This window comes from Ruditapes philippinarum, unplaced genomic scaffold (assembly GCF_026571515.1).
Source record: "Ruditapes philippinarum isolate M1 unplaced genomic scaffold, ASM2657151v2 ctg1084_1_1_1_1, whole genome shotgun sequence".
NCBI lineage: Eukaryota > Metazoa > Mollusca > Bivalvia > Venerida > Veneridae > Ruditapes > Ruditapes philippinarum.
In genome coordinates this window covers 1-141,754 of record NW_026864883.1, presented here as the reverse complement: position 1 = coordinate 141,754, position 141,754 = coordinate 1, and the positions used below count along the sequence as shown (strand labels likewise).

Below are 141,754 nucleotides of genomic sequence, written 5' to 3'. Positions count from 1 at the left end.
TTGCAATCAGACTGCAAAGAAAAACAAGCAATTATCATAGTATTGCAAGCAATCCATAAGTCCCCTACCGGTTAGAACCTCAACAACATTCTGAAGGGCCATTGGCCATTCACTAATGTTTCAATTTTTCTCTATTTTAAGTAAATTTGTTGGAAAAGTTCTTTAAAAGTGATCACAGGAAACAGTTTTTATGAACAGACAGACGGACTGAAGGACACTCTAAAGTTAATATTTGAAACATCCCTGTTACCAACATATAACATTTTTAAAAGCAAAATTCTTAAAGAGGAGATAACTCTTGAATTAAAGATGCAATTTTATAAAAATTTTCAGCTCTTTTTGACTAATCACAAATATTGTTATATTTGCCATGTTTTAAGCCTATTTGTTGCCATGGCAACCAATTTTTTTCAAAAAAGGAAGAAAAGATAAGACATGCATATTCTCCAGACTGCCATCTACCCTTATGTCAAGTTTCATAAAAATATTTCCTGTACTTTTTTGAGTTATCACTGGATTCAGTTTATGTGTAAAATTTGCCATATTTTCAGTCTATGTGTTGCCATAGCAACCAGAATATTCAACATAGGAAGAAAAGAAACAAGAGGGCCATGATGGCCCTGAGGTCGCTCACCTGTATATAGGCCCCCCCCCCACCCCCACTCCCCCAACGTTGCAGAGCCAATTTAACCCAAGGGCTTTTTATTTGCACAAACTTGGTAGACACCCATAAGAAGATGTTTCATGCTAAACATTTAAGTTCTATAGCTCATTGGCTTTTTAAAAAAGAAGATTTTCTTTAGTTTTTACTATACACATATAGTTAAAAACAATGACACCCCTGGGGCCGGGCCAGTTTTGACCCCAGGGCTTTTATTTGAACAAACTTTGTAGACACTTACTAGAAGATGTTTCATGCTTAATATCTAGACTCTAGCTATTTGGGTTTTTTTTCAAAGAAGATTTAAAGTTTTTGCTAAACACATATAAAGAAAATCAATGACCCCGGGGCGGGGCCAATTTTCACCCTGGGCTTGTATTTGAACAAACTTGGTAGACACCTATTAGAACATGTTTGATGCTCAATATCTTAGCCATAGCTCTTTCAGTTCTTTAAAAGAAGATTTTTTAAGTTTTTACTATATGCATATAGGGAAAATCAATGACCCCCCGGTGTGGGGGGCAATTTTCACCCCAGGGCTTTTATTTGAACAAACTTGGTAGACACCATTAGAAGATGTTTCATGCCTAAATATCTTAGCTCTAGCTCTTTGGGTTCTTTAAAAAGAAGATTTTTCAAGTTTTTACTATATGCATATAGGGAAAATCAATGACCCCCCGGGCGGGGCCAATTTTTGACCCCAGGCTTTTATTGAACAAACTTGGTAGACACACACTTGAATGTTTCATGCCAAATATCTAAGCTCTAGCTGTTGAGTCCTTTAAAAGAAGATTTTTTAAGTTTTTACTATATGCATATAGGGAAAATCAATGGCCCCCGGGGCGGGGCCAATTTTCACCCAAGGCTTTTATTTTGAACAAACTTGGTAGACACCCATTAGAACATGTTTCATGCTAAATATCTTAGCTCTAGCTCTTTGGGTTCTTTAAAAGAAGATTTTTTAAGTTTTTTACTATATGCATATAGGGAAATCAATGACCCCGGGGCGGGGCCAATTTTGACCAAAGGGCTTTTATTTGAACAAACTTGGTAGACACTCACTAAAAAGATGTTTCATGCCAAATATCTAAGCTCTAGCTCTTTGAGTTCTTTAAAAGAAGTTTTTTTAAGTTTTTACTATATGCATATAGGGAAAATCAATGACCCCGGGCGGGCCAATTTTGACCCCAGGGCTTTTATTTGAACAAACTTGGTAGACACCAATTAGAACATGTTTCATGCTAAATATCTTAGCTCTAGCTCTTTGGGTTCTTTAAAAGAAGATTTTTTAAGTTTTTACTATATGCATATAGGGAAAATCAATGACCCCCTGGGGCGGGGCCAATTTTGACCCCAGGGCTTTTATTTGAACAAACTTGGTAGACACTCACTAGATGATGTTTCATGCCAAATATCTAAGCTCTAGCTCTTTTTTAAAAGAAGAGGTTTTTTAAAAGAAGATATTTAAAGTTTTTTCTTTCGGTTGCCATGGCAACCAGAGTTTTGCATGGAATTAAATTCTTTGAACAATTTTTAAAGGTGACCACCAAAGGAACATTCCTGTGAAGTTTGGATGAAATTGGCTTAGTGGTTTATGAGGAGATGTCATTTAAAGTAAAAGTTTACGGACGGACGGATGACGGACGGACGCCGGACGAAAAGCGATCACAAAAGCTCACCCTGTCACTTTGTGACAGGTGAGCTAAAAAGACGTGCATAATCTCCAGACTGCCATCTACCAATATTATAAATTTCATAAAAATATTTCTATTACTTTTTGCGTTAACACTGGATCCAGTTTATGTGTAAAATTTGCCATATTTTCAGCCTATTTGTTGCCATAGCAACCAGAATTTTCAGCATAGGAAGAAAAGAAAAAGACGTGCATAATCTCCAGACTGCCATCTACTTATATTTCAAGTTTCATAAAAATATTTCCTGTACTTTTTGCGTTATCACTGGATCCAGTTTATGTGTAAAATTTACCATATTTTCAGCCTATTTGTTGCCATAGCAACCAGAATTTTCAAAATAGGAAGAAAAGAAAAAGACGTGCATAATCTCCATACTGCCATCTATCCATATATCAAGTTTCATAAAAATATTTTCAGTACTTTTCAAGTTATCGCGGGATCCAGTTTTGTGGATGGACGGACGTTCTTACATTTTTATTCTTGTTGGGTATTTTACTGTGTAAAAAAAGTACCCAACAATCAAAGAAAATACCCAACAATACATACAGAAGAGAAGGATTGGTAGTTGTTGGGTATTCAGTACCCAACATATACCCTCTCGTGCGCTCGGACTGACAGACAGACGGACAGAGGGTAAACCTAAAGTCCCCTCCGGTAAACCGGTAGGGGACTAAAATTGGCCAGTGTTATTATATTTCATACTTACATGCAAAATATAAACACATTCAGTGAAATTCTTTTACAATTATTATGTGGAAACTAATAATTTCATACAAAACCATTGATAAATAGGGGACATAATGAGTCTGATTGCAATTAAATTGAACATAACTTGTGTTTTGATACAAAATCATAACTTAGGTACTTTTGTTTAAAATAAACAGAATCAGTTTAAAGCTATAAAAGTTAATATGCTAAAACCAATAATTTTACTCAAAAAATAATGCTTAACAAGAGCTGGCATGCAAGTGACAAATGCCCCCTAAAAGGTTTCTTCAGCATGCAGTTATTATAAAAAGAAAAGGGAATGAAAGTAACTGATTGCTTAATATTGTTCTTGTGAAAAGAAGTGCTATTTATAGCAAACTAAACACCTTGGGACAAGAGTTTTGGATGCGACACCCATCTTGATGTGGTAAACATTAACGCAAAGTTATTTTAAAATCCTTCAATGCATGACAATGTTACAGTTTGGAAACTAGTGTGTACCTTCAAACTCCTCTTATGAGCATAAGTACCTTCAAACTATAAGAGTGACCTTGACCTTTGAGGTAGGAAAATGGGTCACACACACAACAATCATCTTGATGTGGTTGATATTTGTGCCAAGTTATCTTAAAAGTCTTCAATGCATGACAAAGTCCAGACACGAATGTGTGTACCTATAATTTCTAATTGTGATAGCATGAATCTTTAAAATATGAGTGTGACCTTGACCTTTAAAGAAGGGACGTGGGTTCTTGGACGCGACACAACGTTGTCATGTGATTATCATTTGTGCCCAGTTATTCCAAAGTCACTCAATGCATGACAAAGTTACATTCTGGACATGATTATTGTGCAAGTTCCTTAGTGGGGGACACACGGACAGACAGACATGAGCCTTAGCCTTGACACATTGTCTTTTTGTCAAAGACATTTTTGCCAAGTTGTTTTAAAATCCTTCCATGCATGACAAAGTTACAGTCCATACATGAATGTGTATCTTCAAATTCTTCTTGAGAGAACGAGTACCTTCAATTTATAAGTGTGACCTTGACTTTGAAGGTAGGGACATGGGTCTTGGACACGACATGTCATCTTTTATGACATATATGCCTAGTTATTTTAAAATCCTTTGATGTATGACAAAGTTACAGTCTAGACACCAATGTGTGTACCTATAACCTCTATTTGTGATAAAGTGAACTTCAAAATGGAAGTGTGACCTTGACCTTTTAGGAAAGGACAAGATTCTTGGAAGCGACACATCGTCTTGATGTGGTAGAAGTTTATGCCAAGTTATTCTAAAATCCTTCAATGCAAGACAAATTCACAAATGTGTGAACCTATAAACTCTTATTTTGATAAAGTGAAACTTCAAAATGTAAGTAAGACCTTGACCTTTGAAGTAGGGATGTGATTCTTGCACACGACACATCGTCTTGATGTGGTACACATTTATGCCAAATTATGCTAAAATCCTTTGCTGCACAACAACGTTACTGCCTGGAAACGATTGTAAGTACCTATTAACTCTAATTGTGATAATGTGAAACTTCAAAATGTGTAACCTTGACCTTTGAGGTAGTGATGTGGTTCTTGAACGTGACACATCGTCTTGATGAAGTAGACATATATGCCAAGCTATTTTAAAATCCCTCAACGTATGACAAAGTTTCAGTTGGGACACGAATGAAGTGGGGACGCACAGACAGACAGACTGTCAGTGCGAGTTTAATATGCCGCCAATCGGGGGCATAAAAAATGAGCATAACTATTAATGATGAGTTGATTGCAGCAAAAGTCAGACTTAATCCGAGTTTAACAAGAACTGTCGGAGGACAGTAACGCTCGACTATTCGAAAATTTGTCACAATGGTGTTTCATTGAGTATAATAATGCTTACCTATATGAATACATAAAATTGTCCGAAAAGGTACAAACTCTTCAAGTTTCAATCCATTCCCTTCAGTAGTTATGGAGAGACAAGCTTACATGCAAAAACTTAACCAAGAATTCATGAGTCGAAAAAGGGGCATAATTATGCAAAAAAAGCAAATCAGAGTTATGGGACTTGTACCAATCATCTAAGATAATCACAGAGACCAAGTGTGTGAAGTTTCAATCCATTCCCTTCAGTAGTTATGGAGATACCAGCTTACATGCAAAAACTTAACCAAGAATTTCTAAGTCGAAAAAGGGGCATAATTATGTGAAAAAGCAAATCAGAGTTATGGGACTTGTGCCAATCATCTTAGATAATCACAGAGACCAAGTGTGTGAAGTTTCAATCCATTCCCTTCAGTAGTTATGGAGATACCAGCTTACATGCAAAAACTTAACCAAGAATTTCTAAGTCGAAAAAGGGGCATAATTATGTAAAAAAGCAAATCAGAGTTATGGGACTTGAGGCAATTATCTTAGATAATCACAGAGAACAAGTGTGTGAAGTTTCAATCCATTCCCTTCAGTAGTTATGGAGATACCAGCTTACACGCAAAAACTTAACCAAGAATTTCTAAGTCGAAAAAGGGGCATAATTATGTAAAAAAGCAAATCAGAGTTATGGGACTTGTGCCAATCATCTTAGATAATCACAGAGAACAAGTGTGTGAAGTTTCAATCCATTCCCTTCAGTAGTTATGGAGATAACAGCTTACATACAAAAACTTAACCAAGAATTTCTAAGTCGAAAAAGGGGCATAATTATGAAAAAAAGCAAATCAGAGTTATGGGACTTGTGCCAATCATCTTAGATAATCACAGAGAACAAGTGTGTGAAGTTTCAATCCATTCCCTTCAGTAGTTATGGAGATACCAGCTTACATACAAAAACTTAACCAAGAATTTCTAAGTCGAAAAAGGGGCATAATTATAAACAAGAGGGCCATGATGGCCCTGAGGTCGCTCACCTGTATATGGCCCCCCCCCACCCGGGCCAATTTTTACCCAAGGGCTTTATTTGTTTATTTAAACAGACTTAGTAGACACCCATAAGAAAATGTTTCATGCTAAACATCTAAGTTCTTGCTCATTGGGTTTTTAAAAGAAGATTTTTAAAGTTTTTACTATACACATATAGTTAAAAACAATGACACCCCTGGGGCAGGGCCAGTTTTGACCCCCGGGCCTTTATTTGAACAAACTTTGTAGATATTTACTTAAAGATGTTTCATGCTTTATTATTTAAACTCTAGCTATTTGGGTTTTTTCAAAGAAGATTTTTAAGTTTTTGCTATACACAGATAAGGAAAATCAATGACCCCCCCCCCCACCGGGGCGGGGCCAGTTTTGACCCCAGGGCTTTTATTTGAACATACTTGGTAGACACCCATTAGAACATCTTTCATGCTAAATATCTTAGCTCTAGCTTATTGAGTTCTTTAAAAGAAGATTTTTTAAGTTTTTACTACATGCATATAGGGATAATCATTGACCCCCTGGGGCTGGGCCAATTTTGACCCCAGGGCTTTTATTTGAACAAACTTGGTAGACACTCACTAGAAGATGTTTCATGCTAAATATCTTAGCTCTAGCTCTTTGGGTTCTTTAAAAGAAGATTTTTTAAGTTTTTACTATATGCATATAGGGAAAATCAATGACCCCCTGGGGCGGGGCCAATTTTGACCCCAGGGTTTTAATTTGAACAAACTTGGTAGACACTCACTAGAAGATGTTTCATGCTTAATATCTTACCTCTAGCTCTTTGGGTTCTTTAAAAGAAGATTTTTTAAGTTTTTACTATATGCATATAGGGAAAATCAATGACCCCCTGGGGCAGGGCCAATTTTGACCCCAGGGCTTTTATTTTGAACAAACTTGGTAGACATTCACTACAAGATGTTTCATGCTTAATATCTAAGCTCTAGCTCTTACGGTTCTTTAAAAGAAGATTTTTTAAGTTTTTACTATATGCATATAGGGAAAATCAATGACCCCCCGGGGCGGGGCCAATTTTCACCCCAGGGCTTTTATTTGAACAAACTTGGTAGACACTCACTAGAAGATGTTTCATGCAAATATCTTAGCTCTAGCTTTTACGGTTCTTTAAAAGAAGATTTTTTAAGTTTTTACTATATGCATATAGGGAAAATCAATGACCCCCTGGGGCGGGGCCAATTTTGACCCCAGGGCTTTTATTTGAACAAACTTGGTAGACACTCACTAGAAGATATTTCATGCCAAATATCTAAGCTCTAGCTCTTAGGGTTGTTTAAAAGAAGATATTTAAAGATTTTTCTTTCGGTTGCCATGGCAACCAGAGTTCTACATGGAATTAAATTCTTTGAACAATTTTTAAAGGTGACCACCAAAGGAACATTCCTGTGAAGTTTGGATGAAATTGGCTCAGTGGTTTATGAGGAGATGTCATTTAAAGCAAAAGTTTACGGACGGACGACGGACGACGGACGGACGACGGACGGACGGACGCCGGACGAAAAGCGATCACAAAAGCTCACCCTGTCACTTTGTGACAGGTGAGCTAAAAAAAGCAAATCAGAGTTATGGGACTTGTGCCAATCATCTTAGATAATCACAGAGAACAAGTGTGTGAAGTTTCAATCCATTCCCTTCAGTAGTTATGGAGATACCAGCTTACATACAAAAACTTAACCAAGAATTTCTAAGTCGGAAAAGGGGCATAATTATGAAAAAAAGCAAATCAGAGTTATGGGACTTGTGCCAATCATCTTAGATAATCACAGAGAACAAGTGTGTGAAGTTTCAATCCATTCCCTTCAGTAGTTATGGAGATACCAGCTTACATACAAAAACTTAACCACAGGGACGCCGACAAATGGGTGACTGCATTAGCTCGATTATTCTGCGAATAGTCGAGCTAAAAATCATAAACTTACATGCCAAATATAAACACAATGCATAGATCCCTGACCTGTCCAATTCTAATTATAAGATTAGTGGATACAATAAGAATTTCACCACAACATATTTGTTAACAATTGAGCATATGTCAATGTTTGTGGGTAATTTTATTGTTATTCAAATGAAAGGTCAGAGTAAGGATCTATCAATCACTGGAATTCTTCAAAAGTTATGCTGCGGAAACCAAATGTCTACAAACAGACGGATGAACAGACGGACATGTGATTGAAATGGGTTAAGGGGATATTTTTTGTTATTTTTTATTGTTTAACAGAAACCCATTGGCCCTTTATTCTATTGTCACAGAATGAACGCTTGTTTTTTTTTAGTTCTGTTTACAGTTAGATGGCCCCCTTACCCCATTTTGGTAGTGTGAACAGACAACTCCATACCATAATACATCTCCTAGGTCTTTGGGCATATAAAATTTCTGTAGTATGCTTTGCTAATAATAGATCTGACACACTATGCAATTCAATGAAACAGCTAAATGCTGAATTCAGATCTTCCAAAGTTTTACATGTAGATTGAGCATGACCAACCTTGATTGGCCTTCTGTCTATTTCTGATTTCAAAAGACTTATTTCAAGCCAAATAATCAAGTGGTACATTACAGAGAGGCAAATGACTAAAGACATTAAAGTGTATTCTTTTTAACTAATGTTCCACACACACACACACACACACACACACACACACACACACACACACAAATTTGAAAAAAAATTAAGGGAGATAATTATAAAACTGAACTTTACAGTTATGATTCTTGGTCACTGTAGAGACAGAAAATAATAATGTATGTTCTAGTTGCCATCTATCTATACTTAAAGTTTCCAGTCAATACCTTAGAAAGTTTTAAAGTTGGGAACAAAGATTTGGAATGGAAGTATATACAGATGGAGACTATAACCATATCACCCATGGCAGGGAAAATAGCTGTAATACTTTCTATTTTTTACTTACCACTGGGGTTAGCTTCATTCTACAAAAAAACCAAAAGAAAAACATATCAAAATCCTTCATATCTTTACTGAAACATATCATACAATCACCATACAAAAATTACATTCTCCATTATTTGTCTATACTTCTAATTGGATTTAGATAGTATAAAGTTAATGTGGTGATAATAAAGCCTTAACTTTACAGTAAATCACAAAAATATCCCTGCATGTATTATCCGACAAATAGAGCTCCTCTCTTAAACCAGCTACAATCTCTATAAATAACTCCAAAAAATATTCAAGGATACCAATGCTTAGCAGTGATCAATCTGCGTTCATGTTATCAACCCTATTCTGCTAAATTTCTTAACTAGACATGTCTACCTATCATTTTATTTTCAACTTTTTAGACATAAAGTATCATAATGATAATAATATGCCATCTGATCTGATAACACAGCTAATAAGCAATGTTTTATAATGAGACAAATCATTATGTACGACTGAGCCAACTTGACCCTATTTATCCTACATCCACACAATGGTATGTTCCAAGCAAATATTTAAAATATCTATAAATATATGAAGACAAAATGAGAAAATAGTTTAAATGAAGGACTGAAAGAAGCACGAATCAGACTATACACTATTTTTTTCTGGGAAGCATACAAAAATATAATTACTTTGTATCTTGTCTTTAAAGACATATTAGCTGTTCAAAAACATATAAATCTTGAAGGTTACAACCATACAAAATGTATCTAATGAACAAACTAGAAATGTGTCCATAGGACACGGGTGCCCCCACCGCGACACTGTTCTGTCAATCTTTTTACTAAGTCAAGGGAAATAACTCTACAAATACTGGATAAGTCCACAAGCCAAACCCCAGGTGCAAATCTAAAATATGCTGAGCAACCTGCCTATAAGGTTTATTGACTATGTCAAATCCTTTTTGAGAAACTTGCGACACAAGTTGAAAATTGCAAAAATTTTCTACGTGAAGGGCAATAACTCTAAAAATACTAAATAAATCCAGACGAAAATACCTGGTGCACAACTGCACATGCTGATCAATATTCCTGTAAAGTTACATGACTCTACGTCAAATACTTTTTGAGTTATGTGCGACACATGTTGAAAATTGCCAAATTTTACTAAGTCAAGGGCAATAACTCTGAAAATACTAAAAATATCCAGACGAAAATACCCAGGTGCACAACTACACATGCTGATCAACATTCCTGTAAAGTTTCATGACTCTAGGTCAAATACTTTTTGAGTTATGTGCGACACAAGTTGAAAATTGCAAAATTTTACTAAGTCAAGGGCAATAACTCTGAAAATACTAAAAATATCCAGACGAAAATACCCAGGTGCACAACTACACATGCTGATCAACATTCCTGTAAAGTTTCATGACTCTAGGTCAAATACTTTTTGAGTTACATGCGACACAAGTTGAAAATTGCCAAATTTTACTAAGTCAAGGGCAATAACTCTGAAAATACTAAAAATATCCAGACCAAAATACCCAGGTGCACAACTACACATGCTGATCAACATTCCTGTAAAGTTTCATGACTCTAGGTCAAATACTTTTTGAGTTACGTGCGACACAAAAGTGAACGGACGGACGGACGGAAGGACGGACGGAAGGACGGACGGACGGACAGACGGACGGACAAGGGTAAATCTAAATGCCCGCCACTAACGTGGGGGCACAAAAATTGCTACTAACATCTTGAGCATATTGTACAGCTAACTGGACTAGGTTCACAAACTCTTCTCCTTTCTTCTGTTTAACAAACACACAGTTCTTGTACCACCGAGCATGCTCTATCCAAGGGTCATCTTCTGCTGTCCAATGACGCAAGCCTACATAAAAACATGTATACAACTTGAATTATACAACCATTTCATGGAGTAAGGTCTTATACTACAGACCAGTAAATATTCTGACACATCTTTTTTTGTAAAACAAACTAATACAGTTATAGTCTTTGTAAGCAAAGCCTTCCCTCCAAAGCAATAGCAGACAATATGATGATTATCAAACCACTGGCATAGGCCCAATCCTGCTGGAAAAGTCAAATAGTAAATGTACATAAACATTCTTTGAGTTGACATATTTTTACCTATTTTGGTACCAAATTAGAACTATTTCATTGACTCAGGCAGACTGAAGGTACAACAAGACAGCAACCCTCGACTATTATTAGTTTTGTTTAATTTTGTTTGTGTTTTACGTCACACCGACACATTATAGGTCATATGGCGACGTTCCAGCTTTACTGCTGGAGGAAGACCTCAGGTGCTCTTCCGTACATTATTTCTGGCACGAGCGGGAACCCGAGTAGAACCACCGACGTTCCGTAAGCTAGCTGGATAGCTTCCTCACATGAAAGAATCCAAAGTCCCTGTCAGGATTTGAACCCACAGCGGTGAGGGGCAAGTGGTTTGAAGTCAACGACCTTAACCACTTGGCCACAGACGCCCCTCGTCTATTCTTAGTGCTTGATAGTAAAAGAGCCTTGATAATGTAAAATTTTTATATAATAACAAAGGGGCAAAATTTTACTTTAAATCCATGTTACAGTTATAGGCCTTGGAGAGAGTTCTATTATGCTCTCAAAGAAGAGTATAAAATTTCAACTTGTTTCAAAGCCAGATGTCAATAGAATATGAAAATATCTGAGGTGGTATGCAAACTTAAATGTAAATTCTAAGTTGAAAAAGGGGCATTATTCTGTCAAAATGCTTGATACAGTTACCTCCTCCTGTCTACAGTTTGGGGTCATGATGGTGAACAAGTGTGCAAAGTTTCAAAGCCATATGTCAATGGACTTTGACAATATTTGAGGTATTACAAAAACTTTAACATTAGTGGTTACGCCGACGCTCGGGTGACTACAATAGCTCTACTTATTCTTATCCAATAGTCCAGCTAAAAAAGTGACTGAGGCAACAGAGTGAGTATACTGTAATCCAGCAACTCAACTAGAAATGTGTCCATAGGACACGGGTGCCCCAACCACGCCACTGTTCTGTCAATCTTATGACTCTAGAGCAAATATTTTTTGAAAACTAAAAATCTTTTACTTATTAAAGGGCAAGAACTTTACAAATACTGAATAAATCCATGAGCAAACCCCAAGGTGCATAAGTACAACATTATGAAACGGTTTTTACTAAGTCAAGGCTAATAACTCTACAAATACTGGATAAATCCACAAGCAAAACCCCAGGTGCAAAACTAAATATGCTGAGCAACCTTCCCGTAAGGTTTAATGACTCTATGTCAAATCCTTTTTGAGTTACATGCGACACAAGTTGAAAATTGCAAAACTTTTCTAAGTCAAGGGCAATAACTCTAAAAATACTAAATAAATCCAGACAAAAATACCCAGGTGCACAACTACACATGCTGATCAACATTCCTGTAAAGTTTCATGACTCTATGTCAAATCCTTTTTGAGTAACATGTGACACAAGTTGAAAAATGCAAAATTTTACTAAGTCAAGGGCAATAACTCTAAAAACACTAAAAATATCCAGACGAAAATATCCAGGTGCACAACTACACATGCTGATCAACATTCCTGTAAAGTTTCATGACTCTAGGTCAAATACTTTTTGAGTTACATGCGACACAAGTTGAAAATTGCAAAATTTTACTAAGTCAAGGGCAATAACTCTAAATAACACTAAAAATATCCAGACGAAAATACCCAGGTGCACAACTACACATGCTGATCAACATTCCTGTAAAGTTTCATGACTCTAGGTCAAATACTTTTTGAGTTACATGCGACACAAAAGAAAATTGCAAAATTTTACTAAGTAAAGGGCAATAACTCTAAAAATACTAAAAATATACAGACGAAAATACCCAGGTGCACAACTACACATGCTGATCAACATTCCTGTAAAGTTTTATGATTCTAGGTCAAATACTTTTTGAGTTACATGCGACACAAAAGTGAACGGACGGAAGGACGGACAGACGGACGAACAAGGGTAAATCTTAATGCCCGCCACTAAATTGGGGGCACAAAAGTATATGTATACAACAAAATTGAAATACAAGCAGAGATAATGAACTAGTCATTTCTAATTGAAAGATTATCCTCATCTTGGACATGTTCCTGGCTTTCATTCATTGTGAAAGCCTGATAACTCTTTATGTTTTAGTCTCGGTGAATCTTGGCGGTGAGAAAAATACAAATTTGAAGAATATACACATGGGTTATACTTATCCCTCTTTCCAAATAAGGAAAAAAATTTGATTCTGTTACACACATTTCATAATTGATACGTAATTTATGTCAAGTTTAAAGGTCTAAATATATGTTACTAAAATAATTGTGCCTTACCAATGCCACAATAGAAACAACGGACACAATCTCCAAAACCTGAAATTAAAAAATGACAACTAACCTTTATTTCATATAATTATTCTAAGTAAATTTTCAAACATTTCATTCAATCACTACAAACCATTAACCTACAGAAACTTAAATGTTTAGCCTTGCCACCAGTACGGAACCAGGTCTGTCTGCATGTCTTTGCAGTCTGACAAGGGTCTATACTTTTGACAACTTACCAATACTCGTATTTTGAAATTCTCTAATCTTTAAATTGACAGTTAAAAATACAAATCAGCAGATGAAGAATGTAAACCATTCATATGAGAAATGCATAATTTGGAGGCACAAGTCAGTCTTTCCAAAAGACCGTCGGACCCGAGGCCCTGACCGGTAAAAAATCAGAAGGTCTGATAAAAATATATGTATTGACCATAAAAAATTAAGGTTTAATAAACATTTTGCAAAGGCCGATCATTCACGTACAGTCTAACTTGCCCATGCAACCACGTGTATTAAGCGACTTTTGTCTTAAACGACCACTTTAAATTCCCCCCGATCATTTTCTCTCTATATCTTTAATGTATTAAGCGACTTTTGCTCAACGCGACCAGCGACCGCTAATTAGTCACCTAATTGACATCAATCTTTTCATTAAACGACCACTTTTACCTGTCAAGTAATTGTGTTTATAGAGAACGTCACCTCGTTATGTCACAAGTGTCAACAATCAAACGTGTGAAAAAACTCTATTTCCCATACCGTTTTATAGTATGCAAATGAAGTTAAGTATACACGTGCCAGACTTTTGCTGAAATTTACCCTCTCATTTGGTAGTATATAGTCTGTATGGAATTAAAGTTTAAATTGCAAAATCCATTGAATACATGTATAACAATATTTATGTTTACATTTTGATTGTGGTGAAAAAAGATAGCTTCACATAGTTCTTCGTTGATAATATAATTTTCTTTATGTACACAAATTTTTTGACTGCTAATTAACACTTATCAAGTGACTCAAAATGATATACCAATCAGGTTTTTTTTTCCGGTCCAGTAAAATCATGTTTGGTCCAGTAAAAATTTTCAGTTTACAGGACCTAACTGTCCAGTAAACTCAGAAGTCTTTCGCATAGACTGACAAGTGTTCAGAATTTTCTCAGACAAAGAACTTACCAGCATAGAAGAAGCCTGCATCAGCAAGTACCTCTGGTGTATGACTGGATGTATCAGGCCAGGTACTGTAACTAGCTTCTCTAGCCGTCTTTGAAGCATACTGCGCGTGCTTAGGTATAGCTGTGTGTATACCTTTTAAAATATAACAAATGGATTCTTACATTAATATGTAATAAAATATGACATTCTTACAGCAGAACTTTATAAATATGAGATCCCTTTGAGGGTGAAAGAAACTAATGATACAATGATAACAAAAGATAAGTCATGTCTACGAAAAATTGGGCTTAGTTTAAGACATAAACTTTCATGAGGTTAACATTTTCACCTGAAAAGAACCTGATATTTTTTTCTTTTAATCTACCAAACATAATCTAGCAATAACAATAATAACTAAATAAAAATTATACATACTGTAGGAATAATGAGTTTTTTACCAAGTATATTTGTACCTGATGGTGGGGAGCAAGCACTGTCTTCTTGTGTTATGATGACATCATCTGATCTTTTGTTTTGTGAGCTCTGATTATTATTTGGTCCAGCATTTTCTGCATCTCTTAATTCAACTGTATCTTCAACATTATGTGTAGTTACATCATTGTGACAAACTCTCCTTGGATCTAACATAGCATCATCGGAAGGACTAGAGGCAATGTCAGCTTCAATTACTTGTTCATTGATTACCTGACTCTGAATTTTTATAGGGTCAGTTGAATTAAAAGATTTTGACTCGGCACCAGGTACAAAGCGTTCAGTTACTACCTTATTAGCTTTACTTTGTAGAATAAGACCTAGTCCATCAATATCATCTTTCATACTACTAACAAAACAACCTCTTTTCTTTTTCTTGCATTTTTGATATAAGACAGATATTGCCCTTATTAATTTTGGTTGGTTACAACCCATTGAATCATAATTCACAGCCTTATTATTCACAACCTGGTGGCCAACTTTCAATTTATTCACACTATTTGAACATTTTTTTGTTTCATTCTTCTTCTTTATTCTTCTCATCACATTTCTCTGCGACTGTTTCTTTGAATACTGTACATACATGTCTGGAAAAAAAAAGTCAATTGATGAAATTAAAAATTTCATAGGTGCAGCCTTTTTGTCATTCATGCCTAAGTTAATTTGTCATGGCTATATTCACAGAACTTTTATCCAATTCTTGATTTTGGTCTGTTTATTATTTGTTCATGTGATTTTGCACACTGTGTTTTTAAATTTAAAGCAATAAGCTTGTGCATTTCTTCTTTTTGTCAGCTAGGTGTAATCAGCCTACCGGCAAGGCTTCCATTATGTTTCAAAATTAAAAGTTGAAAGTCAGAGACCGCAAAATCTCTGACATTTTAAGTCACATTATATAGGTAAAGAAGGAAAAGTATTAGATTTCGGAAGGAAAAGAATTAGATTTTGCTTCATTATAACTAGGGCATATTTTCCTCTACTTCAAGTTCAATCTTTGCTTATTGTGAAGATTTAATTTCATATTTATCTGTTGTTTTTTTAATAACAGTAATTTATAAGACAGTTGACAAACTTCAAAAACGTTTTGAATAAGAAAGTTAATTTACAATTATACCTCAAAAATCTTTTTCTTTTGATCTCTTTAAATCATTTAACAGCTATTTAACTATTTAGATATGTTTTTTAAGGTGTAACAAATTAATTATTTATTGCTAGATAGTGGTTATTAAAATCAAAGAATTTTTTTTCACTTTTGATTTGTTATAATTTCTTAATAAAATTTTGAACTATTTTATTGTAATGTTCTGATTGGAAATTTGTCAATTTTATAGTAGAAAAATGTTATTTATAAAAAAGCTTACAATGTATTGTTTATTTTATTTCACGATAAAACAAGTATAATTTTTTAACTAATGTGTTGTTTTGTATTTTTGAAACTTGTCGCTTACTATTTAATTAATAGTTGTTGATAAAAAATGTTTGTTTCATGTATTGTTCAACATGCCCACTCAATTTCAAATGTAGGGGTGCATTTACCCCCTGTCATTGAAAATTGGGCGTACATTTTAAAATCTGGGGGTACACATAAGTTTAAACATGTTTTTATTTGTAAGAACATTTTAGTCAACATGATATTAATGAACAGCTGTTTCACTTAGTATTACTACCCAGTAACACAGACACAAACTCATCACTTAAGGTAGCTATATAACAGCCATTACAATCACTGGTATTTTGTTTAATCCATACGATTATTACCCATTACCAAAATTTTGTATATCCGAAATTATGTACATTTATTTCAAAATCTCAATTGTTTATATTATCATTTCATATGACATACGTAATGCTCACAATTGAAGGTAGTTGTTAAACAAGAGCTGTCACAGGAGACAGCGAAGCTCGACTAATAAAATACTGGACGCAGTAAGGAGGACAAAACTATGAAACAGAAAGAACTAGAACTATCGCTGAATGCGATTCATACCCCCACCAATGTCCTTGACAGAAGACAACTTGGAAAGGTGGTTAAGGGAATAACTTAAGTGACACAAATACATAAAAAGAAGTTATCTCTGGTGAAAAAAAGACTAATTGTACAGGTAATAGTAAAAATATCTATTATCAAATCATGTTCGAAACAGTTACAAATAACCTTTCATTTTCCCAATATACTAAACTTTTTATAAGTCAATTTTTGACCTTCAAGTGTGGCCTTGACCTTCAGCTGGCACAAGGGTAAGATGGGTTCTGCACATCGCCTAATTGGAGTGAAGATTTGAGTAAAGTTTGAAGAAAATCCTTCCATTAGTATAGAATTTATAGAGTTGACACAACATATTGTCTAGTATTGATTGTATGTAAATTTAAAGACTTAAAAAGGGGCATAACTTTGTCAAAATCCAATACAGAGTTATGAAACTTGACCTGCATATTGTAATTGTGACACCTCATATATCTTTTAAGTTTCAAGCAAATACCTATGCTAGTTTCCGAAATATTCAAGAACATGTTTTAATCTAAGAACATTTTCTAAGTCATTTTTTGACCTTCAAGTCTGACCTTGACCTTTAGTCTGCACAAAGGTGACATGGATTCTGCACATAACCTTGTTAAGGTGAACATTTGAGAAAAGTTTGGAGAAAATTCTTTCATTAGTATAGGATTTATAGAGCGGACACAACATATTGTCTAATATGTGATTGTATGTAAATTTGAAGATTAAAAAGGGGCATAACTTTGTTAAAATGCAATACAGTTATGAAACTTGACCAGCATATCTTAATTGTGACACTTCATTTATATTTTAAGTTTCAAGCAAATGCCTTTCCTAGAATCAGAAATATTCAGATATATGTTAAAATTAAAGAACATTTTCTAAGTCAATTTTTGACCTTCAAGTGTGACCTTGACCCTAAGCCGGCAAAAGAGTGACATGGGTTCTGCACATAACCTAGTTGAGGTGAACATTTGAGCCAAGTTTGAAGAAAATCTTTCCATAAGTGTAGGACTTACAGAGCGGACACGACATACTGTGTAATATTTGATTGTTTGATATTTGACCTTCAATTGTGACCTTGACCTTGAGCTGACACATGGGCAACATGGGTTCTGCACATCCCATTGTTGAAATGAACATTTGAGCCAAGTTTGAAGAAAATCTTTCAATTAGTGTAGGACTTACAGAGCGCAGTGTTCGCGTTTACTGAGTAAACATATCAATTTACTCGCTTAAATTGCCAGGGAGAAAAAAAAAAAGGGCTGTTGAGTCCCTGGGACGAAACACTTTTTCCCCGATAATTGGTCAATTCTCTCTTAAGTTTTTTTGCTCTGCTTGAAAATGATTTTCTATTCACTTTAAATAAATTGTATTATAAGAACTTGACTTTCACCTCATTTTCATTTGTTCCTTTCTCATTAGCAATGCAGATTTATATCCCAAACGTAGACTAGGAGCAAGTGCTCGGCCTCGTTTTGGGCCAACCTATCAATGGTATCCGCGAACATCAACAGTCACAAATTTGATTGTATTATGAAGTTATGCAAACATTGACATTTTTGTAATTGAGGACTCGTTCCATTTGAATTGGGACGTAACAGATCTATTAGCACTGAGTCCCAGGTACTCAGTAAAGTTAGGGAAAATCGCTAACACTGGAGCGGACACGACATATTGTGTAATATTTGATTGTTTGATATTTGACCTTCAATTGTGACCTTGACCTTAAAATGACACATGGGCAACATGAGTTCTGCACATCCCCTTGTTGAGGTGAACATTTTAGCCAAGTTTGAAGAAAATCTTTCAATTATTGTAGGACCTACAGAGCGGACACGACATACTGTCTAATATATGATTGTGTTTGATATTTGACCTTCAATTGTGACCTTGACCTTGAGCTGACACATGGGCAACATTGGCTCTGCACATCCCCTTGCTGAGGTGAACATTTGAGCCAAGTTTGAAGAAAATCCTTCAAGTGGTATAGGAGTTATAGAGCGGACACGAAAATGGAGACGGACGGACGGACCGACCGACCGACCGACTGACGCGACAAAGCGAATCCATTATAGCCCCCCCCACATTTTGTGGTGGGGGTATAACTAGAAATGTGTCCATAGGACACGGGTGCCCCCACCGCGCCACTGTTCTGTCAATCTTTTGACTCTAGGTCAAATATTTTTTGAAAACTAAAAATCTTTTACTAAGTAAAGGGCAAGAACTTTACAAATACTGAATAAATCCACAAGAAAACTCCAAGGTGCATAAGTACACATGCTGACCAACATTCTTGTAAACTTTCAGGCCTACAAGTGAAATACTTTTTGAGCTATGCATGAACAAGTTGAAAATTGCAAATTTATACTACTGTAAGTCAAGGGCAATAACTCTGAACAAAACTGAAAAAAATCCACATGCAAAGTCCCAGGTGCATAGTTTCACAGTGATGTGAATCATTATTCCTGTAATTTAGTGATGTTGATCATTATTCCTGTAAAGTTGGTTGATTCTAACTCAAGCACTCAAGGAACAAATAACAACATGATGAAACGGTTTTAACTTAGTCAAGGGAAATAACTACAAATACTGGATAAATCCACAAGCAAAACCCCAGATGCAAAACTAAATATGCTGAGCAACCTTCCCGTAAGGTTTAATGACACTATGTCAAATCCTTTTTGAGTTACATGCGACACAAGGGCAGTAACTCTAAAAATACTAAATAAATCTAGACGAAAATACCCAGGTGCACAACTACACATGCTGATCAATATTCCTGTAAAGTTTCATGACTCTATGTCAAATCCTTTTTGAGTTACATGCGACACAAGTTGAAAATTGCAAAATTTTACTAAGTAAAGGGCAATAACTCTAAAAATACTAAAAATATCCAGACGAAAATACCCAGGTGCACAAATACACATGCTGATCAACATTCATGTAAAGTTTTAGGACTCTAGGTCAAATACTTTTTGAGTTACATGCGACACAAGTTGAAAATTGCAAAATTTTTTAAGTCAAGGACAATCACTCTAAAAATACTAAAAATATCCAGACGAAAAATACCCAGGTGCACAACTACACATGCTGATCAACATTCCTGTAAAGTTTCATGACTCTAGGTCAAATACTTTTTGAGTTACATGCGACACAAGTTGAAAATTGCAAAATTTTACTAAGTCAAGGGCAATAACTCTAAAAATACTAAAAATATCCAGACGAAAATACCAAGGTGCACAAGTAAACATGCTGATCAACATTCCTGTAAAGTTTCATGACTCTAGGTCAAATACTTTTTGAGTTACGTGCGACACAAAAGAGAACGGACGGAAGGACAGACGGACGGACAAGGGTAAATCTAAATGCCCGCCACTAAAGAGGGGGCACAAAAATCAATTATGTATAATTATGTATTAAGTTATAGTAAAAAATAACATTTGTTAACATAAATTCCAAGATCAAGGGGAAAAATTCTAGAAATAGTCACGCTAGAGTTATGAACCTTGTCACACAACATGTGTGTAATGATAAGAAATATACATTTGAAGTTTGAAGTAGATACCTTAAAAAGTAAAGAAGTTATAATATTTCTTAAAGAAAATCCTAAGTTCAAAGAGAGATAAATCTGTAAATATTGCTTCAAGAGTTATGAACATTGTCACATAAAATGTTATTGATGATAAGGAATAAGTATTTGAAGTTTGAGGTACATTGTAGATACCTTTAAAACTAAAATTGTTATAGTAAAAAATAACATTTTTCTAGTAAAAAAAATCTAAGTTCAAGGGGAGATAAATCTGAAAATATTGGTGCTAGAGTTATGAACCTTGTCATATATGATGGGGATGATGATAAGGTACATATATTTGAAGTATGAGGTTGATCCCTTAAGAAATAAAGAAGTAACAGTAAAAAATAGTATTTTTTGACGAAAATTCTAAGTTCAAGGGGAGATAAATCTGAAAATATTGGTGCTAGAGTTATGAACCTTGTCAAATAAGATGGGGATGATGATAACGTACTATATTTGAAGTATGAGGTTGATCCCTTAGGAAATAAAGAAGTAACAGTAAAAAAATAGTATTTTTTGAGGGAAATTCTAAGTTCAAGGGGAGATAAATCTGGAAATATTGGTGCTAGAGTTATGAACCTTGTAACATAAGATGTGGTTAATGATAAGGAACATATATTTGAAGTTTGAAGTTGATACCTTAAGAAATGACAAAGTTATAGTGAAAAATATTTTACTGCACAAAAACTTTAATCTGAAATCTGGACGCAGACGCAGGGGCGAGTAGGACAGCTTGTATAGTCCAGCTAAAAATCAAGTGACTAACTTTTAGCTGATCATTGGAGAACTCAAAATACTTTTTGACAGTTGTAAATATCCATAAAACAGAACATGACTTGGGTAGCACTCCACACTAAATTTCAAGTTTCTGCCGTCAATGTCCTACGAGCAAAATATGTCTGATAAATCTGATCCCAAACTACACAACCTGGAAAAAGAAAACACATTTTGTTAAGAACATATATGTCATAACATTGCAAATCTATAATGAAATCATCCCATGTGCAAACAGTCAGCCAGTTAAAAAATTCCAATTCATTCCGTAAAAGCCAAAAAATCTATAGTGGTCCGAGACCAAAAACCAAATTTTGTCCCCCGGCCAAAAAAACTGCCAAAAAATAGGGCCCACAGAAAATCTGACACTTCTCTGCAACTCCCAAAATGCAAATATAAAAAAATAGGGCTTGCCTTTTATTTTTTTCTTTTTTGAAATTTGAACCCCCCCGTTTAAAAATTCTTGCTTTCCCCAAGGGATTTCAAGTTTTCAAACAATGGCAGCCTTGAAACTATAATTAACAGCTGTTTATTTCTAAAACCCTGTTTTTTGGGAAAAAGCCCCAAAGATATATTAATGTACAAAAAAAAATTTTATGCCCGAAAAAGCACTTTAAAAAACAAAAACCGTCATTTAAAACCCCAATAGCAATATATCCATGAAACCTCAATTTTGGTTTTTGTGCCTTCCCTTTAAAGGGGACCTTGAATTGATTTTTAAACTTAATACAGAACTTTTTCTGCAAAAATTTATGCATATTTCAATAAATAAAATGATTTTATTTTGCTAGGAATTGTTTGGTTTTCTTCATATGTGCCTTTAATGAACTATACCGTTTGCCCCATTTTCAGCCCTCGGCACGCTGTTTTTAGTACATGTAGAAAAAGAAAGAATTCCCAATGTAAGGTAAGAATTCCCAATGTAAGGTGTACACAAACTGGGTTTTATACTATCCATACAACTTTTACTAATTTGCACAAATATATCCTTATGCCATATGATATGGAAGAAATATTTAACAAATTGCCATACAGTTTAAGAATAAACTGGCTTCATGTGACACTATGGGGCACAGAATACATCAGATATGTTCCTGCCAGACACTAATATATGCTATGTTTTTTTCAGTCCTACATAGTAGAAAATCTATTTGGCATGCACAATGTTCATATAGGTTTATGTGTAAAGTCAAAATCAAACAGACAAAGCATTTGTCAGGGGCTTCTCAGCATTGTAGACATCACAATGTGGGTCTCCTAGGGAAACGAAAAAAAACACAAAGTGACAGTGCAAAAACCAAATTTTCCGACTACTCGATCTTGCTCGCTCACCTTTAAAATGGTCAGAAAAAGATTTTACATCCCCTTGCCCCTAAAAAATGATTTCCAGCAAAAATTTACCTCCAAGCAATGATTTTGCATCACTCGAAACACTTCGGATGGCCATATTTCACACATACAGATGAAATTCATTAAATGCATGCCTTTTTCCTAAATAAAAAGTCATAAAAAGGCAGGAAAACATCAACTAATTTAACCTTCAATAGCTCTATATGTGAAAATTAGCATTCTTCTATAGCTGTATCTCCTAAATAAGTAAGCATTATCACTTGAAGCACACAGCAGACAAAGCGCCTTTAATACATTTCACAAAGAATTTCTGGTATTTGAGTTACCTCCCCTCTTTAAAAGCTGACTTTCTGGCACTGTGTTTAATATAATTTTGAAATTTCATCATCATTGTAGTCAGTGTAATATAGAGCATTTTACACAAAGTTTAATGACAAAAAACAAGCATTGAACAAATTTCATTTTACCTTTAAGGTAGCACTCCACACTAAATTTCAAGTTTCTGCCGTCAATGTCCTACAAGCAATATGTCTGATAAATCTGATCCCAAACTACACAACCTGGAAAAAGAAAACACATTTTGTTAAGAACATATATGTCATAACATTGCAAATCTATAATGAAATCATCCCATGTGCAACAGTCAGGCAGTTAAAAAATTCTAATTCATTCCGTAAAAGCCAAAAAATGTATAGTAGTCCGGGACCCAAAACAACATATTTTGTCCCTCCGGAAAAAATACCTGCCAATATTCGGGCTACAGAAACTCTGTCACTGCTCTAGCAACTCCCTATAAATATACTAAACTTTTTTGACCTTCAAGTGTGGCCTTGACCTTCAGCTGGCACAAGGGTAAGATGGGTTCTGCACATCGCCCAATTGGAGTGAAGATTTGAGTAAAGTTTGAAGAAAATCCTTCCATTAGTATAGAATTTATAGAGTTGACACAACATATTGTCTAGTATTGATTGTATGTAAATTTAAAGACTTAAAAAGGGGCATAACTTTGTCAAAATCCAATACAGAGTTATGAAACTTGACCTGCATATTGTAATTGTGACACCTCATATATCTTTTAAGTTTCAAGCAAATACCTATGCTAGTTTCCGAAATATTCAAGAACATGTTTTAATCTAAGAACATTTTCTAAGTCATTTTTTGACCTTCAAGTCTGACCTTGACCTTTAGTCTGCACAAAGGTGACATGGATTCTGCACATAACCTTGTTAAGGTGAACATTTGAGAAAAGTTTGAAGAAAATTCTTTCATTAGTATAGGATTTATAGAGCGGACACAACATATTGTCTAATATGTGATTGTATGTAAATTTGAAGATTAAAAAGGGGCATAACTTTGTTAAAATGCAATACAGTTATGAAACTTGACCAGCATATCTTAATTGTGACACTTCATTTATATTTTAAGTTTCAAGCAAATGCCTTTCCTAGAATCAGAAATATTCAGATATATGTTAAAATTAAAGAACATTTTCTAAGTCAATTTTTGACCTTCAAGTGTGACCTTGACCCTAAGCCGGCAAAAGAGTGACATGGGTTCTGCACATAACCTAGTTGAGGTGAACATTTGAGCCAAGTTTGAAGAAAATCTTTCCATAAGTGTAGGACTTACAGAGCGGACACGACATACTGTGTAATATTTGATTGTTTGATATTTGACCTTCAATTGTGACCTTGACCTTGAGCTGACACATGGGCAACATGGGTTCTGCACAATCCCATTGTTGAAATGAACATTTGAGCCAAGTTTGAAGAAAATCTTTCAATTAGTGTAGGACTTACAGAGCGGACACGACATATTGTGTAATATTTGATTGTTTGATATTTGACCTTCAATTGTGACCTTGACCTTAAAATGACACATGGGCAACATGAGTTCTGCACATCCCCTTGTTGAGGTGAACATTTTAGCCAAGTTTGAAGAAAATCTTTTCAATTATTGTAGGACCTACAGAGCGGACACGACATACTGTCTAATATATGATTGTGTTTGATATTTGACCTTCAATTGTGACCTTGACCTTGAGCTGACACATGGGCAACATTGGCTCTGCACATCCCCTTGCTGAGGTGAACATTTGAGCCAAGTTTGAAGAAAATCCTTCAAGTGGTATAGGAGTTATAGAGCGGACACGAAAATGGAGACGGACGGACGGACCGACCGACCCGACCGACTGACGCGACAAAGCGAATCCATTATAGCCCCCCCCACATTTTGTGGTGGGGTATAACTAGAAATGTGTCCATAGGACACGGGTGCCCCCACCGCGCCACTGTTCTGTCAATCTTTTGACTCTAGGTCAAATATTTTTTTGAAAACTAAAAATCTTTTACTAAGTAAAGGGCAAGAACTTTACAAATACTGAATAAATCCACAAGAAAACTCCAAGGTGCATAAGTACACATGCTGACCAACATTCTTGTAAACTTTCAGGCCTACAAGTGAAATACTTTTTGAGCTATGCATGAACAAGTTGAAAATTGCAAATTTATACTACTGTAAGTCAAGGGCAATAACTCTGAACAAAACTGAAAAAAATCCACATGCAAAGTCCCAGGTGCATAGCTTCACAGTGATGTGAATCATTATTCCTGTAATTTAGTGATGTTGATCATTATTCCTGTAAAGTTGGTTGATTCTAACTCAAGCACTCAAGGAACAAATAACAACATGATGAAACGGTTTTAACTTAGTCAAGGGAAATAACTACAAATACTGGATAAATCCACAAGCAAAACCCCAGATGCAAAACTAAATATGCTGAGCAACCTTCCCGTAAGGTTTAATGACACTATGTCAAATCCTTTTTGAGTTACATGCGACACAAGGGCAGTAACTCTAAAAATACTAAATAAATCTAGACGAAAATACCCAGGTGCACAACTACACATGCTGATCAATATTCCTGTAAAGTTTCATGACTCTATGTCAAATCCTTTTTTGAGTTACATGCGACACAAGTTGAAAATTGCAAAATTTTACTAAGTAAAGGGCAATAACTCTAAAAATACTAAAAATATCCAGACGAAAATACCCAGGTGCACAACTACACATGCTGATCAACATTCTGTAAAGTTTCAGGACTCTAGGTCAAATACTTTTTGAGTTACATGCGACACAAGTTGAAAATTGCAAAATTTTTAAGTCAAGGACAATAACTCTAAAAATACTAAAAATATCCAGACGAAAAATACCCAGGTGCACAACTACACATGCTGATCAACATTCCTGTAAAGTTTCATGACTCTAGGTCAAATACTTTTTGAGTTACATGCGACACAAGTTGAAAATTGCAAAATTTTACTAAGTCAAGGGCAATAACTCTAAAAATACTAAAAATATCCAGACGAAAATACCAAGGTGCACAAGTAAACATGCTGATCAACATTCCTGTAAAGTTTCATGACTCTAGGTCAAATACTTTTTGAGTTACGTGCGACACAAAAGAGAACGGACGGAAGGACAGACGGACGGACAAGGGTAAATCTAAATGCCCGCCACTAAAGAGGGGGCACAAAAATCAATTATGTATAATTATGTATTAAGTTATAGTAAAAAATAACATTTGTTAACATAAATTCCAAGATCAAGGGGAAAATTCTAGAAATAGTCACGCTAGAGTTATGAACCTTGTCACACAACATGTGTGTAATGATAAGAAATATATATTTGAAGTTTGAAGTAGATACCTTAAAAAGTAAAGAAGTTATAATATTTCTTAAAGAAAATCCTAAGTTCAAAGAGAGATAAATCTGTAAATATTGCTTCAAGAGTTATGAACATTGTCACATAAAATGTTATTGATGATAAGGAATAAGTATTTGAAGTTTGAGGTACATTGTAGATACCTTTAAAACTAAAATTGTTATAGTAAAAAATAACATTTTTCTAGTAAAAAAAATCTAAGTTCAAGGGGAGATAAATCTGAAAATATTGGTGCTAGAGTTATGAACCTTGTCATATAAGATAGGGATGATGATAAGGTACATATATTTGAAGTATGAGGTTGATCCCTTAAGAAATAAAGAAGTAACAGTAAAAAATAGTATTTTTTGAGGAAAATTCTAAGTTCAAGGGGAGATAAATCTGAAAATATTGGTGCTAGAGTTATGAACCTTGTCAAATAAGATGGGGATGATGATAAGGTACTATATTTGAAGTATGAGGTTGATCCCTTAGGAAATAAAGAAGTAACAGTAAAAAAATAGTATTTTTTGAGGGAAATTCTAAGTTCAAGGGGAGATAAATCTGGAAATATTGGTGCTAGAGTTATGAACCTTGTAACATAAGATGTGGTTAATGATAAGGAACATATATATTTGAAGTTTTGAAGTTGATACCTTAAGAAATGACAAAGTTATAGTGAAAAATATTTTACTGCACAAAAACTTTAATCTGAAATCTGGACGCAGACGCAGGGGCGAGTAGGACAGCTTGTATAGTCCAGCTAAAATCAAGTGACTAAACTTTTAGCTGATCATTGGAGAACTCAAAATACTTTTTGACAGTTGTAAATATCCATAAAACAGAACATGACTTGGTAGCACTCCACACTAAATTTCAAGTTTCTGCCGTCAATGTCCTACGAGCAAAATATGTCTGATAAATCTGATCCCAAACTACACAACCTGGAAAAAGAAAAACACATTTTGTTAAGAACATATATGTCATAACATTGCAAATCTATAATGAAATCATCCCATGTGCAACAGTCAGCCAGTTAAAAAATTCCAATTCATTCCGTAAAAGCCAAAAAATCTATAGTGGTCCGAGACCAAAAACAACATATTTCGTCCCTCCGGCAAAAAATCTGCAAATATACGGGCTACAGAAACTCTGACACTTCTCTAGCAACTCCCTATACATGCAAAATATCACAAAGAAATAGGTGCTTGGCCTTGTAGATTTTTTGCTTTTGCTGAAAGTTTGAACCCCCCAGTAAAATTACTTGCTTTCACCGAGCATGCAATGTTTACAAACAATGGCAGCCTTGACATCTATAATTAACAGCATGTGATTTCTAACCATGTTTTTGAATTTGCCAATGATCATATTACATGTCACAAAAACAAATTTCATGCTGAAAATGCACTTTAAAGACAACCAGTCATTTAAATCCACAATAGTCACTATATCCATGAAATCCTCCCTGGCCATTCCAAGCTGTGGTTTCCCAATTAGGTTTTTGTGCTCCCCTTAAGGACCCCTTGCCCTTGTTTTTTTTAAAACTTAATACAGATTTTTTTCTGCAAATTTTGCAAAATTTCAATAAAAAAATAAATTTTATTTTGTTTGGGAAATTGTTTTTTTTTCCCCATATGTCCCTTTTAATAAACTTCCCTTTTTCCCCCTTTTCACCCCTCGGCAGGGGCTGTTTTGTAACATGTAAAAAAAGAAAAAATTTCCCAATGAAAGGGGTTAAGAATTCCAATGTAAGGTTTAACAAACGGGTTTTTTTACTACCCAACAACTTTTCAAATTTGCAAAAAAATTATCCTTATGCCATAGATTTTGGAAGAAATTTTTAAAACAAATTCCATACTTTTTAAGAAAAACGGCTTAATGGGGACACTTGGGGAAACAGAAACATAAAGATATGTTCCCTCCCAGACACTAATATATGCTATGTTTTTTTCAGTCCTACATAGTAGAAAATCTATTTGGCATGCACAATGTTCATATAGGTTTATGTGTAAAGTCAAAATCAAACAGACAAAGCATTTGTCAGGGGCTTCTCAGCATTGTAGACATCACAATGTGGGTCTCCTAGGGAAACGAAAATCACAAAGTGACAGTGCAAAAACCAAATTTTCCGACTACTCGATCTTGCTCGCTCACCTTTAAAATGGTCAGAAAAAGATTTTACATCCCCTTGCCCCTAAAAATGATTTCCAGCAAAAATTTACCTCCAAGCAATGATTTTGCATCACTCGAAACACTTCGGATGGCCATATTTCACACATACAGATGAAATTCATTAAATGCATGCCTTTTTCCTAAATAAAAAGTCATAAAAAGGCAGGAAAACATCAACTAATTTAACCTTCATAGCTCTATATGTGAAAATTAGCATTCTTCTATAGCTGTATCTCCTAAAATAAGTAAGCATTATCACTTGAAGCACACAGCAGACACAGCGCCTTTAATACATTTCACAAAGAATTTCTGGTATTTGAGTTACCTCCCCTCTTTAAAGCTGACTTTCTGGCACTGTGTTTAATATAATTTTGAAATTTCATCATCATTGTAGTCAGTGTAATATAGAGCATTTACACAAAGTTTAATGACAAAAAACAAGCATTGAACAAATTTCATTTTACCTTAAGGTAGCACTCCACACTAAATTTCAAGTTTCTGCCGTCAATGTCCTACAAGCAATATGTCTGATAAATCTGATCCCAAACTACACAACCTGGAAAAAGAAAACACATTTTGTTAAGAACATATATGTCATAACATTGCAAATCTATAATGAAATCATCCCATGTGCAACAGTCAGGCAGTTAAAAAATTCTAATTCATTCCGTAAAAGCCAAAAAATGTATAGTAGTCCGGGACCCAAAACAACATATTTTGTCCCTCCGGAAAAAATACCTGCCAATATTCGGGCTACAGAAACTCTGTCACTGCTCTAGCAACTCCCTATAAATGCAAAATATCACAAAGAAATAGGTGCTTGGCCTTGTAGATTTTTGCTATTGCTGAAAGTTTGTACCCCCCTGTAAAATTACTTGTTTTCACCGACCATGCTGTTTAAAGCAATGTTTACAAACAATGGCGGCCTTGAAATCTATAATTAACAGCATGTGATTTCTAACCATGTTTTCGAATTTGCCAATGATCATATAGCATGTCACAAAAACAAATTTCATAAAGACAACCAGTCATTTAAAACCACAATAGTCACTATATCCATGAAATCATCCCTGGCCATTCCAAGCTGTGGTTTCAATTAGTGTGGTGTGCTGCCTTAATGTGACGTCAAGACATGACAAAAATATTTACGAATCAGACTGAGATGACTTTAAAAGCAGACATGCAATTGTGAGGGGGTTTAGACTGTTCCTAACCATTGGTAGATGGCAACGACATTTAGTTGATATGCATATCAGGCTATCCCAAACATTCATTCTGACAATTTTACTTTACGCACTTAAATGCATGAATGGGCATGCTGATTGTTATGTGTCTTGCTTTTTAATCATTCTAATTAAAATAAAATGCTTGTTGATAATAAGCAGATAAACAAGAACTGTCGGAGGACAGTAACGCTCGACTATTCGAAAATTTGTCACAAGGGTGTTTCATTGAGTATAATAATGCTTACCTATATGAATACATAAAATTGTCCGAAAAGGTACAAACTCTTCAAGTTTCAATACATTCCCTTCAGTAGTTATGGAGAGACAAGCTTACATGCAAAAACTTTACCAAGAATTCATGAGTCGAAAAAGGGGCATAATTATCAAAAAAAAGCAAATCAGAGTTATGGGACTTGTACCAATCATCTTAGATAATCACAGAGACCAAGTGTGTGAAGTTTCAATCCATTCCCTTCAGTAGTTATGGAGATACCAGTTACATGCAAAAACTTAACCAAGAATTTCTAAGTCGAAAAAGGGGCATAATTATGTTAAAAAGCAAATCAGAGTTATGGGACTTGTGCCAATCATCTTAGATAATCACAGAGAACAAGTGTGTGAAGTTTCAATCCATTCCCTTCAGTAGTTATGGAGATACCAGCTTACACGCAAAAACTTAACCAAGAATTTCTAAGTCGAAAAAGGGGCATAATTATGTAAAAAAGCAAATCAGAGTTATGGGACTTGTGGCAATTATCTTAGATAATCACAGAGAACAAGTGTGTGAAGTTTCAATCCATTCCCTTCAGTAGTTATGGAGATACCAGCTTACACGCAAAAACTTAACCAAGAATTTCTAAGTCGAAAAAGGGGCATAATTATGTAAAAAAGCAAATCAGAGTTATGGGACTTGTGCCAATCATCTTAGATAATCACAGAGAACAAGTGTGTGAAGTTTCAATCAATTCCCTTCAGTAGTTATGGAGAAAACAGCTTACATACAAAAACTTAACCAAGAATTTCTAAGTCGAAAAAGGGCCATAATTATGAAAAAAAGCAAATCGGAGTTATGGGACTTGTGCCAATCATCTTAGATAATCACAGAGAACAAGTGTGTGAAGTTTCAATCCATTCCCTTCAGTAGTTATGGAGATACCAGCTTACATACAAAAACTTAACCAAGAATTTCTAAGTCGAAAAAGGGGCATAATTATGAAAAAAAGCAAATCAGAGTTATGGGACTTGTGCCAATCATCTTAGATAATCACAGAGAACAAGTGTGTGAAGTTTCAATCCATTCCCTTCAGTAGTTATGGAGATACCAGCTTACACGCAAAAACTTAACCAAGAATTTCTAAGTCGAAAAAAGGGGCATAATTATGTAAAAAAGCAAATCAGAGTTATGGGACTTGTGGCAATTATCTTAGATAATCACAGAGAACAAGTGTGTGAAGTTTCAATCCATTCCCTTCAGTAGTTATGGAGATACCAGCTTACACGCAAAAACTTAACCAAGAATTTCTAAGTCGAAAAAGGGGCATAATTATGTAAAAAAGCAAATCGGAGTTATGTGACTTGTGCCAATCATCTTAGATAATCACAGAGAACAAGTGTGTGAAGTTTCAATCAATTCCCTTCAGTAGTTATGGAGATAACAGCTTACATACAAAAACTTAACCAAGAATTTCTAAGTCGAAAAAGGGGCATAATTATGAAAAAAAGCAAATCAGAGTTATGGGACTTGTGCCAATCATCTTAGATAATCACAGAGACCAAGTGTGTGAAGTTTCAATCCATTCCCTTCAGTAGTTATGGAGATACCAGCTTACATACAAAAACTTAACCAAGAATTTCTAAGTCGAAAAAGGGGCATAATTATGCAAAAAAAGCAAATCAGAGTTATGGGACTTGTGCCAATCATCTTAGATAATCACAGAGAACAAGTGTGTGAAGTTTCAATCCATTCCCTTCAGTAGTTATGGAGATACCAGCTTACAAGCAAAAACTTAACCAAGAATTTCTAAGTCGAAAAAGGGGCATAATTATGAAAAAAAGCAAATCAGAGTTATGGGACTTGTGCCAATCATCTTAGATAATCACAGAGAACAAGTGTGTGAAGTTTCAATCCATTCCCTTCAGTAGTTATGGAGATACCAGCTTACATACAAAAACTTAACCACAGGGACGCCGACGCCGACGCCGACAAATGGGTGACTGCATTAGCTCGATTATTCTGCGAATAGTCGAGCTAAAAATCTGTTTCAGTGTTAGTGTACCAAGTTTTGTTTAATAAAGTTTATGTTCTGTTAGGTTTGTTTTGATTTCTACTATTTTAGCCTCATTGAATTACAAAATCATTATTTAATCAGGTCTAGGATTTCATGATATTTATGGACAGTCTGTAAATTTTTGGACAATCCATTATTTTATAGATCTTTTTATCTGTAAATTTACAGATATTAAATAAGGAAAAAGTAGAAGTGGCATTAAAATTCAAAACCGCAGGTTAAAATGAATAAGTCTATGTATTATTTTATTTAATGAATCACTATGGTAAGATTCAGAACAATTTGATGATTTTCAATTTTCACTTGAAACAAAAATTTCAAATCATCAAAAAAAGATGAAACACACTCTTTTACCTTTGTAAATATAAACAATCAATAAAACAAATTGTTTTAAGCTGCGGATTTTAGTTTTAAACTAAAAACAGCAAATTTCACACTTTCCTGTTACAATTTAAAGGCAAATATATTTATGTATCTTATTATTATGCAATGTGGAGACATAGAAATCCAACCCGGTCCAGGAAAATACCCATGCTGTGTGTGTGTCACAAGAGTCACCTGGAATGCAAAAGCCGTTCAGTGTGAAGACTGTGAAGTCTGGTTTCATAGTGCTTGCTTAAACATTTGCCCAAAAGCATACCGTGACTTAGGTAGAGACAGTGTAGTATGGCTATGTAACACATGTGGACTCCCAAATGTTGCTACATTCACATTTACAGATTTAGACTCTTATCATACAACAAATCCATTTGATGAATTATCAAACTTAAGCATTGAATGTACTGGAATTGGTGAGAATACATATACATCTACTCCATTGAGAAATTCTAACTATAGAAATAAATCTACAAACTTAAATTTAACTGATATTTTTAAGAATGGTAGTGTTTCATCTCACGAAAACAGTGTTATGTCCGACCCAGAATCAAGTTTACAATCATCTCAGTGCGTTTCTAAAGATAAATCTACGACATCTTCTACTGGTAGTTCATTCATGGTACGCAGGGGCGACACCCTGTCATTTTGTGTCATAAACTTTCAAAGTATTAGGAATAACAAGCAATTATTATAGTATTGCAAGCAATCCATAAGTCCCCTACCGGTTAGAACCCTAGCAATATTCTGAAGGGCCATTGGCCATTCACTTATGTCTCTATTTTAAGTAAATTTGTTGAAAAATTCTTTAAAAGTGATCACAAGAAACAGTTTTTATGTACAGACAGACAGACGGACTGAAGGACACTCTAAAGTTATTTTTTCAAACATCCCTGTTATCAAAATAGAACATTTTTAAAAGCAAAATTCTTAAAAAGGAGATAACTCTTGAAATAAAGATGCAAGACTCATACACGATGTGAGTGTAACAAAGAACAATTAGTAATGAAGGTATTGATAATGAATGTTTATTTTGAATTAGAAGTAAAAGAAAGTTTTAAAAAAATATTTTTTTCATGAAAATTCTAAGTTCAAGGGAGGAAATTCTGATCAATTTTGTGCTAGAGTTGTAAACCTTGTCACATATGATGAGGTTGATGACAAGAAACTTATATTTAAAGTTTGAAGAAAATACCTTAAGAAATAAAGAACTTATAGTGAAAAAATGTAAAAACTAGTATCAGAAATCTTGAAATTCAGTCTATTTGCTGCCATAGCAACCAAAAGATTTTCAACACAGGAAGAAAAGAAAAGGATGTGCATAATCTCCAGACTGCCATCTACCCATATTTTAAGTGTCATAAAAATATTTTCAGTACTTTTTGCGTTATCACTGGATCCAGGTTATGTGTAAAATTTGCCATATTTTCAGTCTATTTGTTGCCATAGCAACCATAATTTTAAACCTAGGAAGAAAAGAAAAAGACGTGCATAATCTCCATACTGCAATCTAACCATATATCAAGTTTCATAAAAATATTTTCAGTACTTTTTGCGTTATCGCGGGATCCAGTTTTGTGGACTGACGGACGGACGGACAGACGTACCAAAATTTGATGTTTATGAGGCAAATCAGCTCATAAACACCACCTGGACCAACGTCCATAAGCAAAATAAGCTCATAAAAACAAAAAAAATTATTTAATTTGAATTTTATGAGTTTTTGTTTTCTATTTAACTACGGAATGAAGCTCATAATAATCAAATGTTTGCTCGGACAGACAGACGGAGGGTAAACCTAAAGTCCCCTCCGGTAAACCGGTAGGGGACTAAAAAGACTGAATTACATAATCTTATAGTTAGTAATGAGCCCAATATCATCCTCAGCAATGAAACTCATTTAGATCCAGCCTTTCTCGCCTTACAATATACTACCTGAACACTCGTATAGAATTTTTCGAAAAGATCACAAAGAACTTGTTGAAAAAGGTGGAGGCGAGTCATGGTTTTAGTTAAACCGGGTTTAGACTGTGAAGACTGTCCAGATTTAGAAAGTAACTGTGAAATTAAATGGGTGAAAGTCACAACTTCAAAACATTGTAATATACTAGTCGGTGCATTTTATCGTGAACCCAAGCAAAGTCTAAAATCGAAACACTGAACAAACTTGGTATCTCGCTTGGAAAAATAGGAAATAGTGAAAAATATCGGAACTGTAAAATTTTCCTTGGCAGAGACTTCAATTTAGGAGATTATATATTGACTGGGAGTATGGTAATCCTACATCTGGTGCTAAAGATAAATCACATTGTGAAAAATTGTGTTCAATATTAAATTTACACTTTATAGAACAAGTGAACTTGCTACCTTCGAGAATGAACAGAACTTTAGATCTTTTTATAACATCACACCCAACTTTGATTGAAAAATGTTCCACAGGACCTCCACTTGGTTTAAGTGATCATGATTGCGGGAATGCCTGTTTGTTACCTCAAAATTATGTGCAGTTACCAACAAGAAACAAGATGGAACTGTTTATAATTATAAAAAGGCAGATTGGCAAAAACTTAAAGATCTGACAAATGAATTTAAATCTGTCTATCTAGCTAAAAATCAGAATAACAGTGTAGATACAAACATGGTCAACTTTAAAGATACACTTTTTAGAAACATGGACAAATGTATTCCAACTAAAAAACTGAAAAATAAACAAGAGGGCCATGATGGCCCTGAGTCGCTCACCAGAAACAACTGTTTTTCAGTGTTATTTTTCAAAGAACTTGATGAAAGACCAGTCCAGCTCAACTTTTACTTGCCCTTCTAATTATTGAAATATTTTGCTCTAATATTTTGGAGGCTTTATTAAAAATATCTATGTTGCAAGTGTGTTCCCATGAGATTATGTAGAATAAAATAATGCAGAATAAACAGGTCTAGGATTTTATGATATTTACGGACAGTCTGTAAATTTTTGGACGAGCCATAATTTTACAGATTTTTGTATCTGTAAATTTACAGACATTAAGTAAGAAAATAGTAGAAGTTGTATTAAAAGGTTAAAATTAATAAGGTTACATACTATATGATTAAATGTAACAGTATGGTAAGATTCAAAACAATATGATGACTTTCAATTTTCACTTTTATTTAATATTTCAAAATCATCATACAAAAATGAAACTCACCACATTACGTTTGTAAATATAAACAATCCATAAAAAAAACTAGTCAGAAGCTGAAAAACAGCAAATTTCACATTGAGTATACATTTGTAAATTTATGGATTGAAAAATCTTTAAATTTCTAGGCTATCCATAAATTTACGAACAGTCCATAAATATCATGAAATCCTAGACCTGATAAATGACCACTACATCAGGGTTAATTTTGATGGAACATTTTTTCTTTATAACTTTTGTGAATGAATACACAAAATGTCACATGCAAAATATGTAAGGGGCAGGAACCAGTTTCAGGACAATAACAGTTTCTGGACAAGTATAATAATAACGGCTTAATTTTGGCTTTATCGATGACGATAGGTATTACACTTACGAACTTTCGCTATACGTATATGCAGTATTTCGATAGAGCGGAAGTCAGTGCGCGAGCATGCGCTTTGCAATATCTCGTTCAGTTACCGCTCACGTTTTAAACTCGGTTGCTATGAAGCGACACTAAGCGTACATGGCTTTTACAACTAAAATATCAGACAAACACATTAAAACAATACACATAAACTACACATAGCTGTTTTCCATATTAATATTTTCCATTTGAAAAACAAACATCTCAATATTCTTACCGATTTAATGTATTGTTTACATGTGATGACAGCAACGCTGTGTGTTAGATTACTTTCGGTTCAGAAAATTCATTTGTTTACCATCAAAACTCATATGTTTACCATAGGAACCATATGTAGATAGAAAGCAAATTAAACAAAGGTAAAGAAAAAATTGTCCGTTTCTGAACAAAAAATCGAATAAATAAATACAAAGTCTTTTTAAAATGTCCCTTCTTTGAGTTCATTTGAAAGGGGAATAATTTGGTGGAATTTTAGACAGGGAAACAGGGAGTTATCTTACATGGCTAGGGAAAATGGCCGACTGAAATCATGCAAGCAAGTTTGTAAGTGTATTATATGTCATGAAGATGCTTGGTTTGATTGTTTGAGAAAATAAACTTCCTTCCAAGTTGATACATCATTAAAATTTTGTGAGGATATCTTACCTGTGTTTTAAAAACAGCCTTATATCCCTTTGGGGCATGTAATTTGTTCTGCGCATGCGCAATATTTTGTTTATTTCAGGATATAATTTTGGGTAGCAATTAATGCACAATGTACTTCATTCGAAATTCATTGGGTGTAATTACCCATAGCTAAATCTGTAACGTATCAGAAAAAGGTGTTAAGCTAGGTTTACTCCACTTTCGCACTTCGTTGCTGCCGTACACACAAAAATATCCGTTTCACTTTTCAGTCATTCCGAGACCCATCACATGATCGTTATTTTTCCTATCATAAACATTTTTCAGTAAATCAGCTTAATTATATAAGAAAGTTAATATGTGAGAAGAAATGTTTTGTTATATTAGAATAATTATCAGTTAAAAACAGATATGAAAAGCAGCTTAATATATATGTCCGGAAACTGGTTCTGCAAGAGTGAACAATTTACACTTTTGATGACCTAAGCTAACCCTTCAGTTTGTACATTGCTTACGTCACCAGGCAATATTAATTGTGTTATCTGGCGTAGTTAGAGCTCAGGTTTTTGGTATGTTAGTTTTATTTATGCATGTTTATTATTAAAAAATAGACCAGAGCTACAGATAAGCTTTTGAGTTAATTGGGTATTTACCCCTGGACTTGACAAGCAATTGGGTAACACAGAAACAAAATTGGGTATCATTGAAAAATTTATTGGTTTGCATAGATTTGCATCGGTCAAAATATTGTCCAGTATCTCGGAAACAATATACATAAAGACTGCAGCTAAAAAGTTCATTTAACAAATTTTTTACAACATCCTTAGGCTCTGGCTCGGTAAGATAACCAAATATTTTGTTAGACTGCATTGAAATAATTGATTTTTTTCAGCCCGGTTTCGCCATTTTGTTGAAGCAGAAAGTAAATAAACCTCAGTCTGGACTGCTATTTAGTTATCTCTCATAAGTATATAAAGCTTTTCCATGAAAAAATGTCTTAAATATAACCAGTCTACTCAATTGTTCCCGGTTAACAAATGGAAAATGAAATAACAGAAAAGGAAACAGGCTATTTGTATTTTCGGATTTGTTTGGCAGTTTTTGCTAGGTGAATTATGGTCCAAGATATTGAAAATACGCTAGAGTATCAAAACAAATTGGGTACTGATATTTTGATTTGCGTTTTTATTACGCAAAGATTTTATTTTATTTGGGTAAATTGGTCAAAATTATTGGGTATTTACGCAGATACGCTGCTTATCTGTAGCACTGATAGACAATTAAAAAAACTCGAATTCTGTCCAGAAACTGGTTCCTGCCCAGTATGGGACAACAAACTTTTTATTTGAGGGCAAATTCAAGCCAAATCGGTAAAATTATGGAGCTTTGGTAGACAATACAAACAATCGAGTTACCTTCCACGTCTGGATCGTAGCCAAGCTAGGAATTGCCTACTTCTTCTAGTTATAAATTACACTAACATGGCGCCAAACTCTCAACAGTCAAGCCTAACACACTAGTTCTGAACTTCCGTCAACTCCTGTAACCAGTACCATACGGTACTACAAAACTCTAAAGTTTGTGCATCCCGATGTGAATGGATTGTCTTCATTTTCAGTTATACATACTGTGCAAGTCATTTTATTACCATCATACCGCAACCAAAAATTGCTTTCAGAAAAACTCGCTTCGGAGCATAATTTATCATTTTGCTTGGATTTCTCAGTTGTTTCAGCATTTGCCGATTGATTTGCTTGGAAAACCTCATTTGGTACAGGCGCAGAGTTGTTTACGGTAGATTCTGTCGGCCCATAAATTTTATGCTGGGAGTTGTTTACAAGTTTTTTCCAATATATGTAGTTAAAGTTCACCTAAAATAAGTGATATCTTAGGTACAAAAGCAAACAATTCATTATTTATATATTTATTATTATGGTTGTAGAAACCGAAAGTACAAAAAACCAACCTGTTGACATTAAATCGGATTTGTTTAAAATTGAACATCAGTGGGCATATTTAAATTACAAATTGTTGTCAGACATATTTTTAAGCAAAAGAGTACCGGAACAGGCATTAGATGTCAAATATATACATTCGTTTTACATTATCTCTGTTTACATCTGAAACCATGTGGTAGAACTACTTTCAATCCGTATTGTTTCCGAGGTTAATATTATAGATAATAGCCGAGGCAGTTCCGAATGACCACTGCCTTCACACAAATCACGTGATGATGGTCTTATCACATGATTGTGTAAAAATGGCGTATACGCCAATGAAATCGTTGAAAAAAATGTTTTATCTGTAATAAACAGCGACATTAAAACTTGAACTCTGGTCTCAAATAAGTCGATATGATTGAAAAAAATTGATTGATTGAAAATAATTGATTTTTGTAAAGCGTAGAGTCGAAATTAATAAAAACTTGAATGATTTCTCTTTCGAGAGGGGTCATTGTTTAGGAAATAAACGGTGCGGTATTAAAATTTTTAAAAATTATTTTCATAAAACTTATGTTTCCAAAATTATTTTTTATTCTAGTTCACATCTAAAACCTACCGGTCTTGAAACATTAGCAAAACCATGTTTAATTTTTAAAATATATATAAAAATTGAAAAAATTCATATCGTTAAAAATCTTGACGAAAATGTTGTGATGGCAGAGATCTAATCCTGTAAGGGGATATCACTGCGTAGGAGATTGGCTATTTATAGAAAAAAATATATACAACGACGCTCGCAAAAATATGCGTCACGGGAAACGCACGGCTATGATATTACCGCGTCAAATGCAAAAGTACTGCGTAAAAAACGCAGAAAAAGATTTCTAGAGAAAACACTGCATGTAGTGATGTAATTAAGTGAATATGAATGAAACCAAATAAGGCTTGATACTAAGTTACTAACTAAGTCTTTATATATCCAAGTTATTTCATAAGAGGTCATGACCTCAAATAATTTCATCAGCAAACAGCAGGTCATTCACATGTATGAAAGAAATGAGTTGTTTCCCTTTCATTAAACTATTATTTGAAGAAATGCCATGGTCTGTGGTATCTTAGCTTTAGCAGTCCCTTAAAGGTGCCAATCAAATAAATATGAGCAATTTTTATAAAAGATTACTATAAGAATGCTAATAACAAAGTTTGGTGATCATCCATCAATAAGTTCTGTAGAAAAAGCTGTCTAAAGGTTTATATTATTTTTAGCTCCATTGACCACTAAAAGGGGCCTATCAAATTAATATGAGTAAATTTGATAAAAAGACTACCTAAGAATGCTACAGACAAAGTTTGGTGATCATCCATCAATTGGTTCTGTAGAAGAAGATGTCTAAAGGAGTTTCTATTTTTAGGTCTAGAGACCCCTAAAAGGGGCCAATCAAATTAATATGAGCAAATTTGATAAAAAACTACCCAAGAATGCTACAGACAAAGTTTGGTGATCATCTATCAATTAGTTCTCTAGATATAGATGTTTAAAGTACAGTAGAACTTCTATGAGTCGAACTTCGATTAGTCGATTTTCTCGATGTGTCGAAGTAAAATGAAAGTCCCGATTTTTTCCCTTATATATTCCTTATAAAAACCTATGTATGAGTCGAGATTTTATGTGTCGAATTTTTCGATGTGTCGAAGTTTTTTCGCGGCCCGTATAGAATAAATCTAGTACAATTTACCACAAATAAGTCGAAGTCCTTCAATTATTTTGACACATTCGATCTCGAGACATTTTTCACACATTTTCTGTCCGCGTAGACAATTTCCGACTAACTTTAGTGACAGGTGTTAATTACAACAGCCGAGTGTACAAACAGCCTTTGAATGCGTTTAAATGTGTGGAAAAAATGCTTTAATCTTTACTATTTTTATTGCCGTAGCGGTATTTGAAAGTACATGCAAACAATAAGAACTATCATTTGAGTGCTTCCGTGACCCGGTGTCGCGTGAAAATCACATGCGAAATGTTTACTATAAGCTGGCTTAGTTATTGCCCTTTTGTATTGTTACGCCTTTTGTAACTTCATAATACGTCAACAGGTAGTCAAAATCATTACCCGTAAAAGTTACTTAACATGTCATATTTATCATTGTATAATGTAAAATATCAGATTAATGAATGAAAGAAAAACATGAAATAGGGTTACGTTATAAATCTTATAATTAGGGCTAGTCACGGGTTGAAATTTTGTCATGAAATTCAGACCGGTTCATGAGTCGAAGTCCCGATGTGTCGAAGTTTTTACGCAAGTCCCTCCAACTTCGACTTACCGAAGTTCTACTGTAATTTCTATTTTTAGCTTTAGCAGCCCCTAAAAGGGACCAATCAAATTAATATGAGCAAACTTGATAAAAGACTACCCAAAAATGATAGAGACAAAGTTTGGTGATCATCCATCCATTAGTTCTGTAGAAGATGTCTAAATGTTTTTTCTAATTTTAGCCCTATTGACCCCTAAAAGGGGCCAATCAAATTAATATGAGCAAACTTGATAAAAGACTACCCAAGAATGCTACAGACAAAGTTTGGTGATCATCCATCAATTAGTTCTGTAGTAGAAGATGTTTTAAGGTTTTTCTATTTTTAGCTCTGTTGACCCCTAAAAGGGGCCAATTGAAATGACGTGAGTAACTTCAAGTGTGACTGTCACAAGGATGCTACAGACCAAATTTGAAGTAAATCTGTCCAGCGGTTTCAGAGAAGATGATTGTTGACGCATGATGACGGATGACGGAGTATCCCCCTTTGATACTAATAGCTCACCCTGAGCCTTCGGCTCTGGTGAGCTAAAAAGACATACCATGGTTGCATACAGATACAAAACAAATGCTCCGTAGGAAAAAGCGTTTGTACAAACGTGCAAGAAAACTAAATTGAGTGAAGATTATGAGGAATTTAAACTTTTCCGAGTGAAAGCAAGGATTAAACTGCATAATGACTATCATAAATATTTGAACAACCTATTAGACCCGGAACAAGATTCAACATCGAAGAAATTTTGGAAATATATAAAAGCCCGAAAACAAGATTCAGTCAGTATAGGTACATTGAAATCCCAGGGTGTTATAGCAGATAGTGCGGAATCGAAAGACAACCTTCTAAACAGTCAATTTAGTTCGGTATTCACAAATGAAAACTTAACAAACATTCCAGATCAGGGACAGTCCCCATACATACCTATGAATGATATTATCATCAGTGAAACTGGAAAAAAAGAAATGTATTGAACGGCTAAATGAACAAAAAGCTAGTGGTCTGGACAAAATTCCCATTAAAGTGTTGAAAACATTAGCATTAGAACTGGCGCCCATTATGACTAGTATTTTTCAGCAGTCATTGTTAACTGGTGAAATTCCTCTGGACTGGAAACAAGCTAATGTAGTTCCTATTTTCAAGAAAGGTGATCGAACAAAACCTGAAAACTACCGTCCAGTTTCTTTGACAGTTGTTGTATCAAAAATTCTTGAACATTATAGTAGTGTCACAAATAATGAACCATCTTGATTCTCAAAGTATTCTACATGAAAATCAGCACGGATTTCGCTCGAAAAGATCTTGTGAATCACAACTATTAATGACGAACGATGACATCGCAAAATCACTAAATTACGGTACACAAGTGGGCATGGCAATCTTAGACTTTTCTAAAGCATCTGATAAAGTTTCTCATAGTCGTTTATTACACAAACTAGAGTATTACGGTATTTCCTGCAATACTAGGCGTTGGATTGATTCCTTTTTATCTAATAGAACACAACAAGTAGTAGTGGACAACGCTTCATCTGATATAGCCTCGGTAACATCTGGTGTACCGCAAGGAACAGTCCTCGGACCAACACTCTTTTTAATCTGATAAATGACAGCGCAGATAATATTACATCAGGTATACATTTATTCGCTGATGACTGTGTGTTATATCAGCCAATAAGTAATCAAAGTGACAACATAGCTCTCCAGGAAGATCTTAGTAAACTTGAAAATTTGGTCGGACATTTGGCAAATGAAATTTAATGTTAAAAAATGCGCCATTATGCAATTTTCATCTTCTTCACATAAAAAGAAATATGACTACAAAATGAAAGGCGAAAGCTTGGAAATAGTCAACCGGCATCAGTACTTAGGAGTTGAATTCAGTGATAATTTGAAATTCAACGACCATATTTTGATATTAACAACATCACAAAAAAGGCAGCAAGTACACTTAGTTTTCTAAAGAGGAACTTAAGATACTGTCCTCCCAAAGTAAAAGAAAAAGCTTACATTTGTTTGGTCAGACCTAAACTAGAATACGCTTCCCCAATATGAAATCCTTTACAAAAGACTCAAGTTAAACAGATAGAACAGATCCAAAGAAACGCAGCGAGATGGGTATTGAATAGACCGTATAACCCACACAATCCTTCTAGTGTAACTGAACTGATAAATAAATTACAATGGCCCAGTCTTCAACAACGTAGAGTATGGCAGATGTGACTATCATGTATAAAGTAGTAAACTTTTTAATAGCTGTGCCAGTGTTATACCATCCCACTATTGCCACCGTTAGTTCAAGCCGAAGAAGTCACAGTATGAAATTCATCCCAATTCAATCTAGAATCAATGTTTATCAAAACTCATTTTTTCCAAGAACTGTTAATACCTGGAATATTATACCAGATTCTTGTGTTACTACTGAAACCTGGAGGCGTTTAAATCTTCCATCCAGCTTGTTCCATTCGTACTATCATATGTTTAAATGGACACCACCTTGTAAAGTGTAAATACATGTTGGTCACCAGACCTTTTAGGGTGTAGTGTGGAACATCAGTTTGTCATGGGACAGTTGTGATACAATTGTGTAATATAGTTTTAAAAATTTATGTCAGAACACGCCACTTTACAACGATGTACAGTCTTCACCTCCTAGACGTCGATGTCTACCTCGAGGATATTGTCGAGTAACCCTGTTGAAGTTGAATATCTGTAAATTTATGGATTGAAAAATCTTTAAATTTCTAGAATGTCTATAAATTTAAGGACAGTCTATAAATATCATGAAATCCTAGACCTGTTAATTATTCAATTAATTCTCTCATTCCTTTTATTCATTCATTTAATGAAATGCTATTAAAATTCGGGCATAAAACACGTAAAAGTAACACTTATTGTTAACTAAATATATGGGGCCGCTTTGGTAAAGGGCCAAAATGTCCGGGGCCGAAACGTTTTGGATAATTTGGGGCTGATACGTCTTTGGGCCGAAACAGCGAAATGACTCACAGGTGCTTGTCCAGTCTTGGTGCCCATATAAAAGCAAAAAAAAAAGGAGGTTAAAAAAAACATAAAAAAACATCAAAATAACTCTTTTGGGTCGATTGTTAGAAAGAAAAAAAGTGAATTTTTTTTTTCTCTATATACCATTACTATGAAAAGGTCACCTAGTCGCCGTAACGCTACGGAGCTTTACTAGGACACGCTGTGGAACAACCACAATGTTGAGTTCTGTAACAATACAAGCTATTTTGCTATTCTAAAGGTAGATCTATATAGAATTTTTTTTTTTTTTTCAAATTTTTTTTTTCTCACACTCAACCCAAAATAGTTATTTTGATGTTGTTTTTTTTTTTTTTTTCTGTTTTTTTTTTTTTTTTAACTTCAATTTTTTTTATATGGGCACCAAGACTGGACGAGCACCTGTGAAATGACTCGTAATCGTTCGGCAATCTCCTGGATTAGACCCCTATGTATTTTTCAGGAGTAAAACTTGTATATTATACACTAAAAAAACAGAATGAACCTTATATATACTCCTGGTTTAGACCCCGGGGTCTGTTTAGACCCCGGGTCTAATCTAGGATATAGCCGGTTGCAGTACTCAGTAGCCAATCGTTCACATGTTTGTATCGATCTTTTTAATTTAAACTAATGTCAGTGCATGCAAACAACTGAAACAGAAGAGTAGCTATCAACTATCGCTTACCGGTCAAAATTTAATCAAAAACGTCGATAGGTATGCAGTTTCAGCAGTTATTTGCACTAATCTTTGTGTTTTTTCAAGAAGGAAATACGGGAAATGCTTTACCGGATATTAAAAATGCGCATGCTCTAATAGATATAGTACGGTACGTTACGATACCGAAATCAACTTGATTTCGGTAAAGTTACCGAAATCAACTTTTCATTACCGAAATCAACTTATAAAATCACAATTAAGCGTTTTATTAAATTTTTTTCATTGTAATATATTACAATAGGTTAAGTTTGACTTACATGCAAAAAATCAGTTTAAAATAATTGATAATTATGAAATTAGAATCAAATAACTAAATATCAAGATTATTCCCTGATTTCTCACGAACCGAAATATATGTTACAATACCGAAATCGACTTGTAAAATCACAATTAAGCGTTTTATTATATTTTTTTCATTGTAATCTATTACAATAGGTTTAGTTTGACTTTTATGCAAAAAATCAGTTCGAACTAATTAATAATTATGAAATTAGAAACAAATATATAAATATCAAGATTATTTCCCTGATTGTCACGAACCGAAATATATGTTACCATACCGAAATCGGCTTGTAAAAGTTAAAATAAACATTTTAATAGATCTTATTTAATTAATTAATATAAAATCATTCAAATTGAACCATAAACAAAGGAAAATAATATTTTATTATAAAAAATGATGATGTTATAGACGGATATATAATACATCATGATTACTTCCCTTGTTAATAATGTGTTGCATTACCGAAATCAAATCAGATTTCATTTCAAAGATGAGAATAACCCCTGAATAATTTGCATGAATTTCAGAAGTCTATGAGAAAAGTTAGTTGAGTGAGTTTTAAACTTTGAATTCATATCGCTTATTTTCAATGTTTAAATTTTCCCTTTAGTCAGATAACATAGCAACGTAGCATCTCTTTGATGTTTCTTAATGATTTCGAAATACAAGATTAAACAAAACTTTGTTTGAAGTTATCCGCCTAATTTGGATCACCATTAAAATAGTTGATTGAAAAATTATCACAGTATTTAATTTAAATCCAATGATTATGATTTGATTTAAAGAAAAAGACGTAGCGGTTGCCATTAATCATGTAATCATAACACCTTTACTGTAAAGAGCAAACATACACGTGCATGGACAATGGAGGTGCTAGTTGACATTACATACTCGTTAACCGCAATCCTTTAATGTACATCGGCGCATGGAAACTTTAAAGTATCCAAACAACATATGATTAGACACAATTATTCTAATTTGTTACATTGTTATTGATGCCCTCATGTCAGAATATGTGTACTTGGTTAACTTAAAGATATAATTTGTCAGAATATGTGTACTTGGTTAACTTAAAGATATAATTTGTCAGAATATGTGTACTTGGTTAACTTAAAAATAGAGTTTGTCAGAATATGTGTACTTGGTTAACTTAAAGATATAATTTGTCAGAATATGTGTACTTGGTTAACTTAAAGATATAATTTGTCAGAATATGTGTACCTTTGCTAACTTAAAGAAAGAATTTGGCAGGGTATTGGTACTTTGCTTACTTAAAGAGAAACACTGTTTATTATAATTTGATAGAGTATATGTATTGAGTTTGAGAACACTATTCATTTATAATCTATACAGTTTACTGTTGAACCAAAAATAAAGTAATGCTTACAGAAGATGTATTTCGTCAAGTTTGAGGAAGTGTTTTATTGAGTGGTGGCAGAATAAATACTTGGCCATCTTAAAGAGAAACATTCTTCCTAAATCTTATAAAGTTTTCTATTGTACCAAATATTTAATGGTTATTGAAGAAGTATTTCATTAACTTTGGCATTGTTCAATGGTCTTACATATATACAGTTTATTATTGCAATTAATTAATTTTTTTTTTCTTTTTTTGTACCAAAAATACTTCAATGCCAACTCAATATCGAGGGGTGAAAGCGAAAAGGTTCTAAGTGCATTTTCCAAAATTTTACAGGAGAAGCAAAAAACTGTCTCAAATGTTTGTAAAATAGCAAAAATCCACAACACTTTGATTTTACACATAGAAATGTTTAAGAAACATATCAATGATAATAAAAATTCTTCGAAAGACTTGACAAACAAGATATTTAATCAAATGTAACTTAGAACTGTTTCGCACTTAAAATTTCTTATATTTTGAATTTTTTGTTCAAAGCGAAAAGGTTCCAAGTGACATTTTGATAGAACAAAAGCATGTTTTTTTTCTTATTTAATTTAAGATTGAGCAACATTTTGTCATTTCTAATTATTCAGTAAGAGATGGAGTATAAATTGCCAGATAGGACTGTTTCGCATTTACTTTTTATTTTGATTTCATATTTTAGGTGTGAGACATTCTCTTAATCCATTTTCAAGATTATGAAATTTTAAGTTTGACTTTGTTTAAATTAGAAACATAAATATTTTTTTAAATAGTATTTTATTTGTTGTGTGAAACATTCCTATATAGTTGGAAAGCTTACTACTTCTCTATCATGCATCATAAGAACAAGATAAGTTTCGTATTACTGTAAAAAGAATTTTTAGTTCAATTCTGTAACATCCGTCCCCTTCTGTACCCTTAGTTTGTAAACACAGAATAACAAAAGATTATATTTGTTATAAATTCATATAAGCTTAAATATTATCTTAATAAACTCATAGGTCCACTTGATGTTAAAAAATAACATATAAATTTTATTTCAAAGTAAATAATTTTGTTTTCAGAGCAAAAAAATACTGATTTTTTTCAAAATTAAGGAATTTAGTGTTAACAAATATTTTTTTTATATAAATACATCATTTCAGTGCTTTATTTCTGTTATTTCTTCATTTTTCATTGTAACTTTGGTGTTTTAGTGTAAAATTCCCTTTTCAGTTACAGTTTATGTGAGATTTAATAAGCACCTTATATAGGGGGACGGATGTTACGGGGACGGATGTTACAGACAACTTTTACATTATTGTATTTTTTTTCTCATAAACATAGAAATTGGCATTTTTTATAACATTTTCATTGTAAGACTATCATTAAGCACCAGAAACATTGTTTTTTATGAGTATTGTTTTATAATATAGTATGCCTAAAATACGAACGAATGTGACTTTAAAAATATGAATTATTAACGCATGCATGTTATTTCCAATCAAGGGTCATGTTAAATGACATGTACGTAGGCCTAAATCACAATAATAATAATGAGATCAAAGATCAAATAAATACGTTAAAGAAACTAAAACTTGATTTGTATTATAGTAACAACAATGAACATAAAGAAAAAAACAAAACAAACAAATACATGTACAGTAAATAAGAGACATATAGATACTGCACGTTTGTTACGTCGCTTTTCATTGGATAATCGTGACGTTTATATGTTTTTTCTCCGTAAATGTTGAATCTAGTATTGCACGGCCGTGCATATATTTTGACGTGACGTCATTAACGTTATACAAACATGAAAAATGACTCTTCTTTCACTTTAAACGGTCTTTATATGGGTATGTGATAAATAGAATAGTTCATTACTGAATTTTTTGCACGTGTTGAATAAAATAATATTATGATGGCCAGAGGCTCGCATAATGTAATTTTATTCAACTCGTGCAATAAATTCAGTATTGAACTTACACTCATTCAATATCCTCTAGATATATATGTAATATATAAATCCGTGTTTTTATTTATGGAAATGTTGTATATACTGTATCACATTGATGAGACTATTATAAAGAAAACACGAATCAGCTTATTTTACTTTTATGAAAAGCCGTCGTTATTCTCTTGTTTAAAATCAATTGTGCTGTTGAAAAACTCTTAGAAATAATAGATTCTTAACTATATAAATTTACTTACAAATTTCTGAAAGACAAAATGATCATGTTAATTTTACAATATTTTTTTTGACGTGTTTGTTTAAAATCCATCTTTTATATAATTTTATTAATATCTTGTTAACAAACACACTTAAAAGTGAACTTTTAGGTTGGTTATTTTTTCTATTTCTTTTTGCAATTACCGCAAGCAGAACTAATGAGCAAATCTATCTTCGTATTTGCCAAAATCACCCAATGAAAGTCATTACTATTTCTGTCAGGGTTCTAGAGGTTTGACAACTAAGGTAAGCAGTTCTAAGACATCGTGATAACTTGTAGCGCTTCTATGGTATAATATGAAACATTTTTAAGTTACCTTTCTTACAACGTGTATATCACTTTATATTGCAGAGTATAATTGTTATAATTTCATAAGAATTATTTAATTCATAACAGAACTTTTAATTATAATTCTGCTTTTATATTAATTGCTTTCCCGAAACTTTACAAATATTTTACAGAGATTTTGATTTTTTACAGGCATGTCATCATTTTTATTTTAAATAACGGCGTATACAAGAAAATATTAGCTTACTGGTGTCATTATTGGGACTAAACATACTTTTTATGTGGTGTTATAATCAATAAGTGTATTTTGTTATTCGTTTAAATTGTAAATAAAACAGTTCCTTAAAAATATTATAATTTTCTTGTAATTTTGTTTATGTTTAGCTCCCCGGAAAACAAAATTATAACAAAATGAATTGATATTGGTTTTATATATATATGTTAACCATAAAGCAAAGTTTATTTGTCGAATGTTGTAACATGACCAAGTTGGAAAAACAATATTCAACATTGTCCACATTTAAATAGTTCTTAGTCCATCAATTTTAAATGCATGGGATCTCGAAAAGTATGTATTACTGTTTTTTTCTAAAATCATTAAACGTTTTATTAAAAGAGGTTATGGCCCTACTATTTTAAGACACACTGCATGCTTAGTGTTCAACCCTTTTACAGTTGGACACTACGCTTTCCTCTTTTGATTACATCTGACGGACAAAGTGGGAGATTATATGATGGACAATTCTTAAAGCCTTTTTGGGACTGAATTGTCTTAATATTCGTCTTCTGCCTTGCTTCGTCGGGCCCTTGTAGGTGATTTTCTTGTTGCTCTGTCTTCCTTTAGGACATTCAGTACTTTTGTTATGGTCATTGGGTTTACTTTTATATGTTTCTACATGATCGTTTTGGTGTTTTACTTATTTAACCTTTTGTAACCATAACAACTGTTAGAATTTCACTTAGAGGGGATTCATTTTATTTACACTGTCTCGTTTATAGGAACATGGTGGGGCTAAGAGTGAGGTTTGGTGCACCATTAACCGGTTTAAACTCCCAACCAATACTTGTGCTGCTGACCGTTCCAATGCGGCGCCCCTTTGTGTTTCTCAGATGTATGTCTATGTTGTTTCATACTGTTTTGGTGACACTTTGTTGTTTTCTTGTCTACGTTAAGTATCTTCCCCTTTGTCACTTGTTTTTTATTTTTTGATTTACCCCACCCCCCCCCCCCCCTTCCCCCGGTCATCTGTCCCCTTCCCCTGTGCCCTTTGACTTTGTGGGCTTATTATTCAATCCTTTATTTGTTTTCTTTGTATTCCTTATCAGTTACAAATTATTTCCTATTTTTCAATCATTTATTTGTTTTCTTTGAATTCCTTATCAGTTACAAATTATTTATCATTTTAGTGATTAACCTGTCCGTGCTCTGTCTTGTGCCCTGTCCTGTTTTTGTTTGGGGTCCGCCTGGGCTCCTTGCCACTGGTTCTTGTTGCTGGGTCGTAAGGGGGTTGCGTTCATTGAACGCCGCCTTTCCTTGTTGATCTTGTTTATCATATTTTACGAAGATCAAGGTTACATAATATTATTAGTTCCATAAGAATTACATCTGACTGGGTTGTTCAAAACATTGGTTAAAATTAACCAATGGATAGCTTATCCACTGGTTAAATCCTTAACCAGCGGCCAGCTATCCAGTGGATAAAATTTCATTGTTGGACAGTTGGATAGTACCCAGGCTACCTAACCAGTGGATAGCATATTTATCCACTGGTAAAGTACCACAATGCAACAGGGTTGGTTAGCGATTCTTGAAACAAAATGGACGATTTTTTTTATGATAGAAATAAAAAAATTATAAGAATCAAAAAGCTCCCAAAGAAATAATTTTGCATGTTTTGTGCTTTCTTATTTTTTGGAATTAAACATAAAGTATATCAGAGGCCTTAAAGTATTGATAGATTTATTTTTCCCTAAGACACATAAATTTTGAATGAAATTACTTTCATTAGATGGGTTATGTTCTAACTAAGAAAATGAGCACTGACACTTGTATTTTTATTAAAGAATAATAAAGTTATGACTGTTTAACTGAATTTTTCTGAGCTACAACAACAACAAAATAAGTTTGAAAAATGGTTCAAAAAGCACCTTTTCAGAAATGTTACAATTTGATCCTATGCATTTCATATGAAATGTTCTAGTTAAGAAAAATTAAACATATATTTGTAAGAAAAATCTGGTTTAAAACAAGTTTTAATGATTTTTACTGTTTTAATGATGATGACTAACCACTGGTCATAGGACTGGTTAAAGTTAACCACTGGATCCGTTGGATAAGTTTTGAGCAACAGAATTTATCCAACAGACAAAATTTAACCAGCGGATGATGATTTTAACCACTGGTTAACACTAACCAATGTTTTTAACAACCGGATCCCTGAAGCTCAAATATATGGCAAGTTAACTGAACATTTTTCTTTAAAACAACTTTACAAGTTAACTCTTAAGACAATGAAATAAAAAGATGGACGTCCAGGAATATATCGATTAGTTTGTTTTCTATCCTGCCTTTATCTATGCACCTGGGACTTTGCATGTGGATTCGGTGCATAGAAAAACCGGAAAGCACCGGATAGCACCGAAATACCGGAAAGCACTCAAATTTCTCATAAAAACATATGAAAACGTTAATTAATCGGTTTGAAAGTGTTACTAATCGATTTATTAGATCAAAATCTTTCAGACAAGTCATTTTTATATAATATATATTGATAATTATTACGAGTATTTAGGAAAATAGATATATCGAGTGCTTTCCGGTCCTGTTAAGATACATGTACATTGCCGGATAGCAATATTGTTTATCAAAGTTATACATGAAAACATTATTTTATTGGTTTGAAAGTGTTACCAATCGATTTATTATATCAAAATCTTTCAGACAACACGTTTTTGTAATTATATTATGATTATTTTTACGATTATTTAGGAAAATAAGATATATCGAGTGCTTTCCGGTCCTGCTAAGGTACATATGTACTTTACCGAATAGCAATATAGTTTATCAAAGTAATGCATGAAAACTTTATTTTATTGGTTTGAAAGTGTTACCAATCGATTTATTAGATCAAAATCTTTCAGACAACATGTTTTTATAAATATATTATGATAATTATTACGAGTATTTAGGAAAACTGATATATCGAGTGCTTTCCGGTCCTGCTAAGATACATGTACATTACCGAATAGCAATATTGTTTATCCAATTAATACATGAAAACTTTATTTTATTGGTTTGAAAGTGTTACCAATCGATTTAGTAGATGAAGATCTGTATATCATGACGTTTTTATAAATATTTTATGTTTCATTACGCGATTTTCAAAGTTGTTACAAAGTTGTATTGATTGCTTTCCGGTCCTGCTAAAGTACATCTACTTTACCGAATAGCACTCGAATATTTATTTAAATCACACTTATCCTTCATATTAATTATGTGAAAGTGTTACAAATTGATTTATTAAGTTGAACTTATTTCATTTATAAATATTATGATTAGTTACACGATTTTTCAATCTTGCTCATACCATATATATCAATTAATGTATCATATTTCTAATATTTTATAGGTTGTGTGAAGGACAGAAAGAGGATGTGTAAAAAGTACCAATAAGTTATTCAAAGCATTGAACCATATTGTTTATTATTATATTTTTATATTATGTAAAATAAAGAAAAACTTATAAATTTTCGTTCAGTTATGTCTTTATTTTTACCATACTTTGTGTACCGAAAAGCAATGTGGTCATCAGTGGTCTCATTGCATTCTTCTTGCCTCAAAAGTACCTCCGAGGAAGATACACTCGGAGGTTACAATAATTTATCTCTGTCTGGGCTTTTATTGATAGATGATTCACCCATTCAGAGTATACCCAGGGAAGCACATCTTGTGAATAAATCTATTCAAACAGTGTCCCCGCCAAAAGAGGTTAAATTTATAGACTTGCAGGTAAACAAGGTCATGAAAAAGTCTATTGAATTTGAAAAATTAATAAGTCTAGTTAAAGAACTGATAACCATTAAAAGTAAGCCTGCCAAAAATTATCTTGATGGATATATCAGGAATTTTCTATCAAATAAACTAGACTTAGGCCCCAATAGTAACAAGTGTGATACCCAGGGTATAAAAGTGAGAGTGCATAGATCTCTTACCTCCCGGGGCGCAAACATGATAGGTGGGGGTTACAAACCCCCTGTCACCCCCGGCAAACTTAAAAGATGTAGAAAATCAATTAATGAAATGGTGAAAACACGTTTTTCTAAATTAATAAATGACCTCTCATGTCGTTGTTGGTACGTTGGTCCGGTTCTGATTTCAGCTTGCCATATAAGTAAACAAAAGATCCAGGTCGTCTATCCGGGGGTGGCAGGAGGAATGTAACTAATTTATGTAATTAATTAACTATTAATTTGTATAGGTTGTAATGGATGCACGTATTTGTCATTTTGGACATTTATAACCTTTAATGATCTTGTTCTCTATCTACTAAGTATTTAGTTTTGCTGCTGGTTAACATCTATCCTTCGCCTTTATCGGGAGGGAGTTTTACTTTCAGTGGGATGGTTAGACTCACTGGGTAAAATGTGGTATACAATATCCTGTGAGGTTGCCAGTAGAATTTCTATTACTGCTATGATTGAGATAATATTTACTTATTAACCAAGTTGTTTTTCGAATCCTCATTTCGCGGACGGACGCGGACGGTGTTGCAAATCTACACTTAACTCTTTTAGTTTTAAATGTTGTCTAGGCATGTAGACTTATACTTTTAATTGTAAATATGTATATTACATAGTCTTAATATTTATATATTTTAACTGTGGCCCTAGGAAGTGGCCGTGAAACGGAAGTACAATGTGATATTATAAATTTTAATCAATTTATCTTAATTGGGTCTACATGCCAGATATTGTTTTAAAAATGTAAATCAAGTGGTCGAACAAAATTGGGAAGGAAGGCTACCGTTACCCTTAATGTTAAAAGACTCCATATAGTGTAAATATCCTTATTCCCCCGCCCTGTGTTTATTTTTACTTCTTCTCTTTGTCCTGTATATAAAACATAAAAGTGTATGTGTTCCCCCATATGTGGATTTATTTATAAATCAGAATGTAACACAGGCAATACTGCAAAAACTAAGAAATTACATGCGGAAGCCACTACATTGACTCAAATTTAGGATACCGCAGTTCATCATATCGTAAAACAAATACTATAGTAATTGTTTAAATTTGATATTAAATCTTTTTCTTTTTTCACCGTTATAAATTATTTTCGTGCAAAATTAAACAATTCGTGAATTGTAGTGTTTCCCATCATTTCGCGAAAAAAGAATGGGAGCGTTTTTAACCGGATGTAGTTTTATTTTCACTAGGCAACAAGATAATACATAACACTCTAGATGTGAAGAAGGGGAAATAAAAAAATAGGTAAAACTTTTTCTTTCTTGTTAAATACACAATCATGGTAAATTATTTTTATATAAATTTGCATATAGAATCTATTTTATAGACCTAGTCAAAGAAACGATTTTACAAATCATGCAAATTGTTGCGCGGAGTCCAAATTATATTTAAACCGCGTATTTGAATTCCTATGGGTACTAATTGTGCACCCCTGGTCGCCAATTTATTTTATATATCTATGAAAAGAGATTTTATGTTGAGTCTCTCTGAAAATACACAACAAGATGTTTATATAGCATTCAATTACACTTCCAGATACCTTTGATGAAATTTTTAATTTAGATAATTCTTATTTTTGATCAAAATGGTGACTAATATTCATCCTACTGAGCTACAGCTTTATAAAACAAATTCTTGAAATTTAACTACATCATTTTTGGATCTTCATATCACTATCAAAAACAATTATATTCACACCAAAGTCTATGATAAAAGAGATGACTTTGATTTTGATATAGTAAATTATCCGATTTACAGTCAAATTGGCCCCAAGTCGAATCTCCCCCAAAATAGTCAAATTGGCATCAAATGAAATCGGCCTGAAGTCAAAACAGCCCCATTTTTTCCTTTATTAATTTTTTCATTTTTTTTATGTAATGTTGCAAGCATATTGATAAAAACCAATTGTGTGGATGGGTATACGCGTACGGTCACTATACCTAATGAAAACGAAGGATTACAAAGAAAAAAGAACAAAACATATGATAATCAATCTATTTATTGTCTGAGTATAACAATTTTTACATTTATCTTCAATGTACCATAAACATATGAAACAGTAAACATGTAACTGTATGAGGCACATGAGCGTTTTTCATACGAATTATTGTCATTTCTTATCTCTGTTACTCTGCTTCTTGTCCCAACACCCCTGGTTGGTATATAAGCTTGAAGTCTTTTTCAACAGTGCCGTTGCTTAAGAAATAACATCGGCCTGAGAGGTGTATATCGGCTATTTAACAGCGGTTTGGAGTTTTGATGCGTAGGAATTGACCACGAAGGCCGCAGTGTTGTTTTTTTTCTATGGCAAATAATTCACCCTGATAAGTTTGTCAATAAAAGAAACTTACCGGTATTACAATATCCCATATACCATTCTTGTTATCACCATTACATTTATGATAGTAGATCTAATATTCATCATTAAAACTGAACTGATGTAAATTGATAGAATTTGGATAATTATTATGAAAGGCAAAATTTGAAATTTTATGTTATCATGTATTTAGTGTATTTTTTATTACATTTACTCATTACACTATTTCCTACCATTGGTTTCAATAGTTTGTCATTTTCCTACCATTGAAATCAATAGTTAGTATTAGACAAAAAATTCAAACAAATTACTTTAAGTTGATTTATTTTAGAATTTGGATGGGATTTTTTTCTGAGATAGGGGAAAAATACATATGATTTTGAGAGGGAAACGGTACCCATATTCGGCCCCAAAAACAACCAAAGGACTCTTACGGAGTGCATTGGGTCCCCAACCAGTAGCAGTTCTTATCTCTCTTAATCACTCTCAATGACTTTACTGAGGCAAGATCTTTCCAGCTTCCACTGCATTCTTTTGATCTGCAAATACAAAAGAAAAGAAAAAAATAACTATGAATAAACTTCATCTAAAAACCATTGAAAATAAAATAAACAAACTTATCGCGCATGACCATTCACATCTGGGCCGCTTATGTACTTAACGCTGCCTCTTAGCACTAATTGTCGGTAAGGCTCCCACGTTTACAATTTTTTGTAAACGTTTACACGATTGCTAAGAACCGAAATGATACCGTTTAAACAGTGGTAATTCTTTGGCTTTGAAACTTTGCACACTTGTTCACCATCATGACCCAAACCTGTATACAGGAGGAGGTAACTGTATCAAGCATTTTGACATAATTATGCCCCTTTTTCGACATAGAATTTATGTTAAAGTTTTTGTAATACATGTACCTCAAATATTTTCAAAGTCCATTGACATATGGCTTTGAAACTTTGCACACTTGTTCACCATCATGACCCAAACCTGTACACAGGAGGAGGTAACTGTATCAAGCATTTTGACAGAATTATGCCCCTTTTTTGACTAAGAATTTACGTTAAAGTTTTTGTAACACCTTAAATATTTTCAAAGTCCATTGACATATGGCTTTGAAACAAGTTGAAATTTTATAGTCTTATTTGAGAGCATAATAGGACTCTCTCCAAGGCCTATATCTGTAATATGGATTTAAAGAAAATTTTTACCCTTTTCCTTACTTAGAAAATTTTACATTATCAAGGCTTTTTTACTATCAAGCACTAAAAATAGTCGAGCGTTGCTGTCCTACCGACAGCTCTTGTTTACTTCCCATATCAGCAATTTTAGCAATAATTTCCCCCAAAATCAAGAGGCTAAGGCCTCTTCCCAATTAAGTGAGAAAAATCACTGATAATGACATGTCAGATTGTCTTAAAGCAAGGCACGAGAACTTTGTGTTACTTTTAGATTAATCAAGGAGACAAGATTACAACTTAAATATGCAATTTAAAATGTATATATAAATAAATAAGATATCACAGCATGGAAAAACTTTCTACACTCCCGGTTAAAGATTTTTTGTTTTTTTTAACAGAAACCTTTAACTGTTGCAGATTGGTTGAATTCTTTATATCTTGTGGTAGTTTACTCCACTGGGAGCAATCATATATCTACTATAAATATGCAGATTGGTTATACTGATAATATTTGAAAAATTCATCTTTTCTTTCAGGCTTGGTAACATCATCAATTAAACATGGCAGCTCTAGCACCACCTAAGCAACCAGGGACATACACATTTGCCAGTCAGCCTCGGGCTGTCCCTCAAAGAAAAAAGTACAGAGACCCTTTAGGACAACAAGATCCGTAAGTCCTAAGATTGAAACATTAAGCATATGTTTATATATAGATTTAATGCATTAATTGTTGATGAAAATTATGAAATATTCATTTTGCACAATGTGTATCGTAACTTTTAGTGTATCACATAAGGCTTTTTTAAGAATATCACCTTCTTATAATATCATCTTAAGGTTAAAAGCATAAAATAATGAAAATCAGCATATAGCGTTGCATTTGTACGTCCGTCTGTACGTATGTCCTTACGTACCGAAATCTTGTGAACGCAACTCCTCTTAAACTGGATGGCAGATTTTGCTTAAACTTCCAGGGATGAACAACCTAAATGTGTAAACAGTAGTAAAGGAAGGAATTTTTGCTGCCACCAAATTTAACAGAATTATGGCCCTTTGTTGATTTTTTCGCTATATACTATGAAGAATTTTGTGAACGCAACTCCTCTTAAACAGGATGGCAGATTTTGCTTAAACTTCCAGGGATGAACAACCTTAATGTGTAGATGATAGTAAAGAAAGGAATTTTTGCTGCGACCAAATTGAACAGAATTATGGCCCTTTGTTAATTTTTAGTTTTCAACTTGTGGCACATGTAGTCCAAAAATATTTTACCTAGAGTCATAAGATTGACAGAACAGTGGCATGTGGGGGCATCCGTGTCCTATGGACACATTTCTAGTTTTATTTTTATGTTATATTTTGTTTTATGTGGATGTAATGTACTACCGGTATGTAGTAAGCAAGTGTGAATCTTATTTGATCTGCTGCTATCAAATTAATTAAAATGAAAAACAAAATTCTAAATTACTAGTAGTTCACTTGAATGATTTCAGTGGATTTTTTTCCAGTCTATTGTGAATGGGTATGAGGCCTTATTTTGAAAATTTCAAAGTAAAAACACTGGGTTCTACATGTACAATGTTTATGAATTAGGCATAGATATTAAAATGTCATAGTTAAAACAATGTCTTTATTTATACTATTTCAGTGAAGCTCACAATGCTCCACAATATGGAAACATTATGTATGATAGACGTATAGTCAGAGGTAATACATATGCTCAACATACACTGCCAGCTGTAAGTACCTTTACTTTAATAACATGCCCAGTTTCTGTTTGTAACACTTCTCTTTTCATTGGATACTAATGTGACTATTTTATCTACTACCAGGAGCAACATGAAATATATCTGTATATGTTTGTTTATGGCAATAGTAGAAATGTAACAGACTGTGTGTAATTAGACTGATGGGATATAAGTCAACTAGAACAATGTTAAGGCTTTGAACAGTATGGATATTAGATTAGTAGTGTAGCATTAGTGTTATGTCTTTACTTTAATCTGTCACATAAGTAATATTGTAAATTTCAGATACTGTAATGTAATTAAGGCTTTCCCTGTCACCAAAGTGAAAAGATTTGTCACAGTAAAAATGAAAATATAATCATACAAATATGTTTGTTGGTTACAGCATGCTCAGCCAGATCCCATTGAAATACAAAGACAGCAAGAGAATAGACGACGTGCCATCGCTAGAAAACGTGCGAAGGAACAGCTCCGACCACGATCTCCCGAGCCTGTAGAAGGGCGTAAACATATAGATGTGCAAACAGAATTATATCTTGAAGAGTTGAGTGACCGTGTAGAAGAAGCGGACGTAGAAATTCAAACTGATGCATTCCTTGACCGACCTCCCTCACCCATGTTTGTTCCTGCGAAGACAGGCAAAGATATTGCAACTCAAATATTGGATGGAGATGTAAGTTAACATGAAAACATTAATAAATTGATATAAGAAATAAATCTGATAAGCTTTGTGATAAAAAAATATAAGGTTTATGTTATTTCTAAAATGGCATATTTTTAAGATTTTGTTTTTTCTTAATATTTATGTAAATACAGCCTTGTTAAATCGTAAAATTAATTATACATTGTTTCCATTCTTCAGCTTTTCGATTTCGATATAGAAGTGAAACCAATTCTAGAAGTTCTTGTTGGTAAAACTGTTGAGCAGTCTTTACTTGAAGTAATGGAAGAGGAAGAACTTGCAAATCTACGTTCTCAACAACGAGCCTTTGAGGAGTTGCGCAATGCCGAGTTTGTGGAACAACAGAGATTAGAAGAACAAGAACGTAGGCATAGAGAAGAAAAGGTAAATTAAAAAGGAAAACCAAATCAGTATTATGTTTATCTCAAGAATTACAAAATGTCGATTGTTCTACTCAGGTGCCCATTCGTGCCTGAAATTTTGCATGAAATGGCACCTGAGGTCTTCCTTCACTAGTAAAGCTGGAACGTCACCATATGACCTATACTGTGTTTGTGTGATGTAAAACCCAATCAAACAAACATATCAGGAATTTTTCAAATACATTTAAGATAGGAGAATTGTTTGAAATCTCCATAGATGTATGTCTTTGTTGTAGGAAGTACAACGGCTGCAAACAATTCATTTCTTATATACAGAATAACTTTTCTAAAAGACTGACGGAGGCCATTACATTATGCATAAATATAAAGTTATAAACTAATTAGAATGTCAGATTGAAGAATATTAGTTGGATGGTATTTTTATAATATATATAAATATTTACGATTTATATGTCCGAGTATATCCATTACAGTCCAATACTATTTAACTTGTTTTTATCAGATTTCACAGCTTCAAACATAATGTGCCCAATATATGACCAGACAAAATTTAAATTGTCTCTATTTTCCACTGATCCATTTAGAATCATAACACTGTCTTTTTGAGTTGTGCTTTTTCATTGCTTGATTCATATAATTGTGCATTATGTGCTTTATCTTGGCATAGAAATAAAATCAAAGTATTTAATGAAATTTAAAAATTTCAGTAAAATATTAACCACATGGAATCATATTTCTACTGTAATAATAGGTGGTGTTATGCCTGAAACAATCTTGAACATTATTTCTGTTCAAGGAATAACTTTGTAAAACTTAGAAGTTGTTTCTACAAGAATCACCTCCCTTTGATAATAAATTTCATATCCTAAGTATGCCTTTATTTTCTCAGTGAATGTTTGTGAGGAACAGACTTACCTACCCTATTAGTACAGTGTGAAACTAGCCTTCACAGTGTTATTGATAACCACTTCTTTTCCTCATGCTGTGAGTTTGGACACAAAAAGGAGTGACTCTGTACAAATGGACCTTTCCGGTTTTACAGTTTTATGTAAATTGGCTAACTTGTTATCCAATAGTTACACTGAGATAATACATAGTCACTGGTTGACCTGGTTTGCACAAAAGAACACGTGCTTATGTTTGTGATACTGTTTGTGAGCAGTTGACCTAGTAATGAATGGAAAAGGTGTGGCTAAATGTTCCGCTACGAAAAACCGGAAAGGTCCATTATAGAAACAGTCAGTTACAATGTATAATGGCTTGATAATTTTTCCAAACAGCCATACATTTGTCTTAAATAGACGGTTGTTCACCTATTGTGCTCAAATTACATATTTTACTCATATAAAGGGTACCTTTTACACATCGTATATAATATGAATGGTTAATTGTTTACAGGAGAGGAGGATGAGACAACAGCGTGATGTGTTAAGAAAGGAGAAAGAGACGGCAGAGAAGATTGCGGCCAGGGCGTTCGCTCAGAGTTACCTTGCAGATCTTGTACCTACGGTGTTTGGAACACTCTCGGACAATGGCTACTTCTATGATCCTGTTGAAAGAGGTAAGTACCGGTATATCTGATAACAACATATGCTTACCATTGATAAAAATAACCATTCCCAAAACACACTCATTTAGATGCTTTTCACCAATTAAAAGTTATATACATTATATTAAATATTAAGCTGCAGTTATCAAAAAAGATTTCTGATCTTAGATTGGGAATTTTTTAGAGAAAAACAACAAAAAATGTCATTAAAGTTTTAGGCTTAATTTAAAAAGCATGCAACTTACAAGTTTACAAGAAAAACATTACCTTATTGTATTCCTTTTGAAATATTTCTTTGCATTTTGATACAGTAATTCCTTTCTCACAAAAAGAAATCATAAATTGTGGCGATACTTGTTGATGAACTTTAATGGAAATGTACTTGTTGCATCATTATTAATAATGCTCTGTCCTAAAAGAATTCAATTTAATTCAATACCTTTATTGCATTAAACATTTAACAATGCTTTTAGCACATACAAATATATACATTGGCAAATGAAAACATATCCAAAAAGAGAAAGAAGCATACAAATTCTTTTAACAAATATAATTTTGTGTCAGTTATAAAACATTAAATACAATAATATCTGTTATTGATTACATTTGCAGATATTGAGCAAGGTTTCTTGCCATGGTTAATGGATCGTGTCACAGAACGACTAGAGAAATCAGAACAAGGACGTATGGTGCTTGACGGTCTTTTGAGAGAAGTGGTCAGCAAACGTAGAGAGTTATACGAGAGATTAGAGCAGTCAAACCAACCAGCTGATGGTGGTGATGATCAAAAACAAGACAGAAAATCTCCACAGGCTGCCCCACAGGTTACCATAGATGCCGCCCCTCCACAACCAGCCCCTGCTTCTACTACAGAGGTAATTTTATATTTAGTTATTTACAAGATTTTCTTAAGAACTGAAAACATACATTTAAACTGTTGTTTTCATATGTAACTGCTTTTTAATTTCCCCATGTTTTGGCAAGTATTATTGATGACTAAATTATGAAGAGAAAATGGCCATATGTCAAACTTGTGTAAGTAGTATAACAACTTTAGCCATTTTGTTCTAACAATATAAGAGCCGAAAATGTGTCATTGTGCAAGGTCATTTATCAATGCTTCTCTTGTTGTACAGAGCAGTGTATATCTTAAGCAGTCAGATGGTTGTATGGTTGTTGTGGAGAAAAGTTGCTCTATAGAAATACTTGTATGGGTTATTATAGGGACAACTTAAAAAGCTGAAATATTTTTCATACTGTTGATGCGATATTGTCATTCCTTATGATGGCATCATTTTGGCATTTAAATGTAGTTCAAAATTCCTATGCTTCCATAAGAAAACATGCTATATGAAAATATTAGTTTTCGTAATTTTTTTGTTGAAATATAATTAGTATGTAATATTCAAGAAAAAGAATCAAACACCGGTTGTTGCGGCAGACAATATCTAGTTCTAGGATAACTGTTTACTCTAAACTTGGCAGGGCTTTGTTGCCGCCAAGAACTGTTGCCATGGAGCCAGAAATTCTGGTAGATGTACCGGCAGCAGATATAGGATCCATATTATATGACATCATATACCTATATATATATTTCAGTGACCTTATTTTCACTGGTAAATAGATTATAATGTATAATAAATGATGACATTTTACAGGCTGAAGAAGAAAAGCCAGCAGAACAAGCCAAAGATGAAGACGATGAACCTCAACAACAAGGAGAGGAAGATGGAGGTGGAGAAGATTAGACCAAATAAATAATTCTTGGACAGTTTAATGAATAATTAGTAAAGATTAAAAAAACAATATTGAAAACATTTAAGATTTACTCAAAGTACGTATCCTTCAATAAACAAGACAAAATTGAACTACCTTCTATTGTGTTTTCTTTTCCTAATGACAAGTGATATGGTCTTAAAAAGTTTGTTATGTTGTATTTTGACAATAGTGATGATATAAGACAAGCTTTAAACATTCTGTACTTACATTGCTGTGGTTACTATTCAAGATTTAGAATGATTTCAAGATCTGGTGCATAATACAAATATACTATAATAGTATTCATTTTCATTAAATTTTGTCTCATTTCAAGCTGTAATGTGATATACTTGCAATTTGCTTAAAGATGCATGTATTTTATAATTAATTTTTCTATACCTGATTTGGTCTATTATTTACCTGCTATAAGGTGACTTTTCTTTTAGAAATTTCATGTAGAAATTGTCTAGCCAAGTTTCAGCTAATGATAAAAATACATTGAAGTTTTTATTTAGATATATGGCTAATTTTAAAATACATGCTTCTTTAACATGTTGATAGATAATTTTGTACAGGCTCCAAGTTTGTTTGGGTTATATAGAATTTACTTCTACTGTAGATATATATATCTTCTTGTTTACCTTGTTATGTTTTTCTCTATGACCTACATTTATCATTATTTATATAGCATAAGGCTTTAAATGTAAAACATATAGTAAATCTGCCATACTCGATGCACATAGTGTGTTCCTTGAGTTCTTTATATTTTGGTAAAATTTTGATTGCTCTTTTCAATTCTAGCCTAATTGTCAAATTGAAATCAACTAAAAAAGTTTACACAAAATTTGAAAGTTAAGAACGAAAAGTTTAAATTTCAGAATAAAAATGAAATTGGTTTATTTGTGTTTTTTGTTATATTTTTTTCCCCTATCTGACACAGATATTTGATTGCCATGCATGGTGAACATTTACCAGCTGTAAAATTATCATTAATTAGAACAGCAGAATTATGCAAATTGATCACATAGAGCCCTGTTTATAACAAGGGTTAAATATTTTTGTCAATGTTTCTGATCCCTTACTTTGTGAAGTATTTATTTTATAATGGATTTGTTGTGCTCTGCTGATTTGTGTCCGTTTATTCAAAGTTTCACAGATTTCACAATCAAAGTACAAAATTTGAGTTAATATTAGTAAACATCCTGGTCAAACTACACAAATTTAATAGTTGCAAAGTGCCAGGGCCATCCTGTTCACACAATACCACAGGAAAAAAATTGTTCTTTACTGTTTGCTTCTAATTTATGTTAAATGATGTTTTATGGCTCCTTAAACTATTTTGGTCATTCCATCATATATTTAGGAAGTATAATCTGATATCAATTTTGACTGCATTGTTGTAGAATAATGCATGATTAGAGTTAAACTGTATAGGAATATAATCACAAGGGCCTAAAGGCATAATGAATTACAAAGCATTTAAACGCTAAACCATGCATTGTTATAATTATACCCCCAAAAACAAAGTTTGGGGGGGTATATAGGAGTCACCCGGTGGTCGGTCGGTCGGTCGGTCCATTTTCCTTGTCCGGGGCATAACTTGAAAACTAATGGTTGGAATTCAAAACAACTTCATACAATTGTCAAACACAATAAGGGGAAGTGCAGTGCACAAGAACCATAACTCTATCTAAAGTAATTACAGAGTTATTGCCCTTTGTTGCTTTTCCATTGCTTTTTTTTTTGTCCGTTGCATTTTCCTTGTCCGGAGCATAACTTGAAGACTAATGGTTGGAATTCAATATAACTACATACAATGGTCAAGCACATTGAGAGGAAGTGCAGTGCGTATGAAACATAACTCTATTTTGACTAATTACAGAGTTATTGCCCTTTGTTACTTTCCCTTGTCCGTGGCATAAATTGAAAACTACTAGTTGGAATTCAAAACAACTTCATACAATTGTCAAACACAATAAGGGGAAGTGCAGTGCACAAGAACCATAACTCTATCTTAAGTAATTACAGAGTTATTGCCCTTTGTTGCTTTTCAATTGCCTTCTTTTTTTTGTCCCGAGCATAACTTGAAGACTTATGGTTGGAATTCAATATAACTACATACAATGGTCAAGCACATTGAGAGGAAGTGCAGTGCATAAGAACCATAACTCTATCTAAAGTAATTACAGAGTTATTGCCCTTTATTACTTTTCCATTGCTTTCTTTTGTCCGGACCATAACTTGAAGACTAGTTGTTGGAATTCATTATAACTTCATACAATGGTCCAGCACATTGAGAGGAAGTGCAGTGTACAAGAACCATAACTCCATTTTGACTTATTACAGAGTTACTGCCCTTTGTTTCTTTTCCTTGTCCAGAGCATGACTTTAAAACTACTGGTTGGAATTCAAAACAACTTCATACAATGGTCAAGCACAATAAGGGAAAGTGCAGTGCACAAGAACCATAACTCCATCTTGACTAATTACAGAGTTATTGCCCTTTGTTACTTTTCCATTGCTTTCTTTTGTCCGGACTATAACTTGAAGACTTATTGTTGGAATTCATTATAACTTCATACAATGGTCAAGCACATTGAGAGGAAGTGCAGTGCACAAGAACCATAACTCCATCTTGACTAATTACAGAGTTACTGCCCTTTGTTACTTTTTCTTGTCCAGAGCATGACTTGAAAACTACTGGTTGGAATTCAAAACAACTTCATACAATGGTCAAGCACATTAAGGGGAAGTGCAGTGCACAAGAACCATAACTCCATCTTGACTAATTATAGAGTTATTGCCCTTTGTTACTTTTCCTTGTCTAGAGCATAACTTGAAAACTACTGTTTGGAAGTCAGTACAACTTCATACAGTTGTCAAGGACATTCAAAGGAAGTGCAGTGCACAAGAGCCATAACTCCATTTTGACAAAATACAGAGTTACTGCCCTTTGATACTTTTCCTTGTCCGGAGCATAACTTAAAACGTACTGGTTGGAATTCAAAACAACTTCATACAATGGTCAAGCACAATAAGAGGAAGTGCAGTGCACAAGAACTATAACTCTATCTTCAGTATTTATAGAGTTATTGCCCTTTGTTCTTTTTCTTTGTCTTTCTGGACTTATTACAGAGTAATTCAATTAAACTTCATCAATGGCCAACCACACTGAAAGGAAATGCAACATACATGAACCACAATTATCTTTAATTGCCCACAACCATAACTCTATGTTTCAATTCTTTTAAAAGGTATTCTGTTACTAGTAACATCCTCATTTCCGAAGCAGACTTGTGGGGGTATTAATCACATTTAGTGATAGTTCTAGTTTAAGAAAACTTAATATCTTTTTTCAATCTAACAAGCTTATATAGAAGAGAATGGATAGAAATATGCTGAAATAAGTCTGTGTAGAAGTAAATTATCCTGACATTCGGTTTAACAAGCTTATATAGAAGAGAATGGATAGAAATATGCTGAAATGAGTCTGTATAGAAGTAAATTATCCTGACATTTGGTGTATTGACGTCTGATTTTCTTACATCATATGATGTGTAAGCATTCCTTTTTTTATGCTGTGAATATATTGCGAAATAGTGCACTTGACTTGATGAATTCTATCAAATGAAACTTGTTAAATTGGACAATATTTTCACTGTTTTGTTGAAGAATAAAAGATAACCTGAAGAAATAAACATTTGCTTTCAAAAAGCTTATTGCTGTGTTCAAGTTTGGTCTAGAGAGTTATTATTCTTAGCTTGAATACTAGTATTCAAAGTATAGTAGAGCTACCTACTCCTATTACTGAAAGTATTCACTTGGAACTTGATGATCATAATTGGAGATCACTTTCCAAGACTCTAGCATAAATTTTGACAGAATTACAGCCCTTTTTTTTAATTTCTTGGTTTAGGCTTTGCATGCAACATCAATCTTTAAAGTTATGCAAGGTATTCACTTGAAACTTATAATGTATCACTTTTGGATCATAATTTAAGGTCACTATCCAAGGCCCATGATTATTATTAAACTGTAGCTTTGATTTTGACAGAATTATAGCCCATTTTGAACTTAGAAAATTCCTTGGTTATTTTTTTTATGTATCATCAATTTTAATAACTGTTCAAGGTATGCATTATGAAACTTGAATTAGAGGTAACTTTCAAAGGTCCATAACTCTGACATAGTTTTGACTGAGTTATGCCCCTTTGTGAATCAAAATTAAAATTGTTTGTTTTGCAAATGTAACATTAATCTTCCAAAATAATTACTGATAATGTAAATTACTTGAAGCTTGATTCATGCTTTTTGAATTACAATACAAAATTACTAGTAGACACAAAACCCATAACTCTGGTATGGATTTTGAATGAAATATTTAGGTTCTTCGTAAATTTAACAAATTCTTAGTCAATATCCAAGACTCATAACTATGACTTGTACATTATTTGTATTTTTGTGAATGAAATCTTCCTCTTTAATGTCAACTCTTACATTATCCAGTGAGGCTCTTGTTCACAGTACTAACAAGCACTGAAAATAAGCAAGCGTGCTGTCCTAGCTGATACTAACTAAAATAATACAGAAAGTCCAAGCAATATCGTTTTTAAGGAATCGAGTATTTAATCATTCTTTATATATAGGTTATAGGTTATATACAGAGTTTTAAGAAATTAATTTTCGAGTGAACGAAATGAAGCGGGGAAAATTAGTTTCTTAAAACTCTGTATAACCGAGTTACAGTTAGCCCCGCCTATTCAAATAGTGCACTATGTAAATAGGCTGAGTCCATTAAATCGGTCATTTAACGTATAGATTTAATACATACAGTTGAGTTACAGCACTGTATGGAAAATACTTCAGCAAAATTTAAACAAAATAGAGCGATTTCATTGGCAGACAAACTTTGGCGAACTGTAAATCAACACTGTGTTTCAAATACATTAAGTAAATCAAAGATGGCAGGCAAGTAAATTAAGATTGATTTTCAGCGTACATATTTCATAACTGAGAATTGGTCAATGATGAAGAGCTTGTACAAGGTATATTCTCTGCAGTGGTCATTTATTAATACATGTAACCATAATATATATAGGCATTCTGTAAAAGAAGTTGCATATATAAATACAACAGAACTATCTGCATATGCCTATTTGCTAAAGCGGATGATAATTTTAAGTTTCTGGCATTGTCTTGGTTACAACAGTTTGCAAGCTTGTGAAAATATAGCTTCAATGATCTAGTGATAATTCACCGGAGCAAAACAAAACCTGCACAGGAATGTGAAAAAGTCACTGGAGTTACAGTTGCTATCTTAAATCTCTCTGTGCCATACATTAAAATTTAAATGTAAACTTTGCCTGATTAAACAAAATGATACTTGAAATAACATTAGGTGTCATAGCCTACTTTTCAAGTTATCTGCCCCCAATGATGAGTTTTTTTTGGTTTTTTTTTTTGCTCTTTTATTATTTAGGTCAATTTCAAGAGCAGATAACCAAATAATTATTCAAGCATTTTTTTAACCTGATTTTGTTTCCAATCTAATTAATGTTGCTTTTTTTATTTATTAATGTTGTTTCTTTTTTAGTCATTTTGCAATGTATAAACAATTTTGTCCAACAGACATTTTACTATTAGCTTCATGCAATTACAAATATAGTAAACATTATTATTATATTGCACTTTGGGGCATTATAACTGGATTAAAATTGCTATATTTTGCATAAACAACTAAAAATAAAATATATATCTCATAGAATTTCAGCAAATTTTGAAGCATGACAGGGAATAAAATAACAAACATGAGTGGCTCTAAATTCAAATAAGGTGATACTTGCCACAGGGCTAAAGCCTCACTTTCAGGGGCAGATAACTAAAAAAAATCATAAATCAATTCTATTTGTTTCAATTACAATTAAAGATGTGCATTTGTAAGCTCTGCAAGTTATTTTAACTACTCTTTTTTTTCTCCCTTTATGTTGAACAAAAGTGTCCTCTGATTTTTATTCTACTCTACTGGACAAAGTACAGCAAAAGACCCTGCATAAGTAGATGGGTCTACAGTACTCGGGAATTCTCAAAATTAAATGTTGTTTGGAGACGCTGGAGCCAACTGTAACATTGAAAAGAAATATGCACGTGATGCTCTGGTTTTTGCTCTCCATTGGTCAAATGCCAGTCTGCGTTACATATCCAATATGCTATTGGTATTTATAGTAAATACCATAGTGGTGATTGACCCATTGTGTTAATGTCACAGGATTCGATTGGGAGAAACATCATGTCTTGTGTGCGATATATTATTCCAAGATTTGCTCAATATATAGCACGATCTAGTGCATTTACAACGTCGTTTGTTCCGAGAAATAAACTGAACCATTCACTTGTACGGAATTTTTCTACAACGATCCCAAAACCAAAGAAAGAAACGTAAGTGTTTACATTTTCGACCATTATCTGTTTTCGGATATTTTAGTACTGTACATGTAAGTTGAATAACTTCTAGTTTTTAATTCTTTCTTATGTTTCATTATCTGGTATTGCTGTTGATGAAATGAATAAGTGCCTCGTTCAGTCAGACATTTGTCACAATAGGTAATATTAGTTTTCAGCTTTTGTATAAACTAATTAATGGTCTAGAAGATTTTGACTGTGAAAAGTTACTCTCGTTTAATGACAATCCCACTCGGGGGCACATATATCGCCTCATCAAACCCCGTTGTGTAAAATCTATACGCTTAAATGCTTTTCCTACTCGTGCAATCGACAAATGGAATGACCTGGACGAAACGATAGTTTGTAGCAATAGTGTTAACTCATTCAAATGTAAATTGGATAAAGCATGGCAGAATCAAAGGTTTGACCTGGAAGATATATATTCCTAGACGCGTACTTTTCCGCGTGATTTTTTCAACCGGAAGCGGAACACCAAATGTAAACATGAGATCGAGGGAGTCAACAAGCACAGGAGTGCTTACAATACTCCAAGGAAACAGTAAACAGTAAACAGCCAGCAGACCAAATGTTTTCTATTATGGTTGATATAAATTCCCGGAAAACAAAATGCAGTTACTGGGTCAGCATAAATTCAGATTTAATCTAAAGTAAAACATCAACAACTGAGAATGTAATCAACATGATAAAGCCAATTTTGCTTACATTTTGCTAGCTTTACTTTAGCTATATATATATTTTGTAACTTAAAGTAGCAACTACATGTAGGCCTACAGTACAGCGCTACTTTCATCAGATCAGTTGTTTAACATCTAACATGCCCCTAATTCATTATTTTTAGTAAGTCACATGTTTTACCTTTCTGAAGAATTTTTAAATAATGATTTCTGAGGCTTATTGCACCAGTCCTCTACATAAAATATAGTGCTGGCTTCCATAACTTTTTATGTCGCTTTTATTTTGAAGGTGTGGGACAGCAGTACTAAAAAACCTGTTCGCTTAAGACTCTTTAGCTAACATAAAATACAGATAGACTTTAAAGGATGTTATTATAAAATTTCAGCTCTCTTTACACTGAGTCAATTAACAATTTGTTAAGATGTACAGAATTTGTAGTGAACTTAAAATGAGTAGTACCAGTTGTTGTTTACACAGTTTATTAAATATTGCCATATTTTGTCAGAAAAGAACACAACACCTTAGATTCATGCAGTCATATTATTCTTTGAGATAATAACTTGAAAGTCTCAGGATGAAGGTCATTTATGTAACCAAAGCTTGTCAACTCAAAATGAATTAGTAAAAATTGAACATACATGACTGTAATTAGTTTTTAATGTGTAGCTTCTTTTTCCCATCACTTGGTTGAAATTAACAAGTTACCGTAGCCCAACAGTAAAAATTGTAATTTACTAGTGAAAATAAAATGCTTTGTTATTAGAGTGACCCAATACTAACCAATATACATGTAATCAATGACTGTTGGTTTTATGTGGAGCAGTGGCCTAGTGGTTGAAGTGTCTGCATCTCAACCAAGCAGTTGTAGGTTGGAGCCCTATTCAGGCCATGACAATGATTCTTAATATCATTAAAAGTCACAAGTTCTGATCTGGGAAGTGAGCTTGAAAATTGTTAATATGCAGTCAAGCTTAAATAAATATATCTTAAAATAATATAAACTTAAGTACATAATCATGTACTAGAAAATATAAATTATTATCTTGTTTTGACAGACAATATATATAGTATACAACTAGTAATGCTACCTTGATGTGAGAATGCTACTTTATTATTTTATAGGATAACTGTATATTTCATAGATAGAGATGGGGATAAAGTTGCAGCTATAGCCACTGTTGGCACAACATTTCTTGATGTTGCTATACATAATGATGTTGAACTTGAAGGTACTTTTTATCATGCAGTGGCAGAAAGGAGATGAACTTTGAACTTTTTTATAAAAGTGATTTCAATTGTTACTTTTGTAATAACTTTATTCCAATAAAAACAGTCTGAAGTATTGTAAAACCAGGCTTATCATGTCATACGGTTTATCTCTATGTAAGAATGGCTGTTTATGCCTGTAAAGGACATAAAACGAACACCTTGATAATTTAATAAAGAAAGAGAAGCAATTCCTGGCGTAAACCTTAGAAATCAAAGTGCAAATTGTGTGAGATGGTTTTTCCTGGAAGTTTATAAAAACTGAGGCCCAGCATGCAAGTAATGTCCCAATGAAATATAAATAATTAGTTGTGTATATCAGACTGTAGAGAATTTAAAGCACATGGATAACTGACAAATTAATACACAAGATATATAAACTAATACAAGGACAAAATGATACATTAAAATGATATTCGTAGCAAATTACGAAACATGAATATCGACCACTGTATAATGGCACATAGTTAACCATATTTATTAAACAGTCTTATCTTGGAAACTTATATTTATTTTAAATAATAAAGTGATATCCCTATCTTGATAAATAGAAAGTTACAAAAATGGAGACTGGAAAAGTCTATTTAAAAATTCAGCAGGTTAAGGGTTAAAATATTTAAAAGGTAGAAATTAAACTGTTCAAACAGGCACCTCTGACATTGAGTGTATGAAAAAATATAAAACCATACCATGGTTAACATCTTTTATGGACTTTTCAGTCTATCAGTCTAGACTAAATCATTCTTCATTATTAAGGAAATTTTCAAAATATGTACAGACTACTGACAGTGCACATTATTATCACATGACAGGGAAGTACTGCCGACTGAACTTGGTCTGCACTGCTTATATGAGTAGATTATGTTTTAGCCAGCTGGCTACGGTCGTAATATCTGTTATCTATATAGATTGTATATTATTTTAAATGGCTTGATAGTAGTGCTTTTAGATTGAATTATAAGATAAATTTTGGGAATTACAGCAACAAGAGTGAAAACTTGTTTAAAATTAAGTTTTTTTGTTGTTGTTTTTTCACGCTGAAGTTTATTATTTCAATAAATACTCAAAAAGTTAGTAGCTGTGTGCTTATGTTTCTCAGCAATGCACAATAACAATTAGCACTATTTTGTTTAAAGGTTCTAGATATTCTCTCTACTACATGTACATGTAACTGCAAGGATTTAATATATTAATATATAATCAATACACCGATGTTGTAGGACTTGTAATAATCACAGCAACTTGAACCTTAATGTTAGAATTAATGGTAATTAACTCTGTCAACCCCAGCTTGACACCACTGGAGGTGTTAGTGTCAACACTGGTAGCTTAAATATCCGAAGATTTTCCTATAATGTTAATACATTTGTATTTTGTTTCACTATATCATTGACAAGCCTGTGTCACGTTGACACAACAGATATTATTTAATTAGATTTTATTAGCATCATTTTAAGGTATCATTATAAGCTTATATTTCTTGTTGGAATAATTTTTTGCAGACTTCTCATATAATTTTTGCTCTATATTTTTTTGTCTATCTTTGTTTTGTTACCATAGTGATCTTGTTTGTTGTATTCAAAAAATCTTTAACCCTTTTAAGTACTGAATTTGTGAACAATCCAATCCTAGTTTTAGGGAGTTCAATATCAAAATAGAAAATACAAAACTTGAGCTTCTAATGGTATAGAGCCTGGTCAGACTACACTGGCAGGCTTAGCTGTATACTTGTGGCAAAGGTAATCTCTTGGTTCCAGTGGATTAAAGTTAAAGTTTGTTTTTGAAATTATTGCTCATCGATGGCAAGTGCGATTTTAGGGCATGTTTAATAATTAATTTACACAATTGAAAGTAATGCAATCCAACAAAATTATAGACTTATCAAACTTTCTTTTTTTCTTTTTATTACATACTTTTTGTAAAATGCATAAAAGAAAATCTGAACAAAACTGAAGTTACTACATAATTGTGTATCTTTTATTATGAATGAGCAACACCAGACAATATTGATTGTTTATAAGTGTCAATATAATGTCAGTACAAATTTGTGATTCGTTAATGTGGATACATGAAAATTTAATATGTATCTTCAGTTGAAAATGACAATAATTTACATAACAGATAATTCAAAAGCTTCAATAAAATGACTTAATATATATATATCTCTAAACACATGTAGCAGTTTTTCTTGACTCTGTAAAATTTTTGCGCGAAATAGAAAATCATGATAATTGTATTTGCTAGACACCCTTAGCACTTTTCTGTTGCTATATCACATCCAGCATTATGTTCATAAATATGTTAACAATGAGATAGTATTTCAAATAAACATTAAGAGATCTGTGTCTCCTAAGTGTTGTCTGAAGTGTAAAAGATTTCTCACACTAGTTGCGGTAGCTTGAATGTGATAGACTGTCGGTTGCACATTTGTCGCCAGTCTGGCAACACATAACACATAATTTATGAGGGATTCACTCTGAAAGACTTTTTGTAAATTTAGTTTTTGTATATTTTAATGTAAAATAAGCTTTTTCTGTATAAATTCAATGTATATACTTTGCTCTAGTATAATATACAGTAATAAAGGATTTGAGGGAAAAATGAGCCGCGTCATGACAAAACAAACATAATGGGTTTGCGACCAGCATGGATCCAGACCAGCCTGCACATCCGCGCAGTCTGATCAGGATCCATGCTGTTCGCTTACAAACCCTATTTCAAGTAGAGAAACTGATAGCAAACAGCATGGATTCTGATCGTACTGCGCAGATGCGCAGGCTGGTCTGGATCTATGCTGGTTGCAAACCCACTATGTTGGTTTTGTTGTGACGCGGCTCAAATGATCTATCATAATTATAGAATAGCATTTGATTTCATGACAGTTTCCATACGTCTATTTTCAGAGTGTCTGTACATTTTGTTTGTTCTGATGGGTCAAAACATACCGCAAATGCTAAAGTTGGAGATAATCTACTTGATGTAGTTATTGACAATGATATAGACATAGATGGCTTTGGTTAGTACTATATTTTACTCTAAACCTTAACCTGCTGCAACAGTAACTGATAAGCCCTCGCCACTAGTATAGAGCCAGGCCAGCCTGAACTAAGGAGGCTGACCAAGCTCTATATTGTCTGCAGCTAATTTTATTTTATTTTTTAATTTAAGGAAACCCCTTAAAATACAAATAAATTATTCACAAATTCCAAGGCTGGGTAAGTCCATTTTACAGATTAAGGTCTAACAAGAATAGGGGTAAAATAGTAGTTAAACAAAACTGATAAACGTTTAAAACGATGACCAAATAACTGTGTTGAACACATAACCGACCATAGTAATACAGTTTTTAGATTTTTAACATAAACTTTGTTTCTTCATGATACGATATGATATTCTGTTCGTATTTTGTTATACGCAACAATGATTACAAAAGAAGTCTGATTATATAAAGTAACTATTTTAAGACAGTACCGTACACGATCATATATATGTTACTAAGCATGAGAGAAAACATCTTGTTATTAAAAACCTAAGTAATGTTTAGAATACATGTAATTTTTAAAAAAAGATCGGCAGTTTGTCTAATACTAACCTCAGTTACGGGTTATTGAGTTTTCTGACCGGTTTTTAGCTAACAACCGACCCTACCCGTTTAAAGGGATAAACATGACACCCCGTAATAATGGCCAACCTGAATTTATTGCCTGCATTTCCATGTAGTCTGACCACTTTAATCTGTTGAACAAACAATTTAGAACTTTCATCCAACATTCTCATTTACTATGGAAACTTAATACATATTTTTTTCATAAAAAAAATTATATGAGCAACATATTCCTTGTCACTAAAATTTCATAAACACATCAATGATCATTCATATACATCATGTACTATCATTTCCCACAAAAATAAATAATATATTTTTAAATATAATGCTATAATAAGGATTACCAAAGTTAAAGGTGAAAAAATACTTACTTTTTCAGTAGACAGGAAATGTTCCCTGACAGTGTTGTTTATATTCAAACCCAATAAAAGACAACAAAAATAAACACACATTTTAGCAAAAAACAGATAGGTGTATTGAAGAACAGTCTGCCTTTTCTGTCGCTGCATGTTTAATTCAAATGATTTAAATTCTTGATTCTTTTAATTTGAATATTTTTATACATGTATATAATTTAAAATTGTTGTTTAAATTTGAATATTTTTTATATAATTTAAAGTTGTTTATACATGTAAGTCTAAATAAATGGAGATTAATTAATATCATTAAATTATTTAGATTGTCTGATTACATTGTATATTTGACCTAAGGAAGATTGTCATGTATAATAAATGATTGATTTTAATTGATACAGGTGCTTGTGAAGGAACATTAGCATGTTCTACATGTCATCTGATATTTGAGCAGAAAGATTATGATAAGTTACCACAGGAACCTACAGACGAGGAGCTAGATATGTTAGATCTCGCATATGGACTTGCAGACACGTATGATTTGAATTTTTAAAATCTTTAGAATTCTTTTTTTTACCTGAGTAATAACAAAATTTAATAAAATATGCTATGAGATTATTATACATTATTGAGGACAATACTGAATTCTATTGTATAAGTATACAGCTGTTAAAACAATAGTGGACTAGGCGCTAGTAATAAGTCTAATATAGGTTTTCCAACTGTGTATGAGTCCAACAGAATCAGATTTTTTCCTAAACACCTTATTATTAGTATTACCTCTTTATTTTTTACCACCATATTTTGACAGAACTTTGTTACTTTAATTAAAATAAGGATATTTTTGAAGTCTCAAAAATGAAAACGAGGCCAGATTGAGTATGATATGCATTTAATAGAGATATTCTGAAGTCTAAAAATGAAAACAAGGCTATATTGGTGAGATATGGATTTGATAGAACTTTTTGAACTCTGGAAATAAAAATGAGGCTTATTTGAGTAGATCGAATTCAGTTACCATTGTGACTGGAACATTACTTGGGGGAAATACTGAAAGTGCATTGATTATGTTTTATAAGGTGTGAAATAAATGAAATAGATGTATTTATTTAATCTTGAATGTAATGAAACTTTCTTCTTGTCAACTCTCCAGTCAACTTTCTATACCAGCCTGCTACTCTGATGTAGTATAAGAAAAATAAAGTGGCTCAAACCTGATACCAAGGTTATAGAGGCAGACACCTTAACTACTTAGTCACCTCTAGTTTTTATTACAAAGTAACGTAACAGTTAAGTTTCTGAAACATGTAGTTTCATAAATTTTACAGAGAATGTTGTCTGGTTAAACTAGTTATTGTAAAATTTGTAAATGGAGAGGACCTAAAAATGAACAAGTTTCTGATGAATTTAAATCATCCACTTGATTAAGATTTCTCTAGGGTATTTTAGAGAATTTATCCAGTAAGGGTACAGAAAATATTATCCAGAAGCTTTCTAGAGAGTCAGATATAAGGCTTGTTGGGTCACCAGTAACTTTTCATAGAAAAATTGCAAAGTACACATATGACATTGTAGAATATAATTTTATTTAGTAGATAAAAATACTAAAACCTTGATATCATTGTACAGATTTGTTTCAAAGCCACTGGGCATATAGTAATCAAACCATCTGTCTGTCCATCCATCCGTCCGTCTGTCTGTCTGTACCAGGTTGACCTAAACTGGCAAATTGGATATAGTTCTACCTGTAAAATTGGTTTAATAATTTACACAGTTACTAACCAAATCAAAGTCCATGATTTCTGCAAGTAACATAATTGTGGCTTCCTTTTTCCCCAAGCTATTTCCGTTTTTACTCTTTGAATAAAAGGTATGGTTACACTATTCCAGCAAGTTGGATATACATTGTAATATAAAGTTTAATATATTTTTTTACAGTTCTCGTCTAGGATGTCAGATAATTGTAACCAAGGATATGGATGGCCTCACAGTACGAGTACCAGCAGGTGTAGCCGATGCCAGGGAACCTTAACATTAGCACAGTTTAGGTGTATTGTAAATTAAATTAGTCATATCTTTATATGTCTTGTAAATTTATTCAAGATAACAAGTTTTGTGATTTTTTTTTTTTGTATTGGTTAAGATAGCAGTTACAATCATGTTATTATCTTGTTATTAAATATTTGTGATTCAGAAAAGATTTCTTAAAGAAATTCATACTTTTATTTATTTTTTTAAAGATAAAAATGTATAGCAATTTTTGACTTATATAGAATGAAGTTTTTGTTCTTTTTTAAAATGAGGAGTATTTGCTCAAACTTACAAATGAACTAAGAAATATGTACTAAATTATTTCTAAAATTTATTTTTAACTGAGAATTATGAATAATTATGTGCATATATTATACATGTATGAGGGGTTATCCAAAAATTTGTGGACCTTTAAAATATCTCTTAAACGTCAACATGAACTGTAATGAAATTTTATCACGTACCTTGTAGAATATTAATCAACACATTTTGAAAGGAACAATAAAATGCGTCAATAAATAATGATTTTATATTGCTTTTAAATAAGCACATACACAGCATCCGGCGCAAGGTAGAAAAGTGCAGTAAGTCGTCGTATATTTTTTGCTAAAAAACTAATAATTTACATAGAAAACCCCCTAAACATTGCATGTTTCTTCTAGGACGTTAAGTAAAAAAATTATGGACGTCATTTCAGTTGTTTTTTTTGTTGATATCGCTAGAAACGCCAGACGCCAATATTGTTTACATCAGAAAAATAACGGACACGCAGAAATTAGAAAATTGCGCAATCATGAAATTTTGTTGTCATTTGGGAATGATACCTACAAAAACATTTGATAAAAATCAGCAGGCGAACAGAAGAAATAAGATGTCGCGATCATTAGTGTTTTGAGTGGCATAAGAAATTTAGTGATGGACATTACTTTAAGAAGCAGTGACTGTTATTGACTGCGTAACGTTGAAGCACAAGTTGTACGTTATTATGACGTTGATGTCAAAATTATTTTGGAGAGTGCCGCTGTTGTCAACATGTGTTTATGCTAAATTAAATATTGTGGTTATATATGAAGCTACTTACATGATTTTTTCTGTATTTATTTGTCATTTATTCTTCTAAACAGTGTAAGGATTTCAAATCAATATCTCAAATATATTTTAAGCAACAAAAAAAGTCCACAAATTTCTAGATAATCCCTGGTATTTAATGTCTTGATTTTTTGATGTGTTGATTTTTAAATGTTGTTCTAAAAATCAAAACAAAAACAGCTGTAACTATAAATAAAATGTATAGAATTATTTTTCCAAATTAGGTTGATAAAATTTTATTACATTAAAAGATACACAGTTTTATTTCTAGCTGCCTGTTAAGTGCAACCTGTAAGTAGCGGCACTCTGAAAAGCCAGAACCTACTTTCAACAAGATGTATCAATTTTTCCCATAGTAATAGCTCTGAAGAGCAAATTCTCTTGGTAAAAGACCAAATTCTTTGTCTCTCAAGATGTGTTGTTTGCCAAAGTAACACCCTTTTTTGACACAATATATTATTTGAAAATCAGACTCGAAAATCATATAAAAGTATGTATATTATAAAGTTCTTATGAAACTGTGACACATTTATGAAATCAATGCAAAACCAAGTTACATTGCAAAATTGATTATTTTGTAAGTGAACATTTTATTCTGTATTATTTCATGCTTTCCAGTGTTTTATTGTAATATATCAGATGTTTATATTCTGATAAACCACTAGTGAAATTTATAAAATATAATTTTCACTGTAGCCGGACTATATCTGAATGCGGATGAAAAGAAAATCATAACTAAATGGAATAACAGGCAGAAATAAATGCCATCATTTGTAAATTTTGCTTCTTTAGGAAAAGAAAGCCGATGTCACCATACATTATGTTAAAAATGTAACAAAATTAGAAAAAATTAACAGAACTTTTTTTTTTAAATTGTTGATGTGACGTCATGATGTAATGACGTCACAAAGGAGAATGCGCGACGATACGCGGCAAAATCAGTAAAAATTACTTAAAATCACTTAAAACGCATGAAATAAAAAGAAAATTTATTTGTTTTACATATAAGATTGAAATATATTTCATTCGTGAACACCAGCTATTATATTTTCACTCGTGGCTACGCCACTCGTGAAAATATTGCATCAGGTGTTCACTTAGTGAAATTATATTTCAATCTTACATGCAAAACAAACAAATATCCTCTATTTCTTATATAATACTATTATACCATACATAAGTGTCTTCTTTCGTTATTGATATATCAGCAAGCCTTTAAATGATAAATATTCACAAGGATGTCAGTGTACAAAAAAGTAGTGTGTTCCTTAAGGGGCACTGTTCTGTTTTTGTGGGACTGCTAAAATTTAGCAGCTTGAGACCAGAAGAAATATTTTACATAACACTCAATTATTCCAACAGTTTTCAGTTCATTTTACTGAAAATTTTGTTATTTGTACAATATGATTTCTTTGTTTGTTAAACTTTTACCAAAATGTTCTAATTAAGTGTGGTATAATTAGGAAATAGATCAATATCAATTTTGAGTGCATTGTTGTAGAATAGTGCAAGGTTCGTGTTCAAATGCGTAGTAATATAATCGTGAAGGCTGATAGGTCTGTGTGATTAATTACGAAGTATTTGAACGATAAATCGTGTATTATATTATGCATCAAAAATTAATATATTTTTCCATACTTAAATGCTAATAAAAAAGAGAATTTATTAAAATTTGTTGATCTACATTGAGTGTAGAAATAATTTTCCTGATGTCGTTTTGCTGAAGTCATATGATGTGTAAGCATTCCTTTCTTATGCTGTGCATATATATCGTGTAATAATGCACTTGATTACCCTGTCTGTTTGATATGGTTATAGTGCAAAGCATGTTAGAATATTAGAGATAGCACACAGTACTTCAAACCACATGTGATCTCCCAGTCAGCCCTAAATATTTAACAGAACTCGGCCGCTCGGTTTCAGTCTGTTAAATGTTTGCTTGCTGACTGGCCAATCACAATATTTGAATGAGAATGTCAGTGTTACGTTTTTTTGCTTAAATGATATAACAATGACATTTTCTCTTCTCTCTGTCCAAATATAATTAAAAGAATATGAAGACAACATGATTGTAGTTTTAAAATTTTTCGTAGAATATATTGCCAGTAAGCTTTTCTTCCTGTAAAAGAAATTAATACCCTAGAAATGCTTTTGTATTTTTATTTCTTAAAAGAAAATTAATTTTTGGAGTCCTACACTGATTGACCTTGTAGCTGGACCATCTGTATTTTGCTTTTTTTGCTTTTTGGCCAGTAGTAAAATGTTAGTGATAGAGTTATTTGATGTAGAAATACTTACAGGTCTAATATTGTTATTTTTGACGCTTGGTTGTAAAATCATAACTGATTTTGGTAGAGGTCTGTTCATTTTGATGTACAATATCTTTGTTTTTATATATTAACTTCTTTTTATTTAGCGCTAAATGTACATTTTTAGCCAATATTAATTTTGCCAACTCGGCGACTATTGCCATGTAATATTTAGATGGATTGTACTAGATTATATTGCTTGCTCTTGGTAATAATGGGACTATTGTTGCTCGTATGACACAATCAGAATTAGTTAACCCCTTTGTTATGTACATTTTCTTAAAACTGTCATACATGTAGCTGTTCATTTTAAACTTGCTATAAATGTCTACTGTTAAAATATGATGTCACTAAAAAAGAGCAGTTGATCCTAGAATTATTTCTTTTTGCAAAGTTTTGCTCTCTTTATGTATACTTTGATTATGCTATCCAACATGCTGGTCTAAAAATGTTCGTCAGCTCATGATGGATATATAACTTTGACCAACTAAGATAATTTGTTCAGTTGTTTAAAGACACATATCAATAATTAGATTTAAGAGATTAAATTAAGGATAAACAGCAAATATATTTATGTCTATACCTGCGGCCCACTATAATAAAATTCCCTGGATCTGAATCTGCTCCATAAATCTTTTGAAGGAACCTATACCAGTAATAATAATGTGTTTTAACATTATTTCATGGCAATAAAGAATATGGTCAAGTCTTTTCTGTGAAATGTCGCAGACCATGTCAGTATTTTAGGAAACAATTCACATAGCATTTTGTATGATGTGTTTAGTAAGCTAAGCTTAATTTGAATAAAGGATTATTCTGTTTTTAATTTTCAATATCTCTTAAATAGTTATAGGAATTTCAATTTGAAGAAGTATGTTAAATTAAGCAGCCTGGAAAACAGAGCCTGAATGGACTCCCAGAAGATTCAGACTGGCCTGAAAACTGTCCAAATAACTATGGTGAATTCTATTGTTATTTTACAGAATGTTGGTGGTTTTACTCAGGTACCCATTCATGCCTGAAATAATGCATGGAAGGGAACCTGAGGTCTTCCTCAAGCAGTAAAGCTGGAAGTCCAACATATGACCTTTACTGTGTTGTTGTGACATAAAACCAGGCAAAAAAAATCAAATAATTGTTGTTATTACACTTGTATGTACAATTGTAGTTTGTTACAATGGAGTGATGTAATGGTAAAAAGAAAATGATCAGAAATAAAAGAAAGCTATTTTGAAGTTTAGTTATCTTGAACATTTCAACAAATAACTCTTGCAGAATGCCTAAAGGGAGATAACTGTGTAGAATATGTTTGATTTGTATAGATATTTATTTAAGCCCTTGTTCAGGACATTGAACATTAATCACAAGAGTGTGTCACATACAGAACCATAACATGATCTAGAGACAAGAAAGGCTTGCAGTAACACTCATATTCTTAGCTCGAAGTATATGGAGAGCTGTCCTAAACGCCCCGGCGTCCGTGTCCAGATTTCATATTAAAGTTTTGGTGCAGCAAAATATTTTTCACTGTAACTTTTTCATTTCTTAAGGTATCAACTTCAAATATATGTTCCTTATCATCAACCACATCTTATGTGACAAGGTTCATAACTCTAGCACCAATATTTTCAGATTTATCTCCCCTTGAACTTAGAATTTTCATTAAAAAATATTATTTTTACTGTAACGTCTTTATTACTTTAGGGATCAACTTCATACTTCAAATATATGTTTCTTATCATTGACCACATCTTATGTGATAAGGTTCATAACTCTAGCATATTGTTCAGATTTATCTCCCCTTGAACTTAGAATTTTCCTTAAAAATATTATTTTTTACTGTTACTTTTTTATTACTTAAAGGATCAACTTCATATTTCAAATATAATTATGTTCCTTATCATGAACCACGTCTTATGTGACAAGGTTCATAACTCTAGTACCAATTTTGCAACACTTATCTCCCTGTTAACTAAGATTTTTTTACTTAAAAAAAGTTATTTTTTACTATAACTTATTTAGTTTTAAAGGTATCTACCTCAAACTTCAAATACATATTCCTGATCATCAACCATATCCTATGTGATAATGTTCATAACTATCGAAGCAATATTTTCAGATTTATCTCCCTTTGCACTTAAAAATTTCTTAAAGAAATATTATTATAACTTCTTTACTTTTTAAGGTATCTACTTCAAACTTCAAATTTATATTTCACATGTTTTTATACAAGGTCCATAACTCTAGTGTGACTATTTCCAGAATTTCCCCCCCTTGAACTTGGAATTCATGTTAACAACAATAACTTCTTGTCATAAAAAGAAATATTTTTAGTCCCCTAACGGTTTAATTGATGGGATTTTGTGCCCATAAATAGTTTTGTTTGTGACTTCACAACGATGAGAAAGTGGCTTAATTTTAACACTTATAAACCCGTTTTTTAACCAGGTTTTCCGAAGGAACAAACTTGTTAGGTTTTCCAAAGGAAAAAACTGGTTATTAGATTAAGGTATGTCGGCGGGCGGGCGGGCGGGCGTATACAATTTCTTCTGTGCGCAACTCCTCCTACATTTTTCAACAGATTTTGACCAAACTTTCACAGAAGCTTTGTCATCAAGTGACCTGGCGCATATTGTCGGGGTTTTGTGATTGGATGATATTTGACCTAATTATGGCCCTTTGTTTTTTTTCCTTAAATAGAATATATAGTGAATAATTTCGTCTGTGCCCAACTGTTCCTACATTTCTCAATGGATTTTGACCAAACTTTCGCAGAGGCTTTGTACTCAAGTGCCCTGGCGCATATTGTTGGGGTTTTGTTATTGGATAATATTTGACCTAATTATGGCCCTTTGTTTTTTTTCCCAATATAGGATATAATTATAGTGAACAATTTTCTGTGCGCACATCCTCCTACATTTCTCAACAGAATTTGACCAAACTTTCACAGAAGCTTTGTTATCAAATGCCCTGGCTCACATTATCGGGGTTTTGTGATTGGATAATATTTGACCGAATTATGGCACTTTGTTTTTTTCCTTATACAGAATATATAGTGAAAAAATTCTTCTGTGCTGAACTCCTACTATACATTTCTCAACGGATTTTGTTCAAACTTTCACAGTAGCTTTGTCATCCAGTGCCCTGGCTCTTATTGTCGCGGTTTTGTGATTGAATAATTTTTTATTTAATTATGGCCCTTTGTTTTTTTCCATATACAGAATATAATTATAGTGAACACTTCCTCTGTGGCAATTCCTCCTACATTATTCATGTTTTACATTGCACATAGTTACATTGTTTGCTGCTTGTATTTCAAATACAACATATTTATCTACAATGGTGATAATTGAAAACCTGGTTTCATGGCATTGCCATGTTTCTTGTTAAAAATGCGACCACTAACACTTAATGTAGAAATTTGTGTATCAATTGTTTTCAGGTGAACTATCTTAGGCCATCATAGTTATCTTGTTAGTCAATGATTCACAGTAAAAGTTACATTTCATTTGTGGAGGCCAGGTCACATCACTGTGGTGGCCGGTTGCGGCCATTTCAAACCCGCGAGAAATTTTATTGTTTTGTCATATAATGTCGCGGGCAACTTACAAGTTCGCGAGATTTTCTGCCGAAATCGTACAAAATGGCGCGGGGAACGTATAAACCTCGATATTTTATAACAGTTGTTTGAAACAGCAAGGAACATTTTGACTCTCCCCCTTTATCCCTCCTTTATCTATAAAAAAGTCGAGGAACAGAAAGAAATCTGCGACATTTTTTGCATGTGTTGTAAAAAATCTACAAAAGTCGAGGGGAAAAAATTATAGGCCTTGACTTTTTGTTCCTCAACAACGAAATTTCTTTAAAAGTCGCGAATAAAAACTCCGCGACGTATAAGCCACAACTTTTTGTAAAAAATCCGCGATAAAAAGTCGAGGCTTTATGCTCAAACTCGACTTGTTACAAGGTATGCATCAAAGCAAAATATCGCGGATTATAATAAAGTACAATGTAGGCATATGTTTGCGTGGTTAAGTCTACTAAAAAAAATCTCACGGTTTCCATCGTAAAACTCGACTGTTTACGACAGAAGCGTGACAGGAAAACTCGAGAGTTTCTATAAGTCGCGACATTTTATACAATGTCAACATAAAATTTTGCGGATCTTAAAGTTGCCCGCGACATTTTATAAACTGGCGGCTTTAAAATGGACGCTATCGGCCACCATACATAACTGCAGTTTGTATTTCTGTAGGAGTTATTTTAAGGAAATTTACTATGATTTATGCCCTGTCCTATTTTCGTTCCGCGGCGCGCCAGGCGAGGCGCCCCACGGTGCAAAAATACGTCATGGCACAAATCAACCACCATAGTTTTGTGATGTGTATCCCCTAACAGACCATTTTGTTCGAAGTATCTTTAGAGCTTACAGATTTCACACATATTTTAGGCCTACCTTCTCTCATTGAGCGAAAAATATGTAGGAATAATACGATGTAACAAAACTGACAAATGTTAAAGTTTGATAAAAGTGCGATATTAAATAGCTTTGCCTTTATCTCATATATATAAAAAGACTGAAAAAAGTGTTAGATGCAGCTAAGAATTATTTACATTACTCAGAATATAAATTTAAAAAAGCCATAAATGTAAATGTGCAAAAGCATATGGGAAATTTAAGATGTTTCAAAATAACATTTCACAATCTTTATTACAAAGATTATTTTTAAAAAGTGTAGTTTTATGTGATAAGATTACGTGCATTCGAATTTATCAAAAACATTTATCTCAAAACTGCGTTTACATCGCCATGCGATATCTGTTCAAGAAACCCTTCAAACAACAGAAGTTATTGAGATATTTCTTTTTTTTACGAAATCGGAATTTTTAGTGCATAATGCTGATAACTTGACTAAGACGTCTAAACTTGTTCCCTATTTCTGTTATAATAATATTTATATGATATTTCGGTGAGAACACTTCCAAATTTTGCTATCAGTTATGACCCTTAAACAGCGCTCCTTAAAAACAAAATGCTATCATTTCTGCTGATATTTTCGTCGAGGACTGATATTGTGACGAGACTTGATAACTTCAGAAAATAATAAGTTAATTTAAGATTTGAAAATATTTTAATTGTGAAAAGACATTTTGTGTATTGTATGGTAGAAAATGGATGTTTCTAGATTCAAATTCACGCAAAGAGCTGCTGGCAGATTTTTTGAAAACAGCGACTCGGACTTCGACGTAAGCCTGAATGAGAACAAAAACACAAAACGAAAAACAGAGACGGATATGCGTATTTTCTCATCATACTTGGTGTCTATCAACGAATCTAGGGAACCGGAAGCTATTCCAGCAGACGAACTTGATCGTCACTTAGCAACTTATTTTTCCGTTATCAAAAAGCACGATGGAAATGAGTACGAACCGGCAAGCCTCCGGGGTATGTTGTGCAGTATTGAACGTCACCTGAGGTCTAAAAACTATCCAATATCACTGACGAGAGACTACGAATTTACAAGTACAAGGAACATGTTAAAGGAAAGACAGAAGTTGCTAAGAGAATTATCAAAGACAGACAAAGGCACAAAGTCCAACATAATTGCCTTAAGCACAGCACAGAGATTAAATCAACTATATCTTGCGAAAGAATTTGGTCCACACAATCCTTCAGCAGTTATCAACGCACTTTGTTTTGCATTTGTTGTACATCTAAAAATTCGGAAAGCAATAGATCACAAGCAATTACTTTGGGGAGACATTGTTCTAAAAATATCGCCTTCAAACGAAGAATATCTGTGCTACGAACCTCTCTCTGGATACGAATACTGTCGTCTGCCACTGAAAGGCATTTCCGGTTACAGGGTTCTCGGGCAAAGCCCAGAAACGTCCCTTTGGGACCCAATATCTATATACAAGCTTTATCGGTTGAAAAGACCCACTAATATGATGACACCTGAGAGTCCTTTTTATCTTGGGATAGCGACACAAATTCATGACTCGCAACAACATCAGTCTTGGTTCAAACCTATAGCAATGGGCGTAAACAAGTTAAACGATCTTGTTAGGATGATCAGAGATATAACAGGAACGCTATGTCAAAGTCCTTCCTACCAGTATGACGTGTATGTAGCAACAGATAGAGCACGAGATGCGTCGGAAGCAGACGACGACATGCGCAGTTCTCATGAAAGTGAAAGTTCCGCTTCTCTAAATAAAGCTCAGAATTCAGCAGACGACAACGAAATGACGCTTCAAGACAGCGATGACAAGATTTTAGAATGCGACCGAAGTGTGCGAGCCCGAAGTGATGAAGTAAAATGTAAAACAAGCATTGACGGCGATGAAAACGGTAAACACATATCATTTACAAAATAAAATCTTATCATAAAAAATGATCTAAAAATTGAGTTATTATAAAATGTATTTGAAACAAAACCTTATATTATACAGGATATGTTCTATGAAAGTCTTTATATATCAATGCAATTGTTTAATGATTTATTTCAAGTTCAACGGTTTGTGTTTCATCGTTTCTTTCAATGCGTCGTTCCATAGATGAAAATTTCTCCCTGTTTAATTGAGATATTACTGATGTTCGAGATTTTTTCCAAACTTTCGCTTCACGTTTAACATGGTCACACAGAGATAACGTTATCATAGAGAGATGATAAGCTGTGACCAATATATCTGTATTTGTATTCCTGCCTATGGGAATAAATGTCGTGATATCAGACTGTTCCGGCTAGATATAGTAACGTCTATTCCTCAATGATATCTAATTATCTATCATATCGAGCACTCAGTTACTTATCCTAAGTTCATGAAGCTATTACACTTATGCGTTCATATCTTTGTATGACTTTGTTCAAGTTTGTACAAGCTTGCGCAATAGCTGTAAAAGAAAAGTCTGTGTGCATGTATGATATGTTTTTTTAGAATTTATCACATGCAACTTATTTTCTGCGGTAACATTCAAAACTAACTATATGAATATATAAGTAGTGTCGTAGTTTTATCTATGCTCGGCCCCGGAATGAACCATGTGTCAGCGTCCATATCGGTCCACTGTAGAAGTCATATCGGGGACTTCTTTTCAAGCTGAGTCTTCCTTGACCAGTCTTCATTTGTTGATGGTGAGTGGAGGATTCGGCAATACTGCCAATGCATCACGTTTCTTGGCGGCAACAAACAAAAACGGTCTTGTTAGTGCTACCCTCTCGAGTTAGTCACACAGGTCAACCAATTGTCTATGGTACTTGTGACTTGACCTTGACCTGCCGTTTGCCTTCCCGACGTGCACGCCTCGGGAGGGATCTGGAGAAGACTATCTGAATTACGCTATGCATTTCTTTTTGCAGTAAAGCCCAACTATGATCGCGCATGCGCAAAATATTACTTAAATTACAAGGGGTGTTTCTCTGTAAACATAAAACATATCACCAGCACATGAGTTTAAGTTACCAGAACATGACTGCGTTGCTTAAACTTTGCATTTACATCCTAGAGTAAAACATTACCATAATAAAACTTAAAACAACATTAGAAGTTTGTTCTGAATTTTATTTTTTTATTAATTTGTAAGTCATTATTCTGCCAATAATAATCTGGATATTGTATCTTTTTTCCAGATAATGATGGGCCACTGATTGACACAGAAGTTCTAGAGGATGCAAAGAAGAAAATTCAATCCGTTTTAGATGACCTGGTACCAAAGACGAGGTCTGAAATCATGAAGTGGTTAAAAAATATCGTTTACTCGTCAGGTAAGTTGTTGGTAGTCCGTTTTTAGAATTACTAAAAAAACTGTTATAATATGTTGTTCTCAACTATGAAATATTTGGTGTTTGTGCATTAACTGTCTGAATGTTTTGTAGAGATATGTGTTTACTTCCTATAGGGCACGGAGGCAGTGAGTGTCGGCAGAAAGATTCGAGAAAACGTATCCTACTGACATTTGAACTGGATAATGCAGAGCTAGAGAAATGCGGCACTGTTGAAAAGAAGGCCAAACTTGAGGTCGGTAGAAAATGGCACTGTTAATGTTCTATGGTGACTGTGTTTAAATGTTGAATTCTGCTTAAGCCGGTGTTAGGGGCCGTGGGCGGTAACTTGCAATTTCCAGTACCGTTCATGAACAGGCTCACCGCAACATTTTCAATTTTGTCGTTTTGGGCGTTCTTGAGCGATTCTGTTTGTCTCTATTTTAAACTCAGATAACCCTCAGATCATCATTTCAATTTAAATAAAAAAAATTTACCTCCCCCAAGCTAGTTGTATATCTTCCAAACATTAAGAAATTCACCTTAAAGCTAGTGGAGGATATGAACTGTAGAAAAAAGCAGATAATTGTTCAAGAACCAAAACTTACTTGAGTTTGTTTTTTGCTCTATGTAGTAGTTATGTCTGTGTGGTCAACTTAAATCAAATGTAAGAAAGTAATACCTCTTATAATGAATATCGTAAAGAGATGCAAATACACTTATTTATCTATACCCATCCATTATTGGATAAGAGCATGTTTTTTCATTCATTTGAACAATTACTTGTTTTAGGTCAGTGCTGGATTTGAAGAAGACAACAAGAAACATGAAAAGGAACAGCTGATAACTAGCCGCTCGCCAGACGAAGACTCTGCAGATGTACAAGTATTATATAAATCATCCGAAAAAGAGACAGCCCAGTCATCTTTGTTAGACCAATCCGACCGCTTACATAGGTTACGCCAGACATTCTTTAAGCGCGCTCTTTCATATCCAAATGACCTCAAAGACGCCAAAATACCAAAAATACAAGAAAAGTCACAGTTCGATGATTCTTGCACTCTTCAACATGACTCGAAAGATTATGTTGAAGCGGCTGCGGCAGAACGGCAGACAAACGTCACAACCACTTCCGTGAATACTGCTGACACAAGCACGCCAGAATATAACTCAGATACAAGCAGTCCCGACCATTCTAGTAAAATAAATCACCCAGACACAATACATCATGTACAAGGTTACAATCCATACACCGCCTGGGCACTCGATCCGAGATTTGCAATGTTTATGAGGAATGGCTTCATGCAGACATACCAGGACTTTGTCAGCTTGTACAGTCACCAGGAGCATAAAGATGCTTGACAAACAGTTTTAATTTGGCTTCACATTACCACTCATTAATAAATCTAATTAACTTAACAAATTGTTTTAAAAAAGAAGAAAAGAACTGTCAACAGACTGGTACAATGTATATTAAATTTGTTTTTGGAATGTTCGGTTCCGCACAATAGGTTTGGATTCAGGACTACATCGACCAAATACTAGATATTGTATCAGTCACATGTACGGTCAGCTTTCCAGCGCCAAGGAATAGCGAGGACGTAACAAACCCTTTATACATGTATAATATTGTTTCCGCTTAAAACCACTGACCTCCAGATGGTAAAAAAAATGAAAAAAGAATTTCAAGTAAACGGTAAATACTGATCTAGTTAGGTTTATTGTATAAATCCATCATTACTGACACCTTAAATCAAGAAAGAATGTTGACAAAAGCGTTAATATATCGGGGTTTTCTTTTCCATAATCTACTACGTTACTAACGCAGTAGCCAATATCAAACACAAGTTTGCTTCTTTAAAAAGAAGCATGCGAGAGGTCTTTTTACAGCTGTTGAAGATTTGTTAGATTGTTCAAATGACAGGAAAGTAAGAACTTCTAATAAGTCGAATGGAATCTGCGAACCAAAGCAACATATCGGCTATTTCCGTCAGTCTATAATCGGCGAGGTGTTCAGAAAAATTTCCATACACGGTTCATTAGGTCATAAAATAGTGCTTGGCTATTTTGTTACGAAATTACTCTGTTTTAACAGAAATCGGTCTAAAACACGTTTTCATCATCTTGTATAGATTAAGTCCAAGTGAAAGCATGATTATAAAATCAATTAAAATAAAATTATGCATCACAATTATATACTAGCAACAGTCTAAGGTAAATTTAACACTTAAACTACAACAACTCAACTCGACAACAACCACTCTTCAACTCCAATAAACTCAAAGAACCCCCAACAAAAAGCTCATGCAGCTAGCGTTATTTATGTGCAAAAGTTGACTTGCGCGCAACCCACTTGCGGAAACAAGTCTGCACGGTTCCTTGCACGACCTGAAGAGCGAGGCTAAGAGCGAGGTTTGGTGCACCATTAACCGGTTTAAACTCCCCAGCAGTCATTATTATGCTGCTGACCGTTCCAAGGCGGCGCCCCACTGTGTTCCTCAGATGTATGTCTATGTTGTTTCATACTGTTTTGGTGACACTTTTGCTTGTGTCCCTTGTTGTTTTCTCGTCTACGGTAAGTATCTTCCCCATTGCCTCTAGTTTTTATTTCTTTGATTAACCCCCCCCCCCCCCTCCCCCGGTCTCCTGTCCCCTTCCCCTTTGTGGGCCTATTATTATTTTCTTTGAATTCCTAATCAGTTACAAATTATTTATCATTTATTGATTAACGTGTCGTTGCCCTGTCCTTTTTATGTTTGGGGTCCGCCTGGGCTCCTTGCCATTGGTTCTTGTTGCTGGGTCATATGGGGGTTGCGTTCATTGAACGCCGCCTTTCCTTGTTGATCTTGTTTTTCATATATTATATACTGAATGCTGCGCGTGCTAAAATGCCTTAACAATGTTCAAAATGACGCAATATATAGACTGTTGTGTAATACAAACATAAGTACAATACATCAATAGCATAACATTTGTTCGACATTGCATCTTACAAATTCGTAGTATATATAGATCTACAGATACTACAAGTAATATTGATGAATTGATGAAAAAGAATTGGGTCCGAAGTTTAAAAACCCAATGAACGATGAACTTCATTGTTTGTTTTTTTATTCAAAATTGAAATCTGACCTTTTGCATGTTTTGCATGTTTTGATTTTGCAGTGAAGTTTTGCATAAAACGGTGCAACTTAGTGCAAAAAGTTTATATATTTGTACTTTTTATGGTATACAAGATTGATACAGTAACTTTGACTAACTATTCTATAAATTTGTCAACAGCAGAAAAATAAACTGAGAAAATCCCCTTTATAACTTTTTGTGTTTATTTTTTTTGTCTGTCTTTAAGTGAAGAAAGCTATATAGATTCTACTTCTAACTAGTGTTTGCTATCTGTTCTTCACAAAATAATTGTTTGAATTTTGAAAAAAGAATCATTTCAAAATGATAATATGAAAGAAATGTGTTTGTATATTTCATTATTAAGGACGGAGCATGCATGAAATTATTGCCAAACCTCTAAAAAAAACAGCAAACTATTTTGTCCCGGAACACTTCTGTATAAATACCATATCCATGTGGCTTTAACAAAAGGGTCATTGTTTGTTACAACTCCTTCAACATTCGATCATAAGATGATAAAAACAACATTATTTTATAGTTTATATATTATTAAAATAGTTCCTTAGATATACCTTTAAATTTTAAACTTTTAATTGTTGTTACTGCCGTAATACTGTTTCATGTCAATGAAGAAAATAAAAAAACAATTTAAGGATTACTTTGTCCTGAAAAGGCAAGGCAACATTTTATTTACCAGTTCTGTTTTCATTGCAATATTTTGCTTTTTGTGTAGGAATATTTGATAAAAAGACACCCGAAAGTAGCTGGATTTTCTTTGAAAACTTTCCTTTTCAATAAAGATTGGGGTGTGTCGGGGAGGAAGAATGGCTCAGATGTCGTGAAGTTCATACAAAGAACAAGTGCACTTACAGGGACACGTGCTCGTGCAAAGAATATCCTCATTCCGTCACGTGTTGCTGTTGACAGAAAACTCTATACACACGAGTTTAACCCTATCACAGGATATAAAAGGTACATAGAAGTTATTAATTCATATAAACTGTTTACAACAGCAACGCTTATGACTATGTCATGACATTTAAAGACAGTAATGGTTACAGTAATCTTGAATGTATCCGAATGTGTAAAATATTTGAGGAAAAAGATGATATTCCGTTGACAGCGGTTGCATTATGTCTAGGGTATTGTTTTACACCAGAAATGGTAAATTAACAATCCTAACTCGCTTAACACTATTCCCCTATCAAACAGATAGGCAAGTTAAGTGCATAATTACACGATATATATGAACACCATAAAAAGGAACGCTGAAACGACCTCAAAGGACGTCAGATATGACGTCAATTGACCAAATCACGTCAAGACAATTACTTCTACATTCAATGTAGTTCAACATATTTTTATCCATTTTTTCTTTTGTTAGCATGTTAGAATGGAAATATATATTATTTTTTCTTGCATTGTTGAATTACAATGCACGGTTTATCGTTCAAATGCTTTGTTATTAATCACTAAGGTCTATGGGGTTTGTGAATGTATTCCTACGCATTTGAACTCCAATCGTGCATTATTCTACAAAAATGCACTCAAAATTGATATCTATTTCCTTATCAAACACTGATTAAAAGACACTTGTGTTTTTTTCTTTTCAGGTATACAGTTAATGAATCAACACTTGCACTCAATCACTACCGCGTATGTTACGACAACATTAAACAAATATGTGATAAACGAAAAAGCGTCACAGACGTTGTCATACTAAAAGTGATGGACAAAATACGAAACAGAACGCGCAATATGATTTGATTAATGAAGTTGGAAAAAACTAACTACAAGGAAATGTTTTGATCTTTGAACTCTGTCATCATGAGAAAATGGTGGAATTGGAAAGAGAGACATACTGTACATGTTTGAGAGTTCACGGGGTTATATACAAATGCACAATGAAATGTCCAATTGTATTGTTACCTATGAAATATTATCCATTAATGAAATCTTTTGAAGAATTGTTACACTACAATAAACAATGCTTCAAAACTGTGCGATGTTTGACATGTCAGATAGGATGTTTATATACATATATAGAGGATATTAAATAAGTGTAAGTTCAATACTGAATTTATTGCACGAGTTGAATAAAATTATATTATGCGAGCCTCTGGCGAGCATAATATTATTTTATTCAACGAGTTCAATAAATTCAGTAATGAATATGCACGAAATTAATATTCTATTTATAACATACCCCCCAAAAAGTCTTAACACTATGTTTGTATAACGTCAAAATATATGCACGGTCGTGCAACACCATTTTTACGGAGTCGCAAAACCGACACGGGTGTGTGATAAATATATACTAGTATATCTTTTTTTATTGGGTTATACGTCACACAGACATACGTATAGGTCATATTACGACTTGAAGTCTACGTCTTTAACCACTCGGCAACGGACGCTTCTCTAATATAATAAATTACATGTATTTCGATTTAAAGATTGTCGTCATAACTGCCAGAAATATACAATACAGTTTAAACATAAGTGTTGTTCTAAAGAGCATACATAATCAGATGAAAGTATAGTTTCATGCATATATTTTCAATGTTTTAATAATGATGATTCATATATGCTGGGATTGACAAATCTACAGTGTACGTTTGGAGCCCCACATCCCAAGTGTGGTGTTTCATATGTGGGCACAAGTTCAGCCTTTGTAATACAAGAGCCGTTTGAACCGGGTTATGCTCCCCGAACAGGTTTTGGACACAGAGTAACTACTTCTATCTCTAGTAACTTCAGGGTTATGTCCCGGACAAAGTTCACAGTGTAAAAACGAACAAAGGACAATAACTCTAATATTAGGCAAGGCAGAGTTACGTTTTTATGCATTGCACTCCTACTAAATGAAATCTTTTTACGTACAAAATTTTGTGTTGATAAAGTTTAAAGTGTAAAAAGAATAAAGGGTAATAACTCCAAAATTAGGCAAGGAAGAATAACGGTTCTTTTGCTCATCGACACAATGAGGTATTTCTACCTACAAAGTTTATTGTTGATATCTCTTATAGTTTCAAACTTTCAATGTCATGCCCCGGCCAAGAAAAGGGGACGGACGGACAGACAGACAAAACGATGACTATATGTCCCTCTGGGAGCATAAAAAGGTTTCATAAATCAAAATAAAGTGAGAAGTTTAGTAATGACTGGTGTAGGCCATCCCGCACAGCATAGCTGTTGCGTTAACCTCTTAACTACCTGGTTAAGTATCCGCCTTGTAATGGAAGGGTCCGTAGTTCAAATCCCAGTCAGTGAATTTTTGAGGTTTTCGATACGACAATAAGCTGGCTATACCGAATATGACGGAAAGCTGAAAAGGTGCTGAGCCCTCTTACAGAGATTTCATGAATCTATCAATGTATGAAGCCGTCGTAAGTTGTAGAGCAGACTATTAAAACCATCGAGAAGTCGAAAGTGGGTATTTAGATGGACATTAAAATTTATTGGTAACGCTTGTGAACATGGTAAAACAACACCGGCTATTAATATTAAACCGTGAAACACATCCAAGTGTGTTTTAACCCGTATTTTACTGGTAATATCCGTATTTTACAGTGTATAAACCTGGAATACTGTGTTGTAAAATATTCTACTTTATGTTGAAGGTGTGTAGTTAATTCAGAGAAGTAATAATTACAGCATATTTCCGTGATCCAAGTTCCATGATATTTATGCTTGCATATTTATTTTTTTGTCAATAGATTCAACTTGAAACAAAGCAAAATAAATAAATAAAATAAAAACATTCCCTTTTTATTGTCATTTATCAGATACATTTTAGAATAACACTTTTTAACTTGTTTGGTAACTGCTAGTAGCGTCCGTGGCCGAGTGGTTAAGGTCGTTGACTTCAAACGACATGCCCCATACTGCTGTTGGACTTTGGATTCTTTCTAAAGCTATCCAGCTACCTTACGGAACGTCGGTGGTTCTAATAACGCTCGGTTCGTCACAGAAATGTCTGGTGGGTGGTTTGTGCCATTCGTGTTTTCGCCCCGCGACCCCGCCCCGAAAAAGTCGAGAATTATTAATAAGTTAAAACGGCGGGGTCGCGGGACGAAAACACGCTAATTAGCGGGAGCGCGGGGCGAAATTTAAAAAATAAAACTTCGCCCCATAAAGTCGCGAGGTGAGATTTAAGAAATAATACGGCGGGGCGCGAAGCGAAAACACGCTATTTAGCGCCCCCCTCCTCCGCCCCCCCATTTCAACTTGTTAATTATCGACTTTTCGCTTGGCGGGGTCGCGGGACGAAAACACGTGAGACGAAGTTTTATTTCGACCCCGCCGTTTTATTTCTTAAATCTCGCTCCGCGCCCCCGCGGGATGAAGTTTTATTTATTGAACTTCGCCCCGCGCCCTTCTCTAATAATCGTGTTTTCGCTCTACGCCCCTGCCATTTTAACTTGTATTTTTTTAACTTGTTAATTATCGAGGTTGTCGGGGTCGCGAGACGAAAACACGTTAATTAGCAGGGAGCGCGGCGAAGTTTTATTTATTAAACTTAGACCCGTGTCCTCGCTATTTAGCGTGTTTTCGCCCCGCGACCCGTCGTTTTATTTCTTAAATCTCGCTCAGCGCCCCCGCAGGACGAAGTTTTATATATTAAACTTCGCCCCGCACCCTCGCTAATTAGCATGTTTTCGCTCTGCGCCCCCGCCATTTTAACTTTAATTTTTCGACTTTTCGCTTAACGGGGTCATGGGGCGAAAACACGAATGGCACAAATCAGCCACAATAGAAATGTGCAATAAATGGCAAGTAAACTGGCCAAAATATTCTTTGTTTAACCAATTGATTAAAATGAATAGCCGCATACGGCTGCGAAGACATCATATTTTATCCTTCATCAAGATTATTTCCATGAAATTGCTTTTTTGAAAATGATGGCTTGACCATCTTTTTTACGTGTTTTTTTGTGTGATTTTTGCTTTTTGTCGACTCTTAATTATATATTAGTACAACAATTAATGCATGTGATACCTTATACTTTCGATTTTAGGTAGGCAAATGACATTTACTAAACTTCTGGTGACATAAAAAATTGAAAATAAGCTGATAAAATGTGATTCAAACCGTTTTTATGAGGTAACGCCGATGTACGTGAATAGTGCTTCGCGGTAAGAAAGAGGAAATAACATTCATAATTATGTTCACATTTAATTAACACCTGATGATCACCAACAATATAAAATGAGTTCATTTTGAAGAGTCAAGATATCAAGAGAAGTCCAAAGAAAAAATAAATCAAACTAGTAAAGACTTTCTTCATTTCTTTACTTTCATTTTGGTTCCATTGTTCAATGATACAGGATTGAGTGCGGAACTCTTACTTTCAGTGCGACAACACAACCCTGAGAATAATAAGAACCGCAACTCTGTTGAGATATATAGAGGATATTTGTTTAGTTCAGTGTAAGATCGGAATATATTTCACCGAGTGAGCACCAAAAGGTATATTTCACGAGTGGCGCAGCCACGAGTGAAATATGAACTTTTGGTGTTCACAAGGTGAAATATATTTCAATCTTACACTAAACTAAACAAATTTTCTTTTTATTATATCAAAGAAAACTTTTTTAAAAAGCCCTTTTAAAACCTAATATTTGAATAAAAAAGCGCCCCAAAATATTAATAAAACCCGTGACGTATTTACAAACGCCCGGTAAATTAAGTTGGTACCCAGTACTGGCACGCTTTTATTTCACTGAAAAAAACGGTAAGGGGCAAAAATTCCAAAAAAAGTAAATTTTAAAAAAGTTTTTAATTTAAACTTTTTTCAAACAGTAAAATTTAAACCATTTTTATATCACTGTTTATATTTCTATAAACCCACCGAAAAAGCATGTAAAAAAAAGTTTTTTAAACTTCCCTTACTCTTTTTTTCGCTTTTCTACCCGACATTAAAAGTGTGTTTTCCCAAATTCAGTATGGAGGTTTTTTTGGGTTAATTAACTTTCCCCGGGTAAAAAAAGTAAAACTTGAAAAATTTTTCCAGAGAAATTTTAAAATTTCTACTTTTTTATTTTCTTTAAAATTTTTTATTAAAATGCTTTGATAAAACTTTTTTTTTGAAAAAATTAGGGATAGATCTAAAAAACAAAAGGAGGGGTATTTGGATAGTTTTGTGCAAGTTGTAAAAAATACAAATAATTGAAAGGTGTCGGACAGGGTGGTAATTTTGACATGGATGACAAGTTTAAATCAAACTTTTAATTTGAAAAAAGGGGGACGAACTAATTTTAAAATTTCTATTTGGGTTTCCAACTCTTAGGAATAGAATGAAAAAAATTTTGTAGAAAAACTTTACAAACGAGGTCAGCGCCCTTTTGGGAATTTTTGACGGGTTGTTTTGTTTTTTGACAAGTTCATAAATTTAAATTTCAGAATTCCCTTTAATTTGGGGAAAGGGCCCCATCAAACATCAACTTTGGGGGTTTAAATTGTGCGGGGCCCCCTTTTTGAACCCGCACTTGTATACATCATTCCTATTTTTATTTATTTATTAATTTTTTGCAAACCGTATGTCAAAATATTTACATATTATTACGACCTGATCACATGTCACGAACATGGAACATTTATTTACGTTGTTTTGATTACTTGAAAAAAAAACTCCCTAAAATATCAATATTGAAGAGTGGGAAAAGAATTGACTTATAAAACGTTATGAAATGCTGTCCAAACTTGTTCACGTGTTAGACACTAAACCGTGTCATACTTATAGAAGCAAAAAAAATAAGACTATGGTCCTGCGATGATAATTTGGACTTAACGGTACTTAGGAAAATCCATTACAGGGCAATTCTGCCTATTATCTGTGATATCTATTCATACAACTACTGTTACCATGTATCAAGTGACCCAGCACATATCGCCCCATTAAAGCAAAAAGGTACCAAGTGACATTTTCATGTTTTCGAGAAAATCGCGTTTAAAGATTTGAAGTTCCATATCAAATCAGGTTTTTACAACATGGCAATGAAACTTCACATATATTTAGATAATATTTGAATGTACATGCTTCAAAAAGTTGGAAAGCTTATATATTACTAATTAGTGATAATTAATCAATTAAAGGAAATGGTTCCTTTTTGCACTAATCAATATTTTGACCGACAAATGCAAGAAGGTACCATATGAACGCTTGGTCCCTTTTTGCATTGTATGATTTTAACATTTGCTGTCGAATATATGAAAAGAAGACCATATGGCAGTTGGCACCTTTTTGTCCCAACAATATTAACAAAAAGCATCATTTGGTTACAATTTTAATTCTACAATCATACCCAATAATAATATGAAATTTCTTGTGTTTTCAGTAAATGTCTGCAACAACTTCACACTGCATGTTTTTGAAAGTCTTCCTCTGTGATCAATCTCAATGCCTTATGTCAAAATCTCTTACATTGTTAAGTCAAAATCAGAATAATTTTCATCTGATTCAATTTGTGACATAATCCTTTTCTTTCCTTTATCGTGTTGGTTAAGTGGCATTATAATTATGGAACTCTTTTTGGATAATTTTCTTTGCACACAAAGTAACCAAGTTATTTTCTTTTGAATAGAAACTGGAGGTTTTGGTATCATAACTTCATATATATTGTTCAACATTTGTTTCCACTAATACTTTAGATTCTGTATTCTTGAACTACTTATTTCCATAAAATCTTCAGCATTAAAGCTCTTATTTACAAAATACTGACTTTGGGCTTTCCTTTGGTACCTGTATCCATTCCACTTGTAGCCAGTTTACTCTTTGTCGGGTCAATAGATGTTTTGAGTCTCGGACACTGTTTTTTTTAATGAAGTATTTGAAATCAAAAACATGTTATATTTCATTGGCACAGCAAAGTATGGCTGCGATTTTCTGGCCAGTGTTATTAAAAGAGAACACAACTGAATGATACAATAATTAATACAGGAATTATTTTCTTTTCCCCTTCAAGAGTAAAGTTGTCACTCCATCTAATGAGTGACCCGATACAAGAAAATTTGTGATCAATCTTAAACTTTGAACTTGTGATAATATAAAAAAGAGACGCAGCTATGAATCAATTTCTGTTTTGTCCCCCGTATGAATCTGAAAAAATATATGATAATGACTTATTTGACATACCACTTTGGCATGTAGAAAAGGGTTTTTTTATTAAGCAGGAAGATATTTTCACATGCCTGTCTTTGCCAGTTGGTTTTATCCCATACATGACTGCAAAATTTTTGTCTCATAAGGAATATACTGTCAAGTTGTGTAGCAACAGAGTTTTCTTAAATAGTAAAGCTCACTCACTAATGAGCAAGGGGTTGTTACAACGGCTTTGAGATTAAAAAATGCAACATAAATGCATGTGTCACCTTTTGCTCCAACTTTTGTTTTAAATCTTTTGTTCTTGTGAATTTTCTTTCTGTTTTTGATGTTCAATATATTGTTCCTTGATCGTGTCATCTAGTGTGCCTACTGCCTTCCTATATGTATGTTGCTTAACAGGTTTTAATTCCTTCTTTTCACTTTCAATAGTTTACAGATTCCACATCTTTTTAATGTTTAAGTCATAGTCATGGGATAGGTATTGTTTCTTTCAGTTTTTAGCTCGACTTTTCTATGAAAAGGGGAGCTATCCTACTCGCCCCGGCGTCGGCGTCGGCGTCGGCGTTGGCGTCGGCGTTGGCGTCACACCTTGGTTAAGTTTTTCGTACCACCCCACTTTATTTCAGAAGTATTACAAGTATGGCTTTGAAACTTACCATACTTGTTCACCATCATAACCTCCATCTACAGACAAGAGTACATAACTCTGTCAAGGTTTTTGACAGAATTATGGCCCTTTTTTGACTTAGAAAGTGTATTGAGCTTGGTTAAGTTTTTTGTACCACCTCACTTTATTTCAAAACCATTGGAGGTATTGCTTTGAAACTGACCATACTTGTTTACCATCACGACCTTCATCAACAGACAAGAGGACATAACTCTGTCAAGGTTTTTTGACAGAATTATGCCCCTTTTTGACTTAGAAAATACATTGAATATGGGTAAAATCCACTTATTGCCTTAACCTTTGAGATATTGCTTTGAAACTTTTTAATGCTATTTCACATCATTTACCCCCATCTGTACGCAAGAGAAGGTAACTCTGTCAAGGATTTGTTTTAAAAATTAAGGCCTTTTATCGACTTAGAATCTTGGTTAAGTTTTTAGTACCAGTCCACTTTTTGACTGAACTGTTTGAGATATTAATTTGAAAGTTGGAATACTTGTTTACAATCATGATTCCCAAACATGTCCAGGAGAAGGTAATTCTGTCAAAGATTTTATTTGAATTATGGCCCTTAACTGTCAATGTTTTGTATTATAGGCAAGCACTAAAAAACTTAAAAAATCTTAAAAAATTCATTCCTATCCACTTGTTCACTTTACCATAAATTATGTCATATAAACATTGCTGTAATATTCAAGGGTATCAAACAACTAGTTCACTTTAAAAATACAGAGATTCTTGTATTGCCTTTTACTGCAAAAACTTTTTTTATTGGCAAGCAATAAAAAAGTCGAGCGCGCTGTCTTACGGACAGCTCTTGTTTATTGTATTATGAGATTCCATTTTAGGAAATTACTCTTTATGCTGTTTCACCAATTTAACTTTATCATAATCTAGTTTATTTGCAGATGTACACTTCCCTGTCATTCTTCTCCTTTCATATACCCCATGTATCTTGTTGGCAAGAGTACAATCAATTACTTTTCTTTTTACATCCACATTTTTGTGAAGAAGTCATTTATACACTATCATTATCTTCACACTGTTATCATTCCTCAATTTAAAACAGAAACAATACTCTGGGATTTATTGTTATATTTGATGTCCTTAGCAACATCTAGATTGTGTTTTCATTAAAAAGCAAAAAGATACCAAGCAAACAATTTAATATATAAAATAATCTTAAGGGTCGTAAATTCTTTGTGTGCAGAAAGGAACCATGTGACACATGGTTCCTTTTTGCTTTAAAATGAATGCTCAAAACATATATAGTCATACAATGCAAAAAGGTACTATGTGACACTTGGTACCTTTTTGCTCAAACTGATATGCATATGGTACCTTTTTGCATTACTAAATGGGAAAATATTGACATTGTACCTTTTTACATAACCTTATATGTCTGTAAATAAACATGATACTACAGAGATATTTCTACAGATTAAAGATAACATTAAAACATAATGAAAAATGTTAAAAAGTCATTTTTGGCCAAAATGTCGCTTGGTACCTTTTTGCTTTAATGGGGCGATATTGCCATGCTTTCGCGATTAGGTCATTTATTGAGGAGTCATGGCCCTTGCTTATATTGGAACGTAACTCCTCAATACATGTCTCCTGCCACTTTCACCAAACTTTCACAAAAACTATAATTCGAGGGTTTATAGCGAAACTGGTCTATCTGCTTCTATTTCTATATAAACATGGACCAGTTTCGCTCTAAGTCCTCGAATTGTTATTAAGTGACTCTGCTCATTGTTTCAGGGCTTTGTATTCCGGCCGATTTTTGTGGAGTTATTCACATTTGACAAAATATCCCCATTGATTGGGGATTTAGATGTCGATGAACATATGTGACAAGCTCAGCGATTTTTGGCCCAAATGTGATATTTGGGCGAAAATGAGTTATGACTAGTTTGTGGTAGAACAACATCTGCTGAATAGCTGGAAACAATTATTTTTAAAAAATACTTGATATTTTATGAAATATTCTAATTTGTATGACATCACCATAACAACAAAAATTACATTTTTATCTTTTATTGGTATATACAAATTAGAAATAATTCCATAGTTATACACAATAAAATAAAATAAAAAATTAAGTGACCATTCATCTTAGTGTAATATAATGTAATATCTTGATATAAAAACAATCGTTTGTTTTAAAAAAAAACGGTTGCCATGGCAACAAAAATATAAAAAAAAAAAATCATCAAATGCAATATTTTTGCACTTAACATGATTAATTCATCACCAAATTAATGCAAATATTATATTAAAAGACAACAATATTAAAGACTTTTCAGAAAAAAAGGATTTTTCATTTTACCCTTTAATTGTTATTGATATTAACTTTAAACATAAGAATTAAATTCTCAGAATAACAGTAACTTTTCCATGATTAAGGTTGATATCATAACTTAAGTTAGTCAACTTTAAAATGCACATCTATAACATGATAGCATATAAAATATGAATCCAATGCAAAACAAATAGTCTTTAATGCACTGGTTGCAAAAATGGTGTATTTTGGTTACCATGGTAACAAAAAAATGCAAAAATAACTGAATGATTTAAAATAATTGCATTTTATAAAAACATATTCCTTTTCACAATAACTTCAAAAGTCTTTCAGAATTTTAACCAAAAAAAAATAAAATAGAAAGGGCTTGCACTAGTTATGTTCCTGACTAAATTTTCAGTTACAGATATTGACAGTGTAATCATATTCTGATCAGTGTATTTTAAATTGTATAATATGAATAACATATTAGTATATTTTGAAATTGAAATAATTTCAGTTAATTTAAAACAATTACAATAACAGATTCTAGTAATCACATGGGAAGTCACAAATGAGAGTTCATTTATGTCCTTGAATTATAGTCTTGCAACCCCATGTTGAGGGTTTGACCCAAACAGGATAATAGCAACTATGTCTCCTCATATGTCTTCAGTTTTTGTAAGCAAAAAGTGTTTCATATGTAAAACTTGTTTCATAATTAAGTAAAAATATTGTAACACCTGCCACTGTAGTATTCAGCTTTTTCATGGATACTTCTAAAGACAAATTCTATGAGAATGTAATTCACTTTTGGTATACTGTCAAACAAAGACAAGTCATTGACTTCTCACATGCCATCCTGAAATAACAAAAACCTGAATAAGTATAAATGAAACAATATAGTGTATATGATGATTTGACTACAATATAGTGTATATGATATTTGACTGAACAGAAATGAACTAAAAGTAAATTGTTGTATAGTGTTGCACAGCTATTAGGTTCATATAATGTCTTGTTCATCATGTAAGTTCTTGTGTAATATATTACAGTCTATATATCATGTACAAGTGGCAGTAACATTCATCTTGAACATGACTAAAGTAATCTGAATCTACATATGTGCATGTATTGTGGTTGGAACACCGCACTCTTTATTTCAAAAGTGAAGAGAATCTGGAATATTGCATAAATATACATGCTTACCCAATTGAAATGTTTTTTATCTTGACCAATACAGTACAGTTGATACAAGTGATTGTCTTTTTTACTCCATAACCCTGGTGCTCAATAGGGCATAGAACTATGTCACACATTGTGCCTCATTTCCAACAATAGTTTAGTAAATTCATCAGCAAACAGGTGAACTATCTATGTCTTCTGAAAATTATGTATATATTTTTTAAGAGCTTAACATTATTGACAGAGTATTTGCATAAAACAATACAGCATTATTTTTAAATATAAACTTAAAATTTAGTTCATGTTACTGTACAGAGTTATGTATGTAACTTTAAAACAATATTTTTAAGATCTCATCTGATATATATAAAATGCTAAATTGCAAATAAGTTACATTACATTCAACTGCATTTCAGGAATTTTATCAATATCATTATTTGATAAAAAGGGTTGAGAATGGTCAGTTTATGATGAGTATTTACATATGTATACAAAGATTACATTCATAGTAAATCATTTGATCTTTAAACCAAGATCAAAACACTTACAAGTACATTTCCTTGAAGAATATGGCTCCAACATGCTGGATAATCATATTATCTACTTCAAAACTCTGATGAACTAAGTTGAAGACCTTAAATGTGTGTTGGCTGTCAGACCTAAAACAACAACACAAAATATTTCATCAGCAAAAAGTGCTGGCTCATGAATGTTAAAAATATCCTAGTAGCAGGGCTTCTGTTATTAAAGTTTGGGAGTCATTTACACCTTGATTTTGGCTTCCAAAATGTAATGCTTTTCCTTCTTTACCTACAAAGTGACTTCCAATTACATACATTTTGCAGTCTTTGACTGCCAATGTTTGGAATTTAATGGAAACCCTGCTGGTAGAATATGCCATGTGGTATGAGTAATGTGAATATAATATGATTTATTGTAGATACTACCAAAGGCAAAGGGCTAATAAAAATAAATGCATTTTAATATTTATCTATGGTCCACATCTTCAATCACAGTACTAGATCTATTTATTGTATTTCAAAAGCAGCATGCAGTACAAGGATAACATTTCCTTTACTAAATTGATCTTGAATTGTAATAGAAATTCATTTGTCAATAATTACAGTACTGTACTGAAGCCTTGTCATATATTTCCTTTTTTAAAAATATTTTATACAGTATAAATCTACTTGATGTAGATCTATGTCAAGCTCATTCATTGTAAACAAATTGCAAAATATGTTATGTGTCCAATTACATTTTTTGTCAAAGTGATGTAGAAAAAATACTGTAAAATGAAGTGCCAAATTTTGTTTTATTTTTCTTTTATTGCAGCCTTGACTTCAATTTATTTTGTAATGTAATCAATGTCTAATTTAGAAGAAAGTTAACAATAACTTTCTATAAAGACCATGACAAATACAAATCGAGTGCATAAACAATGTAGATCTATCCCAAAAAATGTGTCTGTCATGACCTGACCTAGATGCCGGCCATGTTTTTTTTATATAAACCAGTTCAAGTGTCATGGTCCCATTTATTTTATTGTTTAAAGTAAAAATACGATGATTATTCATATTCAACATATCAGAAAAAAATAATGAACAGAAAAAGCATAAATAATAAAATATGCACTTACCTTTATATTTATTTAAACCTCCAAATATGCAGTAACATGACGTAAAAGGTAGTGAATCTACATGTGTTTACTCGCTGACTCCTAAGTTTACACAGAGTATTTATTCTAAATATAGATTTTTGGGAAATGTTTATCGTGGAAGCTGAGAAGGGCTGTTCAAAAAGTATTTTTTGATTTCTTTCTAGTTTATTTTATTCTTTCTACTTTCAAAGATACTCTGTTTTGAAGGGAAACCCTAAAAATTAAGACATGCAAACTCGCGTGACTTTACAAGCGTTTTTCTCACAATGATTAAAAATCAATTGGGCCAAAAATCGCTGAGCGCGTCACATATATTTACATTGAAATGCATGGGACACTTAGTAATATGCCGTCAGTAAAGAGTAACACTTAGTAAAACCTCAGACCAATGAAAATACTCCATACGAAAATTGGGGAACAATCTGATGCCGTATTTTGGATTGAAAATTTGACATATGGGAAAAAGTGCGTTTTAGTTTCATAATTATGATGATTTAATTGAACATTTATTACAAATAGTAATTTAATTTTAGCATATTTAAATGTGTCACGGTTCAGAACTGTTCACTATTTAGGAGAGAAGAAGCGGCCGGATAGCTCAGTCGGTAGAGCCGCGGTACGGTATTCCGAGGGTCCCGGGTTCGAGACCCGGTCAGGCTGCACATTTTTCTCACCCTGTGACATTTGGCGCCCAACGTTGGCCGTGGTGGTATAAACTCCCAGCTCAATTTCACATTGTTCTATTTACCCATTAGAAATTCGAGGACGAATTTCAATATAGCGGGGGAGTATGTCACGGTTCAGAACTGTTCACTATTTAGGGGAGAAGATGTGGAAGCGGTCAATCGGTAGAGCCGCGGTACGGTATTCCGAGGGTCCCTGGCTCGAGTCCCGGTAAGGCTGCACATTTTTCTCACCCTGTGACAAATGCGCAATAGAAAAATTAAACAGACAAGGCACATAAACACGAACATTCAGTAATTATTTATTGCATACGTTTCGGCTATACGCCTTCACCAGCCTTCATAAGTTCATATGATTTTTTAAAACATAAATGTAACATTCACGTATGTTTATTTAAATATTTCTTATATATACACATCGACAAGAAGATTACATTACAAGATTACCTTGTTCATGTTTTTTTTTTTTTTTTTTTTTTTTTTGCAAAACTTTTGTATTCCGCCAAGTAGGGATTTTTGTGAGCTTTGTTGTTAAAATATTTCTAAAATCCATTTTGTAAATATATGGGGATAATCCAATACCATTTATAAAGTTCGTATTCGTATTTGTAACTTCCCCTGCTATCTAAAAATATCTCAGTTACAGTCAATGAACGTGTGTGTGTTTGCGTTTGGTTTAAACATATTTTATTCGATATATTTACATTATGTTGAACAATATACACAATACATTTGGGATTGGGCAGAAAGCTATGAAAGCTTATGAGTGTCCTGTCCCAGTTTAAACAATTTACATATATACAGTTCATGGCATTATCATGCACAAAATTCATTTAGTTGAAAATATATCAAAGACATTTTCAAAAATATGTATTTTGCAATTAATAAATATTAAATAAATGGTCATGAGAAAAAAAAAGCAAAAGAAAAATGAAACAAAATGTGTTTGCGTTTGCTAATCCTCGCCATCGGAAAGAGACCATATGGGCGAGCATATACTTCATTTATAACCTAAAAATAGGGGATCTGTTGTTTGTTTACTAAATGTTATATCGGTACATGTGTTATGTGCATTCTACGTACGACCTCTGCCATGGGAGGAAGATGGGTTAATCCCATTCTAAGTTTATAGATTCTAAAATTAATTATTAAAAGGTACTTATTTTAAAATGGCCAAAACTTTTATATAGAAGGTAAGGTCACAAATTAAGAAAATAGATTCAATATTTACATATAAAAGTTACAGAATTCGCATACTTACATGCGATAAAGGCATGTCAGGAACGTTTCTTTACCAATTCAATGTGGGCTCTCTGTGTATATTATTTGGTTCTAGTTTACATATAATTAATGTATACACTGGGATACATATGATTAATTACATTGTACAAGTTTGTAATTAGCAGAATTTGTTATAAATGTTAAAGTTCTACCGAACACCCGCTTTATAAGAATAATTTTGATTCGTTTAGAGATGATTGCCTCCTTTGTCATCATTGGTCTAAGATTCTTTGTTTACAAAATAAGGAGGTAAATCCGATTTTGTTAAAATTTCTGCAAGTTTTGGATTGACCTATATTGACAAGTTTGATAGAGATTTAGCAGGTGCCCGTTGCATTCCAATGTATACGTGCTTTTCTCAACTTCAGTTCTTCAATAAAACATTATTAATAGTTAAAACGTGGTGGAAAAGGCCTTATTTGTTGATCACTGTCTCATGGTATATAAATTATTATGTATTCAGATATTACACATAATAATTAATCTCCTATTACTTAAACAATTCATAGAAGAATACGAAAAAATACTATGTCCCAAATATAGCTAATTATAATAACTTGGTTACCCATAATGTGATGAGATAGTCTTTTTGTAACTTATTTAAGAAAATCTCATGCTTGAGTGAACCTGTGATAAACGTATTGCTCCATATGGGTCATAGGTTCACGTATACTAGTATTAAGTATGCTAGGTTTTTTATGTACAATTACAGTGGTAAAAGAAAAAGATAATAATGAACAACACGGGCGGGGGGCAAAGGGATATAATACAATATGGAGTCTTTTTGTGACATTATAGGTAATCTGTATTTTGTAAATAGCCATGAGACTATATGGTAAAAATAGTCTGGTACACAACCTGTTTTAGAAACTAATGAAGTTAAAATAAAGATATAACAATAAAAATAAACTTCCTAACAGCACCGTTTCACGGCCACTTATTAGGGCCACTTTTAAAATAAACTCTTAAAATAGATTTTACACAATTGCTGTGCACTGACTCAACAATTAAAAAAATTAAACTCTGTTATTGATCTACAGTATTCTATACTGTAGTATATAACTCTGGCAACTACCCCTCGCGTAAATGTTATAAAGTTCGCGTCTTAACTTGGATAATATAAATGTGTTTTGTGTAGTTAATTAACAAACTAAACAAGTCAATGAACTCTTACAAATTTGCCTTTTTAAAGATTACGATAACCGTGATTATATCACGTGATACAATTAAAATTTTAGACACGCTAAAAACGCGCAATAATACTGAAAGAGTTTTAAGTGTGACACACATGTATTGTTATAAAAATCCATGCAGTTTTAAACAAAATAAAACAGTTTCCTATGTGTGGAAAATAACTTCATATGGACAATGAAAATAGAATACGCGTTTAAGACACTCGACGAATACCGGTATCATAGATTGATAACAATTCAATTACCGGATCGATTTCAAAGAGTACTTACATGCTTTTCAATAAAATGTGGGGGATATTAGATATCACAAAACAGTGTACAGGAAATTGTTCAAAAGTGTTTCTAGTACTGCTCGGCGTCACGTGTTTAACGTTCCTTATCGTTCAACGAGATTTAATGCGGAATGTTTATGTCGTAAGTACCCTTTAATACTTATTTTAAAGAAATAATTATATGTTTATATTTACAATTATATTCAATTTTGATATATATGTACATGTAGCAATAGCACATATTCAGTCCTATTATAACAGTATCTGGAAATATGGATACCATATCGAAATTTAGAACTTTTTGTTGTTGTTATTGCTTGTTTGTTGTTGTTGATGATGTTGTTTTCAGACAGAATTTATTAAGAATGAAATTTTGTGCTGTAAGATCTGAAAAAAAAAATCAATTAATTTTGGTCACTATTGCTAGGATCATCTATAGATACCTTGCTAATGTATACATAATAATATAGTGCATTTCTTCGTGTAAATTTTAAAATCAGATACTGTTATTTAAAAATATGGACTTGCAAAAAAAAGAGAAGATATTTTGCGTTTTAAAATAAACGTCGAACTCTCGGTAAATATTTTGTAAAAGCATATAAATGTATATGCAAGCTACAAAAAAAGTGTCAGATCATTTAACAAATATCACCTCACATCAGCTCACCACCTTCACTTCTCTACCTCCAAACCAACCTCACCACCATCCCCTCACCATCATCCCAACCTCATTTTCCACATCTCCATCCCCATCTAACTCACCTTCATTCCAACCTCACCCTCAACCTGTCTACCTCCATCTCTACCGCATCCCCACCTCTCACCTCCGCCCAACTTCATTCCACCAACCTCCATCCCAACATCACCCTCAACCTTTCCGTTCCAACCACACTTTCACCTCTCCATCTCTTTTCTATCCTCATTTCTCACCTCTCCATCCCCATGCAACTCACTTTAATTTCGACCTCACTCTCAATCTCTCCACCTCCATGTCCACTTTATTTCCACCTTCGCCCCACCTCATTCCGCCCACCTCCATCCTAACCTCACCCTCAACACATATATTACCACCTCATTCCGCCCACCTCCATCATAACCGCACCCTCAACATATATTACCACCTCATTCCGCCCACCTCCATCCTAACCTCACCCTCAACACATATATTACCACCTCATTCCGCCCACCTCCATCATAACCGCACCCTCAACACATATAACCACCTCATTCCGCTCATCTCCATCCTAACCTCAACCTCTACACCTATTTTACCACCTCACCCCCATCTTTCCACATCCACCTCTGCCTGTACCTCACCCCACCCTTCCCCAATCCCCACATATAACTCCTCTTACTTCTTGGTATATCGCTTACAATTTCTAAAACGTCAACAAGTATCGCAACTTTTATCGACATTGTATTGCCACTATCGTATTTCACTGATTTGTTATGTAAAAGAAGTTTCTGTTGTTTTTGAGCATCATACATTTCATGTCTTGTTATCTTTCAGATGTACATTACTAATGGTTCACTTCTGAGTAACTCTTCATGGAACTACAGTGGAAATAAAGCGAACATATTTCTTTCAATGCGATATAGAAGAAATGGAACAGCATACAGAAATAATGAAGTGTTCGTTACAAGAAATCAATCTATCACTTACATATTAGATGACGTCACAGGCGAAATGCCATCTCTAAATTCAGAACAATCTCAGTCTTACAATGTTTCGAAGTTTGAATCAGATTATGACGTAAGGGACAAATGGCAAAAGAGCCAAGCGCTTGCTGTATTTATACTATCAGCAACCGGCAGCAATCAAACAAATATTGGTGGCTATCGACATGAGATCAAATTAAATGGTTGGCATGGTGCCAAACATAGACTCACAGCCATCAAGTGTTGTGTTCTTTTGGTTAATGGCACAAGAAAACATTATTTAAATCCTAATAAGACAACGCGCGGAAAGCGATTAAATCTGGTAGCAACACAATTGACATGTCCAATAAAAAGTTCGTTGATGGACGTCACGGGGGTCACGGTGGAATTTGCGAAAAAGAAGTGCCCAACCAAAAATTCTGATTATATAGTGCCATTCATTCCAAAGCGTCAACCACAACGTCATTCGTTTGCTATATGCTTGAAAATTTTATATGGAAATGTTGATAACAAATTATTAATTGACTGGATAGAGTTTTACAGGGAGATAAAAGTTGACAAAGTATTTACGTTTGTTTATAACATCACAGAAGATACCAATAAAATCATCCAATACTATGAACGGTTAGGATTTTTAGAGACGAGACAGTTTGCATTTCCATGGAAGAAAGGGCGTAAGTTTTCTTTTACCTATTTTATTCTCCATTTTGGCTAGTTCGTTGAAGTTCGTTTGCATACAAGTTACATTAAACAAAAACTATGCGATTAAATACGAATGTTTACAGATCGTGAGCTCCATAATTAGCAACGTTCTCATTTTGTAAAAGAATTTAAATAAACAGAATTTCATTCTCACTTAAAACGTTTAAAAGGAATTGGCAACTCTATAATCTCTTTATTGGGGTAGTTGACGGATGAAGCATTCTGTTATAAAACATATAAAGTACTTTAACCTTTTATCTATAGCTTTATTTTATATGGTGTTATAGGTAATGTCGGCATGAAAACACCGTTGGCATGGGAGGACGAACAGGTTGTTGTTTATGATTGCATTTACCGTCTCCATGGTTACACATACGTTGCTATAATTGATTTAGACGAATTTCTACTCCCTAGGAAGCATGACAACATTAAGGACACAATGGTATGCATGTGTATTTTTTGTTCTGCTATAGAACTTATGAAATTAGAATGAATATATTTTGCAACGGTACACTGATATCTCGAAAAATGTACATGCAGAAATAGGCTTAGAACTTATAACTTATTTATAAACGTTTTGTAAAAAGTGTACGTATGTCGTATCATATGGGTTGCGCCTTTGTAATTGAAACATGTCCGGTAAGAAAATATTCCGGAGCAAGAGAAGTTTGTAAATGCGGTATTGAAGATTAAGGACGTTTGAAATCGGGAGTTTTTATATAGACATATAGGCAAAATTAAAACTGTTCAATAGAATTTCTTTTAACTTGGCATGTTGTTAGAATATGATAACAGAAGCATTTTAAGCGAAAAAAAATTGGGGTTACCGTTCTCGTTTTTTGAGTTATCTGCCCCTGAATCAGAAATTTCTACTTATTTGAGGTCATTTCAAGGGCAGATAACTTATACATACTTAAACGAATTCTTGATTTTACTTCTGGATTATGTTTTTCTTTTTATTGTTGAGTACAATACATAATAACATGCAATTCCTTATATCGTTTCTGTTATTTTTTTTCAATGAAAATAAAGGTACTTTAAATTCTTAAAAAATAGGGCATTTTTTAAGAAAAAATGCACAGGTAAAAAGAAAATGTGGAAAAAAAACTACCCACTCTAAAAATTTGTTCTGGAAATTTTGCATATCGATTAAAAGGAAGGTAAGCTTTATGAAAATAAGAAAATAAAATGTATTGTTTCCCTTCATTGTAAATTATCTGCCCTTGAATTTAACGAAAAACTCGAATTCAAGGGCAGATAACTCGAAAATGAGAACGGTGACCCCAATTTTTTTTTGCTTAAAATGTTTCTATTATTATATTCTAACAACATGCCAAATTTAAATAAATCCTATTGAACAGTTTTATTTTGCCTATATGTCTACATGAAAACTCCCAAAAACGTCCTTAAACACTTATTATTTTAGAATTTCCCCTGTATAAATCTGTTGTAAAGCACAAAGGCTTATAGTATAAATGTCAATTATAATTTTATGAGTGAAACAAATAGTCTGGTATTTCTTTCTACAAATCCAGATATGATAAGAGTACTTGTAAAGATCCGGTTTAAAGATTCTTACAATAAGAAATAATTCGTTATACTGAAAATCTCCAGGAAATTAGATTTTTAGCTGATAGTATATCTCTAAATTTTAGTACATTTTAAGTGTTATTTTAATTATACAATATCTGATGTTGTTTTCATGTAAGGATGCCAATATCGTGAACAGTTACCACGTGTAACCAAACTTAAACAATGGATATGTCTTTGCACTTGAACCCTTTGGAGAATTTCTTCAAGAAGGATAACATAATGCTAATGAAATAATATTGACTGACTAAGCTTGTTTTTAAAGGGACTCCTGAAGTTTTTTCACGTTAAGGGACTAGACATATTTTCCTTTGACGAAGTTCTGAACCTATAACTAGTGTGCCATATTTTTTTGTCATTCAGGTCATTATCAGAAAAATCATTTGTATTATGCAAAATGACCCAAACAACGATTTTCACTCAAGTCGGGCTAAGAATCGCACTCAAAACGATGTTTTATTTAACTCTAAGTATATCTCCTTATCATTTTTAGCATGTTTTCCTCATTTGAAGTGCTTTACTTGATCTATATAAGATTTCAAATTTAATGATTTTAGTTTTTTTTGAAATTGTACTTTAAAGATGAGGCATAATCTATTGCAATACTCGTTGAAATAAAAATGTTTCTTTCGAGTCAAAAACTAAAAAGATATAGAGATATATGTATACTATATCTCATTCTTTTATCATATGTTCAACTGTTATTTTCAATAATTACTTATATGTATTGTTTGTCCTTGAAAAATAATGTATGATAATGTGTTAATAGTAAGGAACGAAATGCTAAAATGTCTAAATTTTAAATTCATGTTCTGTGACATTTTGTTTAAATAAATAATGGTCTAAACGCTCTAAAACCACTGAGCACTGACGCAGTTGTCAAAAGTTGTACTCACATTGGCACAATTTCATAATAACATTTAAATGACATTATCATTAAAGGGTATATAGTTTCCTACAAGTAGAGGTTTTGATGCAAAAGCATCAAGTCGCCGGATAAAAAAAAGATTGTATTATCGTGATAAATATAAGAAAATTTCAGTTTAATGGTTCAAGTATAAAGAAAAGAGGAGCAATGTGTTGACTCTGTTGAGTGATGTTTATTCATAATAAAACATCATATCTGAAGCAAACTTGCTTAGCAATATTGTCAAGAAACACATAAATGGTCAAGTTTTGCAAAATATAGAAAAAAATCATACAAGGAAACATTAAAAATCACAATGAATTTGAAACTAACTGAAAGTCTAACACCTTTCCATCGAGGCTTGTAAGGGAAGTAGACCGCCTCCGTGGTCGAGGGGTTAGAGACGATGACTTCTAATCCAGTTACCTCTCTGGCGTGGGTTCGATCCCCGAGAGATGCTTTGGTAGTTTAGCACGGAGGAAGGTAGTCTAGTACTGGTGTAAATCTCCAGTATCGATGGTTAGGAAAATACCCGTTTATATGACTGAAATATTGTTGAGAAAAGGCGCAAAAAGAAACAAACAAACAAACAATTGTAAGGCAAGTGGTATGCTGGTAATTGTACTTGTAATTCTACTTTATATATATACCGTTGTACCATACATTGTAATCCGTATGGTTTACTTTAGTACGGAGCCCCTAAGGTGACATTCTCGACACTTTTCTCCCGGCATTTAATTCGTTTTTACGAAATATTAATTCGTAATTACGAAATATCAATTCGTATTTACGAAATATTAATTCGTTTTTACGAAATATTATTTCGTAATTACGAAATATTATTTCGTAATTACGAAATATTAATTCGTAAAAACGAAATGTTATTTCGTAATTACGAAATAATAATTCGTTTTAACGAAATATTAATTCGTTTTTACGAAATATTAATTCGTATTTACGAAATATTAATTCGTTTTTACGAAATGTTATTTCGTAATTACGAAATATTATTTCGTTATTACGAAATATTTATTCGTAAAAACGAAATGTTATTTCGTAATTACGAAATAATAATTCGTTTTTACGAAATATTATTTCGTTTTTACGAAATATTAATTCGTATTTACGAAATATTATTTCGTTATTACGAAATATTAATTCGTAAAAACGAAATATTATTTCGTAATTACGAAATATTAATTCGTTTTTACCAAATCTTATAAGGTCATTTTGCGCTTGATAAAGAACCTGCTAATCTCACAAATGGGTCATTTACAATCAGCCTTTCGATTAAATGCCGAATGGTTCTCAAGTTATTATATTTAAGTGAACAGGGTTTTTAAGTTAGAAGTCATTATCTGGCCAAAAATGTCTATTTTTTCCTTTTGTCAAATACATGTTCCTATCAGCAGTGTTTTAATGTTTGAGGCAATCTTTTATCACATGTTTCTTTAAAACAGAAACATGCGATATTATTCCGTTCTTTTATCATATACATAAGTAAAACTAATGGGACGAGAGGGGGGGGGTCCAGACTTTCACTAATCTAATCAGTTTAAACAAATTAGAAATGTCCGTGTTTGGATTTAAAGCACAGGACCCCCATTTTAACTTAATTTTCCTAGCGCGTGTACTATCACGGCTGTGGCTCAACGCTATTGACAGGCGATTATTTTAATTTATGTACAATAGTGTAAAGTTAAAAAACTTGGGGAGAACAAAAATCACTATTTATATTGCATGAACATGCCTTATATTCAGTGAAGAACTTAGTTTTGAGGCCTTATTTATAACTATTACCAAAACTATTTGAAACCCTAGAAAAAAATTAATTCGTTTTTACGAAATATTATTTCGTATTTACGAATTATTATTTCGTAATTACGAAATAACATTTCGTTTTTACGAATAAATATTTCGTAATTACGAAATAATATTTCGTAAAAACGAATTAATATTTCGTAATTACGAATTAATATTTCGTAAAAACGAATTAATATTTCGTAATTACGAATTATTATTTCGTAAAAACGAATTAATTTTTCGTATTTACGAATTAATATTTCGTAAAAACGAATAATTATTTCGTAATTACGAATTATTATTTCGTAAAAACGAATTAAGTTCCGGAAAAAAAAGTGTGGAAAATGTCACCTTAGGGGCTCCGTACTTTAGAATGTTTTGGTGTCTGCATAAAAAATATTCTTATGTGCTATCGAAAAAATATACAATTTAGTTCAAATCAATATTCCCGTTGTTACACGTTTAATTGCCTTTCAGTGCGATAAACTATCAACACAAAAATAGTTTATTAGTTTTCTCTGTTCCGGATCCACGGATTTTCCCTCTACGTCATAGTTTTGGAAACCTGCGTGACGGAAAACGACGGAATATAACGAAATCAACCATTATCACTTCAGCATAAATTTATTTTGTGATGTTCAGCCTAAACTAAACTATTGGACGTTCTTGTGAAAGGGCCAAGTTTAACCCTTTACTAAGAAAATAGGGAAAGATTTTGAAAATCTATTTTAATGTGTAAAATATGAGTATACAGACCTTTCTAATGATATAAAACATGAAACTGATTAATGAAAAATAACTTTGTAATGATACATACAAAATTACTATGATTTGCAATTTATCGGCTGAACCATTAACAAGTTAACTCGTATGTCTTATCAGCAATTTGTTACTATTAATAGATTTTATAACACTAACATAAAAAGTGTAGTCACGTGATTCTTACAAAAGAACAGGTAGAAACTGTTTATAATTAGATACAATTATGAAATAGAATAGGTTTCATAAGATATAAACACCCAGATAATTTAAAAGTGTCATTTCAATTATTATGCATGATTTATTTATCATAAAATAGCAACCTTTGACACTTAGAAAAAAATAACAGTATCCCTAAATTTAATGACTTATTCATAGGGATACATTATTTATTCATTTTATAGAAATTGCAATGATGCTTTTTAAGATGTCAATATTTATACATTTCATTTCATTGAGCAACGTTATCATATGTTTGAATTTTTGAAATTACTGAAAAATAATTGTGGTCTTTAATTGTTCACTTATTGACATGCTTTTAATTTAAGATTTTAAGGCCTTCTCCTACCATAGGTATAATATTAAACTATTACAAATATAGTCGCCAGTTTCTACTGGCGACTTATAAAAGATATTTTGCTCGACTCGGAATACACTCCTATTATGTACCTTCTATGACTAAAAGACTTCAAAACACTGACCTGTAAAACACGGCTTGGGTATCAAATCAACAAAGTTGCGTGTTGTATTTATTCTACATGTCTGTTTAAATGTTTGTTACTGTCAATGAAGAAGAAAAGAATCTGAGGTTTACTTCTGCCTTGAAGAGATAAAAATCAAATTTTATTTACACGGGTTCTAATTTGTTTACTTGTAGGAATATTTAATAAAAAGACACCCGAAAGCAGCTGGATTTTCTTTGAAAAGTTTCATTTTCAATAAAGATTGGGGTGTGTCAGGGAGGAACAATGGCTCAGATGTCGTGAAGTACATACAAAGAACAAGTGCACTTACAGGGACGCGTGCCCGTGCAAAGAATATACTTATTCCGTCACGTGTTGCAGTTGACAGAATATTCTGTACACACGAGTTTAATCCAATCACTGGATATAAAAGGTAAATATAAGTCATTAATTCATATTTACTGTTTACAACAAAACAATCTAAAAATTTCGAAATTGACTTTACACAGTTATGGTTCCAGTAAGAATCAACTTTAAAATGTATTCAAATGTATAAAACTATTTGAGGAAAAAGATGATATTCCATTGATAACGATTACATCGTGTCTGTCTTTTTAGCTCACCTGTCACAAAGTGACAGGGTGAGCTTTTGTGATCGCTTTTCGTCCGGCGTCCGTCCGTCCGTCCGTCCGTCGTCCGTAAACTTTTACTTTAAATGACATCTCCTCATAAACCACTAGGCCAATTTCATCCAAACTTCACAGGAATGTTCCTTTGGTGGTCACCTTTAAAAATTGTTCAAAGAATTTAATTCCATGCAGAACTCTGGTTGCCATGGCAACCGATAGAAAAAACTTAAAATATCTTCTTTTAAAAAACCCAAAGCTTAGATGTTTAGCATGAAATATCTTCTAATGGGTGTCTACCAAGTTTGTTCAAATAAAAGCCCTGGGGTCAAAAATTGGCCCCGCCCCAGGGGTCATTGATTTTCCCTATATGCATATAGTAAAACCTTAAAAAATCTTCTTTTAAAGAACCCAAAGAGCTAGAGCTAAGATATTTAGCATGAAACATCCTCTAATGGGTGTCTACCAAGTTTGTTCAAATAAAAGCCCTGGGGTCAAATTTGGCCCCGCCCCAGGGGGTCATTGATTTACCCTATAGGCATATAGTACAACCTTAAAAAATCTTCTTTTAAAAAACCCAAAGAGGTAGAGCTTAGATATTTGGCATGAAACATCTTCTAGTCAGTGTCTACAAAGTTTGTTCAAATAAAAGCCCTGGAGTCAAAATTGGCCCGGCCCCAGGGGGTCATTGATTTTCCCTATATGCATATAGTAAAACCTTAAAAAATCTTCTTTTAAAGAACCCAAAGAGCTAGAGCTAAGATATTTAGCATGAAACATCCTCTAATGGGTGTCTACCAAGTTTGTTCAAATAAAAGCTCTAGGGTCAAAATTTGCCCCGCCCCAGGGGGTCATTGATTTACCCTATATGCATATAGTAAAACCTTAAAAAATCTTCTTTTAAAAAACCCAAAGAGGTAGAGCTTACATATTTGGCATGAAACATCTTCTAGTCAGTGTCTACCAAGTTTGTTCAAATAAAAGCCCTAGGGTCAAAATTGGCCCCGCCCCAGGGGGTCATTGATTTTCCCTATATGCATATAGTAAAACCTTAAAAAATCTTCTTTTAAAGAACCCAAAGAGCTAGAGCTAAGATATTTAGCATGAAACATCCTCTAATGGGTGTCTTCCAAGTTTGTTCAAATAAAAGCCCTGGGGTCAAATTTGGCCCCGCCCCAGGCATACATGTGACATCCCGGCGGGATTTAAAAAAATCCCGATATTTCAACACTGATCCCGATTCCCGATATTACAGCTTGAATTCCCGATATTTAAAAAAAAATCAACATAAAAAAAATTAACAGCACCTGTATCTAAAATGTAAACCGTGCCTCCGGGCATTGATTGTTATCTGTCCATATCCTAAATTATAGCGGATTAAATGTTGAGTCGCTAATTAACAGCAAGATGACGTAATAAACAGTTCCAATACCCAAAGTTATTCTCACATGTTTAACTTATCACGTTTAACTTATCACGTGTCGTGTGTCAGTCAATTGACCTCTTTTGTAATTTGGCAGTAGGTATTACACGCTACGTCATCAAAACTACCCTGTAAATTTACATGTATGAATTCGGCTCAACCTTTGATTTTCTTTGATTAGTGCCGCACTGATAAAGATAAAAGGGGAGCAGAATCATTTAAAGTGGATCATTCAAAACCTGTTTGAGATGTCTAATTAACCTATTTTTAGTGAGTTGGTAATTTTTTGTTTTGTTTAGGAATTACGCAATCATCGAGGCAAAAATGTGGATTTAATTAACAGAACGATTCTTGCATTTATTTTGAGTCTTTTACTTATGTTACGTTATTTAACTGCCATAGTCTTATGTTTATAAATAGTTGTTTGCACGTTTTCAAAATAGCTTGTGTTTAATTATTGAATGACTGAAAAGGACATTATTATTCTTCAAACTGAAAATAATGAAAATGTGAAAGTGTGACTGTTTTAGAAATAGCCAGTATGACTACACTTATTTATTAATCTATTTATTTATTTTTTTGGTGAAATAAATTAATATTGATCAACAAAAACATCATAAAAAGTATTATCATTTAATGATTTTGAGGGTAATATAGATTCTTTGAACCAAATGTGCCAAACACGCACTGAAATTCGAGTCGATAAAAAAATCCAGTTTTGAGCCTCAAAATCCAGCTGAAAATCCAGATTTGGCCCATTTCATTTGTCACATGTATGCCCCGGGGGTCATTGATTTACCCTATATGCATATAGTAAAAACTTAAAAAAATTTCTTTAAAAAAACCCAAAGAGCTAGAGCTTAGCTATTAAGCACGAAACCTCTTCTAGTGGGTGTCTAACAAGTTTGTTCAAATAAAAGCCCTGGGGTCAAAATTGGCCCCGCCCCAGGGGGTCATTGTTTTTCCTTTTATGTATATAGTTAAAACATAAAAAATCTTCTTTTAAAAAATCTTAAAAAAGCTAGAGCTAAGATATTTAGCATGAAACATCTTCTAATGAGTGTTCTACCATATTTGTTAAAATTAAGGGCCCTGGGGTTAAAAAAATTGGGCCCCGCCCGGGATCATTGATTTTTCCTTTTATGTATATAGTAAAAACTGAAAAAATGTTCTGTTAAAAAGCCCAAAGAGATAGAGTTTAGATATTAAGCATGAGATTATCTTCTAGTGAGTGTTTACCAAGTTTGTTCAAATAAAAGCCCTGGGGACAAAATTGGCCCGCACAGAGGGGGTGGGTCATTGTTTATCACTGTATGTGTTTAGTAAAAACTTAAAGATTTTCTTAGAGCTAGAGCTTAGATATTTATCATGAAACATCCTCTAATGGGTGTCTACCAAGTTTGTTCAAATAAAAGCCCCTGGGTTAAAATTAGCCCCGCCCCTGGGGCCTATATACAGGTGAGCGATTTCAGGGCCATCATGGCCCTCTTGTTTACAGAGTCTGTTTTTTTACACCAGAGTTTATTACATTGTATGCAACGCAGAAATGGTAAATAAACAATTAAACACTGATTAAAAGACACTTGTTTTTTTTTTCCTTTTCAGGTATACAGTTAATGAATCAACACTTGCACTCAATCATTACCGCGTATGTTACGACAACATTAAACAAATATGTGATAAACGAAAGAGCGTAACAGACGTGTCTATAATAAAAGTGATGGACAAAATACGAAACATAACGCGCAATATGATTTGATGCTGGAAGTTATTATTTCGAGATCTTGATAAATCGTGTTCATAATGAATATCTTCTAATTGTCGTTTGACACAGTCACTGCAGTCATAATGATGACATATGCTGCTCGGCATTACTGTAGAATATGTGTTTGATCAGTGGTGTGGTTCTAGGACACACAATTCATCTGTATTGTTCTCAAAGTCTGCACCTTCCAAGTATCTGATCTGTTGCCACAAAAGCAATGTGATGTTTGACATTAATAGATCAGAACAGATACTTTATTTTTTACTTGTACAATTTATATACATACGCAAGCAGATATATCGCTGTTCTTTATTACCAACAAATTTGTGTAGATACAATGTACAAGAAAACTCACGGTGCTTTAACCCCGACAGGGCATGAGGGAAAATTTGTAAATTTTTGCAAAAAAATTTTTTTTGAATCTTAAATTTTTTAATTTTTGTTTTCTTTTGTGTACTTTATATTTTTTAAGGACCTTTTTCCCTATTATTTGGTTTAAATAATATAAGCTACTACATTTGAAATTTAAAAAAAGAAACCTAGGTAAATATCAAAGTTCATACAAATGTAGTATATAGGTATATTACTGTGATATACCATTCTTAATGTATACAAAAGTGTTTAATTGGAACCATTCACCGCTTAACATTTGCCGTGCCTCAAACAAACAAAAATACAATAGCACTATACTACACATCTTTCAACAATGTTTCCTCTTTTGACTATTTAAACTGATATACTTTCAAATACTTGAAAAGTTATTGTCCAGTATTTATACGCTAAAGTTTTAACAAACAGAAAGTAAAGGATAATAGATTTCTTATATACTCGAAAAAAAAAATGGAATTTTTTATTCTTGCTTTTTGGTCGCCAGTGGTAAGCCAAGATGGTAGCATACATGTCATGTCTATTTGAAGGAATGGATATAAACAAACTAAGAAACTAAACAAATACAACAACTTATATAGTTTATGTATGATTTTATATAACAAAAAATACAAATATACAAATCAGAGAGTACCGTCCTGTGTTGCATGTCAATTCGGTGTTTTATAACATGTTGAAATATTTGCTTATATACATTTTTTTTTCATAGAAAAAAAATGCACTCAATTATCATCATAGTAAAAATTGCTCCAATAATACATGTTTATACACAACAGAAACAGACAGTTAATTGCCACATTGATAACTTATTAACATCAGCTCCTATCTTATTCAATTACACTACAAGTGATGGTGTATACAACCAAGAATTCTGAACACAGCAGTCCTTTCAACATGATCTAAGTTGTCCCTCGCTGCCTGTCCTAATTTCCTTTTATAAACCTGCTTTTTAATTCAAGTTTTGCACACGTCAGTAAATCAAGTTTTACCTCCTGAATCAGAGAACCATTGTGTTCTTGGTTTGATTTTCTCGACTACTTTCAGAATTTCCTTGTCGGTTTTTGCTCGATTTCTGTCACATAAGTGCTTCAAATTGGAGTAACATACTCGATAGTGATTTATCGTTGCTATAGAACCTTTCACTATAACTCTGAAACAAAAAGTTGGACACTTTATTACGTGTATATTCTTTATGCCTTGTACTCATGAATTAAATTGTTTCATATTAGGTAAAAATGAATCATAAAAATGGAATACAACAATCTCTAATTACTGTCCTATTCTTCTCTTATATATGACGGATAAAATGTGATCTTTCATAATGATGATGATGATGACGACGACGACGACGATGATGATGATGATAAACATTGATAATAATAAAAAGTTACAGTTAAAGAAATAAAATAATAGTAAAAATTATTATTTTTTTAGTAACAACGGCATCGACGACGTCGGCGATGATGATTTTATTAATTAAAACACATTTATAATAAAGGAAAGAAATTTAAACGAGTATGGATCTTAAGGACAAATAATAAGATCGTACATAAACCAATCTTTATAAAAAATAACATGTTACAATTATTTGCTTGTAGATTTGAGATAGTTTCTGATATTAGAACATAGAACATTACCTTTTGTAACCATTCTTTGGTGTGTATGTATGTGTATGGAAGAAGCTGTTAAATAAAACTCTCGACGGTAGGAGGATATTCTTTCTTCTGGCATAAATACCAGTAAATAATGGGGTCCGTTTTACAAACTTTTCCACAGTAGATCCGTTATGTGTACCGCTTATTCCCCATTTCTTATTGAAAATATAAGAATTAAATGTAAAACCGGCAGCACCAGGATAAGTTTTCGTCAAGTATGTCTGAAAGAATGTTGTTCATATAAATAAATTAATTAATTGTTATAAATATCGACATAATAAATTTTTGTATCCACTTGAAGGGGTCAAAGAAAGGCAGCAGGTACATTAACATACATTTTATGTCTTTTAAAATTGTATTATTATGTGTATAAATGAACAGATTTGAAGTCGCAGCGACATTGTTACTTTGCACATACATTAAGTTTTTTCTTCTTCAATGAATATGTGTAAGAAGTATTTTCAATGAAATTTGATTATGATAACATTTTATATATGTATGACACGTGTTCGTAAAGTTAGCCAGACAGCCAGAGCAGCCGGAACACTGTCCAGTTCATTATTCCGGCGGCCAAATTCAGGTACTTTACGACGAAAAACATGTAATGCTTTTTTAACAAGTAAGAATGATACTTAATTTTCTATTTTCAGCTTGAAGCTTAGGTTTTAGAAGAAAAAGAAAACGAATAGAAATCATTTTATAGCTACATCAGAAAAGTCTACATAATTACAGATAGGACTATTGGTATGTTGGTATAAGAGTTGTGGGCCTTTACACGTTTCAAATTTAACAAAGTAGACATTCCAACCATATTGCAAGTGTAAAAACAATTTCTTAACATTAATTCTGAATGTGGTTGAGTTATGAAACAGGCGGTAGCCACAGCTAACATACTATCTAACAAGCATAGTGCACATTTTATAATCTTTTAATGATTAATACATGGCAAAAAAGAGAGCTACCGACTGGCACAATTACGCGAACTAAGTGAAAACATTAAATTTATGAAACATGACCAGGAAATATCTAAGCGTTAGAAATTCAGGAGAAATTTTTAATTACCATCATGTTCTTCAGATTGTTGTGTTTTCGTGGCAGTAGATATTCGTCCAAGTCAATAATTGCAAAGTATGTGTAACCATGGAAACGAGAAAACATATCATAGACAAGAACTTGCTCGTCCTCCCAGAAAACGGGGACCTTCTGACCGACTTTTCCTGAAACCAAGTTATCATTATATAAGATTGTGCAGACAAAATAATATGAATGATGTTATGAAATCATCTTCGCCGTAACGAGTTAAACAACAAACTTAATATGCACAAAATTATTCTCGATGTACATGAACAATTCATTTCACAAGGTACAATACCATTGAATCAGAGAATAAAACGTAACAAAATTTATTGCTCTTGTGTTCGAAGTTATGTCCATAACGTGACCAGTGAATTCCTCATGGTAGCTCGCACTTTCCACATAAACAGGTTCAGTTCAACATAACCTTTAACATTTTCAAATTTACTGTTATATATACATGAATTTCGTGACCCTTTTAGTATAAACCTCCTCGAAGTATAGGTTAGAGTGCATATTTGGTGTTCTTCGTAAATAAGAAAGCTAAAAAGGAGCGGAGCTTGCGAAGCGACTGTAGCTTTCTTATTTACGAAGAACATCCAATATGCACTCTAACCGGCTTAGTGCTCCGCCCACTTGCGTTTTATAATATAAAACGTCCAGTTTATATAAAATCTGTTCTATTAAGATTTGTAACCTGAAAATTTGAAAAATCCTCGTCGGTGATTGGCTTAAAAAAATTGGCGAGCACTAATATACATTACGGATTTTCAACAAGGTCTTATTTGTTTATGTGTTACATACATAGCAAATTCATTTACACATATAAAATAAACAGAGATAGAATGTTGATGAATGTATTAAAAATGTTTTAAAAAATCCTCTTGTCATTCATGATATTCAATGAGAAAAATCTAAAATTAAACAATCAGAATAAAAATAATTAATCTTAAGTATATACATACGCAATCTTTTCATCGGGAAATTAAACTTTCTCCACTCTAGAACTCCCATGTTGTAATAATGTCCAAGAATTTTCTGTGTGTTTCTTCCGATGTTATAAGTAAATGTGAAAATCTTATCTACACCCATTTCAATGTAAAACTCTATCCAGTAAATCAGCGCCATATTGTCAATATTTCCATATAATAGTTTCAAGCATATCACCATGGAAACGGGTTTTGCTGGTATTTCAGGTAGTAAAGGCCTTATATATACTTGTTTGTTTTCCGGACATTGTTTCCTTAAAAACTGTAGCGTCACGCCCTTCACGTCACTCAGGGGTCCTTTTATTGGACATGCGATCTGGGTCCCTAAAAGCGGAATCCTTTTATTCTGATGAGTTCTCTTTGGATTCAAATATTCAGATATTTTCCCAGAATTCCGAAGCACGCAGCATTTAATGGGAATAGTTTTATGTATAATATAGTGCCAACCGTTCAACTTAATTTCTGCTTTATAGCCATTTCGTGACGTTGCATTAGACCCGATAGCTGACAGTATGAATATTTGTAGGTCCGACGATGTATAATAACTCCAATTATTACGAATTTCAAATTGTTTTGGGATTTTAGTTTCCAAATGTTCGCTGGTATTCAAACTGGTGTCTTTAGTATTTTCTTCAGCATTTCCTGTGCCAGTGTTGATAGTCCCGCGAAGTAAAGTGGAGACATTACTGAAATCTTCCTTGTGTCTCAGAGGTTTTAACAGCGTCGTGTTGTGACTCATACCGGAAGCTGTTTCATGAGCAACAAACGCAATGACGTCACGTATGAAATACGTCGTCCTATCGCTGAGAGATCCGTTGATGTACATCTGTGTAACAAAAATATTTTTAATTCAATTGAAATTCAAGGCATATTATGCATCAGAAACGAATACATTTTTACTTCTTTAGAAATGACAAAAACATGAGTTTAATAACGTTTAGATAATGGTTTTAGAGCGTGTCAGATTATTACCTGAAAAAGTAGTCTAATTTTGAAATATTTGCCATAAAAGTAGCAAAATGTAAACAAAGTAGCATTTTGACTTCCATCTTAATACTAAATCACTATAATTGTACTTATTGCCAATAAGCAACATAGGGAAAAAGATAGTTGCGATAATAAGAAACTGAATAACTCTTTAGAATACGATATAAGTACACAAATATAAACAGCTTTTGAGAAATAAAAAATAAAATAAAAGCATTTCTACGGCATAATGGGCCTACAACTGCATTTTGATACAACATAAAATCCAACTTTGTTTCACGCATTATCATTCTCATTATCATTACATGTACATGTATTATTATTTGGGTATTGATAATTTTACAGAAAAAAACCTAGGTTTATTTAAAACGTTATACTTTTTCATTCATAAACTTAATGTTAAGATAATTTCTCCAAAACACCATGTATTTCATTGTGGATTTATGTTAAACATCGTCAATAGCATTAAGAAAAACAATATAGAAAAAAAGAAACAAATATGTAAAACTTACTGTATGAATGTCGGGCGCAATATCTATATAAACAAAGGTGGACATTAAGCCAACAATGCCAAATAAAAGTAGTATATATCTAGAACATCTACCGCATGATTTAACTTCACATGGAATAATTCGTCTTAAACAACAACACATACTTTAACAGGAAGCTATTTAATTCATGTACACATGTCATTTAAATTATTATTATAATTGTTATGTATGTTTCGCGGCTATACTTAAGGTTTCTTTATCATCCATTATAACTATTTTATCTATAATGTACAAGTGGCTTCGGGCATAATTTGACAAACAAAATAAATGTTTTGTTATTGTTATATATATTGTATGAATGTACACTAGTAAATTGATCAAAATGCTAGATATTTAACGATATTTCAAAGTTACACATATGCTATTTTGTTTTTCATTCTAAGAGTGGTTAGAGTATTTGGAATATATTATTATTTACATTTATTTTCCAGATAAATACTTAAAAATATATCTTCTGTTGTTACAATCCGTTTTAACTCACAAAACATTTTTTAGAATAGGCGTAATATGGAAATTTCGAATATGTGTTTAGAATTCGAAATCGTATATAAAAATGTGCATAAAGACGTTTTTGTAAATATATGACAATTTATTTGGGTAATTTTATCTCTAACATCGAAATGAAATCATACGGTTCATTTCATTTGAAGCGATTTTTACTCCTGAAATTAGAGTTGTTGTCTTTGACTGAAATTTTAATATCAACACATGTTTGATTTAATTTTTATTTACGATTTATTATCATCTGTTGTCTTACATCTTTAATGAATTTTGTGAACCAGGGAAGAATGGATGTGATTTTATGTTTTATATCGGATAATGTCGGATATGCATGCCATCGCACGATAAAACTGGTTTCATTTATGCACCGAATTTTAACTGATATACAGGACTCCTTAAATCTATGCACCAAAAGGGGAAAGTAATCTGATCTGTGTTGTGACGGGATATGAAAGGCATTCGCTACATTATAGAAAGCAGAACAGAATAGAACAGAATCGAATCGAATAGAAAAGAATGGAATTTAAAATGTCCTTGAAATTACCTAAAATAAGCAACAAAATAAAATTCAAAGCCTGGTAATCAAAACATGTTTTCATCCTGCGAAATTTAAATAAATGCTATAAAACACTTTTCATTCCATGAAAATGTCTATTTGGAAACTGAAGCAACACGAAAGTCCTTAAAAGCCTTGTGTTTGGTTGATTAATAATATAATTCTTTCTATCATAAGGTTGCATACTCAGTACTGTATACTCTACACCCAGTTTTTTAACTGGCATAAAAGAAAATGTGAAAATGTCACCAAAACGTTTTATTCCAAAATTGTTCCCATGTTAATACAGATGAATAACGTAATCTCAATTGCATGCTTTTGATAGCATAATATCGTGTCAATCAGTATTTTCATATCGTCGCACTAATGCTCTTTTCGTTTCTATTTGCATATTACGCCAGCGGGCGGAAGAAATGTTCCTTTTTCGAGTTTGCCCTCTTCAAATGATATAAAAACATTTTCCTCTTCTTGTACCAACAGCCTACAGAAAAAAGTATGACTAATGTAAATGTGTATTTATGCAAATTTATAATAAATTAGTTGATTATCATACAGTCAAATTTATGTTTCTGTAAACAACAAATGGATAGTACGATCTTTGCTGGGCGTCTATGTTAATTGTAAGGACATGGTTTCCACGTCAGAACTCTGTGTAGAGGTATTCTCTAGAACAGGTTTGGCTGCACTTTATATAATTATTATATATAGTTTATCACTAAACTATTGTATACTTTAAGCAACTATGCATGGGTCGTTTGAAGCAAAGTTGCATTCAGATAATTTGTAAAAAAAATAAAATGAGTTGTTTTTTAATCATTTATCAGACGGCAAACATGTAATTGTAGCAATAAATAATGACGCATCTGAAATACTTACTTATAAGGTAAATCATTCGTGGCATGGAAGTAATAATCTAATGTGAAGAGAAAGAATTCAGATCTCCAGTGATTATAAGTTGTAAAATTATCATGTGCTTCTTCTATAAACTCTAGATCCGGATATAGTGGACTGTTAGGGAACTTGTTGTAAATTGTGCTGCAAATAACAATTATAATAGACTAGCACTTTCATATTAACATTTTCGGTCACTGTTGTCAATTTGCATACATAACGCAGGCTTAGACCGATATTGTTGTATCTCTTTATTTAAATTCCGTCCATAACGAATGTTAGAATTGAGCCAATCAGAATCAATGCATAGATATAGGGCAAAATGCCTTGTTTTCTAGGCGTATGTTGCTTTTAACACGTACAGCACGAGAAAAGAGATGACGTATATTGACGTCTGCTTCAAAGTTGTAAATCTAAAACCTTCTTTGTCTTCTAATAGTCAATTATTCCTAGAAATTAACACTCTCTTTTTTCTTTAATAGCGCCAATTAGCATTCATTAAAGTGTTAAGGAAACAAAAAAATAATGAATCTTTCAAAACATGGAAATACTAATTAAAACACTACCAACTATATGTACCTAATACAACCATATAAAATGTTCAAAATTTTTATATATAATACATACATGCTTTGCAATTCACATATTGAAAACTATTGTTCTCTATTCTTTTTATTCAAATTTTAAATTTACATACTGGTCGGAGACCATCAATCGGACACTTTTGGAACATTTTTCCATACAGATTTCATAATTTTTAACCTAGAGACCAAAATCTTTAACACAGTTCAGCTAGGTTCTACTCCTAACTAACAAACTAGTTTGTTTATTTCTGATTGTATCAACACTTATATCTGAGGCTCGACAAGGAGGGTATCAAAATGACCTAAATTGTCTACACTACAGTACCATGTGTCCGGACAGATATGTACAAGACGGGATTTAATTCAGATAAAAGCTTGGGTGTTTTGATTTTTGATTTTTAACATGATATACAATATGTCAGCAACAAATGCTGAAGTTTTGGATATTCTATTATTTCCTCTGCAAATGATTATAGCTGGTATATGAGGTCAGATATTGCTTTTTGACCCCCTAATTTCAACGTCAACATTCTTGAAATAGGCATTAAAATATTACCATTTACGGATGTTGAAATAAATTTATTTACTTAATTTTAGAAGAATCAGAATTTTATTGTTGATAAAAAAGTAACTGACAACCACTGAACAAAGTAAATACTAAATTAAGCATTTTCGGGGCTGTCCGGGTTTGGTGGTTGTCCGGTTTTGGTGGTCCCCAACCAGTAACAAACCGCTGAAAACATTTTTTTCTGTACATGTTAGACGGAGTAAATTTTTTAATGTTAAACATATATCTTGAGACGCGCCTTTTTAATGGAATGAAAGTTTTAAAATATTGTATATTTACGTGACTGTACACGACCGGAAGGGAGGCTCTGGAGAGGGGAACAGGTTCAGCATCTTGCCGATATCATACAAGTATATAAATATATAGAGAGGAGGCCCGTACTGCGAACACGCGTAGTTAAAGTCTTCTACTTGATTGATATACTGCTGTAATAACTCAGCTTCACTTTGATTTAAACCTGTAAAAAAATAAGAGATTCTCAAACGTTAATGGAATCCCGTAATTTTAAAGAGACTTTCATATATATCTTTTATGACTAAACTTTCCAGCAAGCTTACGGAAGGTTAGTGGTTTAACTCCGTAGTGGAAAGTCAAACATTTATATGTCTATGGCATTTACAGTATAGGTGTAACTTGAACGCCACTCATCATAAGATTGATAACGAAGATCTTAAATAGAGATAATCTAAAAATGGTTGTTGCTTTGGAATATATGCGACAAACGAATTATTTCATAAATAATATATCTTACATATTACTCTGTTGTTGTTTTTTATCAAACTGTGTCTCTGTCATATTTGTATTTTGAAAATGACCAAAGGCAATTTATATATATCTACAATGTTGATAAAACGATGATAACAAGATGTTTTGTTTATGTCTCTGTTTTAATGAACACATATGTCTCTGAGACATGCATAAATAATATACAAGGTTTTACACACCTTTTGGTACACCATAACTGTCAAGTCTCATATGTCTGGAATCCTGGTCAACATACCAACCAGCCTTGATAAACTCACGTGGGCTCTGTACGTTAACGCATGACTGTAATGAAAGATATTAGCGACAATGACGTTTTTTAATTATGCATACAATGTATTTGTAACGTGGATTTTTATTGGACTAAAGACTTGTGTTTATTATTTATATATATATATATATATATATATATATATATATATATATATATATATATATATATATATATATATATATATATATATATATATATATATATATATATATATATATATATATATATATATATATATATACAGCTATTGAAAAACAATGCAATTGTGCTGTATTATAAAAACGTACTAGTAAAAACGGGTGCAATTATAGCCCTTGCAACGGTCTGGTTAAATATACTACTGAACTGAAAGCCGGTGCTAGGAGGCCTGAGGAATTTTGCACATTTTCATTAGACTCTTTCAAACCGAGTCTGCAAAATTACATCTAATTTTGTTGTGATTTATGCTTCCGATGAACCACTCTTTCATTTTCTTTATAATACTGCACTTTTGTTACGTCTCTTTTCATTGCATAATCGTGACATTTAGATAGTTTTATATACACGGCTGCTGATATCTCTTCTCTATTTCTTTGAATGAAAAGGAAAGTTGCCGTATTATAAATTCGTTATAAAGAAACTTGACAGGTTATATGGCCATATATAAGCAGCTGTTTGCAATTAATCCTCGCATAGCAAATCGGGTTATATGTACAAGCAACTGTTTATTTGTACACATTTGTATTGACAATGAGTGACTGAATACCTATGAATTACTTCACAATTTGATAAATAAGGGGCAAACAAGATGTAAGATGTTAATTGTTTTTACAAAAAAATCTAGATTGATATGCAACAGCATAACGTTGATTTTGATTTTTAATTTAATCAGGAAATATTTTCATATAGAAATATAAATAAGCTGTTGAGGTCAGTCACACTAGCTACATTTTAAAATTAACGAGATTTCAAGCTTATTTATTCCTTTAATATTTAAATGATTTGTTGTTTTCAGATTCTGAACTTGAATATTAAACTATATCTAATCAGTGATTAGAATATGGGCAAGTTAGTTGAGGAAAATAAAATCCGGCATGTTAACACATTGATTAATGTGGTTTTGTTCCCTGCACCCCATCCAAACTTCATCCATACTTTAAAGCTGATAAAATCTCGGCTCATGTGCGTCCTTTCTTAAAAATGCATATTTTCTTAGTGATTAAATATTGACCAGTCATTTATATTAACTTACTCAGAAATGTGAATATTTTTCTTGCATCTCATCAGAAATTTATCCATTTTTAATCCATGACAACATAATGGTTCATGCGAGTCAGAGATATAAACTGTCAACAAGCAGTTATGATATATAGGGAAAAAACACAGACAAGATCTGCAAATCTCCAATAGAAGCGACGCAAAGAGAGGCCACTGCGTCGGAGTTTGAAGATCTGCTAGAACCTGCTAGTGAATTATTTTTACTATTATTATAAGTCCGACATAGGTACTTGTACATTATTTGTAGTATTTTTTAGTATATATCTGGTAATAGAAGAGTTACCTTGTAAACAGATGGCCATGTGGGCAAGGGTGGTACGCTATGCACCCTGGTTACAAGTCCGAATGTTATCCATGTTAAAATTGTTCTACTGAACACGGTAGCCATTGATGATTGACGTGTTTGATTTTGGTGACAATAATATTGAGTGAAGATAATATACCAATCATGTATATACTACAGTGATAGACTATGGACTGTTAATTTACTATATATAGATATGATATCCGCAGTGATAAAGTCCTTATTACACGCTATTATCATATTTATCAATTATATTTTCTCGCAATATGTAGTTGTCCAAATCAAAATCATAACTATTTTACTCTGGTCTTTAAACATATAAAAATGTTTGAAATGAAAACTACTGCGCCTGTAACATTTCAGAATATTTTATTATTTAAAAATAATAAGTGATTTTTTATAAGCCATGGTTAATATAATAATAAGATAATATATCGGATATAACTATATAACTATTAATCACGTAAATTCTGTTATACCAGAGACATAGTTAATGCACTAAGTTGTTGTTGTTGTTGTTATTGATGTTGTTGTTCTGTTAAGTGCTGCATTTACTGTCAGTTCTTTTAAAGTCTTAAATTGTTTAGTACATGCAAAAATCTATTCATAACTAGGAAAAATAAAATAACTAATACACTATATTGTGGTCAAACTATTTTATTAAGCATGCATGATGAGAGAAAAGATTCATTCAGGTTTTCGATATTTTGTTACCAAGGAAATTAATACATCATGAACAGCTCTTCAAGATTGTTACTATATACTATATAAGTATCTAAACACCAAAAATGATGCATAAAGCAAAAAGGTGATACAATATATAGGAGCCGCGTCACGACAAAACCAACATAGTGCGTTTGCGGCCAGCATGGATCAAGAACAGCCTGCGCACCCGCGCAGTCTGATCAGGACCCATGCTGTCCGCTATCAGTTTCTCTACAACTCCTGGTAAGATCCTCGTACATATCTGTTTCTCAACCATAGAAACACATGCAGGTTTAAATCTATTTTTAGTAACCATCCTTGAATATTCTGTCAAAAAGTTACATGATGTTATTATTTATGGAATGACAACTAGTGCAATGCAAAGACTAAAATTAAAAGCGCGCAGGAGCCTTTTTTTAAGGAGCAAATATTATTATGAAAATTTACAACATTTGTCTTCGTCTGCATCTTCAACATGAAGAAACAGTCCAAAACATGGTATAAATGTAATTATATTTATAACAGTAAGCTGTGAATGATCAGTTTCACTATTAAGTAATAAAAGTGCCCTAAGTAATTCAGGTATAACAAGTTTGTGCTATAAGCATGACTGTTTAATAAGAATTCGCAAAGAAAGAGGATAAAATAGCATCATCTACTTTCTATATAATACTATAGTATAAACCTTCTTGACTTGCACTAAATTAGTTCTCCCCAATATAATTAAACGCATTTTACCCAGGTTTTATTACCATGTTAATTTCATAAGATAGGTACGAAAAACGTATATGTATAAGAAACCTTTTAAAACAGTAACGTCTAAAATATAGTTTAACTTAATGAATTAATAAAAAACATTAGTCCGTGAAAGAAAGAAATCCCACATATATAATAAATAGAACCACGTTTCTCTAACAATTCTGTATATTTCACTACGCTACATTTTTTTTACAGAAACTAACAAAAATAAATAAATAGAAACGGAGAAATAAATAGAATAAATTACACATTGAGACATAGTTTTTTTCCCTCAGTTAAGCGGTCATGATATAAGGATAAGTAAGTTTTAATCCACTTCCGGTATTTACTCATTTAATATGACGTGTTACGCCGACGTTGTTGTCATATCCGGTACTATATTCTCTCTCGGTATCTTTGCGCCGTGGTGGTCGTACGATGTTACATTCATCACATCTATTTGTGGCCTTTTCAGAAATGGCATAGTTACTGCTGAGGAGGCAATTTTCGCTGTGCAGGTTTTTTGGCTTATTGTCGTCTGCATCGAAACTCTGGTGCACATCAATGACGGCAATCTCACAATTGTTTCCAGGAACTTTGGTCTGAGTCTTCAGGACGATTTTATCATACGAATCAGGGATATCATCGTTGTCATCTTCACTGGTGGCAACGTTACTGCTTCTAATGACTTTCATTTTAGCCTGGGAATCCATTCTTTCACATTCGTCATGAGTTCCAACAGCAGGGTTTACACAACCTTCTCTATGTGCATCCACGTCTGCAACAGTTGCATAAATAGATTCGCCGTCAGAAGCTACTTCCCAACCTTTCCCATACGTCTCACTGGCACTTCCGCCGGAAGCGTAAACTTCTTCCTCCCGCTTTATTCTCTGACGTCTGAAGAAAAAAAATCCCTTTATTATTTTTATGATTACAGCTGGTATTGCAATCTTTTGCTTTTATTACTTACGACATTGTTACCGGAGTGTTGTATTTGTAATGTACATATTTAGACTGTACAACACAAATAAAGATCTGTCATTTAGGTGAGTTACAGAGACCATTGTCCGTTAAAGATATGTGAAAATTGCAAACTTGCTGCGTGTAAATAAATGTACAAAGCTATTATTCCCATTCTTATAATTCGTAATAGATAAAATTGTAAATCATTAAAAAAAACCCGTTCTGTGCGAGATTCGAACACACGACGACCCGTTTATAGACGGAAACATTAAAAAGATCTGAATTAGAGACAAATATGTCAGTGTATGTGAAGTGATTGACTGTACGTTACACTAGCTGTATACAGGAAATGATAAGTTGTAAATAAGTATAGCTAATTTATATGTATCAGAACATCAAGCGTCATAAAACTGTTTCAAACTCACTTTCTGTAATTATGAAGAAACAGGATTCCAACCGAACCCAAAATGAGGACAGCCCCTATCCCGGCAAAAACCAGTGCCACCATACCACCTGTAATAAGATATATCAAAACCATGGCTTTGCTCGAATTAATTAGATCAATATAGTAAATATTAAGAAACGCTTTTAAATGTATTGTGAAGTTTAAAGGCTAATTTGGCAGGGTAAATTCATACATGCATATAATTACTCTTATGTTTCTTTTTCTATAAATCATTTATAACAAATATTGAAATATATATTTTGTTTGTCCTTTTGAATGAAATTATACCATGCTTTATATAAAACGCTACTTAGGTAGTGATCTAGTGGTATAATGGTATTTACTATATAATCAATAGAAACCTATTATGCAAACGCAAATGGCAATGCAATTATTTACCGGAAGTTTGGTTCTCAGCGTTCGTCTTTTCTACAGAAGATTCACCATCTGCCACAACTTTTCCTGCATTATTTTTCTTTGGCGGTCTTCGACCAGCGCCACCTTGCGGTCGTCCTCGATTCCGGTTGTTTTCGTTCTTTTTTGGCTGATTCTTTACTGGCGGCTTATTTTCCGCCACATGTTGCGTTGCCTTCTCCGAGGGATTTACAAATGATGGCGATTGCACGAATGTATTCATTGGCAAATTTACTTTCAGGGTAGGTTCTTGATTTCTAGTTACAGGTGGGTCGCTTGCAATTTTAATATTCCATGTTGGTTTAGGGCCGGAAGCGGTGGGTGTTGGAAACTGGGGCATCATTGGCATCATGGGCATCCCAAATCCGGGACGGAACGGCATGGTTCCCTCGTTTTTCCTTGTTTCCGGTGCTGGCGGTCTCTGGAGAAGTTTCAGGCCCTTAGTGTCAACTTTTCCACATTCTAACTCGATCATAGGTTTATTACCTATGTTGTCGGCTAAAACATGAAGATATACATGTGTATTACTGTGACGTTATAATCAGAATGATATTTCTTCTGATCATGATCATCTGTATCTATTTTTAACATCAAATAAGTATTTATATTAACATAAAAAAGAAAACTTGAATCTGTTAACGTTGTCGACATAGAATAAAGTAATAGCCGAGAATTTATTTTAGTAACTACGTTATAAAGTTACTGTCACATTTATTTGCGCTGCAGTTTTTAAGAATGGATGCACGATCGCTATGCTTTATCACTTTACATCATCGAAGTGTCTAATTGCTTTATTATTGATCATTGTTGTACTATAAAAGTACAAAGAAGGCATACGTTAATACCCTAGCCAGAAAAGGATTCAACGGTTTCTGAAACAGCTATTGTCTTTATAAATCAATGTATTCTATTAATTCTAAGTAGAGTACACTATATTTTACCCGTAAACCTTGCCAGCAATCCTTGCTTCTTCATTGGCCCTCCAGATGCGTAGCTAATTCGAACAGCGCCCTGTAACCATCTACCGCCCACGTGCTGTTTCCCGCAAACTTCTATCTCTTTATCTATACCAGTCTGGTTAATGTTCTTCTTACTCTCCACCAGAACAAAATCATACGGACACTGGTCACCTTGGCTGTATTAAAAATATAATTATAATTGTATTTTTTATAAACAAGTTCTTGATAAATAATTTCAGACCAAAGTCAAATGACCTATTGGAAATAACTGTGAATAATTAGAATAAATCATTTTATTTGAAAATTAAACAAATCCCCAGGATAGCCGAGAAATTGTTTCTTCACAAGATGTGTTGTTTTTCAAACTTATGATAAAGATGAATATTTCCGAAATACAATGATATCTTTAATCCATAAAGAGTCTATATGTTCTATTGGACCTTTTCAGTGTTTACAGTTTTATGTAAATTGGCTAACTTGTTATCCAATTGCTACACTGATATAATACATAATCACTGGTTGACCTGGTTGCACAAAAGAACACATGGTTATGTTTGTGATACTGTTTGTGAACAGTTGACCTAGAAATAAATGGAAAAGGTGGGGCTAAATGTTCCGCTACAGAAAACCGTAAAGGTCCATAGGCAAGTGCGCTCTCAGTGGTGACGAGGCAATATTTAAAACAAGAGGATAAGTGTGTAAAGTCTGACCTTGACAGTTGAGTCTGTAGATAGTCCATGTACATATCAGCCCCGTCCTTTGACCTCATAATACACTCACACATCTGAACCCCTGACATTCCGGTGCTCGACGTGCCCAGATACCCAGGTGATGTTATTATGACGGACGCCCCACGTGCCACTGTATTCACGCTCTCGCATATCTCGAATGTCGCCCAAGCTAAAATGTTAATGCCCGAGTAAATATATTAAAGAAAGAAAAAAGTCACAATGTATTAATAATACTCACGTCCATGAAACGAAACTCGAATATTTTAATACTTAAAGTGACATGCGAGCTTGGCATGAATGATAAATTATTTTGAGGCCCATGGAATCCATCTGAATTCATAAAAAAGAGTGGGACAGTCATTTTTATTTTAGGCAGATTCATATTTTTTCCTAAACATTTTCCATTATCAATTGTTGTTCAATCACTATTTTAACAGTCAATCTTCTTAATTATATAGTCAATTCAGCTCAACTTGACAATGAAACAATGAGTATAATGTCACTAAAAATTAAATCTGTTTGAATTATTTATACATATACAAACATAAGTAATTCTAAAATATTCCCTCCCACTTCATACATCAATTACAGGTGAACAACAGTGTTTGCAAATTACTGAAATGAATGTAAAACATCATTAGTTAAAATTGTTGAAATATATAGCCTGTAGCAACAAAATCATTCGGTCTGCTAAAAGCACAGGAAAATACTTTTTAAAAGAAACAATTAAAATAGAGTAATCCCAGTTGGAGAAGAAATGATAGTATTTTGTCTTGTTCAGAATAAATCAATTTCTGTTTGATCGACAATAAAAATAGCATCCGAACTGTTATCGTCTGCTTCCATGATGAAAATAGTCATACAAGGAACAACTTGCCTTCCCCGTCTACCACGCATCCACTTGCACAACTCGGTAGATTGATTTTACTTACTATCTACACATTCGTATTCTACAAGCATATAAGTGCTGGGACGTCCACAACTCAAAAACTTAGGCTGTAATGAATTGATAGAGCATGTAGATCCGCCATTACATTTCTTTGCCAACTGTTCGCCGTTTTCAAAAACTTCTTTGCAAAACGGAACGCTCTGACAAGTCCCAGGAAATGTGCTCACTCCAAACCTGATTCGCTTAACCAAAATGCTTCCTCTATTTCCCTTAGGACAAAAGAGTTTCCCTGTTACAGAAGCGCCACCGCCGAACCCTCCCATCCCACCAAAGCCTTCACCAGCCTCTCCGAATCCTCCTCCAAATTCATCTGGCTCCATACCACCAAACCCAAATCCTTCAAATTCGTCTGGTTCCATACCACCAAATCCAAACCCATCTCCACCGAAGCCCTCGCCACCGAATGAATCACCACCGAAGCCAAAATTGTCGTTACCAAATCCATACGAAGCCACACATTCTGACCTTGTGTCAGCTCCTACAATATAGAGAAAACACTATATCAATAAAAACACACTACTTTCCAGTATATTGAATTAATAAATCCCTACTATGACCTTTTATTTGAATAACAATAGAATTAACCACAAACAACAACTTCGAAAAGAAAGTTCTAGTAATGCAACAGAAACTATGAACATTGATATTATAAGTTATCTGAAATAATATTATAAGAAATAATATATAAGAAATTCCCAGAATGCAGTTACGTGTAAAATGGAAATGTAAACCAACATATAAAGCATAGCGTAACAATTAAGAGAATGAATTACATGCATTTTGATACATTTGATACATTGAGTAGTGATGTTAATAATGAAAGAAATATGCAACTAAGGAGGTAAAGTTTTTAAATAAAATTTGGAAAAGGGGAACTCCCTCGGAAGCAATGAAAGCAACAAAATTTCATGAAAATTGCTGGCTCGATTTGATGAGGAATAATTGGAAAAATTAAATATGCCTGACCTGACGCCACCTTCCCCCCCCCAGCACCGTTTAAACATCCGTGCAGGTTAATTTTGCTTTACTATCCATTCACAATTTTACTAACTGGATAACATATTTCATGCTCAAAGTGAACCTATTTTGTATGATATTTTGCAATTTTGTAAGTTTCTTTTTTTAAGATTATTTAAAAGCTGCATTTACATTATGTCTGATGCCAGAGGTGCGTAGTTAGATTATCAGTTGCGTGTGTCGGATGTTAGCAACTTGCATTCTTGACAGAAGTACAAGCTTTTAGTGTCCACTATTAATACAAGTAATGAAAGTGACAAAATGTTGAAAAAAGATTATAATTATGTCTAATGCTTTGATGTATTGTCTTAATAAGCTTCCTTCGTAAAATAAAGTGCTTATTATAAGTATTAGTATTGTTCGACTTTTATCATTATAAAAGATGAAATGTTGAAAGAAAAGAGGTTGACAGTCATGTTAACAATTAACCATTACTCGTGGGAATATGTTGAAAATCTTGCGCTGAATGTGAATGTGTATGTAAAAAAATGTAGGTAGATGTGTTTGTTAATATATCATTACATAAAATGTCTAGAGTAGATAAAATTTAAGTAGCATGCCTGTCGAAAAAAAAAATTCATTAGGTGGTCGTTACTATGTTTCTTACAATTTTGTTTCAACAACAATAGGTACACTGTTTTAACATCCCGACTAAATAACTATCGCTATATATTGATTACAACCATCAATTTTATGAATACAGTTGGTACGTGACCTTGGCTTAAAACATATAGTAAAGAAAGTAAACAAGCTTTTGGCATGGTATCTGAACTTTGGTTACGGGTACAAAACCTCCGCAAGGTTTATGTTGTTGAAACACATATACTTAATGTCAGACACTGCCAGGCTCGTGAGACGATCACGTGATATCAGTACTGACATAATTAAAATAATTGCGGTTTTGACATACATGGAATACATGTATATAGAAAATCTCTCGCCGATATCATTTTACATTAATAATATTAATCTTATTTCACCTAAACGAGAATGTGTTTAAATATAATAAAACAAAAGACTCATATAATCAAAGTACTTTAAGTCCTGATGGAAGGCCAGTTTTGAATTTTCTAAGATTATTTATCAATATAGTTCAAACCCTTTAGCTCTTACTCGAAGATTTATTTCCCTGGTGACTTATATCCTTTAGTTCTTACTCGAAAATTTATTTCCCTCGAGGCTCTGGGTGGCAAGAAATAAGTCCGAGTAAAGTCATTCAAAAATAAGGCTTCTTGACCCAGACCTCTCAGTGACTATATGACACTACGGTATTGTACAAATCAGAAAAAAATAATTATTGCTGTCTACATGCTGGGGTTAAGACTGAGGGCCTCGAAGTAGGAACCCCGCTGAGACTATTACACTCACCGTCATTCGGCATCGATTAAGTGTTTGCACTTGCGACCAGGTGGTACAGCCAGAGCAACATTAGTTTATTTTTAGTATTACAAGTAGAGAAACTGATAGCGAACAGCATGGATCCTGATCAGACTGCGCGGATGCGCAGGCTGGTCTGGATCCATGCTGGTCGCAATCGCACTATGTTGGTTTTGTCATGACGTGTCTCATATAATGAATCATTCAAGCAGTTTTTTTATGACACGCCAAAATTTATTATTTTAAACAAACATCTTTGCACATATCTTTGTAATTTACTTAAATGTCACCGAACTATATTCTCCCGTGTGTGGATATTGTTGATGTGGTTAATAAGCAAGAGGAAGCGGTGATATAAATTATTAGAAACGAAATAGAGCTGATAAACTACAATCATATGAGATATGAGCATTGTATTAAAGGAGAAGTAAAAGTCAACATTCAGTTTTGCCGTATTTTCATTTCTGATTCGTCATAAAATGAAAGTAAACGACAGACAGAACTCAAATTATTAAATAGAAATATTTTTTCGCAGCAGATCTGCCATTTTTCGAGTATTTGGGATGAATGATAAAAATCTTGATAAAATGAAAGTCGTTCGACTTTTCGTCCATGAAGCACGCGCAATTAGAGATGGCGTTAATCAGCTACCATAGAAAATTCGACCATGTGACAGTCACTAAGGAAGGAAAGAGGAGTACGCTGTTTAAGCTAATTTAAAACGTTCCTATCTATTCGACACATTTATAATCTGTTCAGGAAACGATGATATCACCTCTTGTATAAATACGTCATGTATCATTAACAATTAGATTACATGTTTAAGTACAAATGATGACATCCGCATTTAGCGGGAAAAGTTACAAAATAAAATGTCATTTATAAGTACTACTTAAGATTATATTGTGGAGACAATCAAGTGCACTTTAAACTTTTTCCTTCTAGCAATTAAGAGATGAGTTAAGGTGAATGAACTTAGTCGATTATTTGTTAAGAAACATATTTATGCAGCTATTCAGATAGCTTTTCTACAGTCTATTTATAAAGAAAATGATCATAATAACAAAGTAAAAAGGGGATTTAAAAATGTATTTGAAAATATTCTTTCAATGCATTTAGATGTAAGTGTATTATAAGTGATAATTAAGAATGAATGAAATCTGATGCTGGATAAAGTAATAATGTTTCGTTACATTTTAACTCGGCATCTAACGCTTTAAATACATCCGGACACCTTCAAATTGTTCTTATATTCAAACAAGTTTGAAACGAAACGCTGCTTTGCAATCATTACATTACGCACATTTCTCGAAACATGACAACCAATTTTATCAACTTTGTATGATATTAATTGGCTATGTTATAGTGACATATACTATAGTAACTAAAGTACATGTATAGCGATTATGAATTTATAAACTCATACATGTATAAAGTATAAGGTTATGGCACGTGCAATGTAATATGGAATATAATTGCCTCTACTTGATGTACTTGAATGCTTAGATTTAAATTTTAAGTGCACGTTTTTAAAAACCAAAAAATACTTTAAATTATAAATTTCCTTGGACCAAACTAGGGGTTTTTTA

General features: G+C 33.1%; 8 protein-coding genes across 10 annotated transcripts; 4 read left to right on the top strand and 4 right to left on the bottom strand.

The window, feature by feature from the left end:
* Positions 1-8,819: 8,819 nt before the first annotated feature.
* On the bottom strand, positions 8,820-21,401 carry LOC132727155 (uncharacterized). Of its 2 annotated transcripts, XM_060712572.1 has the most exons (6): positions 21,244-21,401; positions 14,886-15,491; positions 14,434-14,565; positions 13,265-13,303; positions 10,630-10,766; positions 8,820-8,926 (listed from the first exon to the last, which is right to left on the bottom strand). In XM_060712572.1, the coding sequence occupies exons 2-6, from the start codon at positions 15,487-15,489 to the stop codon at positions 8,900-8,902; spliced, it is 939 nt and encodes a 312-aa protein (XP_060568555.1). In that variant the 5' UTR covers positions 15,490-15,491; positions 21,244-21,401; the 3' UTR covers positions 8,820-8,899. The 2 variants fall into 2 exon arrangements, with proteins under 2 accessions (XP_060568555.1, XP_060568554.1); XM_060712571.1 differs by lacking the exon at positions 8,820-8,926 and having other exon boundaries at positions 9,144-10,766.
* A 32,704-nt stretch (positions 21,402-54,105) lies between these two features.
* LOC132727152 (radial spoke head protein 3 homolog) lies at positions 54,106-63,496 on the top strand. The gene is made up of 8 exons (XM_060712566.1): positions 54,106-54,227; positions 57,014-57,147; positions 58,126-58,216; positions 58,611-58,898; positions 59,088-59,291; positions 60,689-60,851; positions 61,452-61,714; positions 62,498-63,496. Exons 2-8 carry the CDS (start codon positions 57,038-57,040, stop codon positions 62,585-62,587), a joined length of 1,209 nt encoding a protein of 402 aa, XP_060568549.1. The 5' UTR covers positions 54,106-54,227; positions 57,014-57,037; the 3' UTR covers positions 62,588-63,496.
* A 5,321-nt stretch (positions 63,497-68,817) lies between these two features.
* Positions 68,818-81,624, top strand: LOC132727153 (adrenodoxin-like). 2 transcript variants are annotated; one of them, XM_060712568.1, is made up of 4 exons: positions 68,818-69,032; positions 70,857-70,963; positions 75,362-75,494; positions 76,899-81,624. In XM_060712568.1, the coding sequence occupies exons 1-4, from the start codon at positions 68,854-68,856 to the stop codon at positions 76,990-76,992; spliced, it is 513 nt and encodes a 170-aa protein (XP_060568551.1). In that variant the 5' UTR covers positions 68,818-68,853; the 3' UTR covers positions 76,993-81,624. The 2 variants fall into 2 exon arrangements, with proteins under 2 accessions (XP_060568551.1, XP_060568550.1); XM_060712567.1 differs by lacking the exon at positions 70,857-70,963 and adding an exon at positions 73,904-74,016 and having other exon boundaries at positions 68,821-69,032.
* Positions 81,625-85,385: 3,761 nt separating this feature from the next.
* Positions 85,386-90,445, top strand: LOC132727154 (uncharacterized). Its single transcript, XM_060712570.1, has 4 exons — positions 85,386-86,744; positions 88,024-88,158; positions 88,293-88,411; positions 88,948-90,445. Exons 1-4 carry the CDS (start codon positions 85,562-85,564, stop codon positions 89,515-89,517), a joined length of 2,007 nt encoding a protein of 668 aa, XP_060568553.1. The 5' UTR covers positions 85,386-85,561; the 3' UTR covers positions 89,518-90,445.
* Positions 90,446-108,294: 17,849 nt separating this feature from the next.
* Positions 108,295-120,889, top strand: LOC132727156 (uncharacterized). Its single transcript, XM_060712573.1, has 5 exons — positions 108,295-108,752; positions 110,121-110,943; positions 111,259-111,413; positions 116,908-117,146; positions 120,368-120,889. The coding sequence occupies exons 1-5, from the start codon at positions 108,609-108,611 to the stop codon at positions 120,519-120,521; spliced, it is 1,515 nt and encodes a 504-aa protein (XP_060568556.1). The 5' UTR covers positions 108,295-108,608; the 3' UTR covers positions 120,522-120,889.
* Positions 120,890-121,526: 637 nt separating this feature from the next.
* On the bottom strand, positions 121,527-127,314 carry LOC132727149 (uncharacterized). Its single transcript, XM_060712564.1, has 5 exons — positions 126,132-127,314; positions 124,609-125,458; positions 123,632-123,786; positions 122,552-122,790; positions 121,527-122,064 (listed from the first exon to the last, which is right to left on the bottom strand). Exons 1-5 carry the CDS (start codon positions 126,270-126,272, stop codon positions 121,893-121,895), a joined length of 1,557 nt encoding a protein of 518 aa, XP_060568547.1. The 5' UTR covers positions 126,273-127,314; the 3' UTR covers positions 121,527-121,892.
* A 153-nt stretch (positions 127,315-127,467) lies between these two features.
* Positions 127,468-132,210, bottom strand: LOC132727150 (uncharacterized; the record flags this gene model as incomplete). The annotated part of the gene is given in 5 exon segments (XM_060712565.1): positions 127,468-127,708; positions 128,104-128,262; positions 129,550-129,727; positions 130,215-130,317; positions 131,847-132,210. Coding segments are annotated over 5 exon segments (645 nt in total). The 3' UTR covers positions 127,468-127,608.
* Positions 132,211-132,508: 298 nt separating this feature from the next.
* Positions 132,509-138,276, bottom strand: LOC132727148 (uncharacterized). Its single transcript, XM_060712563.1, has 6 exons — positions 137,755-138,276; positions 136,802-136,991; positions 136,074-136,267; positions 135,118-135,630; positions 134,699-134,786; positions 132,509-134,207 (listed from the first exon to the last, which is right to left on the bottom strand). Exons 1-6 carry the CDS (start codon positions 138,128-138,130, stop codon positions 133,661-133,663), a joined length of 1,908 nt encoding a protein of 635 aa, XP_060568546.1. The 5' UTR covers positions 138,131-138,276; the 3' UTR covers positions 132,509-133,660.
* Between the last annotated feature and the right edge of the window lie 3,478 nt (positions 138,277-141,754).

What these genes read in the sequence shown, in the direction of transcription:
- LOC132727152 (XM_060712566.1), top strand. Translation starts at nt 57,038, where the DNA reads ATGGCAGCTCTAGCACCACCTAAGCAACCAGGGACATACACATTTGCC. An exon ending in CTCAAATATTGGATGGAGAT is followed by an intron (nt 58,899 to 59,087) that starts GTAAGTTAACAT and finishes TCCATTCTTCAG; the next exon opens with CTTTTCGATTTCGATATAGA. An exon ending in CTATGATCCTGTTGAAAGAG is followed by an intron (nt 60,852 to 61,451) that starts GTAAGTACCGGT and finishes TTACATTTGCAG; the next exon opens with ATATTGAGCAAGGTTTCTTG.
- LOC132727153 (XM_060712567.1), top strand. Translation starts at nt 68,854, where the DNA reads ATGTCACAGGATTCGATTGGGAGAAACATCATGTCTTGTGTGCGATAT. An exon ending in CCAAAACCAAAGAAAGAAAC is followed by an intron (nt 69,033 to 73,903) that starts GTAAGTGTTTAC and finishes GTCTATTTTCAG; the next exon opens with AGTGTCTGTACATTTTGTTT. An exon ending in GCATATGGACTTGCAGACAC is followed by an intron (nt 75,495 to 76,898) that starts GTATGATTTGAA and finishes ATTTTTTTACAG; the next exon opens with TTCTCGTCTAGGATGTCAGA.
- LOC132727155 (XM_060712571.1), bottom strand. Translation starts at nt 15,489, where the DNA reads ATGTATGTACAGTATTCAAAGAAACAGTCGCAGAGAAATGTGATGAGA. An exon ending in TGCAGGCTTCTTCTATGCTG is followed by an intron (nt 13,304 to 14,433) that starts GTAAGTTCTTTG and finishes TTTTAATTTCAG; the next exon opens with GTTTTGGAGATTGTGTCCGT. An exon ending in TTGTTTCTATTGTGGCATTG is followed by an intron (nt 10,767 to 13,264) that starts GTAAGGCACAAT and finishes GTTTTTATGTAG; the next exon opens with GCTTGCGTCATTGGACAGCA.
- LOC132727148 (XM_060712563.1), bottom strand. Translation starts at nt 138,130, where the DNA reads ATGGAACCAGACGAATTTGAAGGATTTGGGTTTGGTGGTATGGAGCCA. An exon ending in ATTGCTGGCAAGGTTTACGG is followed by an intron (nt 135,631 to 136,073) that starts GTAAAATATAGT and finishes TTCATGTTTTAG; the next exon opens with CCGACAACATAGGTAATAAA. An exon ending in TTTCTTCATAATTACAGAAA is followed by an intron (nt 134,208 to 134,698) that starts GTGAGTTTGAAA and finishes TTTTTTCTTCAG; the next exon opens with ACGTCAGAGAATAAAGCGGG.
- LOC132727156 (XM_060712573.1), top strand. Translation starts at nt 108,609, where the DNA reads ATGCTTTTCAATAAAATGTGGGGGATATTAGATATCACAAAACAGTGT. An exon ending in ATTTCCATGGAAGAAAGGGC is followed by an intron (nt 110,944 to 111,258) that starts GTAAGTTTTCTT and finishes ATGGTGTTATAG; the next exon opens with GTAATGTCGGCATGAAAACA. An exon ending in ACAACATTAAGGACACAATG is followed by an intron (nt 111,414 to 116,907) that starts GTATGCATGTGT and finishes GTTTACTTGTAG; the next exon opens with GAATATTTAATAAAAAGACA.
- LOC132727154 (XM_060712570.1), top strand. Translation starts at nt 85,562, where the DNA reads ATGGATGTTTCTAGATTCAAATTCACGCAAAGAGCTGCTGGCAGATTT. An exon ending in CATTGACGGCGATGAAAACG is followed by an intron (nt 86,745 to 88,023) that starts GTAAACACATAT and finishes TCTTTTTTCCAG; the next exon opens with ATAATGATGGGCCACTGATT. An exon ending in AAATATCGTTTACTCGTCAG is followed by an intron (nt 88,159 to 88,292) that starts GTAAGTTGTTGG and finishes TACTTCCTATAG; the next exon opens with GGCACGGAGGCAGTGAGTGT.
- LOC132727149 (XM_060712564.1), bottom strand. Translation starts at nt 126,272, where the DNA reads ATGTGTTGTTGTTTAAGACGAATTATTCCATGTGAAGTTAAATCATGC. An exon ending in TTTCCCGATGAAAAGATTGC is followed by an intron (nt 123,787 to 124,608) that starts GTATGTATATAC and finishes ACTTGGTTTCAG; the next exon opens with GAAAAGTCGGTCAGAAGGTC. An exon ending in CCAAAGAATGGTTACAAAAG is followed by an intron (nt 122,065 to 122,551) that starts GTAATGTTCTAT and finishes TTTTTGTTTCAG; the next exon opens with AGTTATAGTGAAAGGTTCTA.